Source organism: Catharus ustulatus, chromosome 10 (assembly GCF_009819885.2).
Source record: "Catharus ustulatus isolate bCatUst1 chromosome 10, bCatUst1.pri.v2, whole genome shotgun sequence".
NCBI classification, from domain to species: domain Eukaryota; kingdom Metazoa; phylum Chordata; class Aves; order Passeriformes; family Turdidae; genus Catharus; species Catharus ustulatus.
The window spans coordinates 20,247,725-20,391,903 of NC_046230.1; the positions used below are offsets into that span (position 1 = coordinate 20,247,725).

The 144,179-nt window shown below is 41.1% G+C and overlaps 1 protein-coding gene and 1 long non-coding RNA gene across 2 annotated transcripts; both read left to right on the top strand.

Annotated features, from left to right (window-relative positions):
* Window positions 1-1,511: 1,511 nt before the first annotated feature.
* TBL1XR1 (TBL1X receptor 1) lies at window positions 1,512-106,855 on the top strand. Its single transcript, XM_033068996.2, is given in 18 exon segments — window positions 1,512-1,711; window positions 47,972-48,036; window positions 70,722-70,789; window positions 86,827-86,929; window positions 89,190-89,335; window positions 90,798-91,017; window positions 92,996-93,128; window positions 94,547-94,688; window positions 94,975-95,038; window positions 95,139-95,236; window positions 96,962-97,022; window positions 98,126-98,247; window positions 98,718-98,792; window positions 101,197-101,324; window positions 101,499-101,643; window positions 101,645-101,665; window positions 102,534-102,636; window positions 105,189-106,855. Coding segments are annotated over 15 exon segments (1,542 nt in total). The 5' UTR covers window positions 1,512-1,711; window positions 47,972-48,036; window positions 70,722-70,789; window positions 86,827-86,871; the 3' UTR covers window positions 105,215-106,855.
* A 1,526-nt stretch (window positions 106,856-108,381) lies between these two features.
* LOC117001089 lies at window positions 108,382-110,994 on the top strand. The gene is made up of 2 exons (XR_004418914.1): window positions 108,382-109,800; window positions 109,838-110,994. It is a non-coding gene; the product is annotated as an uncharacterized LOC117001089 (long non-coding RNA).
* Window positions 110,995-144,179: the final 33,185 nt, after the last annotated feature.

Sequence of the window (144,179 nt, forward strand, 5' to 3'; positions counted from 1 at the left end):
TAATCTTTCTCTTCATAAAGGAAGGAAAAATGCATGTGTTTGATACTGAAGAGAATGAGTACTATGAGGAGATCCTAGACCCAGAGACCCACCCAAGGCTTTGTGGAGCTGATGGAGTCCATCAGCTTGTGCGATGATGCTCAGGTGGGCAAAATCTGCCTATGGTATATCCCAGACGTTAGAGTGAAGGTAAAATCCAGAACTGCTGCCTTAGGACTAGCATAATTCTCTGGCAATGCTCCATCCGCAAAAACAAACAAAAAACCAAACAAAAAAAAGCAAAAAAAGCACTACGTTCATGGCCACCTATTTATCCGCTGCCAGCTGCAGTGAAATCAGGTTCTGAAACTGAGTGTGGCGATGTGGACGCCCTGTTTGAGCAACACCAGAGCTGGGCTGGGGTGCGTGGGGAGCCTTGCAATGGGCTGGGATAACATCGGATGTTGCCGTCGGATCCGGGCACGGTTTGTGGTCATTGGGACTCTGCACGGGTGCCAATGTCCGGACATGAGAGTGCTGGAGCATCGCCCAAGAGCGTGAAATGCTGTTGCAAAACCATTTTAAGATGGAAAGGGCTGCCTGGTGACGAATGTGGTTTTGATTAACAAAGCTCGCTTTCAAAAACAAACAATGCAGCTATATAGATGACGAACAGCATTTCAATTGTACAAACGGGCAGCACCCAGGTAGGACACTGCATTAGTGCTGCGAGGTTTATGTTCATTAAATGGAAGGAGAGGGCAGAGGCGGTGGCGGGGCGCCCGCGCAGGCCCGAGTGCTGGTGCCAGGTGCCATGGCCAACCGCGACGGGCTGCGAGGAGAGAGGCAAAACCACCATGTTACATCCTGCATTTACATAAGCTCTGTTGGCAGCGCAGTTTAATGTCTTTCCTAGAAAAGCTCCGCGGCCTGGGGCCTGCCGTGCCCGAGGCCTCCCCTCCGCTGCCCTCCCTTTGGCCGCGGCCGCCTCCCCTCCCCGCTGCCGGGCGGGGAAGGGGTCAGGGAGCGGGTCCCCCTCCCGACCCCCGCGCTGGGCTTGTGTGGCCGGGCCGGGCCGCTCCTCCTCGCCTGGCCTCGCCTCCCGGCTCCGCTGCTTCCCTTCCTCCTTCCTTCCCTCCCTTCCTTCCCTTCCCTCCGCCGGCGCCCATTTCGGCGCGGCCGGGCACCCGGAGTGTCTGCGGGCCGCCGGCTGCTCCGCGCCGCTTGGCTCCTTCCCCCAGTAACAGCTCCCACATTCCGCCCCGATCCCTCCTCAATCTCAATCACACACATACATATTACTTTTTTTTTTTTTCTCCCCTCCTTCCTCGGGACTTAATCTCCAGTCGTCCCCCCCCCCATCCGCCCTCCCCACCCTCCCCTCCCCCGGCCCCTGGCTCGGATATAATTGAATATCACAGCGCTACGCGCTGGGTATTTTTTTTCCTTCCTCCTCCTGTGTGTGTGTGGTGGTTTTGTTGTTTTTTTTTTTTTTTTCCCTGGTGTTTTTTTTTCCTGCTCCTCCTCTCGGTGTGGACACCTTAAAAATACATATATATTTATATATATAATCGATAACTATACGCGTGTACACACACACACACTCACACGGGCAGGGATGTGCGCGTATATACACGCGGCGGTATAAAACACACGGGAGGAGGAGAGACAATCCAGGGTGAATTCCTCGTGCCTCCATTCCCGGGGAAAGGGGGGAGCAGCCGCTCGCAAGGTAAGAACCGGGGGGCTCGGAGCGCCGGGGGCGGGCAGGGGCCGGGGCCGGGGCCGGGGCCGGGGATGGGGATGGGGGTGGGGGGCGGCCGCCCTGTTTGTGTCGGTGCAGCGGGAGGGGGATGGGAGCACAACGCCTCTCTGACCCCCCTTTATTAATGTGTATATATATAATATATATATATACAGACACACACACACATATATATTTACCCCTCCCCCACCCCGCGCTGCTGGCTTCCCCTCCCCCACCCGCCTTTTCTTTTTTTTTTTTTAATTAAAAAAAAAATTAAAAAAGGTTTAATAGAGCGGGGGATGGGGGGGGACACCGGCCTCGGCAGCGAATGGCACACGGGAGCCATGGCGAGAGGCCTATTTTTAGCCCGATTTGTGTGGAAGAGCGGCTTCCCCTCCCCCCATTCCCGCATATTTACTTATGGGGGGAGGGGAAGGGGGGAGGGGAGCCCTTCCCCTCCCCCACTGCCCGGGGTTCTCCCCCATCCCGGCCCGGCCGCCCCTCGGAGGGGATGCACCCGTGCACCCCCACCCCGGTCAGTGCCCGTGTTCTCCCCCAGAGCCAAGTTATTGATCAGTTTCCCAGCCAAGTTCCGGGTGCAACATGCAATACCCCGCCGTGGCAGGGAGCGGGCCCGGTTCGGGACACAAAATCAGCTTTTATTTTCCCATTTCACACCGTCTGTCCTTGCCAGGGCTTATCCCTTCCCGAAACCCTGGTGTAAATTGTGTGTTGCATCAATTAGAGGGGCTCGCACGGTTGATGTAATGTGTACTGTTTTCTTGGTTGGAGGATTTAAGTCCTGAAATATGTGGCTTGTTATTGTTGTACATTCGAAAGGGTTAAAATTTATCGTGTTGTTCCAGGTGAATTTAATCTTTCATCACCGAATTTCCTTTTAAGGCAGCTTGACAGAATAAAAGTCTCTCCCTCGCTTGTCTTTATCCCCAGAACAGCAAAACTTTGTCTGTGCTTTATGGCAGGGGCTGGTTGCTGCAGATGACACGTGAGTCTGGAGGAAAGTTTGGTTTGTAGGTCGCTGTGTAGGAAAGTGAAGTTTGCTGGTGAAGTTTTTACTACTCTCCAGTGTGCTCGACTTCCTCGTTTTCCTGTCTGTGTAAATCAAATTCCTAACTGATTTATGGGGGAGGGGATCACAAAACGTATTCCTTCCTTATTGTTAAGGCATGGGAGGCATGATCAGGAGAACCAGGTCTTTGTTGCATTAAAAAAGCGTGTGTTGTGGGCTTGTCTGGCTCGCTTTGCCGTCCTTTGGTGCTAAAATAAACGTCTGAGCACGTTGTGTGCGTTAACGAGGTTCGCTGCTGTTGGCGGTCTCTACACTTTGGGTGTGATGAGTTGTGCTCCTTCAGCAGCCAGGGCACCATATGCAAAATTGGTGTTTGGGGTTTGGTTGTGCCTGGGCTTTGGGGCCGTTTTGTGTCCTGGTCATGCTCTGAGTAACGCAAAGGTTTGTCCATGTGTGGTTCACGTTGGGTTTGGGGCCTTCCTTTGGACACGCGTGTTAACGGGCTTTTCGGAATACCTTCCGAATGAGGACTGGACCTGCAAGCTCCTGTGTGTGTCCTTAAGCGAGTGGGTATGTGTTTGTGGATAGCTGTGAAGGGCTTTTTGCCCTTATCCATTGGAAAAAACAGAATGGTGATGGTGCTTAGGGCACAGGTGGTGCCCTGTGATTGATCGAAACAAACTTTCTGTGGTTTTCTCTAGTGTTTTTATTTCTTTTGTTTTTGTTTAAGGTCTAATGGAATGGTATTATTTACCTAAGGTCACCTGAGCTGGTACACTGTTGCTGTCTTAAGTTTTCTTGGAGGAAAGTTGGATTTTTCTCCATGAGAACTGTGTTTTCTGGTACTGTGTCTTGGGAGTGTGATGGCCTGCCTTCCAAACTGTTATTGGGAGCATTTAGCTCTCATTCCTTGAGGAAAGGAGAAGGGAATGTAATTTAAGTGTATGGAAGGAGTTGGGATTTGGCTTTTGGGCTTTATAATTTATTTTTAAGACTGTACAAGAGTGTATCATTTTTGTTTGTTTGAACGTGCACAGCCCTAACGCATGTGTGTAGCGTAAAGAACGCAATAATTGTAGAAGATTCTGTTACTTAAGCTTTTTTCCCCTTGCAAAAAGGTAGTTAAGGTTTTTTTTCCTTGTGAGTTTCCTTTTTAATATGAATACTTCTTTCAGTTTTACTCTATATATGGTAATTATTGATGTTTGTGTAATGCTTTGAAGTTGTAAGGCCGGGTATAAGCGCTAAGTACCCAACAGCAATACTTCATTGTCGTTTTGCCATCATGAAAGAGTTTGATGCTAAAAAGTGCTGCAGCCCTAAGCATAAAGAGGCTCTGGATGGATTAGGGGAAATGGCCAAAATTGCTGATAATGTTGTTTTCAGATAATAGTTTTAAGTTAGGAAGAACAGATCTGAATAATGTAAAGCAAACCGAGTTATTTTACCTAACTTCATTTTGGTCTGGAATTTAATAGAACGTGGACTTTACATTTGAGTCAGAATGTGTTGGCTGTTACAAGTTTTGTAGTGGCAGTAAAGACCCACATGCTACAAGGATGCAATCGTGCAGAAGTCAGGAAGTCCTGTAAAACACAGAGCTTTGTGAACATCAGCGCTCTCGTTCAGCTGAATGAGCTCTGCCGCTGTCTGTGAAGTTGCTCCCAGAAGTTGGCTGTGTTTTGTGTTAGCGGTGGGCAGTAGGATGTGAATCTTTCCTTACGCTGATGCTGTTTTGGTACACCAAAGTCTTCACTTGGTGAAGTGTTTTGGGAAGGCTGAGGTAGTGGCAGGTGTGGCACTTTTTCATGTCTAATTCCTCTGCGTATTGGGACTCCCAAGTGATAGTCACCCCTCCAGTTTTTGCTTGCTTTGCTCGTCTCTTCTGTCCTGGTCCCACACCGCTGAGGATGGTGGTGCCTGTGTGAATTCTGACACCTTGCTGGCGAGGACACCGCTGGCAAGCGGAGCAGAGACAGACACAAACCTCCTGCCAGCTCTTCCCTTTCTCAGCTGGGATAGGGTGGTGGGAAAGTGGTCTGGTCTGTGCTTTGAAGAGGAGGACAAGGACAGGGTGTGCTGCAGGTCAGGGTTGTGTCAATACTGAAATATCACAATACTGAGATGTATCGTGCCGAAGCGTGACTCATTCATAAACTAATTCTCGTTGTTCATATTGAGTGGTGTGATACTGGTCTGAGTGCTGACCATCTTCACTGGGTGTGTGTCTGCACATGTGTGCACCCAGAGTTCAGGGTGTAATAATGACTGTATTTAATGCCCTAAACATCAGCTCATGCAAGTAGCTGCAGGTTGGGAGAGGAGTGAAAGTGTGCGTGTGCACACTCTGTAATTACGCATGTTTGGCTCCTGCAGAAGGTAACTGCTCTGAGAATATACTAATTTTAAAATACAAATTTAAGTGTTTGTATTAGATGAAGAAGTGTCAGTAACTTCCCATTAGGAGGTATGATTGACAGCTCTTCTCTCTTTTTGAGTTGCATTGCTGCATTAATGCACTCGCTTCAAATTAACAGGTGATGAAGAAACCATTTCTACGTTCCTGCTATTGATTTAGCTACCCTTGTCCCAGATGTGCTCAGTTTTTTAAGTGCTGAAGTTAGATGGTCTTAATTTCTGTAAAGTCACTTAATGACAAGTGACTTTACTAGAAAAAGGTTCATCCAGTGATCCTGGATGATCTCAAGCAGAGTAGATGGAGACCGCTTTATTCATTTCATAATTGGTTTCTTCCGAGATAAAGTGTGACAGTGAAATGAGGAATAAGGAATATCTTTTGATATGAAGTTGTAGGGGTATATATTGGCTTTCCTTTAATTTTTCAAAATTGAATTAGCTAACTGGAGGTAAGAAGCAGTGAAAATGAGGGAGCATAGCTGTCACTTTGGGAGAGTTCATTGCTCGAGTGAAAGGTTTGGAAGTCTGGTCTGGAAATTGCCAATTTGTATCAAAACTGGCAAACTTCTTAGGGTTCCGTCTTGTGGTATCTGATCCAAGACGAGAAGACCTTTTCCTTCCTTCTTGTAATAAAAACACGGCTGAACTTGTTCATACAAAATGCCCTAGAGTCTTAGTGGCCTTGTTTGAGCTCAGGTTAAACGTTCCTTTGGTTCTGAAGGATCTACAGAGCTATAACTCTGAAACCTTTGCCTTTCATACCTTACCACTTACCTTTCTGTGATATCCTTTAGACTTGACTTTTTATGTTGATAAGGAGCCTTAAAAATAATTCTGCCTTGATAAGAAGTAAGTGGTCACTCTGAGCTGGAGGTTGTGTGATTGTAGGGGAAAACGGTTGGGTGTTGTAGGTTTTTGCTGGCCTGGCTGGCCAAGGAGTGAAATTGCTGGTGTTGTAGCTCACCCCTGCTCGCTTGCTTCTTGGATGGGCTGATGGCAGGGAAGACTTTTGAGTGTATTTCCTTACATGGAGCAATAGTAATCAGAAAGTCTGGTGAATTGGTGTAGCTTACTGAAAGAAGCTCTGAAGTGATGAGGGGGAGCGTTATGGAATTGTCTTGGCCAATATATGCAACGTCTTTCAAAGAGTCTCCTTTTACTTTGAATGCAATTGTATGTTGCCAAACTCAGTGCTGAGAGGAGATACTGAGGTCCTTTGGAATATATTAGCCGGAATGCCAGAAGCAACATCCCTAGGTATGCTATCGGCCTAACACGCCAATTTTTGAGGATGAGTAATGCAGGCAGGTTGGGTGTCAACCTGGCTGTGTGGTTCAGTGCCTGCCCCTGGCCCTTCCTGGTGCTTTGTGTATCCTGCTTGTCTCCAGGAGCTGGAGGTGTGGTGGCAGTGGGGATCTGGTCCCTGAATTTGTGCTGTAGCTGTGCTTGGTGCAAGCATGACTCCTCTTAAGAAGAGTATAAGCTGGTATCTGCATGTCTAAAGTAAGATATAAATAGTTTTATTTTCAAAGATGCTGAGTCCCTGCAGTTGCATGTGAAGTTGGCAGTCTCTGTGTGTGCTTAGCATTTCTAAAAACCAACTCTTGTGTGTGGTTTGCAGGCTTTTGCAAACTCCCGTGAGGGTGTCATTTCTGTTCCTGGGAGCAGTATTAGTAAAAGGCTATGTTGTGTGCTCTGACTTGTGTTTATTGTTGTAATTCTGAAGTCTCCATGTTGCAGAGGAGCAATCTTGCTTACTAGTAATGTCTAGCAGTAAAAAATCAGAATCATCCAGAGAAAACAGTTTTGTGGGTTTTTTTGTTTTATGATCTGAGGCTCTGTTCAGTCTCTGTTCAATGTCAGCGTGTTACAGACACTCTCTACTACCGTGTGCCATATGCAGACACGCTGGGTGTCATTTCGGATTGCTGGAGGTGCTTTGCTGGAAGTTTTAGCTGGTGGGGTGTGAGTAGCAGGCCTTCCCTTCCCCTTCAGTGGGGCAATAGTTTTGCCAGCCTGGCAGGGCAGGCGAGCAGCTGTCCCTGCAGTAATGCTGGTGCTCCTTTAACCCCTTGTGGGTTTGGGGAATGATTCAGTCTCTTCTCTGGCTGCACGTGGAGCTGCCTCTCACCCTACTGACGTCAGGCTAGTGGTAGATTTTTATGAATTGGGACTGTGAAAGTGCAAACTTTGCTTTCTGCACAGCTCCGTGCCTGGTGGTGGTGACCAGAGAGCTACAGAAAAGATCTCTGTTCCTGGAGTATTTTTCTAAGGTTATGAGTTAAGGGTCAAATATTTACAGTTTGTGAAAATGTAGTGCTAAATACTGTGCCCTGTGCCAAAACCACAGAAATTGTCAAGGACTAGAGTCTTAAAAGTTGCATCCATTTGATATTAACAATGTTAAAAGTTCATGCTCTTCCCTTGGGTGACCTATCACCAGCAAACTGAGTGGGGAATTATGGATGGCGAGCACATGTGAGGCAGATTTCTGTCCCCTAATGTTCCCTAAAAGTACCAGGCAAAGAGGAGACAGTTTGATTTCCTGGAATAAGTTGCCCAAGCTGGCTAAGGAGTGGAATAACAAGTTTCATAGCTCTTTAGTGGTTTTTGGACGGACTGATTCATGCTCGAGTGTCAGCACGACTTCTGAAAATACAATTTTGCTTTGTAAAAATAGTATTAAAAAGATGTCGTTATTTTTCATTTATTATTGATATTGGTCTAACTTACAGTCCTCTTGGACAAATGGGTGTTTTTGCCATTAATTTCTGCAGATGAGAGAGGAGCTTACCTTAAAATACCGATTGATCTTAAGAGAGATGAGTGAGTCTGACCCTCCCCCTCTGCTTCCTGGTCTCTCTAGCTCACAGTAAGCATGAGAATTTTCCCTCTTTTAGGTTATGTCTAAATTTGTGGGGGAAAAAATAGTTTTGATATTGCATAGACCTATGGGGGAAATAACAAGAGATCTGGGTCAAAAAAGTAGGACGTGCAAGATTTAGAAGCTGTTGAAGTGTATTTATTTGTCCTATATTAGGTTAAAGGAAGTATTGGTGCTCTCAGTTTGGCAACGTGTCCTTCAGTCTGCGGTGTGCTGTAAAGGGAAGACAACTGTTAAACAATGAATCACCACTAATTTTTGTATGGATGTCCACATTCTTCTCTAGTGCAGAAATTTCTGCTTGTGTATCAACACAAACACACTTCCTAAATACAGACTCTCAGAGATAAATTTTAACTGGAAAGTGCTTTGTAAAAATGCTTATTTTTGCCATGATGATGTTTGTGATTTTGTAATGTATTTACTTTGAGGTTACTCTTGTTCACGTTTTGTACTTTTTAAGCTAGCATGAATGTGGATGGAGGAAAATTAGGGATGGTGTTGTCAAACCATCCATTAATGCTGACATCAAATAAATTGTGCTAGAGGTGTCTTGTGTAGCAATGGATTAGCTGTTTCCCATTGCTAGTGCAACAAATCTGGGGTTTACAGAAGTGGGGTCTGTACTTGCTGAACAACATGAATGTTTTCCTGAGGCCAACGTGGCACCTTATTTTCCACTTTATTTTGAATGCAAAACTGAATTTCACAATCTGGTGTGTTGTTTAGACTGTGAGTATCTCGCATTGTGGGCACAAAAGAAGTCAGCGATATGAAACGTCAATATGTTGAGTTGTGACAAAACTTGAACACAAATACAATGAAACAACCTACTAAACAGTTTTGGTGAGCTTGATCTGATAGCAGGAACGGATATCTAAATGCAGCTGATTAATAGAAACCAACTTATTTTCCTTTTTTTTAAAAAGCTTTTGCCTTTATAGTAAATATTTGTCACAGTTGTTTGAGTTGTAAGAAAAATGCTTTGTATTTCTGTGAATGTCTTCCAGGGCAGACTGTGAATGGCCTTTGATTACGTTAGAAGTATCAATGTTATCTTGCTGTTGGCAAAATCCATGTTAGTTGACTCTTCTGCTGTCTACACGTGCAAGGTTATTTTGATATGGATTAGTTTGTCCTTGCTCATCAAGGCCCTTTGTAAGGTTCTTTCTTACAGTACATATAATACACATTAAATAAGTTAGCATCTACATTTTAAGAGTCTCTTCTATTAAAATAAAACCAAAAGCCCTCTTGACCACTGGTCATCCCGTTGAGGTGCCTGGGCACCACAACCCTCCCAGGTGTATTATTTTCTGGTAAGATGGGCATTGTTTTTGTTGTAAAAAATGAACCCTCTCTCTGTGTGGTTCTGTGGGCTGGTTGTGAAGGCACCAATTCCATTTTCCCATCAGTCTGCTCATGTCCCGTGACTAGAACATAGCTGGGGTCCCATGTTAGAGAGACACTCACTGCTTGCATGTGCTGGGGACTTTTAGAGATCTTGTGTGTATCGACAGAAGTGGTGGGAAGAATTAAAAAAGAAAAACTACATGAAAGATAAAGGGATGGAAACTTTGAGGTAGCCAGGGAAAACACTTTCAATGTGTTTTGACTCGCTCTTTGACGCTAGGGATGATTTCATACGCGAGGCTCGGAGGGTATGTGAAATGCAGTGTCAGACTCCAGCTAGAACGGCCCTTACGTAGGTTGAGGTTTGTCTGTTGTGCCAGCAGCGAGGCTTGTGTATGTTGGACACTGCTGCAGAGCTCCAGAAAGCTCCGCTGATGGTGTTAGAATATGTGAAATTTCATTTGCGTGCTTAATGTGCCTTCCGCTTTCCCAGCCGTGGCCTGTAACTACCTGCTTGCAAAATGGAGTTTTTTCAAGGTGAAATGAAAGAAATGCACAGGTTTTAAAAACACATTCAGAGATCAGGTTAGTCAGATTTCATTTGTGTTAATGTTCCTGTAAATGGTGAAAGTTTGGAACTGCAATGCACTTCCGTGTGCCTGTTGCTGCCTACTTGTGTTTGTTAATCTGGTGCTACTGGGCCTACTGCTGTTCTGTGTAATTAAAATAACCCCCCAAGCCTCCCCCTGTGTGATAAAAAGACAAGTGGTGCAAGATTGTGCTGCTTTTTTTCTTTCTGAATTAACCCCTTCCAAGTGTCAGGGTGGCTCTGCCTTCTCCTCTTGGCTCTGCTTCCTTGTCCTTGTAGCGGGAAAGTGGCAAAAAAGTGTAGTGAGCTGGAGTGTTTTGTGTCCACCCTGACAGTCTGCACCATTTTATTCTTATCCCTTCTTAAGGCTTTATTTGATTTTTCTAATAGTTCCCTGATTTTTCTAATAGTTTTTTTCCCCCTGGGCTTTGTCTCTCCTTTTTGTTATTTTGGACTTTTCTTTTGCGTTCTCCCCATCTATTCTCTTGTGAGTCCTTTAAATCAAATTGGTGCCTTTTTAGTTTCTGTTCTCTGCGTTTTCTCTTCTTTCTTCCTTTTTCTCAACATGTTAGTTAGGTTTATATTCAGGACTCGGTCCAAGGTAGCCCTCTTGAACTGGAGGGGTTGAATGGGTTTGGATGATGTAGCCTGAGTCAGTGGTGGAGCAGAACCTGCTGGGGAAGTCTCGTTTTCCTGTGTGTGCCCCTGGCAGCGAGCAGGAGGTGAGCGAGGGGCTGCCTGCGGGCACATGGGCGCTTGGGATGGGCACACGGGGCAGGAAATGCAGAGGACAAATTTTGGCAGTGCTTTGATATGATAAAAATAATCTTGGCTCTAGGCACGTAGCATTGATCCAACTCTTGATGAAGTCAGAGGGAGGCTTTGGAGGGAGGTGGTGTGAGCATTTAGTACAGACAAGAAAAGCTAAGGAAGTTGGAGCGAAAACCTCAGCGCAAGGTGGGGTTGGCTTTGGGCTTTTCAAAATAAGGGCAAGAAGTTTTTACTGACATTGTGACTTAAAATTAGCAAAAACAAAACCAGTCATCATGAAATCAGTGGCAGCCTTATCTTATTGTTTTTATTGTGGGTAGTGTTGACAAGTCACATGCCCCATTGTTCTGGGTGAACAAACAGGGCTTTGAGGCTGCGAGCTGGGACGTGCGCACAGGCGCCTTTGTCCTGTGGGGAACTGCGACTTCGCAGTTGAGAGATTTGTCTTTAAAGAGTTCACATCCAGAAGCTACATGATAAAACACTCTCTGCTTTGGTATCTAAGCACCATTTTGTTTCAGGTCTGGTTGTCCAGAAGCTAGGAAAATAAACACAGGTGACTGCATGGATCATAAACTCTGTCCTACCTCGTTGCCCAGCGAAACCTATGGATAGCAGGCTTGTGTTCTGGCTCTGCAGTGGGTGTGCTTAGGACAGAGAATGGAGAATGTGCTTTTGAGAAAGTCAGTAAAAGATTTTTGCTTGAAAGTCTTCCATGTGTAAATGCTTCACCACACAACTGGTGACTCTTGAGACAGCAGTAGTGAACCTCATCTCTACTGAAGTCACAGTTTTGTGGATCACCTCTAAATTACTCATGCCATTTATAAACCCCTGTAATCAGGATATGTGTAGTGTAACTAAGATGGATGCAGTAGAGACGGGCTGCAGGAGCAGACTTGGCACGTGTAGGCTGTGGATGTAGTCATCCAGCCGTATCTGGGGGAGAATTCCATTGAAATTGCTCTGAGTTTTGCTTAAGGAAGAGCAGAAAGATTAGTCTTTCCTGCCTACAGTGATTTTTATTATGTTGTTGTTTTTAGTACATCTTAACAATGCCTGTGTAGCTCATTGTCTGGTCCAGTATTTTTGATCTGTAGAATAAATGTGATTGTGGTTTGGGGATTTTTGTTTTCTTTTCTTTTTCTTTTTTAAGTCAACTTATAGTCTTGCTGTTTCCTCTTTGGAAACTGGTGCTTGCAGTGTGTTTTATACCTATACAGGACTGCTTACCAAAATGATCTTGAACTGTCAGAGTATTACCAAGTTGCTTTCATATGTAATGGCACGGAAGGAGGTAGAAACTTTCAAGCTCTCGTAGCAGTCCTGACTGAGTGTCGACAGTGTCAGCTGTGTGTCCATCTGCTCTCTGATATTAGCGAACGTCCCCAGCTTGGGTGGCTTGCAGGCAGTCCGTAAAATACTGCTTTCATTTCAATGCAGAATGAATGGCAAACTTTTGGCATCCTAATGTGGGTGTAATACAGCAATGTAATATATTCTGTGGGTTACTGCTCAAGGTTTTCAGACTTTTTTTTGAGCATGACTGCAGTTCCTTCATTCCCTTCATAGGAAGTGCTTGATAGAGGGAATTATGGAATTACTTTCTGGTTGTGAGTTCTCTCTATACATTTCCACAGGCCTGTCTAGCCCTGTGGTGGATCCCCAGAGACACATCTCCATTCCCCACACCCACAATTTTGCTTTTCTGAGTTGACCTAATATACGAGTATGTGACAGATAACTGTGTTTACTTTATTTTTCGTTTACATCACTGAAGATTTTCTGTCCACATAATGATTGGGACGGAAAGCTGGTGTCAGGATTATCTGTTATTTCTGCCACTGTATGACCTTAGCAAATGGATTAACAAATTTGCCCATGCACCAGTGATTTAATACTTAACAGGAGCTTTTCAGACCAGTTCAGTGCCCTGAGATCTTCTGGTGAAAGGCTGCGCAGCAGTGTAAAATGGCTTTTGTTTAATTTTTCAGTTCTGCTTGCTTGGATGGAGTTTTCAGTTTAAGCAAGTGCTTAATTTTTATTTATAGGTTTTGTGTGTGTCTTTTAGTTTTCTGTTGGACAGAACGTGGTCCTTCACATAGGAAATATTTTCTACTGGTGCCAGGACATGTTGAAATCAGGCTACTTGGTTCATGAAGTTAGGTATGTTTTTGTCCTTGTTAATATGGCAATGCAACCTTATATGAAGTTTTAAGATGCCTGCACTTTTTCTGGACCCTGGCAGAGTTTTGGGAGTGAGGAAAGGCAGAATTTTCTTGGTGGAGCCACTTCAGGAATGGGTTTTGGAGAACAGCTACACAAGCACTGGGGGTGGGAAAGGCAGTGGTGAGACCCTTGAGCTGACCCTGTTCTTGATGGAGCAGAGGCACAAAAGAGTTTCTCTCCTCTAATGTGGTATATTGAGTCCTCTGCCAGACAGATTTATGGATCCTAAAAACATCATCTCTGGAAGGATGTGTTAAACCCAGCAGCTGTTTTGGTGGGGAGAGGGGATTAAAGTCCAGGTAGTTTTGCTGCAGCAGTTTACAGCCTGACTCCACAAACACTGGCGTTGCTATTGTGAAGGCTGTGGCTGGAGTGAACGTGGGTCAGGTAAGGGTGGGCATGAACTTGTTATCTCAGTTTGCTCTCAGGCAGAATCTGCACAGGGTGAACAGACAGCTGATAGCTCAGCCAGTCCTGCATACGGGCTTGTACTGACTGCTTGGCTTCACCCAGACATAAAATAGACATAAATCTTTGTCGTGTGCATATAATTTCATTTGGATGAGTCTTCCTTTATAACTTCCTAAATGATTCTTGTTTATAAGTTTAACTATAAACTAATTTACAAGCTTTTATGAAAATCTATTTTTATGCCCTTTACTGCCAGGCAGTGGTGTTTTCCTGGTCTGAGGACACTGATTTCTGGTGAATGTTTTCCTTGTTGGTGTAGGTGTCTCCTAAAGCACATCTTGGTCCTGACTGTCACAGCTGTGCTTGACACTGCTGAGCAGACATTTGCTGTAAAATTATTTTACTTTTGTATATTGTTTGGACATTTTTCATATGCTGCAAAATTGAAATTTTAGGAGGATGTTTTAATTCTGGGGAGTAGTACTTAAAGTTGGATACATTTGGGGTTTGCTATTGTAAATTGTACTTCTGTACCGTGACTCTTCTTATTTTCACCATACTCTATCCTGAGAAGTGCATCTGGTTAATTTGAAAAGAAAGTCCTGCTAGCACTTTATTAAATACCTTAAACTTTGCAAAAATGTATTTCCACACACTGGCAGCATTGAAGTTGAAGTTAAAAGCGGGAATTTACAGTACGCTCACATTTTTTTTGGAATGGCTCCAGGAAGAAAGTGTCTCATTCCTGTTTAGAGTAATATATATCTACATATCAGCTGATATAGCTGTTGGTGTAGTCAAGCCCTAATTGTTTAAAAAAATATCACTTAAGTGTGATTCCTTGGTATATTTAGAAGAGCTGAGTGAAGCCCTTTCTGGGTTGAACCATTTTTTTGTGATCTGAGGCAGTTTGCATGTTCTTCCTAAGAAATACATTATCGCTCCATTGAAGTCAATTCAGGTTCTCTGGAAGTAATCCAAGCTTCAGGAAAGAAAAATATTAGTGTGCATGTTGAGGGAAAGGGTTTCCCTTTATTTCGGAATTTGCTTGTCATGTGTAGCAAATAAACCATTTTCAGACACATTAAGGCTCTGTGAAACTAATTTTCAGTGCTGACAGTTTTCTAGTTCTGGGTTAAGCAGAAAGATTTAAATTTAATGTTTCCAATTTTTTTTTTTTTTTTAATAGGAAGGGATATGTATATTTGCTCAGTTACAATTTGAGTGCCCTGAATGTTTCAGGATAACAGAAAAATGAATCATTTGAAATGCTGAGGACGACAGGGGTTTTTTTAGCCAGTCATTTGTTTCAGTGTCTGACATGTTTTGTTGCCAGTTTAAATGTTGGAAATTTACGGAAGTAGCCTTTGCTTGGAAGCCTTAAATATTTGCAATGTGTTGTTTATTTGGTTTCTGAAGTTTTGTGCTTTTTTGAACGCTGGTTTTTGTTGTAGCAATGGGTTTTGGCAGAGCACATTCGAGCATATGTAGTCAGTCATAAACAAACTAGAGACCACTAATGCTTTAGTCCTGTGGCTGTACCAAAGCATGTAAGGTTAAATTAAAACTGTCTGCCTGGGCTCCTTGGACCTGTGCTCCACTGAGACTTTCAAGATGCTCATGCTAAAATTCTGTGCCTTCTGAAGCAGCGACTCTCTTGAAGTTTTTGCAACTTTAATCTTTTGATCAAGGAGGGGTTTTCAGGTTTCCAGGCTTGGTTTGTGGCTGAAGAGCAGCGCTGTGCGCACAGCCCTGTTCTGCAGAGCTCCATGGTGTCTGCAGGATTTAATGTGCTTCCCGGGGGAGGGCAGGCATTTGGCAGAGGGTGCCCTTGGGTGGCTGTGTGCTCTTGGAAGTGACACAGGCTGGGTCATGTAAAGGGCTGGGGGGCTGCAGATGGGCTGTACAAGGGGGCAGGTGAGGGGCATGAGGAGCAGCACCAAGGGCTCTGCTCTCACCCAAACCAGCACAGCAGGGTGGCCTTGGCACAGGGTCTGCAGAAGAGGTTGGAGCCTTCCCCTCAAGGTTAAATTGAATTCCTTGTCCAGGAAGCTGCCACCCTCCCTGGGACCTGCTCTTCATCCTGTCCTCAGATCCAGCCCCAAACCCACGGCATTCTTCCTACACCTGTTCAAAGCGCTTCTTTCAGTCTTGCTTCTACACCAAATGCTGTCTTCACCTCCCTGTCATTGCAATGATAGAACTACAGTTTGGAAATTATTATATTTCTTAATATTTGCACATATTTCAGTCTATTTTCCCAAATTTATTTAGGCTTTTAGCACCTTAGTGACTCAACCTCAGCTAGTTTTGTTTGGAGCTATTTCTTCCTCAGGCAGAAATCAGACCTGAAATGTTTTTTTTTTTTCTAAAGTTTGTGAAGAAAAAGCTCTGTGGTAGCATTTCTGAGTTGTTGAGATTAGCTCTGAATTTCCAGATAATGTAATTTTCTTTTTTAAAAGAGGTCCCCTCCCCCCTCCCCGGCAAGCCCTAAAGCATTCTTTGTATGAATGTACTATATGATCTCTAATTATATGATCACATACCATTCCACAAATAGTGCAATACAATAGCATAGAATTATTTCTAGGATCTGGTAGAGGTCTATTCACTAGACTACCTTAAACCCTGAGCTTGCAAGTTGTTTTGTGTAAATTGACTCCTTCGCCTCCCAGAAGCCCTGTTTACTGTAGCTCTGCCTTAAGCCCAGGTTCAAAGCTTGTTACAGAATCGGGGTTTGGGATGTCAGCCTTGAAAGTTGCCATTTAACTGCTCCTATACAGCACATGCATATTAAGTAGGATAGCAGAATAACAGTGAAATTGCTCACCTAGGTCTGCAGATGAATTACCATAATTAACTGCTTCTTCCCATGAATTGCACCTAACGAAGGCTGTGCTGTTGGCTGAAAATAAATTGCATAATGCATTGCTGTTGACTAAATTATTTACATACCTCAGAGAGGAGATGGTATAAAAAGGCTGCAGAACAAGTGCTGGACCATTATGAAAAAGGAATGGGGGGAGGGAATGACAGCTAGAACTGTAGCCTGCCTTCTCCTGGGTCACCCAGGAGCTCTGTGTCCTGTTTGCAACACACTGTGTGCCTCCATGGTTACATATTTATCACATTGCATTGCATAATGTATGTGTGGAGAAAGCAGAGTTAGGTCTGTGCACACAGCCTTGGGCCTGCTCTTAAAAAGACTGTGGCTGTGTAGTTATAAATTGCTAAAAAATGACTTTTTTTTTTTTCTCCCCACTGTGTAACTGGTTCCAAAATATCTGAAGTCAAAAGCAGAATGTGGCTTAAAAAAAAATCAATTATAAACCAAACTGGACAATTTTTGAAATGCCTGCTGTTCTGTGTTTACCTGTGAAGTGTTCTTTGTGTGCCTGTTGTGACGTGGTTTAGGATGAAACTATATCCATTATGTGTTTTTCTTAACTTCTTATTTAGCCAAGACCTGTTTTAAAAGAGCTGCATTTGGATCTGCTGTTCTTTTGTTGTCTTTTGGAATGCTGTGCAACCCTATTTATTACAACTAACTAAAAAAGATGACTCTACTACATAGAGATTGCTTGCACTAATTTACCAGAGGAGTCAAGACAATAAATACAAATAAATATAGGTGTGAGCTGCTCCATGCACACACAGTGGTAACACCAAAATAACTGCAACAACTGAACATGGGCTCCATCAGAGGTGGTGTTTTGTGGTAGAATTTTCCAAAATAAGGCTTGTCACAACTTGTATTTTCCATAGGTAAAAGCCATCTGAAATTTGTAGGTCTCGATTCCTAATTTTCTGGGGGGTTTGCTTTGGTCTGGGAATTTGTTTTGGGCCTAATCTTGACAAAACCCTTGGCAAAACTTGAAAACACTTTTTTTTCCCTGTGCACAAGGTTGTCCATCTGTGTGTCTCCATCACAGAGGTGGTGGCTCAAGGTGGACAGAGGAAGCTGCAAGTGGGGTCATGGCCCTCACTGAAATTCAATTGTTTATGTGATCACTTCTGGTCATGATCCCAGTGGAAATGTGGTTGCAGTGGGGAAAAGCTTTGTAAAAACAACCTCGCTTGGGAAATTGGATCACAAATAATTTTTATAAGTAGGCCAAAACATTGCGTGATAAGGTTTGTATTGAGGAGGTTCCCTTTTCTTGCCAAATTAGCCAGAATAGGTCAGCTTTTGTGATAACAGCAGCAAGAAAAACCAGTCAGTTGTTCTTTGTGTGTTTGTTAGGTTTTTTTAATCTATTAAAAATTTTTCTTGAAAAGCTTTATTTCCTGTTTGAGAACATGCGCTTGATGTTTGGCAAGGATGTGATCTTTGTGTCAGCAGGGGATATTTTTGGTTTGGTTTTGTTTTGGATTTGTTTTGTTGGTTTGGGGTTTTTTTAATGTTGGTAGGGCTATTCTGTAAAACATAAATCTGACAGGCAACCTTAGTTTTTGCATTTCTAATAGACTGTTCAAGCTTGTGAACCACTTAGTGTAGAGAGGTTGTGCTGTGGTATTAAAAAGCAATAAATGACAAAAGCCCATTAATTGGTGTGCAGGCAAAAGTGTAAAGATAGCAGAACAGGCTTGGAAATAAAATACATTGATGCTACCTAAAATTAGTGACATACCCAACAAATTATGACAAAACATTTTTAACAACCTCTTTTCTCCAAAATTTCAGGATGCTTTCAAACACTTTGCACACGGTTCCTGCACTGTAAACTTCATAGTGATGAGTGATTAACACTGCTGCTAATACATCCTGTCCAAAAAAATGCCATAGAAGAAAATTTGTTTTGTGTGTGTAGGTTTTGGGTTTTTTAACATTGTTTTTCCTATTTATATTTTTAGAGAATGATCCACATTTAATTTAGAGAAACAAATGGGAGATTTTCATAGCAAGGTTTTGAGATTTGCAGTGAACAGAAAGGGAATTTGCTCATGGTTATTACAGTCCTTCAGACACACGGTGAATCTTGAAATTACTGCTGAAGTATGGAGCCTTTTCTGCTGTTCTTCTGTTGTTTGTCAGTGAACTTCTGAGCTGTTATTTAGGAGAGAGGGATGGATGATCATAAAGAACAGCAAAGACTTTGGAAACACCTTGCCAGAATTTGAACTGTGAACTGGGCTGTTGTGATGGCAGATTTCCTTTTTGAGGACTGGAAGAGGAGACCAGGGCCATCAGTGTAGAAGAAGGGGAGAAGTAGCATTAATTCTGTTTTTTTGCTCTACCCTTTGGAGCACTGTTTCTGTGAATGCCTGAGTTCAGTGCCCTGCTTTAATGTGGTGGGAACTTCACCTGCTTCCTTGTTCTGTTAACAATCAACAGATCTCACGAGTCACGAGTGTGTTACAGGACACGGCCACCTGACGTGGCACTGCCTGTGGGACAGGGACACATCAGTGTTCTGGGGTTTAATTGTGCCTTATTGTGGACAGGTAGAACCTCAGTGAAAAAACTGTGCAGTAGGGAAGGGATATAGAGAAAGTGTGCGTGGAATTACTGCTATTACATTGTCTGGGAGGAGAAATGGTAATTTCAGGATGTGGCATAACTGTCTTCAAATTTGTTTGGCTTTTTGATGGGTATGATGAAGATTTTTGTGTGTTACAGAAAAATTGTAAGAGAAAGGTCACAAAGGTAATAAATGAACAAATTTTGTGCAAAGCCTTGGGGCAGTGAGAACCTGCTGTGAAGCATGAGTAGAGGGGGCAAGACTTTCATTCAGTGTATAATTATAGGTATAGAACAATTTTAAATTTGCAGGTGAGAAAATACTGTACTTTGTATCAGGCTTTCCAAGTCCCAGTTGAGCAAGGATGATATTTGTCTTGGCTAACATCTGTTCCTTTCTGGAATAAGTGGCTTTAAAGGAAGGCATGAAACTTTAATATGATTTCTGGTTAGCTCAATCTGTCTCTTTCTTTGTATTTTCAAAACACACTTTATTTTATTAGATTCAAGAATACAAGTTACCTATACAAGCTGCTGGCTCCTTACATAAATAATCATATGATAAATGCAATTAGATTGAAGTTCAGCAATACTGAAATCACTTCCATAGGAAACTGGCTGACTGCCCAGACATCTGACGTCATCTAGGAACCACACTCTTGGTCTTGGACAAATGTCTTTGGCACAGCTCTGTGAAAGTCACTGTGGTTGGGATCTGGGTGGAAATAAGCTCTGAAAGGCTGAGTGTTTACGCCTGATGCCTTCCCAGGCATCTCCCTCCCCTTAGATACCATCCTGCACACCTCTGAGGATCCCCTGCTCTCCACAGGCACAGGGAGGAGAATGCCAGTCCTTAACCATTAGGAATTCTTTCATGTATAGCAACAAGTTTCCACTCAGCCTTCCAAACCTTATGTGCTGTAATAATGTGGGAGAAGGACTTCGTTGTGGCCAACGTAGTTCTTGGTAAACAGAGACGAGGAATGATGTCTCATTAAAAAATGTAGTGTGGCAATAGGAAAATCATGTTTATTACCAGTCCTAGAGTTGTATAAATAGAGATGTGAGACATCCGCTGAGCATTGCTGTAGCAGAAACACTGAAATCACATTTTTTTTCAAGTTAATAGATCTTAGAGCTAGGAAGGAGAGTAGTGGAGTGAGGGCTAAGAGCAAGGCATATGGAGTGAGCAGGGGCAGTGGAATGATGGGAGACTTTTTTGAATGTATTTTCCCAAGGAGGTAGTTGTATAACAATTTTCAATGCTTTAGGATTTGCATCTCCTTGTGCTTGAAAAGCAGGGCAGACTAGACATAACAAGGAAAAGCCTTGCATTGGGCCATAAATTGCACTTTTATTTTGATGGTGAGTGTGTATTGGGCTGGTGGAAGTGAGAGCTGCATCTGCAGAGCATCATCCCAACAGTGGGGAGCTCCCTGTGTTGTTGGGATAGTTGTAGAGGGGGGATTCCCAAATTTTAGGAGGTTTTTGTCTCCTCCTCACACACCTGCAGGATTTGGCATTGAAAGATCACTAATGCTTATGATAAAGTGGGACTTGGGGTTTTCTTGGTGGCCTTTTTTTGTTAGATTGGTTATTTATTTATTTATTTAAAAACAATGAATGTGTCTCAATAAAAATCTGAAAAATGAAAAAAAACCCCACCTCTTTTTGTGCAGTGTAGCTCTAAGCTGCTAAGGAGCAGAATCATAGTTTAGATTTAAATCCAAAAGTAAACGAGCAATTTCTTGCCTGTTAAACTTGAGCAAACAAAATCCCAGTATTGAAGAATGTTTTGAATCCATTTCCACAGGAAACACGGGCAAGGATCTCTCAAAATTGGTCACTAGTGGCCTAAGTGAGGTAATTGTGTCTGCTGTGTGACAAGGGTGTGTTCTTGCAGGATCCCTGGTTTTACTTGTTGGAGCAAGAATAAAATAGAAGGTGCAAGTGCCACAAAATGTAGTTTCAGAAATATATGCCAGTATTTCTCTTTATTACAACAAAGTTGGTTTGAAATAAGGAGAAACTTCGAAATTGCATCAGGTATATTTCAGACTGGTTTAATAGAATTCTTATGTTTCATTTTGCTGTTTGGTTTTGATTTTTTTTAATACGCTAAGGTAGACTGCTGGATGTTTTTCTGCTGTGTTTATGTACTAAAATTTGTGAGTTAGTCAGTTGACCACCACCTATCTCCCATCTCATGAATATATATTCAGGATTTTTTTTTGTTTGTTTAACATAAAAACCCATAAAATAATGCTGTCCTGCTTTTCACTCAAACCCCTCCTTATTGGCTGAGCAAAATTGGTTTTGATGGCAGTAACGTTACCTCAAGATTTGTCCTCTCCATCTCCAGTGTTGACTTTCCTCAATAAAATCCCATTCTTTAGCAACCAGTTCCTCAAACCCATTCAACTTTTTCCAAGTCTGATGCCAAACCAGATTCTCTGTGGTGTGCAGCATCCACCAATTTCTACGTTCTGACTCTAGTGTTAGTATAATGATTTTCTTTAACCTTCTTAACCTTCTTTAAGGTTATTGTTAGAAATTTTATAAGAAAAATCAATTGTGAACAGCTCAAGAGGAGCAGGGCAAGCCTTTTTTTCTTTTCTTTTTTTTTTTTTTTTAATCCTGAATCATTCTAGCTTGATTTTTTTTTTTTTTTAATACATTTCAGTGTGTGTTTTGAGGTGGAAAAATTGTAATATTCTGAATATTGTCCAAACAGACCTGAAAACTTGGTGACATTCTGACTGCAGGCTGGATGTCTGCTCTCATGTTCTGTGGACATTTGTGTGTGTTAGTGAAATGGTTGCATTCTGTTTAATTTGAATGGTGGAAATTACTGTAATATTTAGTGAATCCAGTATGATCGCTGGTGTGGCATGGGAAGATTGAGGGACTTTGTTATTTATGGGACAATTTTTATTTTGTGGTTCATTATATTGACTTGAAATGAATTCACTGTGAGGTTGCTGTAAAATTGCTTTGTGCAAAATAGTATTTATTTTACCTTTTAATAAAACGTCCTGACTTCTATGAAAGGCATGAAAATAATTGAAATAAATTATATGCAAATAATTATTTAAATAGTGCAGAAATATAATGTGTGGTGCAATTAAAATTCCTGGACTTCCATCAGTCTTCCTAAGTGAAGTCCTCACAATGTTTTTCAGCTGTAGCTTGTCCTGCTCTTGGGTTTTCCAAGTGAAATTCAGCAGCTTTAGAAGCATGACCAGGATTATCTTTGTGGTGATGCCACGGTGAGGATTTTAGGAGCAGCTAGACAGAGCTGTTGTCATTGCTGCCCAGATTTAAGGCCCCAGAGGGTTTAAATCTCGAGCCCTGCTGGGGTCAGAGGCTGAGCAGGGCAGGCAGCAGCTCCAGTCGCTGTGTTCAGTGGGGAGGATCCCCAAATCAGGGTGCTGAGGTGGGTTCTGAGCCACACAGCAAACTCCTACTGGGATTTTGATACACACAGGAGGAAGGAAAGCTCTTCAGGACCCCAATCCTGAAGAGATGAAGCTATAACCACATCCATCCCTTTCTTGGATGTCTCCCAGTCTACTTTCCTTACATTGCTGTGTTTTCTGAAGCTCAAAATAATGCCTTGTTCTCAACTGATATTAATCATCTTGCATGCATTGAAGTGTGGATCTGACTGTGACTCAGAACAATTTAAAATCAGGCTTCATGTCTTATGAAAATAAATGGCTCCCAGAGGAGAAAAGACTTCTGTTTTCATTTATTGCTCGTGATGGTGCCTCAGTTTGAGACGTCCCATCTTGCACTGGCTTCTTCCCCCATGTCCCAGTTCATGCTGACACACTGGCTTTGATCCCAGCCTTCACTGGGAGAAAACCTTGTAATGGTTTGGGTGGCTTGTGGACAGATCTGATAAGAGAGGGTTTGTGATGTTCCCTCAGCAGGTCAGGCAGGCACTGACAGAAATGCCACTGGGGCATGTTTTAGGCATGGGCAGGGAAAGGTATCACTGAAGGGAAGACAGCTCATGGGAAGAGCTGAAGTGGCTTTGGGAACAGCCCTGGAGCAAGGAATTATGAAGTAAGGGCTGTGAAGATTGATCTTTCGGGGGTTATTGCTGCCGGGTATGTGTAACATTTTGTTATCATTAAAATAAATTGTATTTGAGTGTTTCTCACTTGTATCTTATCTTTAGCCCACAATGGAAGGAAGTTACTTTTTGTCCTTTTGGATTGCAGTGGGTATTTCTGTTTCAGGGGCTTTTAGCCAGTTTCAGGGGGAATTTTTTTAAACTTGAAATGAATGGTCAAGGTTGGTTACTTAAGTGACAGTTTCAAAGTGGGAAGGGAAAGTTGAATTTTCAGTGCTGTGTTTGTTCACAGTGAGCTCAGCTGAGAAGAACATTTAAGGTTTCATTGAAAACTGTTGAGAGCTACAGGAATATTTACCTAAATTAATTCACCACATTGATTTCTAGATGACACTGGGTAGTATGGATGTACAGGCTACACTGTAGTTCCACCTTTGGGCATTGCCTGGTGGATTTGTTTAAAAAGCATTGTCTTCCCCATCAGAGCAGCATGTAAGATTGGTTGCCCATTTGTCAGAATTTCAGATAATCTAAGAGTTGCTTTTGTAGACAAGTCTATTTTTGGACTATGTTCTGGGAACAGTAAGTTGGGGTGGCAATTTTTATTTATGTTTTGGCTGCTTTCTCATTGTCCTCATCCTTGTTGAGCTGGACAAAATGGTTACATTTTAAACAAAAAGTGTAATCTGGTTTGGGAGCTAATGTACTGCATTATTCAACAGCAGCTTCCACCCAGTTAAATGTAGTATTTACAGTTGCAGTGCCATGCTTCAATGTATTGAAGATAAAATATGTGTATTTGTGGGAGAGCATTTCTGGTGCTTTTTATTTGATACATGTAGTCATCATAGCCCATTTATCCTTTATCTGTCTGGTTTCATACACGTCACACCTGTGATGCTTCAGAGAATGTGTGATCAGTTATACTTTACTGCAAAGGCAGGAGATTTTTGGTAGTCATCCCTGAAAAGGTGGGAGACATGCTTGGACATTGGTGTCTGCAGTGTGATTTTGTTTTATCCTATATAGCTGCCATGCAAGTTTGGCCTCCTGTTCATTAGATTATTTATTATTTTGCTTAGGAAACTTGAATTTTTTATAACACTAGTGAAAGCAAAAATTGCAGGAAGCTGTGCTGAATGGCTGTGGTTATTTGAGAAAAATTCAGAATGAAATTTACCTTCTCTCAGCAAGCAAGAACACAAGAATTAGTACTGATTAAGACCTCCTATGTCATCATCTTGTTAATTATAATTTTCAGTTATGGCTAAGGGGGAGGGGATATGTCATTTTACCCAATGAATTAAGAAAAGAGTAGCAGGTGGAGAGACTCTGAATCTTTGAGCTGTTCAGTCCAGCAAACAAAGTCATGTGTTTGTGTGGAGGGGACTGAATTAGTTCTCCTTGCTTGTGACATCTGGTTCATCTTGTGCAGCAGCCTGTGGTTGGATTTGGGGCAGGTGTTGGATTTGTGGTTGGATGTGTTCTTGGTTGGTGATGACTTTCTGTTGCGTTTCATTGAGCTGAGTGTTCCTGGAAATGATAAGCTCTGTGTGGCAGTGGGAGATTCTGGTGTTTCTTTGTTGTCCTGAGCAACATCTGTAGTCAACTGTACAGTTTCAGAGGGCAGGTATCTGAGAACCCCAAATCTCTACAAGACAGCTCATGCTTCCAGCAACAACCTCTTTGTATGTAGCCAAATGGAAAATGAGAATCCTATTTGCATTCTCTGTCCTGTTTTCAGTCTGATGGGCAGGGAGATTTAGATACTTTAGTTACATAAACGACATAAAAACCCAAGCAAGACTGGCCTTAGGCCAGAGCTCCATCTTTGTGCTAATGGGTGAGTGTGCTTTTTGTAACTGTGCTTGTTACCAGGAAATCAGCAAGGGCAGGACTGATACCCTGCCTTTGCAGGAGCAGTGTTTGATCAAACCGGGTGTGTGCCAGATCACAGCTGCTCCTTTAGGGCTTTTTTTTGTGCAAGTCCAATCTGGCAACAGAATTTTGTACCAGCTCATCCTTTTGCCTTGCATGGTGGGTTGATGTGTGTTTCAGGTTCATGTCCTTGACCTGGTTTAGCCAAAGTCCTTGGTGTGGTTGCAGAGAGATTGGGTAAAGGTTCACATCTGTAACAAAAACCTGAAACCCTTGCAATACAAACAACAGTATTTGGCATTGTAAGAATTTCAAATGATTGCAGTGCAGAGTGTGAGAGGAAATTGTCTGTGGTAGTCAGTGCTGGAATAAGATGTATTTCTCCAGTATCCTTCTCTAGCTGTTCAGCCTTCAGACACTAAAGGAAAAAGCATGTTGTTGAAGTTTATCCTGGCAGTTCCACTCTGGTGGAACAATCTGCTGCTGTGGGTTTGTTGCTCACAGGTGTGCTGGGAGAGGTGTATTTTACAGCACAACCATGGACCATGTGCTCTAGGTGCAGTTCCTTTGTGTTCTAAACCTGCTGGCAGTCCGTGGTTCCAAGCTCCTGTGGATTTATCCACCCTCCTCTAGAATCACAACAGCTGAAACAACCTCATTAAACTTGAGGATCAGTACAAGGGAGTTTGCTTAGTAAAGAAACAAACTCCATGATGATTTCTGGATGTGAACTTCTAGCATAGGACTGTGCAGTTAAGGTAATTTTAAAGGAATGAAAGTTATTTTATGTGAGTGGCAGACTCTCACATCTCCATATGATTTCCTCATTGCTTCCCCTGTTGGCAATTCACAATCTGTCCTCCAGACTTGCATGTAATGGGCAAGTGCTTGCTGCATTTTCTGCTCCTAACTACCACAGGTGCTTATTTGCTCCTCTCTGGCCTGTGGCACTTACAGGTATGCCTCTGGAGTGAGGAAATGAGGAGTCATTAAACTAGAGGAAACTCAAAAATAGCTTGCTTCAGGCAGCTTATTGCAAGGTTGTTCAGTGTTTTTTGGGTTTTTTTTCTAAATAGCAGAACAAAGCCGCAACAGTACAAATGTTTTAAAGGCCGTTTCCTCACTGCTGTGACTTGTTTCTTTTTTTTTGCAATTCTTTCCCCCCACCCCCCATGTCATATTATGAAATTTTTGGGCTGTTACCTTACCATAGCTACAGCTTTAGCAAAGATGAAAATAGTAACCTGAGTAATACCATATGCCAGGGATGGCAGCAACACTTCCGCTGGAGCAGTAGATGAAGTTCTCACTCTCAGCTTTAGCTGTGGGACAGGTGACACATTGACCTCTCCTCCAGGGTTTGGCACTAAATCCAAGCTGGGCTTTTTCCCACGGGCTGGGGCGCTCAGTGGGGCTGTGCTGGGGAGCGGTGGCATCATCCCATGGCACAGCTGGGAACAGGCTGTGTCCAGGGAAAGAGCAGCCACAGCCAGGGCCCCCGAGCTTGGTGAGCAGCTCTCAGCAGCACAGGAGCTGGATTCCCACCTGGAATTGGAGTTTGGGGTGCTGGAGGTGAGGAGCAGTTTGGGTGTAAGGGGGAGCCCGGCTGTGTGGGGCTGCCAGGGAGAAGACGAAGGTGTCACCCCTCAGGATAAAAAGCAGGGAGGCATTTGGGGTGACAGGATTTGAGAACAAAGGAGGTGGCAGCAAAGGCCAGGGAGGAAAAATGGTTGGAAAGTGTCAAGGCAGCAGACAGAGGTGGCAGAGGGTGAGTAGCTGGCAGAGGAGAAGCTTGTTTCAAAATGACTGGGACCATTTGGTTTATGTTAACACATTCTACTTCACAGTTTGGGAGGAGTGCAAATAAACTAGGTCAGCTCATGCAAGCCTTGTTAAGAGAAACATGAAAAAATGGCTAAGAGTAGTGAGAGAAACTATGGGAAACGTCAAAGATAAAATTGTTTCAATGATTTTATAATTTTTAAAATGATTATTTTTATTGGATGTGCAGTGTTAACTTAGTCAGGCAGCATGGATTTTATTTTCCCTGCTGCTATAGTTAATGATTATCTTCCTTCTTTTGGAGAGTGAAAAATAACAGTGGTCTAGTGTGGCTGGGGCTCTGGAAATATCTGTGACTCAGTAGGCAGCAGTTCTGTAAACAGATGCGAGACATCTCAGAAAAGGATATAAAATTATTAAACCATAAAGCAGTGAAACCATAGAACCTTTCAGTGTGTTTACCAAAGTTCTTATAGGTTCATGCTCAAAGGAAATAAAACCACTGCTAGAGAATCTCATTCATTTATGTCTCAGTCAGCTTCAAATCTATACCAAAAATGCATTTCCTGACTTAAAAATATGAATTTATTAGGACACTACTGCTGTGCTGTGGGTATCATGGGGAAGTTGCTCATCTAGTAAATTAATGAAGGCATGTGTGTTGAACTTCCTTACACAGCCATTCCCTTTTGCTACCCAAAGCAGGAACTGATGACTTTTTCCCTGCTGTTGCAGAATAAGGAATTGGACCAGAGGCAGATTAGGCTCTAAGGGCAGAGCTGCTGCTGAAGTGCACAGGAACCAGGTCTGTGGCTTCCCTGCAGGTTTCAGGTTCGTCACAGCCTCCTCGTCATCCTCAGTAAAGTTCAGCCCTTGAGAGAAAATCCAATTCATTTTTCACGGCTGTGAGACAAGGCGTGGAGACGGAATAACCGCAGCAGTGGGGGAGGATTTGACAGTCCTCAGTGTCCCTCGCTGTCTTTCCCCTTCTGCTGCCATGGTCTGGGTGACATGGAGCATCTCTCTTTTCCTGGCAGCAGAAATTAGTAGTGCTGACATCTTTCTTTGTACACTGGACTCAGCATCTAATGTCCTTGAGGCAGAACAATTTCAGAAGTCTGTCCTGCTAATGAGAAAAAAAACCAAAGTGATTTCTTTTAAAGTCTTTTCTAGAAACTTAGCGAAGTGTCTGCTTGGCTTTACAAGTTGGGTCATCCCCACAGTCAGAATCAGCAGTGGAAGTTTCATTAGGCAGTCGAGTAGTCTCCAGTTTGAGTGGCAGGAACCCATTAACAGCTGAGGGAGGAGATGGGAGAGATTTGTAAATCGGGAAGCACTGTGGTGAAGATAATTAGGGAGTGATTGCTGTTGCTCTAATGCAAAGACTAAAGGCATCAAATGAAACTAAAAAGTGATATCCAAAATAAACACTGTTAGGTATTTTTTTCCTAGAATATTCCTGCAGAATTTTTTGCCTCAGGACATGGTAATACTAAAAGTTGATGTGAATTCAGAAAGCCATTATATATTCATGGAAGAAAAATTGACCTGGAGCTATTGAACACTCAGTTTTTGAGCTGACATGGAAAGGGAGACTTTTGAAAAGGGGTTTGAAAGGAGACTTGTGAATTTAGGAACAGCTCTCATAATGAGCACTGTGTGAGAAAGCATGCTGATGCTCCTCAGAAAATACATCAAGTGCATCATTAGCCATTTGGAGGGATCTGAAGTTGCTCTCTGGTACCAAATTGCTGATAAGCAAAGTGCAAAGGCCCTTCTTGGCTAATAAAAGAGAAGCCTGGTAAGTGTGTTGTGTTTGAGGCATTAGAAGGTGAAGCTGGTGCAGGACTACAAAGAGACATGGCAAGACAAAAGCCAGTCACCTTTTCAGAAGGATTTTAAGAGGTTCTGAGTGGGGTGAGTGCCTTTGCCAGGAGCAGCATAAGCTCAAGTGTGAGATAACAAAAAACTTCAGTTGCATGTATGGATGGAATAGGCCGTGTTTTACTGGGGCTAAGCAGAAAGAATTGCAAAACTTGGATATAACCTAGTTAAATCTATAATCTAGATAAAGACAGAGGCATGCACACCAGTAAAAAATGTAGGTTTTTAATAAGTGGCATTGTGCATTTTGTATATGTACTTCAGCATTTTGAAGATGTAGAGTCACAGTCTCTAAGGCTTTGGAAATGCTTTCAAAAAAAGAATACCTTTGGTTTTTATTGCTATTTCCTTAAAGTATAAGGAGCCCTGGAATGTACACTGAGGCTTCAAGAAGTGAAATAACCTTGCTTTTCATTATGGTTATTTAAAGAGTAAATGCTCTGATTGTGCAGGCTTGTTTAGAGGATTCCTTGAAGAGCAATGGAAATGGAATGGTGGTGTATGTCAGCCTTTCAGCTAATATGCCAGCTATATGCTTTAATTAATCTTTATTTTTCTTCCAAAGTGATTATTGCATGAGACTGTGGTACTCTAATGCAAAGACTAAAGGCATCACATGAAAATAGAAGGTGATGGCCAAAATAAACACAAATTTTTTTTCACAGATTATTGCTGGAATCTCTCAAGTATTGCTCAGATACATGTCATAAAGTCTTTTTTTAATCTTGATTTGTGAATGTTTATGGTATATTTTCCTATTTTTATGTTAGGAGATTGAGTTTCATAGTAGGAAGAAGTTCTGTACTAAGCAGATACTTAACTAAGGGAAGGAATTTTGCAGGTATTGCAAAATTCTAGGGACAGTTTAAGCATCACCCTACCAAATTACATTTTAACCTCAGGATGTGGTTTAAACGTGAATTTTTAAGAAAATTCCTTTTAACAGCTCTGATTTTTATCTACATAAATGTTTGATTAGCAGCCTTGTGCTCACACAATTAGAATATGTCACCTTACAATTATGAATGTTCCATATTTGAACATTGGCAAGGTGGGATGGGGTGAAGGTAAAGCTGCTGTTCCAGCTTGGGAGGACAGTCCTGTTAAAGTTTCTTGCCTCTTTTTTTCTCCCCCAAGATGTTCACAGTTTAATCTCCAGCTTTTTCTTTGTGCAGCTGCTGTTCTTTCTCCTGGCAGAAGATAACTTGGGGGTAGCATTGGTTATGGTGTGGGTGCACATGTTTAGCTCCCCTGGTATTTAGGGGAAATGAAGCTGGGTTCTTTATGTCCCCATCATGCTTTGCTTTTCATGTTTCAAAAATGTGCTTCTATATCAAATATTTAAGAGTGTTTATGCCTATATACATATATATAAAATACAGTGTTTATGTGAACATGCTTCTTGGATAGATTTGCCTTGGTTTAGGTTAGAAATAGCAATTATGTGCTAACAAATTGCCTATTACATATGCCCAGTATACAATTTTTCCAGCAAATTTGTAACAGTTTGCTCAGTTCCAAGCCTGTGTGAGTGTGTGCTGCCTCTCCAACCCATTCTGGTTTTTGCATGCGGAAATAAATTAATTTGGTTTTGCATGTTAAGTACTGTATTAATGAAAACTCAAATAGTCATATATATTTATGGGACTTTGCAATTGCTTGACTTTTAAGATGCTTGATAACGAATTAGAATTAAATACAAACTACAAGAGCTCCTTTGGCAAATAAGCATAGATGCTCATTGCACTCATCGTGTGGCAGTTTTTCATGCACACAGTATTTACTTTAGCAGCATGAACTGTAGAATGTGCCCCTTAAAGTGCCAATTGTGCCTTAATTGTAGACGCAGGAATCACAATTTTAAGTTGTTTTGCTGCAGGCTGTGCACTGGCTCTCTCTGAAGACAAAGTGCACATTTTGGGAACAAAAAAATCCACAACCAGCAGGAGCTGCTGGACTTGGATGTGCTGGAATCATGCTTTCTATAAGGGTTTATTTTGTAAAATGTTATCAAGGTTTCAAAGTCAATGGCAGTGAATAGACAGAATAAATCATTCTAGAACCCAAGATGTCAAAAAGCACACAACACCACTGGCTTGGCCAAGACCCACAGGTTTTTCTCAGCTGTGGGTCTCAGCCTGGATTGACAGAAGGGCTCTTCCCTCCCTGGAGCAACACCCTGTGTTTGTCCTTGCAGAATTCCAGTGGCTTCCTACTGTGTCTGGATGCCAGCCCTGCTTTCAGGTGTAGCTGCTGGTTGTCCCCAGACTGATGCTGCCTACAAGCTTGATGAGAGTCCATTCCTGTCTTCCTCTAAGTCCTTGGGGAGACTTTGGATAGGTCTGGTCCCAGGAGAGATGGCTGCAGTATCCCAGGTGTTAGTGGCCTCCTGGCCACCACAGAATGGTTTGTGTTGGAAGGGACATTAGGGACCATCTCATTCCAGCTCCCACTTGGCCTGGAGCAATTCCTGGGATGGGGCATCCACGTCTTCTCTGGGAAACCTGTTCCAGTGAAACTCCTCACAATAAACAATTTCTTCCTTATGTCCAAGCTAAACCTGCCCTCTGTTTAATGCCATTCCCTCTTTTCCTGTAACTATGTGCCCCACTCTGTATTTTTGTAAGCCCCCTGTAAGTCCTGGAAGGTGCTCTAAGGTCTCTCTGAAGCTTTTTCTTTTCCAGCTCTCTCAACATGGCTTCATAGCAGAGGTGCTCCAGTCTTCTAAACAACTTTGTGGCCTCCTCTCAGTTGCTGAAGGACCCATTAATTAATTGCTGTGTTTGGACCCAGCTGTGTTTCCACCCATCTGGTGGTCATTCATCCAGCTGGCCACATCCCAGACTGGATGGGTCCATATTGTGGGGTATAAATTGGGGTGATACCCTTTTTATTTGAGGGTGGCAGAAAACCTGCCTTTCTGTAGCCACCAAGGACCCCTCAGTCTCCACCAGCTTTCTGACATGGCAGTGGTGGCCTTGCTGTGACCTTGGCTCTCCGCACCCTTTGACAGAGCCCATCTGTCCCATGGGTCAAGATCAAATAATCCCTGATATGAATTCCTCAGCCTTATCTCCCATCTACTGCCACTAAATCATCCACCTCCTTCAGCAGCAGGCCCACTTTTTCCCTGTTTAGCCTTTTATTATTATTTGCAGCATTAAACGTCAAACTATTTGCTAAGCATTTCCATGAAACGTTGGTTTGAAAAGTTATGGTTTATCAGGGAAATGTAATGCAGTGTGTGTTACCCCAATTATATGTGCATTAAGCGTTCCCATAAGAAGTCTAAACTGAATTTTGCAAATTTTTATTTAATTATAGACTTACATTTCAGGATGTATTAGGCCACCCACTAAGTGTGAGGGCGTTCTAGATTGCTCCCAAAGAGCTACCGGTTGCTTTGGGAAAACTTAGTTCTTGTCAACCTGATGAAGTTTATAGGAAATCTTCCTGCCAAAATGACACCAGCTCTTCTCTGACTTCTCTATCGTACCCAATAATTTAATTTTAAAAACATAAAATCTAGTATTTGAAATAATTTCTTGTTAGTGACAAGTATAAATATTTTTCACTTTTATTCGATATTCCAAACAAGTGCCGTGACTGTTTGTGTATGAATGTGTGCATTTGTACACTGCATAGAAAAATACTCAGCATTTATGTGTGCTTCATTCATTTTACTGTTATGAACAAACCCCTTGTATGTCTGGCCAGAACAGAATTTTACTGTAAGTCTAATGCAGTGTACTCATTTGTATGGGTTACTGCAACTGGAATTTTTCAAATGCATAATGTGGTGGTCATGATAATGTGTTTACAGAGTGTAAAATTTGAGCTTGAATTATGATTACTAAAATAATTGATCGTCAGCATTTGTGCTTTGCATAAGAAGAGTTCAGGAAAGCTGAATATTAAATAAACAGCATTTGGATGAACAGCATTTGTCTTTTAACTCATCAAATGAAGAAAAACTAAAAGAAGAACATGTATTCTTATTGCCAATTACTGTCCAAGGAGGATAATGATACAATCTTTATGACCTGCTAGAACTGTATTCTTAAAATAAATTTCCCATTACATTCCTCTCAGTGTTAAAATACAGTCTTTCTACCAGCAGATAAGTTGTGCCAAAAATAAAACTAGAAAGGTCTCTCATACATAGTTTCTAGTTATTAAATAATGTGCACTCTCCCTATCCCTTCCCAGCAGGATCTTCTGGTTTCTCCAAAGGCTTAAGGAGCTCCTGCAGGAACTCAAGGAGCTGGTAGAGGCAGGGGGTGAATGAACAAAATTAAAGTTCTCTCCTTAGAACTTCTCACTTGTTTTGATCATCTTGTAAATGAGGAGAAATGTATAGAATTTGTTTGTTGCAAAATAATATTTACACCGTGTCTCTGATTTATACAGAAGAGACATCAAAGGGGATCTCCCTTTTGTGGGAATTTCAAGTTCTGTAAGAAAATTATTAGAGAAATCGTTATAATTTAGAGGTACATAATTAATATATGGGAGTCAAATGCACTGTGCATTCAGTGTTTGATCAGCCCATATTCTGGGAGTGCAGTCTCTTAGGGAGAGATGCTCTGTAGTGTGCGTGGGCCAGGGCAAGGATGGAGTAAACATCTCTGATCAGAGCAGAAAAACACAGTGAGCCTCCTGCTTTGTCTGGATGAAGAGTGTTTGCTGTTCCAAGGGAAGAAATAACAGAAATAAAATAACAGAAATAAAATAACAGAAATAAAACAACAGGACTAACGCTGTCTCGAGGCCGAGGCCAGCGCCAGAGCAGGCAGGGGAGATCTTTGAGGAGATGATGCTTTAGTCTCACCCAGATGTTTGCACCCCTGTGCCCTTGTTCTCCTGGAGCTCTGTGGTCTGGCAGTGTGGGAGAGATGCAGCTGCTGCATTCAATCCCAACAGGTTGCAGGGGTTTGGATGCAGTGGAAAAAATGGGGAACGTGTCTGGCAGGGCATAGGCAAGAGGAATACAGGAATATCCACCCCCACCTTTTTGGGTTTTGTTCCCTTTGGCAGTCTCTGCCATCCCTAGTACATCTCTGTTTGTATGCTAAAATGATCAAATCAGTAATGATCACTTTCTTGGGGTTTTTATGCTTTTTTTTGCTTCTTTTCTGTAAGGAGTCCTTCAGGGCTTCTGAAGATCTCATTTCTATTCTTGTGATAGCAGGTGCCTTTGATAATCTGTTTTTCTCCAGTCTTGATTATTCTTTTTCTGTGTTGTTTGTTTCTTCCTTTTGGCAATTACATCCTCAATTTTGGATTATTTTAGATTTCTATTGCTAAAATCAAAACATAGTCAGTAACCGTCTTTCTGTATTTGCTGATTTATTTTTTGGGCAGCGAGGTCCCTGCTCCTTTCACATCCTCGTTGTCTGCATATGGTAATTTATATTGTCTCTTAGCTGCAAGATATTTTTTTGTTCAGCAAATTATTCATGTTTGTTTGCAGTTGATCATTTTTGTTAAATAGCATTTTCTATTCCATGGCACAGCAGTGTCCTGGGAGAAAAGGATTTTCTCCTGGTGCTCTAATGAGTTGTTTTCGTAGCTCTCCCAAATGGTGTCCCAGTGTTAGAAACAGCCCAGCAATGTCCTTGTGGTGTGGACGTACAGCAGGGCTTGGCAGATTCATTCTGCCCTGTCTGGAAATTTCTCAGGCACTGGACTGGATCAAAGGGACTTTGTGGGGCCAGGGTGACAACTGGATGCCAGTCCAGGTCCCAGATCTGTCTGTGCCTGCTCAGGCTCAGTCTGAGCTCAGCTGCTCCACGGGACCAGTGACTCGGCAGAACACGAGCCCCCCGTGCCTCCAAACCAGGAGTGATCTGAAATCAGAGTTTTGGTGCTATGATCAAAAGAATTTTTTGCTGTTTCCATGAGTAAAATCCCTCCAAAACTAGGAAAAGGTTTCTATCTGCTGATCAAAGGGTCCTTTGGCATCCCCAGCCAGTGAGATTCAATGCAAAGGGAATTTTCAGAAAGCTCATTAAAAATTAACAGTATTGGGGGGGAGAAAGCCCAGAGATAAATCCTTAGAGATCATGTTCCTTTAATAGAAGTTTTTACTTGAAATGAGAAATACCTGAATGCCCACTAGAAAACAAGCTCTGTAATGCATTCTTCACACCACATTTCCCTATTTGAGGATATGGGAGGTTTATAAATTCTGGATTTATAACCTGTTTTGTTTCTTGTATGGCAATCTCTTTGATTTATCTGAGTGTTTGCTACTGTACAATTTACCATATTAAAAAAAAATCAAATTATGGATTTCTGCACCTTAGATTCCTATGGGTTGTATTGATCTTTCAGGACCTTTCATGTTTTTGAAGTGTGTAAGACCATGAAACCTAAATTCAGAAGGTGTTTCTGAGGTTTATTTTTTTATAATGTATGTATTTTATATTATTGATTCCTTATTTGCTACTGTACAAATGGGAACAACTTTATTATTCTTCTGACACCGCTTGTAGTTAAAATCAGCCCTCTTGGTCCAGTCTTTGTTGTTTCTTACTAATGTTCCAGAAGGGATACAGAGGAGGCACTGTAAAGAAACTTCTAGATGAGATGTACAAGTTAATTATCAATGAGCTGAGGTTTTATGATACCCACAGTGAACTTGTGGGGAATGCTTCCCTGCAGAAGCAAGAGCAAGTGTGGCACTGCTGGAGTGAATTATGGAAGTGAAGTGTAAAAAAAACTTAGTTTTGAATGCATACTGAATACAAAAATAATTCCAGGCACAGTTAAGATAGGTGACTTCCTGTGGCAACTGCCCTTATTCTTTCTTTCTCAGTATAATTACCTGAAGGTTATTGTAGTCTGGATACAACTTTGTGGTTTATTTCCATATACTTGCTGTTTTTGCTAAGCTTTAAAAAATAATAAAAAAAACCTCAACCCACCCAGGACTGAATGATTAAATTTCCTTTATTTGTTTATTTGGTACTCACTGTTCTACCTCCAGAGGAGCACCAAGCACCTCAGGATGTGGGTTATGTCCTGTATCTCTATGTTCCTGGGATCTGTTTTCAATCACTGCATCCAGACACAGAGGGACTGCCTAGTGCTGTGTGCTTCTGCTGCCCTACTCGAAATCTTTTTCTTTTGAAAGAAGTGAATATCAAGGCTGATTATAGATGTTGTTTTAAGGAGATCTTTTAGGCTTTTATTTACACCTTTGACTATTTAAATCCCAGAAGAAATGTGTGCTAGGCTCAGGGTTGATCGAAGGGAAAACAATTTAATCAACAGGTAGAAGCCCTTGTTTGAAGTAATTGATTGTAATTTTGCTTTGGATTTAGAGAAATCAAACTTTGTTGAGAAAATAACTGTGCTGCAATCTATTAAAATGTTTGATTTCCTCCTAAGATTGAGTTGTTGTAGTAGAAATGCTATTTATTTTGCTAATCAGGCTGATTTACTGCTTTGCTTTGCTTTTGTTAAAGCACATAACCTTTATTTATACAAATTATTTAAGTTTTTATGACTTTTTAGGAAGTTGCATGTTGATGAATAGCGTGTTTCTAATTTATTGTGTCAAACTGCATTTAGAGGAAGGCGTGTATCTAATGCAAAAAAATCTTCACTTGGTTTATTGTTTCAGTGCAGTGCATAAAGAGGGAAACTTCTGCATTTCAACCTAGGGAAAAGTGCTCTTTTGACAGTAGAGAAATGAACCGATTTTCTTGTTCAGTATTTTGGAATTAATGGGGGCTTGTAGTCTCATAACTGGCAGATGAATTTCTTATCCTTGAGTGTCCAGAGTACGTAGAAAGCACTGAACCACTTGAATACAAAATAGTTGTGGTCTTAAAAATAATTGGTATACAACTGTAAGAACTGGCCACTTAACACTTTTAGTTCATGAACATCTGCCTGTGATTTTCAGCAGTTCCATTGATTATTTAGTTGATTATTTAATTTATCTGATTTTTTTTTCTTGTGGCTTCAATCAGATTTTGGTAACAAAATTTTAAATTGAATTTGAAATAAAAATCTATACTCAGTTTTGATATGATATTTCCATAGTATCTATTTCTGCAGTGGGTTCTGTTGTCAAAACACTGAAGGATTTCAGTTAGAGTTGCAAAAGAATTTTTTATTGACTTTTTTAAAAATAGAAATTCTTTGCAAATATGAAAAAAACCTCCCTGTTTTTGAAAGGAATAAATAGAAATGCTTTTGTAGTATTCTCTCTTCTGCTTCCCTCATGCTGTGAGGCAGCAGCACTGGGCTGGGGAGCCCATACGCTGCCCTCCAGTTCTCTTTAGGCACCATCATTTACTTGTGTTTTGTTCTAGTTGGTTAAAATAGTGAGCAGCAGCTTTAGAATTTACTGTGTGCTATCTGTAGAGATTTGTAGTTTAATCTTTCTTAATTCTAAACATGTTTAATAATAATGTCGTGGAAGCATCTGTGTCAGTTCTGGCTTTTTGGGTCTCTCTGGCCATGAACTCATCTTGGGCAGTGCCCACAGTTTTTCTTTGCAAGAGGTTTGGTGAATTTAAAAGAGAAAATACAATAAATTAAAATGGAAAAATAGAAGCCTCAGAAGGGTTTGGGTGGAGTGCCTGATAGAGCTGCTGAAATGACCTCAGTGGGTCAAGTCTGTGCTGACTAAGGATGAGCAGGAGTGTCTCTGGTTTGTTCATCAAAAGAAACACAGATGTTGGCTTCAAGGCGTTTTAAGTGCACCTCCCTTCCTAAAATGTGTCACATGAGAGATGTGACATGTGTTTGTACATGGAGGGTACCTGTGAAATCAGATGGGCCCCTGGGCAGTTTTAAGTACAGCTTTAAGGACTAGCAGAAGGGAGAAGCTGCAGCAGTGTTCCATTGCAGCACGGTGCTGGAATCCAGGGTTATTTCCTTATCTTACCCTTTATGGCTCTGCAGCCTGTGCTGGGACAGAGGAATTCCATGCAGCGATGGGAGGCTCTGTAGATCATTTTCATACATGTGTTGCTGACACTTTGCACTCTTGTTGCTGCTCTGCCATGAATTATTTGCCTCTCTCCATCCACACTCAGCCTTGCCCTGTGAGCCCATGGATGCTCTCTGGCTGGTCCATGCAGCCACTGCAAGATTTGGTAAGAATGTTTGGCAAGTGTTTTGAGGATTGGCAATTGTTCAAGTCAGTTAAGAATTTTTTAGTGAAGTCGTTACACAATGAAGTTTTAAAAATTAACTCTTCATGTGCAGGCTAAAATAAGTGAGTGTAGTTTGATTTTTACTGTTTTATGGGAAGCTATTAGGAACAAAAAGATAAAACTAATAAAGTTTTCTAAATCACTGAATTAAGGGATTAGCTAAAAATGCCCCAAGGAAATTATCTTAACTTGACCAAAGAACAAATAGTGCTAATTGCTCTTACACTGAGCTTGTTTAGTCTGCAGATGTTGCTAGCAAAACTGCCTCCTTTTTGTTTTTGTGGCAGAGGGAGTGTCAGTGTGTAGGTGGTGAGCATACCCAGCCTGCTACAAGTCCAGGAGGATGAAGGAGACTTCTCTGAGAAGGTGTCACAACCAGACCAGTAGTAGTATTCCTGGGAGAATAGGGCAAGTGGATTTATTTCTGGGTAAAGTTGGTGTAAAAAAAGGGGATATGTTAAATGGGTCAGAAGTGCTAGAGTCTTGAGATGTTTTTATAATTCCAAGATTTTGCTTGTTCCTTAGGCAGTGATAAGAAAGATAAAACACAAGAAAAAGTCTGATAAATGATTGCAGCTGAACCGTGTCATACAACAAAAAATATATATATTGAACCTTGTTTTTATCTGATCTGGTAAACAGTCTCTTGTGAAGTGCAGCAGCTTGTAAACCTGGGGTTTTATTACTTGTTGGTGATGGAAGATGCATCATTTTTGGGCTGCCAAGTCCTGTGCATTTATTACTCTGTGCTCTGTAGGGTCTGTGTATTTATTAGTGCTAAATACCTCATACTGTTCCATTTCAACATTCTGCCACTGACTTGGAAAAGCATGGCATAAAAGTATCCTCAAAAAAACAGGGAAGAAAAGCCTTTGACTAGGTGTGACTGAAATAATATCTAATGTTCTGCTTGGAGATGAACCAGACCCCAATATTTGGTGTTTGATACTGAGGGGAAATGCTTTTGCTAGGTGGAGTATTTTTGACAAGGTTGTTGGGTGCTCCTCCCCTGAGCATTTGTCACTTGCTTCCTTGGTTAACCAGTGTATGTTAGCATGATCACAAAAGAAAATAGTAAAATTTACAAGCCTTCTGTTCATTCTCCATCAATGAAAAGAACTAAATATCTGTAGGTTCAAATGGAAAATGGAAGCATAGCTTTTTTTTTCGATTTTTTTTTTTAAGTTCATAAGCATTCATCACGTTTTTTTCTTTTTATAAAATTAAAACTGGGCTGGTCTGTGGATGTTTTAGTGAATAATCACTTCAGTGATCGTACCTACGTGGCATATTTTAATATTAAGATGGGGTAAATTTTCTGTCTTTAACAAGTTGAAAGATTAAGGAATTTTATTTCCCAAAGACCAAGAACAGAGGTCTTGAGTTTGTTACTCTGACCAGTCTAGTAGATCACATTGATAAATGTCAGTTGGCTTAAAAAACAGAAGAAAAGTCCCAAACCCAGGTTTCATGAAGCCCTGACAGCAGTTACAGAGAATGAGAATTCTGTAGGTGACTGCAGAGGCAGAGTTCTGTAAATGAAATTCCCAAACGGTGAAATCCTATCCCCAGCCTATTCCAGTTTGAACGAGATTTGCAGGATGCACAGCTCAGCCAGTTTCAGATTCCTGGTGTGAAACAATCAAGATAAGAATCAAAAAGTAAAGAAAGGGAAAAGCCCTGTTAGATCAAACACTATTCACTAATCTTTCTCCTTAGGCAGAATTATTCCTTCCAGAGTCCTTACTACTCTTGTTTAAAATAACAGAAGCCCCATGGCACTGGGAGTTTTTGTTAACTTGTATTTAGCTGAATGATTTTGTTATGGGGAAGTTTTCCCTGGTTATTTAAAATGTATTTGCAGCTACTCAATCTTCACCAGACAAACCTAAGTCTTTTCTCGCCCTTGACATTTGCTCCTGTGGAATTGCTCTTTTTCTCCTGTTGGTGATGTCACATAGCTGTACTTGAGACTGATTCCTTAACTAACATCAGCATTCTTTTTTTCTGCTTTTTAATTGTTTGTAAAGTGTGTAATAGGTTGTCTAATCTCACTCACACTTGTTTGTAGCATAAATACCTGCTGTGTGTTACTCTGTATGTGTAACACATACGTTCAAAGGGATATAAATTGAGCTGTACAGCTGCAATGACCATAGGAAATCCAACAGAAAAATATTTCCAATGAAACAAAAATATTGACTTCACTCATTTTGGCAACAAATTAAGTTTGCTTAGGGTTTTTTTTACACTCATTTTCAACAGGGAAAAACCTTTTCCTACAAGCACGAAAACCAACATAATTGAAATGTTAATTAACCCATCAAACAATATTTTTAGAAGGGATTTTTTTTTTTTTAAATTTCAGGACAGACCACCTAGGTCTATCCTGGAGGTAGAGAGTTTAATAGTTCAAGTGTATACACAGAGCCAAACCCTCTTTACTGCTTAAGACAGGCTTGAATAAGGGCAGTGTTAGGTTGTTACCAGTTAATCCTGGCCTGGTTGATGATCTTTGTAAGACTTCTCTGCTGTGGTTTCGTTTCCTGATGCTCATCAGTTCTTTTGAATGTGTTGTCTTTGATCAATCAGATACATGTTTTCCTTGGTCATGCTTAAGTCCTGTTGTTAAAAAAAAAAAAAAAGTGGCATGATTATATTGGTTTAATATGCTGCTGTTGATTAATGACTTTAGTCCATTTATTTAATAGATGTTGTTCTCCCTGACCATAGTGCTAAGGTAAATATTTTGCTATGTTTCTCTGTACTGTAAGCTCCTTATTCTTTGAAACAGGTTTTGGTGTCTTACTCCATGTACAAGTCTAATATTGATGCAGCTATTTCGCTATTCAGTCAGTGTGACAGACAAACAGCTCTGGTATCTAAATGGTTTGAAAAGACAGCAGAATAACAGATACATATTTTATACAGTTAGTGTCTGTGCTGTTTCTGGTACAGCTCATACCTAGTACATAATTCCATGTTTGCTGAGAGCTTTTTGTGCTGGGCTCCCTTTTGGTGTCCAAGGCACCAGGCATCCTCTGGAAACATGGAATTTGATGATGGAGCTATAGGGCAGTGCTGCTCCTACATTTCTTCCCTTTCAGGGCTGTGTTCCCTTTTCCTTTCTCGAGCTAGTTCTGTCCTCCTCTGACCCTGCAGTGGGATGCTTCAAGAGCTGAGTGGAAGAAAACTGTTATTTTTTGATTTTTTTTTTTTAAGAGGAAAGGAAGTGTTGAGAACACCCAGCTGGGAGAGGGTAGATGAGGGTACACTGAGGTCTCCCCACAAAACAGCAGTTAGATCTTGGCTAGGATGTGACTCGAGCATAAAACTGAACCAAAGCCTTCAGGTGAGCCACACCTCTGAGCTCTTAGGGACAAGAGACAGCTCATTTGGGAATTGTCTGTCTGCCTTCTGTGCTTTCAGCCCCTGCTGCAGGGAAGGTTTCTGGCAATGAGAAGCACGGGCTTTTCCCTATACCCTGCTCTGCAATTTGTCACAGCTCAGTAGCTGCTGTGTAAGAATGAGTTGTCCTTTTAGCAGGGCTGGCTGGGTAACCAGTGTTTGAACAAGGGCAGCACTGTCCAGGTGGGTTTTAACTCTTTGTGAATCAGAGCCCTCACGTGAGGTTGCACAATTGCTCTGTTAGAGAAGTGATGGAGACATGGAAAGAACAGAGGCCAAAAGTTCTAGGAAAGATGGTATTGTCTACTGATGGCATGGTGTAAAGATTTGGAAAAAGGAAAAATAATCTTTGTGTTGCCTGGTCTTGAGCAACTTGTCTGCTACTTAATCACAGGGTTTACCTGTAAAGGAGGAACTTCATCTGTAGGTTATTTGTGTGAAAAAAAGACCAAGACACAGTAGTTGTTTGAAAAGGTGATGCAACTGCCTGAGTACATTGTGCTTCAGGCATCACTCAGTTTTGAAAGTTCCTGGGGAAATGAAAGGGGACTGTAAGCAGAAGTGCAGCAGCTTTTGTTGACTAGTATTTAAAAAAAAAGTATTCCTTGATGCATTTAATTGATGATTTTCGGGCATTCAGTGTTACCTTTTATTGGCAGTGTGAGAGGCTTATGTTTTTCTCTGGCTTTGCACAAAGTAATAATTTTAGGAAGAATCTGGAACACATTATAAACACCTTATTTTAGTGGAGCTGTACCCCAGGAACACCTGGAGTGTATGAGCCCAAGCTCCACCGCAAACTCTGCTTTTGGCCTCTGGTACGACTGAAAGTTTTCAGAAAAATGCTTTCATACCTGTGGATTTTTAAGTGCTTTTGAGTTTCAAAAGCAACTCATTATTGTGAGGGATATTTTGAAGGAATTCTTGGATCCTAACTCTCCAGCCTCTATACTACTACTATCACATACCCAGTATCACAAGCGAAGTGGATTTTTAAGAACATTTTGAAATACCTTTGTTTTTAAACCCGACCCTTTGCTGCAAGGGCAGGTATCCTGGGAATTATTCCTGCAGTGGGCAGACAGAAGGCAACCAGCCTTCCTCCTGTGTCCTCAGACAGGGAGTGTCACTTCAGCACCACTGGGTGTACACAGCGTTCAGGGTCAGTGGCCACAGCGGGACAACTTGAGCCTGCTGACGTCAGGCTGTCTGCAAACACCTCTTGCAGCAGAAACCAAGCCCCACTGCACTGGCTGAATGTCCTCAGCAGCTCCTCAGCTTGGCTTGGCAAAAGTGCAGATCTGAGCTGTTACTCTGAATGAATGCCCTGATTGACTTCTGGGTGCCCAAAGAACTAAAGGTGGTAGTGGTACCAACCCTGAGGGAAACCCAGCCAGGGTTCTCATGGTGGATACACTTGTTGAGGTTGAAAATGATACAATATTGTCAAGTCCTTTTGTTATTTTGGGAGATTTCCTTATCTAAACATTTTGAATCTAGTTCCAAATATGATGTCTGTGTAAAACACGTGTTCCACCTCCCCGAATCGTGGCATATTTGAGGCAGGATTTTAATTAATTCAATAAATTAAGCTTGCCATAATCTATATAAATTCTTTTGCAAGGCTACCATGAATCCCAAAGCAGAAGAATATATTCTGAAAACATCATCTGTCTGAAAACACAGATGAGGCAGCCACTGTTAGCAGAAGAAGGTGATTTTCCCAGGAAAGTGGTATGAGCTTTGTTCCATATCCCCACATTGGAGACCAATTTAAAAGTCCTTCTAACCTTTCAACTATCAGTTCCCTGAAAACATATTTCCATGTTGACAAAAGCAGCTGCTGCCTTCCTTCAGCTGTGAAGGCTCATCTGAGTTGAGTGGAGAAGGGAAGGATTCTCACTCACCAGTGCAACTGAGTTGGTTTAGTGAGCTGGAGAAAGCTGAATTAGTATAATGGGAAATATGTCTGTTCTTACTTCTGAGGAAAAGGATTGGGAAAAAATGTTCTGATTTTTGTAAAGATTTTGTTTGGTTTTGGGGGGTGGTTTTTTTTGTGTGTCTTGGTTCAATTTTTTAGGTACATATTTGAAATCTGTAGTCAGAGTGGCCCCAAAGTATTACATACCAGATTTATTTTTTTTTGAGAAAGAAAAGTCTTTTTCCTATTTGAACTGAGTCTGCTGAGACTACCCAGTTTGACAAGTTGTTTCAGCTGATTAATATTCCAGTGATGAATTTAAATTTGAACTCAGTTCTAGACTGAAAATACAGAAAAATTATTTGTCAACATGCTACGGTTTTGATCAATATGTCAGTAGTCATCATGTCCACTGTTTTCAGAAGAAAAACTCCACAAATTGGAAAATACTTTGAATTTTCACAGGTGGGCACCCATCCTGCAGGTAGCAGTCTGTGAAGATGGGGTTTTGTGGTGCTTTAAGGTCCTTTGGCATAAGAGTGCTTTCAGTAATAATTCTTTATATTCTTTCCCAGTCTAGACTGGGTTTAACTTCATTCTCTAGGACCTTCTAACTTCCAGTTTATGTGAATTGGATTACTTGCTAATGAATTTCATTTAAATGCCTTGCAAGTGATTGGCATTGACAAGGTTACTGGGGTGCATTATGAGTTTTTAATGGAGCTGGCTGAGTTGGTTTCCTCTCCAGCAATTCAGCTTCCTTCCCTTTCAGTGGGCTAGGAGCTATTTTCTCTGATTGCCTCAATTTTTGACTGTTACAGCAGTTGGTGTTTAAACTTGTGCAGTATTCTTTTGCTCTGGTCTGACTTGTCCTGTGTTTCTCATTGCACAGGGAATCCTGTTTCTGTGGGTTTACAAGGAGTGGTTTCTGTATCTGGATCTTTTCTCCAGAATTGTGCTGTCTGCTTGCCCAGTTCTTTCTCTTTATCCCCTCAAATACCCTTTGTTTTAGCAGCTGATTCACCTATACCCATAGACACACAGCTGCTTGTTCTACATAAGAGTATTCCTGAAGTGTGGAAGGTTGTGCAGCTTTAATGTTGCATTAATGTATAGGTTAAGCATTTCTTCATTGAAACATCTAGAAAAGTCAACTTACATCATATTTTTCTATACTTCTGATGGAATAAAGGTAAAAGAATAAAGATCAGGAAATAAAAATTTCTCAATTGACAGAGAAGAGCTGTTTCAGGCAGAGTTTAGGAATTGGTGTGGATATGTCTCTGGACAGATCTTAGATACTTTCAGTGCTTCCTGATGAGGCTTCTTGTAAAACATCCTTGCCCACACTGTGCTTCCAGAGTGAAGTACTGGAGCAGTCTGTGCATGTTATTTTGTCACTAGGAACCCTATTGCTACCATCATTTTCAGGTATTGACAGCTTTTAACAACACCTTGTGTGTGATGCTGATTTTCCCCCCCACACTTGTATGTATTTGTTTCTCCTGAGTTTTCTGAGTTGGTATTTGTCTCAGTTTAGCCTCTCTGTCAGATCTGAAAAGCAGATGTTGTTGTAGACGTGCTGAATTGCTTGAAAAATTGCCATACATCACTGTGGAACTGTGATTAAAAGAAGTAACTTTGGTTTTCTCTTTTTCCAAGCACAGCAGTGGTAGAATCACCATTAGCTTTGTATGTGCCTATTAACCAAATGAATGGAAGAGTTCAATGGAGTGATTAGTTTTCAATTTAGGCTTTCAAAATTATTGTCTCATGCTTTTTGCAGCCTAGCTACTGAGGGGTCTATCCAGGATTTAGTTATTTTTAATTCTATTTTGATTGGGACACTTTTTCCAGATACTGAATCCAGATAAAAGCAAGATACTCAAGGATAATTTAGAAGAGATACTGTGTCCTTAGAAGGCTTTTGTGATTCAGAAAGCACAACATCTAATGACTAAATTTGTTGCTAGAGCTCAAATAGCACCAAAATCTCAGAAAGTACTACAAACAGTGTGATCCTAAGAGGATTAGAAAAAAAACACAAGTGCACAAGTTCACACGGGGAACAGGAGCAATTCAAAGCTCACACAAAGAACACCGGTTTAGCTGTGACACAAACCCAATGCAATGTCTGGGAAGGAGAAAGTAGCACCAATAGCAATGGTTAAACATTTCTGCAAGTAGCATTTAGAGAAATCCTTGCTTTGAGCTGATTGTGTTTGGAAGCAGGTAAGGACCAACATCAGTGTACATCTGGTCTGTGTGTTGATAACCAGATGTGTCACTGTGTTGGTGCCAGGGTTGTTTTTATCTGTGGTTTCCTTTGTACCATGATTATTGCTTGGTTGATAGCAGCAGCCCGGTCTGTGTGAGCAGCCTGGGTGGTGTTTGCTGCTTTGGTGAAGGTGGTTTGGAATGTTAGTTCTGGCCCTGCAGGTGAGAACTGCCTGCCTCAGGCAAGCTGAGCTTAAGGCCTGGAGCATGGGCTGGGCTGGGTTTAAGGAACTGGGTTTAGGCCTGGTCTCTGTACACCACAGCAGGACAGGATGCTGTTCACAGGGAGGTGATGCTGGGTGTTGTACTGAGTGTTTGGCCCCGAATCTCCAAGGGACATGAGCATCAGTGTCACTTTGTGCAGAAAAAACTGGTGTGGGCAAGGCAGTCAGCACTAGCTCTGAGCACACGTGTCAGTGTACACATGGCAAAATCATCTTTCTTTTCAAGTTGAGAGGAGCAGTTTTCAATTGATGTTGCACACATCAGTCATCAGGCAGAGGTGAACCATTCCCAGCCCCTCCAAGATGAAGGATCCAAACCCACAAGCTGCTGTGCATTCCCCAGTTGTACCTTATCAACTTAAAGGGCATCTGGTGGATTTTTTAAAGTGTCATAGTATAGCTGTTACTACATCTGGGCACCTGTTTAAATCACCATAACAGGTTGGAATATAAAGGTGAGAGAGTCTGAAATCAATAAATTATAACTGTCACCTGCATTGTTTCAAGGTACATGCCAAAATCCAATAAGATAAATTTGGAAAGAAAGAAAACTGCTGATGAGGCATTTGTCCTCAGCCATTGATTCTGAAGAAGGACATTGCAGAGTTTTCTAAATGTTTACACATCACTTCAAGCACCCTTATTTAAAACTGGAGCCTACAACCAATTAACATTGAGTGAGGAATGAAGTGAAGTCAGTGAACCCTTTCTTTTCTCATTCTCTGCTCTCTTGAGTCTTTGCTTCCAGCTTCTTTCCGTGTCACTGCCCTGTTTAGATGTAAAGCAAAGGACAAGAATCCTCTTCCACAGATCAGGCAGAAAGGTTTCCCTCTCTGGCTTCAGTGATGAGTACTGCACTCGAGATTGCACAAGGGCAAAGAGGTGTTGGAAGGAGACAGTTTGGGCAGTGTGTTCTGAAGAAAGCCTTTTTTCCTTGAAGAAAATGGTTTATGTTTGTGCAATCATCCCTTTATTTATGTTTGCAATGTTCCTTCCCAAATGGAATAACCCAAACCAAGCATCACACTGGGAAGGGGGTAGCAGCCCTCCTCTGCCTTTCTCTGCACACAGCTTTTGTCATGATTTAGACTGTTCTCAAAGGAATATTGCTTGGTTGCTGCTTTGTTCTCTTTTTAAGGAGAACTCTTGTTATAAGCAAATAATGTTTTTATGAGGTCTGCAGAAGAAGGTGTTTTCTCAGCTGGTCAGCAGTCCCAGCTGTGGAAAAAACCTTGCATAGGATTCTGTACCTCTTGAGGAGTGGAGTTTCACTCAACCTATTTACATATTTTCTGCAGCACAGTACAACTAAGCAAGGAAATAAGAGCATGTTTGCAAATTCTTTCAATTCCCAGCATTCCTGCATTCCTCAGCATCCTTTGCAGTGCCCCTTGCTTGCACTGTGAAGGTGATGTTCCTGCCTGCCTTGTGGCATCTTCTAAGAATAAAATAAGCCCAAATCCTGCAGCTTTTTTTTTTTTTTTTTTTTTTTGGCTTGGTCCAAAATTTCTTTATAATGAGTGATTTCCTGCTGGTTGAGGTTGAAAATTGCACGTGAGAACCTCGTGTTGATCATGAGTGCCACAAACCATAGTTATTCTTTACTCATAGTAAAAGTTTTCTGACCACAGGTTGCAGATGCTTGGTAAAGAATTTAATCTAAAAATAGTCTGGTAATACTTCATTAGTCACCCATGTCCATCTGTCACCCTTCCTGCTCTTTGAGTGGGCGATAAGATTATGTCCTAAAGGAAAGTCGTCTGGCAAGTATTTTATGGAGGGCAACCACTCAGGAATATTAGTGTGGATAAAAATTGTTTGTCACAGCTAAATAAAAATGAATGTTGTAGTGGATGGAGTTACCTCATCGTTGGATGTCAAAAGCTGTGTGCTTATACTTAGCTATTTTATTGTTGGGTGCATAAAATTACTACTGATGTATAAAGAAAATTACTAAAATATAAGAGTGTGGATTTGTTTGGATTATGTTTTTGTTTGGGTTTTAAAGGTGGGCAAGATTTCTTGAATTTTGCATTAGGAAGATTTCTGTTATTTTCATGTTGTCAAGTGTTGCTAGCAATTAGTATGAGCTGGTGTTTTTTTTAAATTACTGAGGTCACTCTGGAGTTGGTAACTCTTTGGTCTCATGGGCACACCTGTGTATATAAATTGAGTTATTTAGTGCAAGATGTGTGAGGGAAACAGATTTGTTTTTCTTTCACTGCTTCACAGTGGATGTAACCATTTTGGAAGTCATTTTTTTGGGGCTTCTCAAAGTGTTTAGATGTCGGTAGCTGTGATTTATTTCCAGAAGAAATTTGGCATGGACAGGCAATGCTGTAAGTTCCCTAGTTGCCTTCCTGAAGCTTTTTGCAGAGAGCAAAAACGTTTTACTGTGTGTTAACAGCACAGTTTTCAAAATAATGCATTCTAACATTCCTTATTTTGTCTCCTTATTTCCCTGTTAGCATCACCCTTCTGTGGCAAGAGGCACCCGAAAGGAAAACTTCTGCATATCAATGCACTGCCAATGGTAAGTACCTTTTTAACTGACTAAAGGTGGTGTGGTTTCTCTCTGTACACATGCCATTAGCAGGCTTACACTGCAAACAGTATTTTTAGAATAACTACTTTTTAGTATTCAAGTGGATTATTTTTATTTTTTTAAGGAACATCTAGACCATCATGCTGTTTGACAAAAATATTACAATTGCACCTGGTTTTATCCTGTGGAAAGTAGGGCAGCATGTTAATTTTGAAGTGAGAAGTGTGACTTTACAGTAACATAGCTCATCCTGTTGGTAACTGGTGTTGCTTCCTCTTTTGGCCAAGAGCCTGTTTGGGGTGAGTTGTAGCCAAGCTGAGTGTGCTGTTAACCCCACTTGGGTGCTCTCTGCAGTTTGTTTCAATACTAACAGCTTTTCCCAGAAAAAAATAAAACCAGCTCTGCATTGTCAGGTGTATTTTACTTCAGCCCATCTGTCAGTATAAGACCAGTGAGGTTAAAATGTTAGCTTCTGTAGAAAGGGGCAATCTTCTTATTCCATCTCTGGAATGTCAGTGTTACAGACTATTGCAAATTCATATTTTCAGGCTGTCCTTATGGTTTGCTGGTGCTTCCTGATAGCTGTGCAGATGGAAAGCAGAGCTGATGCCTGAAGGGAAGGACTGGAACTTATTTCAGCTTTGATCAAACAATCTCTTTTTAGCAGTTTTGGTATCTTGTGTTGCCACAGTTGAGATGCATGAGAGTGGTACCTTCAGCAGTAGCCTTTAGAATTAAATGCATAAAGTGCCAGTGTGAGTTCTGTATTTGAAGCATCTCTAGATCATTGTGCTCAGTACAGAAGTTAAAGGGGTGATATTTTGAACTGCTTGCTTTGAAAACTCAATTTTGGATCTGAGAGCTGAGCTGGTTTCCTTTGGTTTGCATGTGGATCTAAAGAATATGTAAATCAATTGCAGCCTCACTCATACCTTTGCAACTCCACTGTCTTTGCCCTGTGAGGAAAATGATGCTCAAAGAGAGTTTGCTTGGATGTAACTCCTTTACTTTTTGAGGTAGTAAGCAATTCTGTTAACTCCCAAAGACATCATGGAGTGAAATGTAATATATTTGTCACAAAGTAAAGCAAATATACCTCTGTAATCAGAAGATCTGCACTAAGCATGCATGTTGTTTAACAGTCTGGTTTTTAGGCTCAGAGTTGATATGAATAGAGTTTATATTGATTTGGCATGAACTGAGTGAGAACAATAGCATTTACCTGGTCATTCAGACTGGTGTTTTAACTTCTCTGTCCTGAAATGAGCAGTGGTCTCAGCCTTTTCTAGTATTGTTAAATCTTCATTGTTGTTGTTGACCTTTTTCCAGCAAAAAACTACTCTGTTTTCTTTATTTTCTAGTGGTTGAGTGTTATTTTAGTTATGATTTAAGATACTGATCTGTATTACTGCCTCTCTTAAAAACATGACTCATTTCATATTAACCTAGTCCTTATACTTCATAAAATTTTAAAATACTGTGAGTCTGTGCTTGAAATGTTACTGCATTTTGTCCTAATTTTCCCCCTACAAATTATATTAGCAATTCAGAATTGCACAGTCTCAAGGGCATGGTAGTTGTTACAGTGATCATAAAATATACTCAATGTTACTTGCAGTGAAGTGAAGTACTCCCCACTCTTTTCTTTGAGGGCTGTTTTTGTGCTCTAAGTTGTTATACTTTATTATTCAAGAGATTTCTGATCCATTACTCACCTCTGATTAACTTTGAAATAGTTTGAATGTAGATTTAAGAGACAAGCTAGACGCATTTTTCACCATCCCCAAAGTAACTGTAACTAAACCTGTTCAGTAAAAAAGACTTTTATAGGTTTTTATTACATTTTTCTCTTTTCTGTGTGTAAACAAAGTGTGGGCCAGAGGTCACTGAAGAAAGCAAGCTGTGTACATCTCCCAAACAGGATGTGCTTTAACCATGGTTACCCATGTTCAACACATATATTTGAATAAGAAATCAATTTCTGATTCCCTTGAGAAATGGTTGTAGCATTTTTGGTCACATTTTAATCCTGATTGTCAGTTCCATTTCTTAGCAGTAAAAACATAAAAATAACAGTTTACACATACTGCATTCTCTTCTATTTTTTTCTTAGCTTTTCAATTTTCAAGGTAATTAAAATAAGTTTGTTTTTTATTTTCATCATATTATGTTATGCTATACATATATATGTTATGTATATGTTAACTGATAAACCAAATAGGGTGAAATACTAGTCACTCCTTAAAAATTATTGTAGTTATTGTCAATCCTTCAGAAAATTCAATATTTATGTTGTGATATAGCATGGCTGTGTTCAGTGGGCATAAGTTCTCCTTCCCATTCTTCCAGCCAAATTCAACGCTCCTCACAATGTCAAAGGAAAGATGCAAAGACTTAATGAAAAACGGCCTGGTAATTGCAGGAAACCAAGTGTCTAATGCTACTTTTCTAGGATTTTAAGGTTCATTTAGAGGCTGCTAACTGGGTACTTAATCTGTGTTCACAAGAATTAATGAATGTATTGGAAATAAAAAATTAAAGTCTTGGGTCTTTGGTCTAAGCAAAAGATGACATCAGGATTTCAACAATGGCTTTAGCAAATAAATTTTCTTATTATGTGATGGAACAGGTAGCTTACCCAAGAGAGATTTTTCCACTGTATCTTGCAAGGCTTTTTTGTGAGTTTTGGAAGCAAACCAGTTTGCCTTTCTGCCTTTGCAAGTCATTGAAGCAGGATTGTGTGTGTGCACATAAACAGATGTGGGAATATAGGAGTGTGCTTATCTGTGCATGTATTTATACACACATATAGATGTAGATCTAAATCTAGAAATACAGAATGGAATGTGCACACAGGAACTTACAGAAAGGTGAGAGCTACCAGTTAGTGCTCTCATGACAGCTTGCTGGGATAGGTTTAATTTTGCAGAAAAGGCTGTGAAGGACTCAAGCAGGGCAATGTGCTTGTTTTCAGGCAGCCTGAAAAACAGTGTCCAGGTTCTGAGCCTTTACATGGATGGCTTGACAAAGATGGACCCCCGATCAGTTAAAAAGTCTCATGCAGAATAGAGGATGTCACTGTTTATTACACACTGGCACAGGCACAGTCTGAGGATAGGCAGTGAACACAAAATTACCTAGTCCTCAGGCAAGCAATGTCATCAACAACTGAGGCATGTCCTCACAGTCTTGGGGGGAATACCAAGTAGGTGATTTAAATCCATTCTGTTCAGTGCTGCCTGCTCTTAGGTGAACACATTATACTGTGTTTTGAGGGGGTAACACACCTATTGTGTGTTATGTCAACTGTTCCTACACTTAGGAGATGTTATAGAACAGCTCTGCAGGCACTGAGTCTCTTGGGCCAGGAAATTCCATGGGTGCAACGTTTCAGTGTAATTACCTGGGCAGGGGATTTAGCTCAGGAACAGCAGAGGGCTTGGAGGAGCTGGGAAGAAGGAATAAATCACTCCAAAATTAAGGGACTAGAAGATGTCAGCAGAAATTTCCCCAAGACTGCAGTAAGTTGTTTTTGATTTGAACACCTCTCTGGTGCCTTCAGGTTGTCCTGTGACCTTACAGAAGACAAGTGAATAGATAAATGGATGTAACTATTAGCCTGTGCCTCCCCAGCAGCTAAAGCCACCCAATGCTGCTCTGCCAGGCCAGCATGTTAAAATGCTTCCATGCAAAGGAAGACAGCCAGGGGAGGGATATGAGCTGGAGAGTTGGGTTTGGTGTGGAAGCCTTGTCTCTGCTGGCACCTGCCAAGGACAGCTGGAGGTCTGTGCCGCTAGCTCCAAGGTTTTTGCACTGGAATTGCAAACCTGGCTTTGTTTCAAGAGGAGCTGAATGGCATCTCTCCACTACAGGTACATAAAATGAGCATCTGCAGACGAGCAGCTCTTTGTGAGGTGGTGGAGCTGAAGGTCGGGTGTCATTATACTGGAACAGGACCCCTGCTTTCCAGAGTTCATGGAACTTGACAGTACTAAAGATGTTGCCCTCAAGAGCCTAGAATAATTGATTCAGAATAAATAACCCTGCAAGACTAAGGCCCTTATTCTACAAAATACAAATGTATGTGCATGCATGTAACTTCTAGTGTAGGAGTAATTCTTTTGAGATATAAATAAAGAGCTTGCATAAAGCTAACCAGGCTTGAAAGCACTTTGAACAGTAGGGCCTAAAAGTGCCTATGAAATTTATTATTGAGATTGTTGGTTGTACAGTTTATGGAGTGCAGCCCTAAAAAGAAAAAAAAAAAATTAAATATTTATTTCTAGCAGGTTCCGAAATAGTCTAAAATAATTGACAACATGAAATTTTGTACTGTTTTGCTCTTTCTGAAATCAGTGGATGCTGTCATCAATGAAGGAAGGTGAAGGGCAATGTATTTTGTGTGATAAAAAATTATATTTGTGGCTAAACAACTATATTTCAAAATGTTCATACATCAGTTCTGTTTATTGGAACAGCATGAATTAGCTAATTTAGTGGTTTATGTGTGGAAGAGGAAATACTACTAATAATGTGATACCAAAGAAAAGTTCCATCGTGTGGTAGGGTGAAAACTGTGTTAAGCATTAAAAATTGTAAGTACACCATTCTGAATCATTTTTGGAAGGGTTTTTGAATTTTCTGTTTCTTTATACAGAACAAGTTAAACAGACTAGCAAGATCCCTTTCTGAGTGAGAGGGAAAGCACCCCCTTTTCTCCTTTTTCTGCCATTAAAGTTCACCACTGAATGAATCAACTGAAACGGAAATGAACGTCCTTTAAAAAATTTAAGTGTTGGCTCCGTTTTGAAGTAGCATTTGTCAGAGAACTTTCTCTGCTGTTTCTCTAAGCATTTTACAGTTCAAAAATAAGCTTTGACTAAGAATTCTCGGCAAAATCATAAATATGTAATTATCTAAGCAGCCAGGGTATTTAGCCCCTGGCAGGTGCCCAGTGCAGTGCAAGAGCAAAGGGAACTGGGCCAATATCTCAAGCTAGAAGAACATCTTCTAAAACAGGATGAGGGCCATTGCTATTCCTTATCCACATTCCTCGGTTTTAAGTCTTAAATGTACCTGAAAAGAGGATGCTTTTGCTGCAATGGGTTGTCTTCTCTTAAAGCTGGTTTACTCTGTGTTTTTTTGTTATTGTCTTCCTCTGCTTTACTTCCCTGCCTTAGGTTTTTTCTGTCTCTGCTGCTTATACTGGGGTGGGTTCAATAGATAATAGTAGTGTTGTTAACATTAGATTATATCTCACTTGATCAGCATGCCATGTGCTTCAGAGGAGAGGGGGATTTTGTGTCTCTACTCTGGGTTCACTGCCAGAAGTGAAGTTGTATAATCTGAAATGACCCTTTTCCTGGTCTATTATATGAAAGAATTAGAAATGCAACACAAAGTCTTCTCGACATTGACAAAGTTTGTTGCATAGTTAAAAAATTAAACTGGCTTTTGGGTGTATATGAAGTAGGATGTTGTAGAGAAAACCCAAGGACAGGCTCTTTTGTGTCCCAGCTCAAGTGTTGCCATCTGCAGAAGAGCAAGGCTGATTTTACAGAGACCCTGTCGTCAATGTGTCACTTCTATCATCAGGCCTTGATCCTGGTTTCCTTCTTGTCAACAGAAAGTTGATGTTAGCTCAAGTTAACAGAAGTGAAAGTACTTTCAGCATTGCTGATGCTGGAGATAAAATGAATATTGCTGCAGAACAGTAGGAAGTCTGTAGCCTGTGTGGAGTGACACTGCTGATGCTGACTTTTATTTACTTAGGAGAAACAGAGACCTGCTGGCCTTCAAAAACCAGGACCCTGTGTGGCCATCAGCATGGATGGCAAGGCTAGAAGCCTGTATTTGCTTTCCAAGTCTTTAGTTCACCCAGTGATTAGAAGCAAAAATTGTAGTCAGTGTCTTAGTGCATCCATATTTGTAAATAGTCATGTGTAGCGTTCTTATTGTAATTTAGTGAACAAATATAAGAAACTGTTCAAGACAAGGGATTTGAAACCCATACTGAGAATATGTATGTAGTATTGGCATCCATGAATTTAATATTCACACAAGTGGAGGGTATTGATGTCAAATGTGAGCCATAATTGGAATCTTTGACCTCATTAATGATATTCATGAAATCTTCCCCTTTCATTTAATTTCTTTCAGCAGTAGATGGACCATATTTTATTACAGTCTACATGTGTTTAAAAAATGTTTTGTCCTGTGTTCAGATGTTTAACAACTGTTTTAAAAAAAAGCCAAACCCAATAGCAGAAGTTAAATTCAAGTCCATCATAACAATGTGAAAAGGAAAGGACCTGAATAAAGTAATAAACTGGGCATGTGGTGTGAAAGTGGGAATGGTTCTGTGCAGGGCAAGGAGTTGGACTTGATGACCCTTGTGGGTGTCTTCCAACTCAGCTGATTCTGTGAAACTGGCAAAGGAGCTTTGTCAAAATCAGCCTTTTCACTGTCTTACAACTTGTTTTCTCTTTCAGTTTAGCTGACACTTTTTATGAGAACAGCCATGCACTTCTGGAAAAGGGCATACAGTAAGGCAAACAACATATACATGATAGGCTATGAAGAAGTGATTTTAAGTGTGTGCTTACTGATGAGAATCCAGAATAAAGTCGCTGGTGGTTAAAATGAACAGAGGGCAGATCAGCCATCAGAGCAGAGTCTTTTTTCATGAATAAAAGAAACAAATGTAAAACTATCAGGTACATAACGCACAAATTAAGGGGAAAATAGATGGTCAAAGGTTAAAGAGGGAATGAAAACACAAGTTTTATGGTCACAAGATCAAATGAGGCATTAGTTAATTTTCCTTTTTTTGGTGCAGTTCAGCAGGAGTTCAAGTAATTCAACCGAGTGATTGAACTGGAACAGGAAAGAGTGCCAGAAAAACTGGTTGCTAATAACATAAACAGAAAAAATAATCAAATGAAGTTAAGACTTGATGTCAGCATTTCACATTAAAATGCATTTGAAAAGGCTGGAATTCCATCCTAGTTCATGGAACCTGATTTACATAGAAAACAAATTTGTAACAAATATTCTTTTAACAGCTGATAAATTATTCTACTAATAAGCCGTCAGAATGGATTTAACCAAGAAGTGGCTGAGGCTCAGATGGTGTTTTCTGGAGACTGACCATCTGGGAAATTGGGAGTAACCTGAGCACTCAGTGAGGGTATTTGAACTGTGAGGAGGTGACTTAATTACGTAAATAGCAAATGGAAACCACATTAGGGATGCTGGGGTTTTGCTCTAAATAGAAGATAAAATAAAACTTAATATTTCCTACCATTGATACCCCAAGGTGATGTGCTGCTCTTTAGGCAAGATCATTGCTGCCTTTTCTTGTACATATTTCATACTTATGACAAGCAAGTAACTGGTATGTGTTTGAGTTTGTGCCTGTGAATGCAGCTTAGAATAGATTGTTGGCATACCTTTCCACTGGCCTAATTCCTGGCTTCTTTTATATTTATATTTAACTTTTTCTGAAAACAAAATCCTTTTTTTGCTGAACCGTTCCATTTTGGTTATTAAGATTTTTCCTATGCAGCTGCAGTTTACAAGGTTCCTGTTTTAAAGTCCTCCCCAGTTGGTGAGCACACTCCTGCATGTCCCAGTTCTTGGCTCAGACTGGGAGCTGTGGTGAATAGGCTGTTGTGGAGCAAAGTTGCTTCCACTGACCCATCCAGTTTTCTTTTAACTTCCTTTTTGCTGAAGCTGACAGAAATACCTCAGCAGATTGGCCTCCTCATTGCCCACAGGAACAACTGTTGCCGTTTTGTTTTGGTTTTTTGTTTGGTGGCTTGTGGTTTTTTTTATTCACACGTGTCTCTATGGTCATCTATGTATTTCAGTTGAATTTCTTTTTCATCATAATGCAAACTAAATAAACTGATATTTTTGTCTTTCAAAATGCCCATGTCAAGGCAGTTGTGGGGATTGCCCTGTTGAGGTTGACTTGCACTTGGACTGTGTCTGTTAAGACTTCCCATTTTCATCAGACTGCTTTTCAGTCTGTCCACAGTTGGGTGGGGATTGTGGCGTATTTGGCAGAGGAATGAGTGTTGTGTGTGATCCTCTGAAATGTCTTAGTCCTAATGTCCAAGTGTCTGGAATTCATGGGAGCTGGGAATACGGGACAAAAACTGCAGCCTGTGAGAAAACAGTGTAATGATCAGAAACAGTATAGTTCAGCAAATTCAGAAGCACATCAGCAAGTCCTGGACTCATTTTTGTCTGATTTGGAAGACCATTTAATCCGTTATGTAAATCTTTAAATTTATGCTTTGAAAAAGGAGTGTTATGTGCGCAAATTCTAAATCATTCCGAAAAGAACTCGTGGCATCTATACATAGCAAACCTATGGGGAAAAAATAGTCATTTTTAGGATTCCTGAGGTTCTGTTGTTACCCCAAGATAGATGTGGGACGTTTTGCAAGTGCAGGAATGGAGAAACATCAGGAAAGGCAAATCTTGAGCAGAGTGTTACTAGAAGTGCCAAGTTACAGCTGTGATGCGTGACATCAACTTAAAAAGATGTCAGCTATGCAGGACTCATAAGTTAGGAACCTCTGTGCTTGCTTTTGAAGAAAAAAGCATTGCAGCTGAAGTGAAGTCAATTGTTCTGCATATTTCTGTGACTTGTAACTCAGCTGGTGAAAAATCTCCAGCGGTTTGTAGGGAAAGGAGCTTGGGGATCCCAGGAGGGGGGTCTGGGTCACAGAGTAAACACATTTCCTTCCTTATTCTCTTGCCCTGGCAGCATGGCATTTGTGTATTTGCAGTGCTATATCTGCAGGAATCTTCCACTGAAAAATTAATTCACATCAGAGAAATAATTTATTTGAAATAAATCCAGCCTTGCCTCACGCATCTCTCTGGCTACACCCATGAAAATCACCAAGGGGTCAACTGGAAGATGTGCTAGAGGATGGGAAGTGGGTGAATTCACAGCCCTGCCTTGGATGGTTTATGGGAGCAGAGTAGCACTTAGGACAATTGGGAAGATGATGCTGTGGCTGGTTTCCACAAGCAGCTCGCTGCACACTGCGTCAGGGTTGAGAAATGACAGTGCAGTCTTACCCTGTGCGTGGTTTTGGAGGGTTTGAAGAGCAGTTTTGTGGCTACCTCAGCTTGAAATTCAGTGTGATACGCAGCGCCTCTGCCAGCATATGTTGAAATCCTGTAAGAGTGCTATAATTAGGAAGCTTAGTTGAAGAATTGGGTGAAGGAAACACTTGCATTCCTTAAGCACAGAGGATTTGTCAAAAAGCAAAGTGTTCCCTAACTTGCTGTGAATTCCTAGGAGGATTTATGTTGGACATCTTGGGTTAAATGAAAAGGAATATACTGAAAAGGAGGAGGGGGACAATTGTTTCTGTTGTGTGAATGCCATAAAATCCTCCAAAATGCAGCATTTTGAAGTAGGGGTTTTGCTTTTTCCTTCTCTCATTTTATCTTGGTACAGGAGAATTGCAGGATCTGTGAAGTGTGGACTTCACTGTAGGAAATGCATTTATTTATCACTTCAAACCAGATCTAAGCGAGCTGTATGGATTGTTTCAGTAACACCTAGGAAAAAAAATAATTTCTTTTGGAAACCTTAAATCTACTAAGCATTTGCTGAGTGAAGAAAGAATCGTAGCCAGGCAGAAGTGCCTGTGTAACATTTTTCCTCACACTAGGATAATGGCTGCAAATTTCTAGAGCTTCAGCTGTGTAATAAGGCATTCCCTAACTCAGCCCAACAGCCAGAGCCAAGAACAGAAAAAAGTGCCTTTTCCTGTGATGCTTTTACCTTCCCTCTCTCAGCCTGCTCCTGCAAAACACTTCTCTGCTTGCTCAGCTCTGGTGTAGCTCAGTGCCTGTGTTTGTGCTGGGCTTGCTGGGGCTGAGCAAGGACCTCCTGCAGGAGGCTGGTTCTGTATGGTTGGAAAATAAGAGAATCCCATCCTCTCACTACCAGCTATATATTGTTTGTTTTTTCCAGACACAATTAGATTTGTTACATAGCTCTTTATATAGCTCTTTTTAAAAAATAAACCAAGGGCTAGCATTTAATCCTCATTTGGTACTACAAATATTTCATTCCACTGGCCAGAGAAGTTACTGAATTTAGATAAAGATGACAATATTCAACATTGTATTTGTCTTAACTCAGTAACAGCTGGCACTTTCAGGAATGTCTAGAAAAGTCATGTTACATCTCAGCACTTCCATTACCATGGAAAACTCCTCAGTGTATTTTGTGTTCCACAGAAGAGGAATCTTTACTTTTTAAAAAAAAATTTAATGGGTTTGCTAGGAGGACAGACCTGGCAGCAGCAGTGATACTGACTCTGAAGGACCTTGGTCCATAAGAGAGTAGCAGATGGTTTAAGGGAATATATATTAAAACAAAACAACAAAAGTCCTGGACAAGAGACTTTGTTGTTGACCTTTGGTGTTGTTTATTGACCTTGTCTGGTGAGATTCCAATCTCTTCAGCACAGGAACGAAGTCCTACGGGTTTGTGCAACCTTAGCACAACGGGGGCCCCATCTCAGAAAGGGATTTTTTGGATGATGCTGTTATTCAGATAAAGGGACATAATAAGACTGTTCATTATGTCTGGCTGTAGTTGTTGTGAAGGTTCCTTGAGCAAAGAGAGACGTGCCTGAAGTAGAACAGCAACATTTTAAGTGAAATGAGTAAAATCACCATGATCCCTTGCATGTGTTGCTTTTTAATTGTGTGTGTGTTTTGTAGATGTTTTTGTACCACTCCATTTTATCCAAGTGTGTATAAAACCACATCAGAGATTTTACAAGGGTTCGTATCAGTGCATTTTGTGATTTATACTCAGTAGTAAAGATGATGACTGCCAGAGGTTTTTTGGTTTTATATAATCCTGGATTTGCAGCCTTGTAATTCACTTGCTGTCTGTTTTAGAGTGCAGAACAGTGATAAAAACTTTGCACATAGACTTGTTTGACTTTTCCTTCTCTACAAGTCATGGAATCAGAGCTGAGGGGGTGGCCACCCCTCCTCTGCATGGTACCTGCTCGTTTTCCTCCCAGGCACTGATTTCTGGTAGCCTTGTTTTGTTTTGTTTATTTTCCTCAGATTTCAGAATTGCAAATGGAATTGAGGGGCAGGGTAAATAGAGATGAATTTGGTTATATATGGCTGTGCTGTGAAAAATGCAGGTCGTTTGTGTCTAGAAATGGGTCAGGTTTTAATTGCATTGTCAAGGGTAGTTAATGCTTAAACAGTTTGCATCTCAATATAAAAAGGAACAAAAACAGATCTGCTATTAACTTTTCAAAGCATTTCTAACATTATATTCTATATGTATAAACCTAAAGTACAACAGGCCTAGAAAGCTCTCCAAACCTCTAACTACTTGCAAGTGCTCTCAGTTGTCTTCATGACAAAATGAGCTATTTTTGTTTTTCACAAATGTATCTTGTGGCATATCTCCAATGAGCCTCTTCTCATCCGAGTGTGCTATGCTGAACACACCGACCAGTTCGCATGACCCGAGGCACAAAATAACATTTTTGGTATATTTTGAGTAGCTTTTCTAGCAGATGAAGGAGCTGAAGCTCAAGTCCATGATCAGTTGACAGTGCTGCCTCATCCTGTGCCTCTGCCTGCCTTCCAAACCCTGCACCCCCGTTTGCCCTCGGTGTTGCCCAGGTTGTGTTCATGAATAACCCTGCCTGCTTTCCTTGCTCTGCTGCACAGGCTCATTGCATTTTGCTCCTTTCCAAACTGCAGTTCAGGTGAAGAGCACCATGGCAAAGGGTTTATTGTTCCTGTGGTTACATAACGGGATAGCCAGTGACAATAATTTCAATTAATTAGGTTAAATTCAGCGGAAAGGCAGCTTCTGTGGCATGTTGGAGGGAGAATCCTCTTACCAGGAGATCACCTTAGGCTGACTGTGGAGCCTGTGGTTTGTCTGCTGGAAATTCGTTCCCTCAGCAGTGTCACGGAACCCGCAGGATATATAATAGTCTGAAAATACAACATTTACAAAAGGGTGTTCATCTGTCAGCAAAAGGGGTAAAGTGTCCATTGTTTGCTTGATTATTTTTTTTTTCCTTGTGATTTGAAGAAACTTTTGGTGTGGATTTTTTGATTGATATGTATGAGGCAGGACTTACTAGAAAACCACTTACCTTCATCTCCATAACATACCCAAGCCTCTAAATTCTATCCCTCTTTCTAATAAAGATTAAATGAAACCATAAAAAATTATATTAAATGTCCTTCCCTCTGTAAAGCAAATTTTGCCTAGGGTAAGTGTAATTAAAAAATAAAAAGAAAATAATGTTTTCCTACTGCTGATAGTATTTGCAAGTTTTAATGTGATTGTTGCAAGTAGAATGATTTGGAATAGAAGAAAAATCAGAAGATGTGGACTAGGTCTTGACTAGGTACTGGTTTTATATAAAGCAGGTAGTGTGAGGGTGGTTGTGGTGTTACAGCTACAGAGGCAAAACTGCTTATTGATTGCTGGCCTCCAGTTGTTATTCAGAACTGTAAAACACATGGATTCCTACAGCTGTTGCTTGAGTGAAATTTGCTTTTAATAGAGACTTTTACTAAGCTGGTCAAGTAATAATCCTGAACACTTTTTAAATGATCTCCTTCAGGTTTAAATACTTTTAGTATACCTAAAGAAAAAGCCTATCAGGGAATGGATGAAATCACATTTGTGTCTTCTTTCTTACCTTCTTTTTGAGTACCTTGCAGCTTTTTTGCTTTTAAGTGTAGCAGTTGCTAGAAAAAATAAAGTATACAATGGATATAAAAATAACCCACATGATGAAAATGGCTTTGCATCCCAGCTAGCTTTATATTTGTTTCTTGCAGATTTTGTTTCCTTCTCCTGTTTTTTTTTTTTCATGTAGTTTTTTGATAGTTCTAGTGTTAGAGTGAATTTTAGGATCAAAAGAAAATTTAGGAAATGGAAAACCACAGACAATCCTGTTCCCAGACAGCAAATGATGGTCTTAACTCAGGATTCTCTTCACTCCCCTTGGATTTAAAGGTGAATTGGCAACGTGCAATATTAGTTACAGCTACAATTGATTTCTTTGTACAAGTACTTTGGTATGCATAAATACATGAGAAATTAAACAGCTGGCACAGGCCTCGTGGTTTTGTGTAAATCTTAAGGCTAAGAGGGTGAATTTTAAATTTTTTTTCAAGATTCAAAGAACTAGCTGTAGAAGGAAGTTCTGTAAATGGCATTATTAAGAGTGTGCTCCTGCAAGCTGATGGGAAGTGATGTGATTTTATACCAAGAGAAAAGCTGAGCAGCAATGATTTGTTTTTCTGTTCAAGTCTGTCTTTCCAACGTTTCTGAGTATTCCAAATTATTCTTCTGTACAACTGTAAAAATGGATTATTATCCACTGAAACATGAATACAGATCACCTGTTGTTGATGGGATGGTGTTCCTTAGTCTTAAGTTTGTTTCAAGAACTGTTTCTATATAATTCTGTTTCCATTTCTGTTTTCTCTCCATGGCAGACATACCTGAAACCATCAGTCCTGCTTCTCTCTCAGCAGAAGGCTTGAGGCAGTTTCGTGTGTGTTGGCAGGGTTTTTCCTGCCAGCTTTCCATATTCACTGAGCATCCTCTGCAGGATGCTCTTTTTTCTGCTCTTCTGCAGATAGTGCAAGGCATCTGGAGAGATAAAGGGAGGAGAAGTGTTTTCAGGGCAAATCACAAAACCTGAACTAGAAGAAAACTCAGTGAAACAGGCAATATTCTTTAAAAACGTAACTCTCCTCTTCCAAAGTCCCCAACACAGTCAAGTTTTGCTGGAGGAGTTTGGGGCTTTTCCACTTTGTTGGTGACTCTTCCATTTAAATCCAGTCTAAAGAAGGAGTAATATGTTGTACTGCATCTCACAGCACACTGCTTGTGGTACCAGCAATCAAAACCAGTCTTTCTCTGGGAAACAATAAAATCAGGTCCAGGAATTTCTTACCACCATCTCCTGGACACTCACTCCTCCGAGCATCACTGTGTCCAGTGTCCCACTCAGCTTCATTCCAGTGTATTACTTAACTCTACTTTTTATTTTCTTTTGGTAGACTTCTAGATGGAAAAATGTTTGCACCAGCTTACATGGTGTAATAAAGACTATTAAAATCCAACATGGCTTTTGCACGTATAGTTGCCTGTAATGAAAGTTAGGTATTAATTTGGGAATGCACACAATAGGGGTATTGTAATTGAGCAGTGGCTGACATGTCACTCAAAACTCAAAGTAGGTTGTACTATAAATATAGTCTCTTGTTTTGCAATTGACATTTTGCTAGTGGGTGGCTAATTTGAAAGGAAATAGACCAGTGATCTAATATTAATAACTAATTAATAGTTATGTGGATATTTTAAGTCTATTTTTCTGCTTATTTATAGGCATATATTATTCATCTATGCTGTGTATCCTTCTTTGCGTACATGTTTAATTCTGAAACTTTAGCTTCAGTAACGTTCAGGCTTTGCAATCAAAAGCTTGATAGCAAAGTTGGTGTGTTCTTCAAACCCACTTTGTGAGGATGACAGTTTCAAAGTAATCACACTTCAACCACTGAGGGAAGTGAAGCAAGGCCTAAGAGGAAAACCAGTGATGCATTGTCTACATCTCACCTGCATTTGTGAGTCCTAAATCAGCATCATGCCTGTATGTTTTCCTGTGTTTAAAGTGGAACACAGAGCAGTTTCTAGTTGTTTTTTTCCATTGAGAGTGTGTAGCTCAAAGAAAAATTGAAGAGGAATAAAATAGGAAGGAGCATCTCACAGGCAGCTTGGTCCTTTGGGATCAGAATAAAACATGCATTCAAGTGCTCGCTGCTTCTCACAGCATGTGTGTTACTGTGCCAAAGAGATGTGATGTTTTTGTTTGCTCTGATGGGACAAACTTCAACATAGGGTTGAATTTATCTACCTATTCCCCCAGTCTGCTGCCTTTTCTCTCACACTCACATTCATCTGTAAATTGATAAGCATATGTGATATTTTTCCTTTTAATGAATTCTTAATTGAATTGGAAGGAAGACTGTGTGAGAGATTCATTGTACTTTGTACATGCCTGACATCTTTAAATCTGTTTTGTCACACATGCAAACATTTTTAAATGTATTCCACCTAACTCCATAGAGCAGTGCTGTGGTATCTGGTCCTTGACTGTTAGCTGTGGAATTTGAGTGCGTTGTCTTTGCATCTCATCCCGCTTGTGTGAATAACTTTGCTGTGAGTGCTCAACTCACAGGGAACAAGAATTGCTTCCCACTATCTCTAGAGTTTGCATTACTCATTTAGCTACTGTCCTAGGAGGTTTAAACTGTGTCCTAGAAAGTGTTTCCTGTTGTAGGATTAAACCCTGCTGTGGTTCCCGTGGAACTCACCCGTGCTCCCCCCAAACACACGCTGCATCTGCTGCATTAAGGTCTTTGCAGCATTTGGTGCAGGTGAGAAAAAGCATTTATTAGCAGCAAACAAGCATATACAGCATTCTGCCCTTTAATTCCCTGCCCTGCGGAGGCTGGGGAGGGCTGCAACTCTTGGCTGGTTGCAGGGCATGGCATTGGCAATAGATGACAGACTCATTGTGTGGGGCTTTTAGCCTCTGTGCCTTTCCAAAGGTGCTGAGCTCTTTTGCATTTGGTCTCTCCAAAGCTGTGTCTGTGTTCCAGTATAGTTCAGTGTCACTGTTGTGAAACAAGCAGTGGATAGACAGATCCCTTGGAGCAAGCTTCCTCCTTCCATTTTCTTGCAGATATCCAGAGATTGCAATTTCAAAGTGCTTTTGTTTGTTTGGGTTGTTGTTTGTTTTTTTGGGAGGTTGGTGGTGTTTTTTCCTGGCTCTCCTGTACTTTTGCTGTGCAGAGGGCAGCTCTGGGCAGAGAATCAATCCCTAAAATCTTGGGTCACAGGTGCAGGGATCTGAGCTGGTTGGTGTTGCAGGCATCACTTGGGATCCAGGACACCTCAAGAAGTGCTTGAGGTTGTTGTCCATTGATAAAATGCAACTGGCAGTGTTTGTCCAGCCTGAAGGACAGAGCTGACACCAGTAATGCACTGGTGCTGGGGGTTGTGTGTGGGGATAAATCAGGCACACGTTTACCCTCTGCAGGACACATGAAGTTTGATTTCTCTAATTTCAGAGTCAGTTTGAGGCATATTGGAAGTGACTCTGAGGGGTTGTTTTGAAGATTTTGTCCCTGTGTATTTTTCTGACTCTTTTTGCGTGACAGTACGTGTTTTTATTTTCAGTTCCCTGTGACTCAGGGATTCTTTTCTCTATGCATATGCTTATTGCAGGCAGTATTTAACATAGTCCTGTTGAGTCTCATGTAATAATGGGAACCCATCACAAGGTGCAGTCTTGATCTACCAAGATCTATAGATATTTTGTTATTCTCTAGCAATAAAAAAAAAATCTCATAATACTTGAAAAATTTGCAAAAATTCTCTTGTATTTCATATATTGACATGGTGTTAGGTTGTAGGTTGGACTTGATGATCTCAGAGGTCTTTTCCAACCTAAAAGATTCTGTAGCAATTTCAGTGTTTTTCCCTCTGTTAAAAGTGTATCTTGCTTACCCTTTTAATATTTACTTACTAACCTTTTGTATTAAAAATTGTAAACAATGTTTGTCAAATAATGCAGCAGGTCACAACACTTCAGGCATCTTAAAAATGACCTGTCAGTCCTGGTGGTGCACTGGAAGTGTCTGTCAGACACTGGGAATATGAAGCAATGGTTCCTCTGCAAGGTTCTTGTGTCTTTTGAGCTGCTTCTGATCTACCAATAAATTCAAGGAACTTCACATCTGCCCTGTGAGGGTTGTGAGCAGGAGTAGTGTTTCATGTGTTGGAAGTAAACAAGTGAAGTTCATGAGTGCCTCTCACACACACACATGAGTTTTAAAGTATGGACTTTTTTAATGGCTGGGATCCTTGTTTGGTTTGGATTTATAGACTTGGAATTCAGTCTTCCATCTGAATGTAGTTTTGATTGTTTTTGCTTTAGTTTGTCTTGTGTTCCATAACTACCTCACTAGTGTTGCTTTGGTGTTTATAGGTTTTGAGGTGGAGTTTTCCTACACGAACACACAATTTTCTGCGTAGCACCACAAATAAATGTCCTTCTGCAAACATTTTTTTCCTCCCTCTCATATTATTAAAGGCCCATTGAGTCTGAAAATTAAGTAATGTAGCTTCCCACAAACATGCATATTTTTCAGCGTAATTGGAAGATGTTTTGGATTACTGTCTTTAGGCCTGTGGAGCCAAGAACCCAATTATAGGCATGGTTAGAACGCGATCGTGTGCGTTAGTCAGATTATAACAAGATTCCAATAATGTAAAATTGCTGCACGACAAATTAGTTTGTATAGTTTTGACAGTTGTTGCCTTTAATAAACTAAATTATTAAGCAATACACAGCTGCAACGTTTGCAAAATTGAAGAAAAATAGACTCTTATTTCCCTGTCAGAGTCTTTTCCACAGAGCAGGGCTGCTCTCTGGTCTGGTTTGAATTGTTGACTTTGTGAATCCATCTGTCCCAAGATGATTTTCCCTGTGAATAGATAAGAGGCAGGTTACAAGAGCTACATTTAAGATTTTGTCAGGCACCTTCTTTTTACTAGACGCTGTCACAATGTTTTGGGCCAACACTTTTTAAGCTGAGATTTGGGGGGGTTAATTGTAATTTATGGATCAGTGGTGACTAGATGAATGCTGCCTGCTTATTTTCACTGCAAACCTGAGCCAAGAATTTACCTCAAGTCTCCTGGCAGAGTGCAAGAGCCATCAGTGTGGTAACTCCATGTACCAATTGAACTGGATCTCTGAAATCCAAGAACCTGTCGTTCCCTGGAGTAAGGTGTTAATACAACACTATAAAACAAAGCAAAATCTACATTCTAGCTATCAGGCTATTCAATCAGTAGCTTTTTTACACTTTTCTGTCCTGAGCTATGTTCCAGCTGCAGGTTTGAGAACCACTATGGCCACCAAGTGACATTTGTATCTATGCTGGCAAGTCTGTATTTCAGTGATCTGGACTTTAATTAGATATGACACAATTATGATACAACCTGCTTTTGGTGCAGTCTAGGACCGAGTCCCACTATTTTTACATGCAAATTACAGCCCAGTTTGGGGCATGTGCTCCATCCCAGCCACTTGGTGTGTGTTCAAAAGGAGCACTACATGGTCACTGCCCTGCAGTTTGGAGCTTTCCTTTTCACAGCCCAGGAGCAGCAAGGGCAGACCTCATTTCTGAGTGTCCTTGGCTGCTGTCGCTCGCGGTGTTCCAGCTCTTGCACTTTTCTCCTGGGAGAACATGATGGCACTGACTTAATGGGGGTAAATGGAGAGATGAAGGCTGCTCGTTTTCTGTGCATGGTGAGGGTGAAACTCTGGTCATGAATTCAGAGGCAGGCACGAAGTACAGAGCAGCCTTCTGCTCTGAGTGCTGACAGTGATATTGGGTGATGGCGTAAAATAAAGCTGCAAGAGACTGTGTAGAGTGGCAAGGGCAAAAAGGAAAAGGAAAATATATTTATTTACCAAATCCTAAAAATGGAGGATTTTCAGGAATGGAATGATGACCAGCTTTACAGTGTTTTTGAGTGACTTACATCATTTTGAAGGGTGGCTTTTTTTTTTTTTTTTTTTTTTTTTTTTTTTTTTTTTTTTTTTGGAAAAAGAGCTGCAAGCTCCAGACATCATTTTTAATGAGTGTGCAAAATAGTGGCTGTAGTATTTGTAATACCAGTCATGAAATAGTACTGTTACTGTTGGAGGCAGTCTTTAAAAATTAAATACTTCTACCTTCCAGTTTTGTAAAAATGTGTTTGATTTTTTTCATAAGCATAGCCTTATAGAACTTAAATGCTTTAAGCCAAGTTGTGTGCATTACGATCAGGCCAAAAAATTGGAATATCTGTCAAATAGAATGACAATTTCAACATCTTGTTTCCAAAATAGTTGTACATTCTTCTTGCTTCCTTCATGTGCCCTTGGCAGTCAGTCAGCTCTAAGACTTTTTGAGTACCATTGATGTACTCTGAAAATATCCTCTGCACTTTGTAAATCGTTAAGAGGATGAATTATGGAAATGACAGTGGAGAAGGAAGAGAAGCAAAGATGCACATTCACTTGGGACATTGCCTTGAGGCTGGTGTCATTTGTTGGTTGGATGCTCTTTGAAATAGAGGCATTAGAGGGAAGAAGTTGTAGCGAGCAGATCAAATATCTCATTTATAGTCATACTCGTCGCACAGAAAGAAAACAGCATCAAATATTATTAACAGGTGGTCTAGTGGGAAGACAGAAGTAAACAATACTTCCTAAAAGTGGATAATTCCTCTCTCCCTGATGGACCACATTCAATTTATAAAATGCGCATCAGTATTTTTTATGGCCACATATTTTACTTTTTTGTCTTGTTTTCTCTAGCTATATATGATTTAAAATCAAAACACGCAAAACCCTAGTCAGTCATTAAAAAAAAAAAAAAAAAAGAAAAATTACTTGTTTGTTGGAAAAAAACCCTCTTTAAAATTTTTACCTTTTTTTAAATTTAAAAATTGAGACCTAAATCTCACTCTAACAGCAGTAGGGATTTTAGACGTTTAGACGAAATGGAAGAGAAGAAAAATAAAAAAATGTTGTGGAAAAAACCCCACCAGTGGGATGGGTAAATGGGCTCCATGCTGATCGAGGAGCACGCTCTAGTGGCAGGTTAACCCATGCCCATCCTCCACCTTCACTGGTATTAATCAGCTTCAAGAAAGTGACATTTTCACAGAATCTTTTTAAATTTGCCATTTCTGTTGCTCTCCAGTGCCAAAACAAGTGCAATGTGTTTACATGTGGCATCATCACACGTATTGGTGGTAGTGAGATAAAATTCCTGCTCTCTCATTAATTTTGCAGTGGGGAAGTATATGTCTATTTTTGCAGATGGTTTTTCAATGCATAGATATTTTAAGCTGCAGAGGGAAAGATTTCATGCTCACGATGCACAAATTCTTATGGAGTGTGAGCATTTTAGTAACAGACACAGTTGTTAAGCTTGCCTGTTAGCATCACGTAAAATGTTGGGTTCTCAAAACCATGCACATTTTTGCAGTGTTTTCTGTTCCAGTCCTCTCCCTGAGGCTGGAAAATTTCTTGACTCTTTCCTCTCTTGTTAGATTTTTTTCTTCTCTATTGAGACTGTAGGTTTACAGTTTGATTCTCTTCAGATTTCTGAAACACACAGTAGATAGGCATCTTGTAAGAAAGAAAAATAATATACCAAGTAAGTAACTATGAAGCAATGGACAGCTGAAGAGTAGATATAGTAAGGGAAATTATGCTCTGTGATTATATAGGTGAGATGTGCTTCATTTCATGATATCACTTGGTAGAAATAGAATTAAATGTGAAGTTTTTATCCTACATCCTTCACTGTATGTGAAGGGTTTTTTGCCACAAATTCTATTCACATCACTAACATACATTAAAATAATAAAAATAACATATAGTCTTTCAGTAATTTGTCTGTGCAGCATGTGAAATAATTTTTACTCTTATTTATTAATTTGAAACAGATTGAAATATAATTTAGATGATTCTCTGATGGTTGTGTTATGAGCCTGCAGAAGCAGCTGACTATCAGGACCCATCTGAAAAATTACTTGTGTTGCTTAGTCATTCCTAAAAGCCCTGTTAAGTTAGGCCATGCATTTAATTCTTGCTGTTCCCTGAGCCATGCCATGGCTGAGGTAACTGTGAGCAGCTTTCTGTGCTGTAGGGAGGTTCATGCAATGCTGAATTTCTGGTACTCAGTGTGTTTTGTGTTTTCTGTGTGTGCTCTGTGGGGAGCAGTGGAGAGGAAAGGAATTCCTCTTGAAGCAGCTTCTGTTGAGGGTGTGGTGTTTCTCTGCTCTCCTGCAGGGCCTCTGGGTTCTTTCTCGTTTGGCATCATTTTGGGGGTAATTTCAGTTATTTACTTCAGCAGAGTTTGTTCCAAATGAATGAAAAATCCTTAATGTAAACATCGAGTGTACAAGGTTCAAAGCATAAAAGTTGAAATTCACTGGTCTGTCTTGTTTGTTCAACCAGCAGGATCAACATCCCCTTTTAATGACCTTTTGCACTTGGAGTTAAAATTTTATAAGCTTTTTAAACTTTGCTTCTGATGATTTTTTCCACATTAAATTTTAGCAATGCAGTTGGCATAAACAGTTAGTTTTGTGGAAATGATCAAAGCAGTACATAATAGCCTAACAGAGAATTAAATTTACATTAATGGAGGATCAGGACCTTTTCACTTAGTTCTTGTGAACTACTGTTACAGGGAGAACCAGGACACTTTTCCAGTCCAGGGTGGTGGTGTCATGGTTTTGGAGATTATTGTCCATTTGGCTGTTGGAGGCTTTTCAGGAGTGAAAGAAGTTTACTTGATTCTCTTGAATTTAAACATGGAAAATGATTGCTGACCAAAATACCTTGTGGTTCCCCAATCAAAAGAGGAAAAAACATCTCAAGTCTTACTGAGCTTAGCAACAGACTAAATAGCAGAGGGTTTCTTAGAGGTCAGTGGTTGCTTTTGGGATGATGGAAAGTCTGAAATGCTAAGTCCTGTTTAAAGGCATGCGTTGCCTTCCTTGGTTTTTATCCTAGTATTGAGGAGGTGCTTGGGAAGTTTTAGTGTTATTTGTAATGTTTTGTGAGCCTTGGTAGATGGAGTTTAGTACTTAGAAACTTGTTTGTTCTTTTCCAGGTCCTCTTTCAGAGGGCAGAATTAGCTGTTTTACTATTGAGTGCATCCTGCTTCAAACAGCATTTTTTGACATGTGGATTCTCTTCTTGTGGTGCCCAGTGTTCCTCTGCTTCTGCCTTCAAATGTTCTCCTTAATCCCTTCATTTACATCAGATCACTTTCTAATGATTTAATCTGTAATGAGTATTGGTGGTAGGATCACCATGTTGCACAAATAGAGGATCAGTAATTATTCTGATCACAGGTGTGTAATGTATTCCTAGGGACTGCTTAAATTTTGAAGTCACCTGTAGAAATGAACTTCATGAGGGTATTTTAAGGATTGTTCATATAACTCAGTCTTTATAATTTGTTGGTGTGAAATTCAGCTCCTGAGTGGTCACTTGAAAACACTGGATGGTTTGATCATGGCCTTGTGTCTCCTAGTTTTTATCTTCCTATTGAATCATTTTAGTATGTATTGGTTAACACTGCAATATCTGTTGCATCAATCCTTACCCCTTTGTAAACTTTTTCTGGAGTCTCAAAGTTCCCCTTTGTCAATGTGGACAGACAAAAAGAACAGGAATTCCTTTGAAGATAATGCACTGTTCTGTAGTGGGGATTTGCTTTCAACTAAGAGTGAGAAGGGGGTAGAGTTGAAACTGTGCTGTAATTTGTGTTTTAAATAAATTCCATGTAAATAATCAAGGTCTCTAATTTTTGTTTGTTTGTTTTCTTAACTAAGCATATATTGTTATCAGTAGGAAACTAATGTTGTATTAATTCTTTCAGTAAAAAGACTGGTAGAAAAATAGCTTTTATCCTTTTTTCATCCTTTAAAATAAATATTGATAGAAACTATCATAATATGGTTTGTGTTACAGGTGGTGTAATACCAAGGGCTGTACTGCTGCCACATCACAATTTTGTGGGGTTTCAGAGAGTAGTTCTGGTAAGGACACTCAATGATTTATCTATTTATTTGTCATAAAAGTGGACTGTAGTTTGGTACAATTTAGCATTACATGCATTTACAGTATTTGTTAGGTATCAGTTTCTGCACTGAATCCTTACATTGTGTTCTTTTATTCTGTGGTCTTTAACAGCTCCTTTTGGAGCTGTTAGTGTCTCCTGTGTAAATCTGTATTCATTCTGTTAAGAGTTATGATATAACACATCAATTCACAGTATGAAAATATTAATAAATAGACCTTTTGTCAAAACACATTGTAAAAACTGTATTGTCTCCTTCAAGTGTGGAGTCACTATTGCCTTGATGTGTCCTTTAAAAAGGATGAAAAATTATTGTATTTTGATTATAGTATGTTTTTTTCAAGTGCTCAAGTCTTGTCTTTCTAAAAGAAAATAGAAGTGTGTGTTTCAGAGGGCAAATATCCAGACCATGTGCTGTTATTAGTGTCTGCTTAAATGTGATGTACAGTCATGATTTTGCAGTTGCTTTCTTTAAATGTACGTAACTGCAATCCCTGTATAATTTCTTTTGAGTTTGGAAACTTTCCTTAAATATGTTTTCTTATCTCTTCTCCATGGCTAGAGTTACAAGGGAGATGAGATTACCTACACTTATTCTTAGAAAGGGAAAATTCCTTTTGCACCAGGCCACCAGCAGCCATGCTCAAGTATTGTGCAAGAGCACAATTGAGCATTTGTTCTTTCAGCAGGAGATAACTGAGACCACATTTTATCTGTAGAATTTTTAATATATACCATAATTTAACAAATGTCTTGTGGGTGTAGCAGATGTCTTTTCTTTCCCTAGCACTCCTAGCACTCCCCTCCTTTTTTATTTTTTTTTTTTTTAATTCACAGTCCCTTAAAATTTTTGGCAATCTCTCTTTGTGTGCTTAGGTCATTAGAGGGCACTCAGAGACAGGGAATTTGTTTTAACCCCCACAAGGTAGAGAAGGATTTTGCTGATGTTCTTTGTGGCCTTGCAGGGTAGTGTTGTACTGGCTCTGCTCCAACACATCACTTAAGCAGTTGAAGGCAGTGGGGCTGGAATATGGTTAAGTTGATCTGTAGCCATGTGTACTTTCTAAAAACAAGGTGTGGGGTGCACAAGAACTTCTCAATGGGATTTTCTGGTCAAGCTAAGAAACAAATAAGGTCTTTATGTGTTGAAGATACTGAGGAGAGAGAGGGGTGTCCTTGCTTGAGAAGCCTGGACTGACAAATGAAGGAAGCAAAAATTGTTGGCAGTTGTGAGTGAATAAAGACTGAAGCCATGTTCCCTTCTGCCATTGCATTAGGTTGATTTATCTAAAATAATTGGGCATGGCACTACTCACAGTGTGATTTCCAGTCCTGTAGGTCCCTAATGCCTTGAGCATGCACCACTCATGCATGTAGGCTCACTTTAGAGTTTCTAGGTCTTGGAGTGGCAGAAAATGGGCTTTCAGATTTCCAGGAGAGAAATGGCTTTGGGAAGGTTTGAGTAGCATCACTCAAGAATGTTAAATGGCGATTCTGCAAAGTAAAAACATCATAGCTTTATAAATATTGTAAGAAAAGAAAGATGATGGGAGCTCTTTGGAGTCTGAGAAATAACTGAAAATTTTTCAAAATGTTGTGAGCAATTTGTGCAGTACTTATTAAAGTATAATGTCATCTGGAGAAGTCATGGACTTCTTCCTCTCTATCATCTCTTTATTTTCAAATAATGCTCCCATTACTGTAAATGGGTGAGCAGAATTTTATGTGCATAGAATCTGTTTGAGATGAGGTAAAGATAACCAAAGACAGTGAGTTTATTTTTGTGAAAAGACATCCTATCTAATTTGTTTGACTCTGAACTAGCAGAAGCAGTTACTGTGATTGGTTAATTCTGCCAAAAGCAGAGTAGAGGTCACTTGTGGGACAAGCTGCAGCCCATTTCAGTGCAGCTGCCTGTGTAATAGTGGCCTGCAGTTACAAGGCAGGGTGTATTTCCATCTCTGCTAATGTTTTAGCTTGACTCAGCAAAACTGGTTTTTCTACACAAAGCTATGGTTGTGTTTCCAACTGCATCAGTGCAGGAGCATTTTAATTCAAAATAGCACCTTCTGCTGGAGGGGGGTCCTTATCGGACAGATGAGGTATTGTCAGGTTTTGAATAGTTTGCTTCAAAGGGGTTTAATTAAAAAATTAGTGAGAACAGATGTCTGATGTTGGCCTGAGCAGTCAGAAAGAAGAGGAAATGTCCTGGGTTTGAACTTTTTATCTTAATTGGATCCCTTGTGATTTCCAGCCCATTTGATAAGAGTTTCTGCAGTAGACTCACTCTCCTGCTTCTACTGTACAAATCCAAGAGCTTTAAATTTTAAGGTTTTTATGTGTGGGTATAGGCACTCGGGCAGATTTTTGCATACAGCTTGGGAGGATGATTCCTTCACAAAACAAAAACTTTATATACTACAGGCTGCTTTAGTATAGCTTTTTTATATCCCATGTGCTATACAGAAAAGCAAAATAGTGGGTTTTTAAACTGCTTTTAAATGTATTTTTTGAATGTCATTATATATACTTCTACAGATGTGTTCAGGCTCCTTTTACCAGTTAGACCTTCTGTAGAGTGCCAAATTAGCAAGAGGAACATTTGGTATGCTGCTTTAATCTTCTAAGATCAACAATGCAATTACTTGTAGAGATGCAGGTGACTTTGCAATGTGTAGGAGCCGTCTGGGGCTGTGTTATGGCAGGCACGATCATCCCATCTCTGGGAATTTTTCCTTTACTGTAGTATAAATATGCCTTTAGACTTAAGCACTGATGAAGTATCAGAACTTGGCACTTATTCAAAGCTGTCCTTAGTGTGGGATAATTTGAGTTAGGCAGAATATTCCAATTTCTACAGGCAAGGAAAGAAGCTTGTTTTTGTTTTTCAGGGCTTTCTGTAAAAGAAAAGACTTCTCTTGATGACTCAGATATTGGAACAGTTCCCAGTTTAAGAAAAAAGGTATATTGCAGGGTATGGAAAATCTGGTCAAGGAGGCTGATAACACTGACAGTGTCATGTGCATTTTCCATGTATTATAAGCATATCACCTCAGTATACATGCTAGTCTTAATATTCTCAAAAGGCCCTTGCTACAGCTTCATTTTGAGAGAAAAAAAGCAGATGCTGAAGGCAGAAAGGGGATCAGCTTAATATCTTGACAACTTTTGGAGGCATGAGTGAGTTTTTCATCAAATATATATATGCTTGAAGGGAAAAATCAATACAGCTTCTTATTGAACTTTGGGTATAGCTAATATAGATGGAGATGTCTCTGCCAAAATACAGAGCACTGATACCTAGACAGTACAGGTTCTGCTCATGGAAACCTCCACAGTCAGATTTGAGCTATGGCACAGAGGAGGACGTGGAGATGGAATGTCTGCATTGAGGGTGGTTCCTGTAGCAGAAAACTGAAAATTGTATAAATTAAGGGAAAAGACACATGCTGGCTTGGAAAACAATTTGTCCCTTGTTGCAGAGTTCCTGGGAGTGAGGTGTTCCTGTCAGAGCTGCCTGTGTGCCCACCAGGGCTGGTGGTGTGCAGTGTCACAGTGGGACTGCACCGAGGGTCACTGCGCTCTCGTCCCTTGGTTGTCACCCCGCTGCCTCCTGAGCCCTGTGCAGAGGCAGTGACAGCCCTGAAGGGACCATCATGACAGAATGGTGGCCCAGGAATGCCCAGTCTTTCATTTTGTAAAAGTAAATCAGCACTCTGCCCTAGTGACCCACCCCTTCAGCCCCTACCCCACCTCTGGGTCACCTTTTCCAGAGCTGTCTCAGGAACTCACTCCTTCCCTTGGCAGCTCAGAGATGTTGCTGGGCTTGCTGTTGCTTTATTCCTCTATTACTTCATGATAGATCACACCAGTATTGCAGAACTGGCATACAGAGCAGTGAAAGAAGAAATGGGAATTTTTGCATTGGTCTCACATTGCTGATATTTTCTGTTGCAAATGGAAAATAGGATGAGTGCAGTGGTGATGCAGTGTCACTGCCTAGGACAATGAATCAGTGCTGGCTGCAGCTGCACTTGCTCTGAGTGGCCGTGCCCAGAGTCTGTAGCAGGGCTGAGATCATGGATATTAAACCCCTTTTGAAATATTTATAATAAGTTTAACAAATAAGAACTTTGCTTCTTCAAATACCAGAAGTAATGTTTGTTTCTTAATTTCTTTCATGGCTTTTGAGAGATGGGTCTTGGTAGGAAGTAGCCACAAAAGGCAAGAACTTCACATCCTATTCTTCATTAGAAATAATTCCGATATGGCATCTATGTGGTGTAGGTGCTTCTGGAAAATTTAGCTGCCTAACTTCACAGTTCACCTGAAATTAAATCTTGAGGTGCCAAAGTGGATACAGTTGGTTTTTGATCCACTTCACAGGCCCTTTTTCTGAAATTAATTTGTGTAAAATTTGTTTTAATTAGTGCATCTTTTTTTTCTTAAATGAGGAATATCTGATTTAATTTTTTCCCCTGCTAATTGGTCTTTAATTATGAGAAAAAACCCCAGGTGAAGATGGTTTCTTACAGCCCTTTTGCACCTGATGTTGTTTACATTGGTAACTGATTTCTGTATTTTGTCCTCAGACACTGCAGTTTGATTATTCCTGAACAAAAATGTGCTATAGTTGTAAGATGGCTTCTTAAAGACTCAGAGCTGTGGTTTGTACTTCTTACTATTGGTGTTGCTTTTGGTTTTATTTAAGAATAAGATGGGGTTGTAGGTGGCATTGGTGGAGTGGTATGAGGAAAGGAGGCATTTTTTGCAGATTAACCAGTAGGGCAGGGATAGTGCAGGAGTGTGGGAGTAGACACAACTCATGGAGATTCACACGTGTTCTGGTTTTGCATTCATGTGACCAATGCAGAAACACATTGTCTATGACTTTTGGTTTTGCAAAAAGTGGTGAGGGGGATTTCCGCTTTTTTCAAGATCCTGCACTCATAGTGGTTATTTACCTGCAGACTCCCACAGGCTCATTTCAGGCTGCTTTAGTGAACAGAGGTGGATGTGAAACTGCTTGGGCAAAGCAAAGAGTTGAGTTTTTAATCTGAGGGTAAACTTTCTTAAGCTTTCTTTAGAACTCCATTCATGCATAATGCTGCAGTCAGTTGTGAGTGACACGTCTTTAAATCTCTGGAGGTGAAATTCTGCTGGCCAACTGCATTAGATTTTTAGCATGTTTAATATCTGGGTAAATGGAGAAAAGCTTGTTTGAAGTGCAGTGTATTTCTGCTATTAATGTTCACAAGTGCCTATCTATCTGTTTGCCATTAATCCACAGCTCATGAGTAATACTGACCTTGTCCTAAGAAGTCAGAGGTATTCAAGGCTTTTGATAAAAAAATCCACATAACTGATTAATTGTTTTTCCTGTCCAAAGGGCATGGTCTTCTTTTTCTTCATCCCAAATTTAAAAACAGATAAAGAAATCTGGCCTCTTCTTCAGTAAGTAGCAGGTTCTAATGTAGTTGCTGTTGAGCTGATTCTGTGATTAATGGCCACTAAAGCTGGAAATTCTCTTTCCTTGTTAGCAGTTCCTATTTTCCTGACTTAAAATTTCAATAAATTGTAAGTAAAGGATCTTCTCTATATCCTGTGGGGTTGTTAGGTTGGATTTTTTTTCCTTTTTCACCCCATTATGGTATTCCCTCACAGGGGTTTTGTGTTTCATCCTTAATTTTTCAGAAACCCGGGACTCAGAGCTGTTACTGTTCAACAAGACATCTGCCTCAGGAAAAGAATTGGCAGCTTTTATGCATCACAAAGGAATTTCAGAAAAATTATTTATTCCCAAACTAGATTCTGCCAGAGTACATAATTCCACAACTTCTTTTCTCATGGGAAAGGCATAAAAGGCTAGGCTTAACAATGGGGAAATAAGCTGGGTTTATTTGCGTTTAGAATGGATCAAAGCCTCTTCAAGACCTGTTCTGTGCACTGAGCACCTCGTTACTGCCTCTCTCTTTTTCATATGTTTATATCCTTAACACTGCTGAAGCTGTACTGTGCCTGATAATCCCTCATCTTCTCCAAAATAATGCAGGGGTCAGGAAAGATGCTCACAGACACAGAGTATCCTTCCACTCCAGGAAATGCTTCTCCTGCTCCATTTGCGTGGTCAGTATTATTTATGGAGTAGTTCTGTCAACTTCTTATGCTGAAAATAATACCTGCACTTGAAAATAACTTTGAAAATGTTAAAAAAACGGAGGTGAGAGTATTCAGCTCAGACATGAGGGGCAGGGTAAATGAGGGGGTGGATCCTTTGTTGGAAAAGGTCGTGTTCATATGCCCAGACTGATGCGTGTTTGGTTTTTGGTTTTAATTTGGTTGTTCACTAGAAAAGAGGAACCAGTCCCCAAAGACCTGCAGGAATTTAGTGTAGTTACCCAAGTAATGATAACCTTACTAAAACCCAAACCTCAATAAAACCCAAAAATACATTTTTTTTGCAAAAAATCCCATTCCAACACCATGGCCACCAATGAGTGTTGCCAAACTTGGGCTCTAGCAGAATTCACTGCTCTTAGAACTGCCAGGCAAGGGCTGCTTGGATCCCTTGAGGCTCAGCCATGCAGGTCCCCAGCCACAGCACAGAGCACAATTTGGAATCTTTATTTAGGTGTTGGTTGTGCAGAAGTTCTAGCTGTGCAGTCTGAATGGAGCTGAGCAGGGAGGTGCCCAGCTAACCCACTGCAGGTACCAGCCTGGGGCAGAGAGGAGGGGCTGGCTGTGCCCTGGTCCCAGCCTGTGCACCTGCTCAGGTGCTGGCAGCTCACAGCAGTGCTCTGTTGTGGTTGCTCTGTGCGGGTGTCACTCCAAATCACCTCCAATTCTTGTTGTTATGGCAACATTAAAAAGACTTCCTTATCAAGAATGAGGGAACCCATTCTGCTAAATACACTGAAGTGTCTCAGACAAAGGCCTTTCTCCTGCAGGCAGTTCAGGACATGACTCAGGGCACCAGGCTAAACAAACAAGGACAAATAAAATGAACAGGATTTACTTGGACTAGAAAACACCATTATTGACGCGGAATTTATTTTTTTTTTTCAACCAACAGAATTTATTTGTGCAAAATGTTAGCAACTTGTGTTATAATGGAAAAGAATGAAAGAAGGAGATAGAAAAGGAGTGACTGAAGGAGGTGGAGGTGAATGCTCTGGAGAGCAGATGGAGAGATGGGCTTAGGAGTGCAGAGTATGTGTAGCTCTGCACGGTGAGGAGGTGAAAACCAGGGCAAATGTGTGACCACAGGCTTTTGAGATCGGATGTCAGATCAAGAGATGAAAGCTGGAAGATGGATCACCAGCTTTGGAAAGATAGCAAGAGCAGTGGGCAGAGGCTGCAAAAGGTGACACTGCAGGAAAAGGGAAGAAGAGCCCACAGAGCTGTGTGAAAAAATCCCCTGTCAGGATAGGGCTGCTGTTGTAGGAGTGCAGAAATACCTCCCCACAGCTGCTTCTGGGAACTACATCTGCTGTTTTATTACCAGCAGGTAGCAATGTAAATAGTTTAATCATAACAAATAGAATGCATGCCAGGCTATACAGTCACTAATCACCATTCCACAATAAGATTTACAGAACACACAAAACCCCCCCAAAAAACCACAGACAGCTGAGAACTGACTAATTACAAAAGTCTGCCCAAACTTCAGCGGTTTTCCATGGACAAATAAGTAGCATTAGCTGGAGAATGAGTCTTGTTTTGTACGCTATCAGCATCCAGCAGCAGCCTGGTGAAAAACTGTGTCACTGTTACTGCACCAGTATCCATCAGCTCAAGCAATTGATGTAGATGTAATCACTGTCTCTAATAGAAATAAAGTCAGGGTAATGGAACATTGTCACAGGATCAATGTCTCCTGTTTTGAAAATAAACCCCCTCAGCTTTGCTTTTGCATTTATGTACCAGCAGGCGACCACATCATTCAATTCAATTGACACAGTCCCTTAGAGCCCTGAATGATCTATTGTGGGAACATCAGGAAGAACATATTGGAAAAAATGGAATGCTCCTGATCAGACTTGCAGGCCATGTTATTTAGTGGGTTTTCTACCAGTGAAAATAAGTGAGAACAGAAACTTAGCACAGTATAGATATTTTTAATCCTGTTTAACTGTTAATTTCTACAGGTTCTTGATCAAAAAGAGTGAACCACAGGAGTTGTGTTTATTTTCAGTGCTGGTGTTCACAAATAGAAAAGCATTTTTGGACCTTGCCTCTCCCCACCTTAGTCTCAGCAGAAGCCCTTGACAGGGCTCATTTTGACTCACTCAAGGGCTCTTCTCAATCTGTTATTTTCTCAGAATTTTTTACACAGTTTGATCCAAGTGAGGTTTAATGGGTGTGCTCCCACATTCATCCATAATTAATTTCTTGCAAAGGCTTTAATGCGGCACAGGAGATCAGCAGCCATATAGTTGCATACTTGAAACCAGGTGCATGCCAAAAAAGGCGTAAAGAGGATTTTAAACAATGTTACAGAAAAGGCTTTTTCCAGTTTTTCACCTTTCTTGGACTTCATTCCAGCAGCTGTTCTGTGTCTAGATCCAGGCAGCATTAGCAGGCAGCTATTTCAGCACTGAGTAAAGCCATTGAACAATTTCACAAAGCCTTTTGAGACAGGTTCTGAAAGTTGGATTGCAGAAGTCTTTATTTATTGGAATTAGGTACTCCTGAAGGACTGTAACTGTCTAAAGGGACATCCTTCTAATGGCCTGAGAATGGAAGCTGCAGAGCTTGTTTGGTGTTCCCACTGCTCCTGAGATGCCCCTCTAATAAGAAGATTTTCCGTTTTGAGGGATAGATGGACAGATGTCTCTCCCTGGAGGAATGCCAAGCATTTGTCTGGTGCTTCCCTCTCCATTACAGAGATATATTTAGCACACACAGCCTGGAATTTGGACCTTGCAGGTCATCCTGAAGTAATCCATACTGGCCAAGCCTACACCAGCGCTCCCTCAGGTGATGCTGCTAATTCTGATCTTCAGTCAGAACCAAGCACTTTCTAATCAGTTTTGCAAATGCCACATTTCCAGTTTTGCTGCCATAATCATCAGTCCAGCTGTGTGTGGGTAGGACAGTCTAACCCTGAAGGTCATTCCATCAAGCCACAGGTTCTTCCTTCCTAAAAATGCTTTTAGTCTGCATTGGACAATTGATCAAGGAGCATTTATAATGTTTAGATATATTTCCTGGTGTATTCTGATAATTATTTAAGTATTGAAATAGGTGGTGGTTTAATCTTTGAACTGCTATGTCTGGACAGTTTTCATTTAATCCCAGTTTTTCTCCATCAGGGAGCCTGAGCTCTGTGATTAAAAATCCTTCACTAAACAAGATGTTTGGGGTGGCTTTCATAGAGTACTCAAAAATGAGGCAGGACTTACTGCTGGAGGTTTTACTACATGTTCTGAGCAGCTGAGTTTGGCTTTTAAGTTATAAAGGAACATATTTGCATCTGCAGAAGGATGTAACAGGACTAACTCCATTTCAACAAGGTTGTAATTGTCATGCAGGAGAGTTGTGCCTTTTAAGAGATGTCACAGAATCACAGAGTGATTGGCATTGAAGGGACCTCTGGAGATCCTGTAGTCCATCTGTGTCTGCTTTCATTGCTACCTAGAGAGTTGAAAAGTCTTTAAAATACTAATACACAATATGTCTTCACAATTCTGATAAAATCTTCTCCAAACATCATTTCTTCTGATGTTGCACTGTAATAATGAAAAGAAAAAAAAATGTTTAAGAATGTAAAGTGTTGAATAAAGTGTCAATACCAGAAATATCCCTGTATCTTTGCTCAGCCTGGGGATTTACAAAATGTGACTGCCAAGAATCACTGCAAGATGCCCTGTAGCTGTCCAGGAAGATGTATTTTCAACTCTACAAAGCACAGAAGTTTGCAGCTTTGTAGCCACAGCCGTGGAAATCCAGCACTGGATCTGCTGTCGCTTGTGCCTGTGCTGTAACATCCGGAATTCCAGCCCCCTGGGTCACACAGCATGACTTTGGGGAGGAGATTCAGAGTTCAGTAATTAAATACTACTTTGCTCTAGGCAAAATCAACAAATGGGCTTCATCTGCAGCATATTTTGTAACTGTACTCAGGACTGGGCTGCATTTTTCAGATAAGTAGACAGTAAGTTACTTTTAGCCAAGGTTTTGGGTCATTTTATGTTTTGTTGTGGGTTTTGTTTGGTTTTTATTTTTTTTCCTTCTCTTCCCTTTCAGGGTTGTAATTCTTTTTCTTCAGAAGATTTCAGACTGGCTTTGTCATCTTGTATTCTTCATACTCTCAAATTGGCATGGAAAGGCAGAGACTGTTGCCATAAATTAGGTCACTAAAGCTGAAGTACAGAATACAAATATTTATTGCCTGAGCTAAGGAAGGCAATTCAGATGAGGAAAGGAAAAGTTATTTCTTTAGTGTTCAGAAATTAAGCTGTATTCCTGAGGTTAAAAGCAAAGCAATAGAGTTAAACAATGAACATGAGAAGCATCTCTTGGTTTAAATTACTAGAAGGAAAACTAACAAAGCCTGATGATATGAGAAATCAGTAAGAAGGTTCATAAGATAGAATTACAGATAATTTTAATGCAAGTGCACATCTGATATATTATTAAATCTTAAACAGAAGGGCATTTAGGTAATAGCAATTTAGAGGCACAGGTAAAATGGAGAAAATGAGAACACTATTTGGAGATGTTACAGAAAACACTTGGGCATTTAATTTGGAAAAATGTTTTTCTTTTAATTCAGAATGTTGGAATTCCTAACTGCAGATCACCAGATAGGAAAACTTTACTAAGGGTTCAACTATACTATGCCCAATACTATAAGAGCAAATAGGAGTGTTTAGAGCAAGTAGTTGGTGCCCTTGAAGAAAAGTCAACCTTTTTTTGTTTCTTTTTAGAGTGTGACAAAATGTTTAATCAAAAATTAATAAATAAATCTAATAAATTCTTAAACAAAAGTATGTACAATACAAGTCATAGACTCATGCTTGATATAAAGAAATCACTATTTTATTTCAGAATTTTTCCTTTATGAAGCATTTCCAAAGGGCCCTGCACATCTCTTCCTTGGATGTAAACTTAGCAATTTCATCAGTCATTGTGAATGGGCCCATCATTTCTCGTGGAAGAGCATTTGGAGAAAGCTTTAGTAAAACAGCAACCACAAGGAATGGTGTTTTGTGGTTTAAATCTCCAGTTCTGTAACCTGTGGTGGCTTTGGTATCTGAATGAAGTCCTGCTGACACCTCACTCATCCAGGAGTTTACCAGGTCTGAGTGGCTGGGCCGAAACTGCACCCTTTGATCTTTTTATTTTAATTATCATGGCCATTAAAAACAAGAAAGGCTCTTATGCAACAATTGCTAAAATGTCTATGTGCACATATGCTAACAAAATATTTGTCCAGATTTCTTGCAAAAGAGGAAAAAATAAAATCTCTAATGGCAATATTTCTGTTGTAAGGGATTTATTGTTTCTGTAGCCAGACTTCTGTTTTCCATGGATAAATGTAGCAGTCTGTTTATGTCTGAACATTAAGCATTCTTCAGAGCTACCCAGAGCATTAGCTGCTCCCTTTAACATATCATGTTTGGTATCAAACTAATGATTGGTATGTTTTTGGAGAATTATTATTCACAGCAGCCTGACAGGTTTTCCTGTTATCCTACCTATTGGGAGTGTGTTCAAGCCCGCCTACAACTGCAGAAATATCCTTTCTTAGGCTGTTATTTGATGATACAATAACTCTAATTGTAGTGTAACTCCAGTATACATTATCAAATGGTGAGCAAGAGATACTCAGTAATAATCTGATCTATAAACTTTCTCTGCCAGTTCAGGTTTATCTGAAAAAAACCCTAAAGGACCAAAAAACCTATTAGGCCAGGAGCCATATCGGGTGGCATCTGTTCTCCTCATTTGGCATGAGCCTGGACAAGGAGTACAGAGCTAGCACAAACATGTGGAGTGGAATAATGATTTGTCAGAAACACAACCAGGTCTCCATCGTTGGGACACTGTGGTGTTGGTGAGAGTGGAATTTGATCTGCTCTTTATGGATTTTAGTTGTGCATTTTAGTGTGAATGGTCCTCAAGGGACAGAGGTGCAGGGCTCAGACCTGCCCTGTCCAAAACACAGACACACTTCTGCCAGGCTGGGGGCAAACCAGTGCTGGTGTTGTCTCTGGGATAAGAAACCTCATTTCCTTTGAGAAAAAAGGATTTTTGTGTGATTGTTGGCATGGAATGAGTGGGTCAGTTTGTCTAAAGCACAGGCGTGGGTCTGGTCTGCTCCTGGCCTGTTATTGAGGAAATCTCAAGGACAGCATCTCTGTTGACTTTTATGGCTGATGTGTGTTATGCCTGATAAATTTTGGGACTTTAGGGACTTTCTATAGCAGCATTAAAAATTACCTGGGATGTCTGGATGTTGTGCTGATTCTGACTGAGCAGTGTGTTACAAACCACAGGCCCATGCCCTGGCAGGGAAATAAAACCTGGGAAGAGGCTGCTGAAATGGAATTTTTTTGGGCAGGGAATATCCATCCTGGTGTGATCCCATGAGCAATTTGTAAACTCTCTACCCATCCTTTTTTTAATCTCTCTTGGGGTATTTTATTTATTTATTTAATCCTAGTTTTTCCAGTGAGGAATCTGCTTCACATGCGCTGTGCCTGCTCCAGGGTGCAAAACAAAAGTAGAGGCAAGTGGGAGAGATTTCCTTTAAAAGCATAATTGGATCTAAAACAGCAATGACTTTGTAATTGCACAGAATGTTTTGAGGAAGACCTGGAATGTTCCTAAGGGCAAGGAAAAAAAGGGGCCTTAAGGATTTCATCACATTTTTAGAATGGGTTTGGGACATAAAGCTGCAAATATTTTAAGATATTTTTAATGGTCCCTATGCAAATTAGGCTACAAATCTAAGACTGCTAGGAATTATATGTTAACTTATACTTATTTTTGTCTCATTTTTGTGTGTCTCTTAGGTGATTTAATTTCCGCATATAAAATGAGGAATATTATTATCTATTAAGGTGCCCAAAATAAGTAGTTAATTGCTTATGGAAACTGAATTTGGGGAGAATTGACCAGTAATTTTTTTAGGATGTGGGGTACATGTGTACATACATGGGTGCATTGTCGCAAACAATTTGAGGGTTGGCGCATAAGCCTGGTGTTAATTCAGAGTGTGTCAAAGGGAAATAAGTATCATGTCCTTTTCCACTGTATTTTCTGTTTAATGTGATGTTTTGCTTTGGGTTGGAAGGAAGGTTTGGTGTTGCTCGTTCCTCTCACATCTCTTGTGTCACTTTGCTGCAGGACACTCATCCCCAGGCTCAGCCTGCAGTGGGGCAAACACAGCAAAGACCTTCCAGAAAATGTAAAAACAAGCACTGAAAACATGCAGAGAGCAGGATTTGGGTAAAACAGCAGAACCTTTCCCTTGCCAAGGCCCTGCTCAGGCACTCTGTGCGTTTTTTGGAGCTGTTTGTGTTTTTCTGGTGGCACCTCTGGTGCTGCAGTGCCACCTCCCGATGGCCAGGCAGGACAGTCCCTTTCCAAAACCTCTTCAAAACTCAAACCAGCCTGGGAAATGAGCCTGCATCCATTCGTGGGGGAAAGAACACTTCTGACAGACTAGCAAAACGTTAGGCTTGTTTTTTTTTAGCTACCCAGCTACATAACAGGGGAATTGATGTGGCACCTCCACGGTTCTGCTTTGAGGGGGGAGCCCACTTGATATAAATAATTCAGGACCTCTCTGTGTGACAAATAGCACTTTCATCAGATTTCTGCGGTTTGATCTGTCGTTTTTGGTGATGCAGCAAGATTTGGAAAATCTGTGACAGACCCATGAAACAAATACTGCTATTTGTGTGTGTGTACATAATGTAAAAAATCCTTCTTTATGAGTCTCTTTAAAGTTAATTACCCTCTTCTTTGAAGGAAAATATTGTTCCTCTTCCTACAGCAGTTTTCTGTAAAAAACACTCTTAAAGAAAGATAATTTGCTCCATGTATGGCAACAAAACATAGCTGAATAAAATGAGTGTTTTGGTCCTGCACATGGTGGAATTGGTTACTAATGCATGAAATGGCTGAAAATGCCATTCATTTTACATTCTGCTCAATAAATAAATCCCCAAAGTATATATTGGAGTTTGGCAGGGATGTCTTGTACCCCAGCTATGGCCTGGGCTGTGGAGGGGTGGGGTAGGGTTGGTATCCATGTACCTTCCTTTACCAGTTGTGTTGCATTTACTAGAAGTCATTGTCTTGGGGCAGCTTTTTTCTTTAGAAATGAGAAGGATTTAAGTAGAACTGTAATTTTATTTTTTCCCTAATAAACTAAAGCCATCTCCCCCACAGCATGGGTGTGAGCTGGGAACCACATGCCTGGGGCAGGTTTGGGGATGTCCGTGTGTGGTTTCAGGCAAATAAATTCCTTTTCATACCCAAGTTCATCCTTTAGCTCCTGCTTTTCTTGAGGGGTGTAATTGGGTCTTGTCTTTACAGCATGATGGGACTTGTGGGAAAGTCACATCCTGCAGGGCTGTTCCCACTGTCCACTTCAGCTGCAGCTGACTGGATAATCTCAGAGTTAGGTGGTGAGAAAAACAGTGTGGTCATTCTCTCCTGTTACCTTGGGAGTTCTTGCTAGGCAAAGATGCCCAGGGAGAATACACATGGCAGCCTTAAAATGCCAATCATAGCCTTGTAGTTGTTACTTTCCCTTTATTCACCACTTTCCCACTGGAGCAGCTGTGTAAGTGGCCTGACCATGCAGCCATGTATCAAGAACATTTTGCTTTGGACAATGTAGGAAAACCCACTCTCTAGTACTTTTTTACACCAGATCCCAGATCAGACTTGGTCAAATAACAGTAGGAAAGTCACTTGCCTTCTCAAATTCCAGTTCTATAGGACAAACAATGGTGGTGGTCAGCTGGGTAAAAACCTGGGAGGGTTTGCTGATGAAAAGTGCTGGACAGATAATAGGAACAGGAGGTGGACATTATTTCATAACAAATTCTGGAAGCTGATGTTTTCACTTGTTTACTTGGAAAGGTCAGAATTTTTAGATATTCAGACATGATGAGAATGTTCTCAAAAATGAGACTTTGAATTAGAAAAAATACTGTATTCTATCTCTTCATGTCTTAAAGACTGTTGTTGCTTCGTATTTCCCAGGTTTATAATCAAAAGCACATACAGTTTGATACATTATTTGTTTTGCTAAATATTTGCCATTACTAAGATCAAGAAAAGATTGTGTATGTAAATATATATCCCATCAATATTTTTGAAGCACTGATTGAAAGCCTAGGGAAGTGTTACTAAGAATGGACTGTTTAAAGTTTGTTTCTAATGTGAAGAATTCCTTTTGCAAAGCCAAAAGGTATGGCTGAGATGTTTCCTCATCTTTAGTGGGATTAGCTGGGCTTGTTTGAACGGACACCGTGTTGCAGCTCAAATTGTTCTGTGCCTTTTCACTAGAGCAGGAGTGCCTGAAAATTGGAGTAGATAAAAGTGAGAACCTGCCTGGATGCCAACGTGAAAACAAGTTCTTGGTCTTTGTTAACCAAGAGAGAGACCCATGTTATAAAAAATGTGTTCCATAACAGTAATATAGATTGGATGAAATGTACTCAGTATTTTTTTTTTAAAACCTGTGAACTGAGGCCTTTTGTAGTACTGCTGTTAAACAGCTGAGTTTCCCAGTCCATACCAGCTTGCATCTTATGAGAATCCGGTCCTTCAATATTTAATTTACTGACCTTTATTTTGTGGCGAGACAAATGACTTTTTAATGACTCCAGCAGACTTATTTGCATTTTAAAATAAAGCCATTGTCTATGCTGCCAGGGAGCTACTTACTTTATAAATATAGCATTTGTTGGGAAATACCTATTAGGTACTAAAAATATTTAATTGACCTACTTTTTTTTTTATTTCCAGGGTTGTGTCCTTTGTTGTGACCTCATGGTTTAACTGGGAATAAAGATGAGTATAAGCAGTGATGAGGTTAACTTCCTGGTATATAGATACTTGCAAGAGTCAGGTGAGTTTTTACAATTTTGGTTATTTAACAATGCATAATTTATTTGATCTTCATCTGCAACTGGCTTTAACAAACACAGGCTCATTTAATTATTTTGCCAGTAGGCATGTGCTTCTGTCTGAACTGTTTCTTGGTGTTTCTTCTCAACAAGAGAATGAATTCCTGCCAAGTTACCTTCTGTAACTTAATCAGATTTAGTCATTTGGAGTCTTCAGATGGCAGTCAACCAGCCAAGGACTCACTCGATTGCTAAAATGCATTTTCCTGGAGATCACTTCTCTGCAGGGTGATGATGGCACTTTGCACCATTTTCTTCAGGGCTACTTGAAGAAGAAAATAGAATGATCAACAAAATGCTGTTTTTTCCTGTTGTCTTGGAGTGGTGGTGCTCCTGCCAGCTGGTCTTGTGTAGCTGAATTCCTTGCCTGAACGTGGCTGTGGGAGGGCAGATGTGGCTGAGGTTCAAAGGAAGAAGTGACAACTGTGACTATGGCTTGTATCACTTGACTCTAAAGAGATATGAACAGATTTTTTACAGGAATAACTCTTGGGGGTTCCCAAAAGTCTCTTCAGGACCTGTTTTTGGAGGATTTTGTCCTTTTGAGTAGCCAGAATCTCCTGCTTCTTAGGAGAAAAAGACATGTGAAAAGAAGTCAGATCCCTCCACACTGACTGTATCTGCACAACACAAGAATGCAGCAGTGCTCCCTTATTTTTAAATTTCCCCAAGCCAGTCAGATCAGCAGTTTGAGTTTGTGTTGCATGTTTGGGTTTCTAGATGCAGCCATATGGCTGCAGGGAGTTTTGTGGTGGTGGTGGTTATTGGTGAAGCTCTGTAAGAGACAACATCATCTTCTACTCACAACTCTGATATTGATTGCTTAACACAGCCTACATTTAGAATGGGAATATTTGACTGGAAGTCAGGGCATGCCCCAGTAAATGAACAAGTGATGATTGTCAGCTGGCAGGAGGGAATATGATCTCAGCAACACATAAAAGAAGTCTGCATATTAAAGCAAAAATAAACTCCAGTCTTAAGATAATAGTGTAAGACATCAACTTTAATGTATGTACAAATAGGTATTTAAGAAAATATACACATATATTTCATATCTTACCTTGCCGTTTCAACGTTTATTGATTTGTAGTTTTTGTTTAGTGATGACTGATGGGTGGCTTCAGGCTTCTTGAAAATGCATTTGACTGATGCAACATATGTCCAGTGCTCATGGACTTCCCAAACTGAGGCAGAGAAGCACCAGAAGCAATGGTGGATGGCAGACTTTTACAGTTTCTGCTTGTCAAAAGAAAGCAAAACCTAATTTTTCCACCTGAATTTACTGAAAACTACTCCACGTTCTTATTCCACTTGCAGATTGCTTTTGTCATAGAAGCCAAACTTACAAAATTGCTTCATCTTCATTTGAAAGTTTGAAGGCAGCTTCTTGCTTACCTGACAGGGAAAAAGGGGGAAAAAAAGTGGTTTAAGAAAAAACGCCATGACAATAAAGTTACTTTGCTGAAGCAACAATTTTTCTCTATTTTTTCAGCTTAAATTCTCTTTTTAAAACTAATTTAAGCTTTTTTTTTTGTTTTTTACTAATTTAAGCTGTCAATTTTTTTTTACTGATTTGATCTATAACTTTTTTTTTTTTAGCTTAAATTCACTTTTTCAGTATGATCAACTAAATAGCAAGCAGCTGCCATTGCTGCACCATAACATGTTTGCCACTTCTTAATCAGTGCACAGGGCTGATGTAACTCTAAATGCCAGAGCATATACAATTATGGCAGCACTGTACCATGACCTGAATTCTGTTCACATACAGATCCATTTCACTTTCATGGGTATCAAATCAGGGAGTGCAAATAGTGAGTCTTGTGTCCTGGATATATGTTATTTTTATTAAATACTACATATGATACAATACTTACATGTAGTTTGTGAATATATAAACACATTTAAATGCTGTAGTGAATTGTATATTCTGTATTGATTCGTGCACAAATGTTTTGCCATTGATACTATAATTAATAATTGTTGTGTTTATATATGAACTTTGCTTTTCTCTTGTTGTGCACTTGAACTATGAGGGAATTGAGGTGTTTTGACAAGTTTTGGTAGTTCAGGAGCATGCTGTAGCATTCATTATATTTTGCATAATTTGCTGAGGTTTTAAACAGAAGGTCCTACCATGGTACACAAGTAGCATTGTCTGTCTGTAAATCAATTCTGATGTCTTTGCCTTGTCTTTAGGGTTTTCCCATTCAGCATTTACCTTTGGTATAGAGAGCCATATCAGCCAGTCTAATATAAATGGTGCTCTGGTGCCACCAGCTGCTTTGATTTCCATCATCCAGAAAGGTCTGCAGTATGTAGAGGCAGAAGTCAGTATTAATGAGGTAAGGAGGCTTTGCCTGCAGGAGCATTGTGTCCTTGCTTGCAGTAAGTCTGAATGTTAGTATTGTTTCTTAACTTTCTTGTATCCTATTTATTTACTTTTACTTCAGATTCCTTACTGCTGGTGTTCACCATGACTCCAGTGGTGGAACCAGAGTGGAGTGACATAACTGGGTGGGGGTTCTGCCCAGTGCAGCCACACAACACCAGGCATGGTGTTCTGGCTCATTGCTTAAAGGTCCGTTGTCTGTAGAGTTTGTACCCTACTCTAATGTTGTATTGCATCCAGACAAGTGTGACAGGATGATAACTGAGAGCAGTCATCTCTTCATGTTTTGGTTTTGTAGGCACTAGGGAGGAGGGAGAGCACTGTGCAGCTCTTGTCTGGGCTCTTGTGTCATCACAGTGAAGTAATGTGAGCCCAAAGGCAAGGTTTCCAAGGAGAGAGAGGGTTTGAATTTGTGGCAGGAAGGCTGAAGGTATATGCCAGTTTGCCTTTTGCCTCTGCTGGCTAATTCATCTTCAGCAGGATCTATTAAATTTGATGTTTAAATGGTTATTCCAGCAGTACAGAAAGCTATGTATCTTCCTGCCTGATGCTGCAGACACTCTCCCTCAATTTCCATTCTCATTTGTGCCTGGAAGGTGAGAAGCCTTTCTGTGTGTCAGTTACATTAGAGAAGGAAACTTTTTTTTTCCCCCCCATTAATTCTGCTCACTTTCCAGTCTCCCTTATGTCTGCTGTTTGTGTGGTTTTCACAGTCCTAGTGAAGCAAATCCTTTCCCTTAGGAAGCCTCAGAAAAATAAAGCAAGTGATAGGAATAGAAGAAGACCCTATATTTATTGCAAGGAATCCTTCTAGTCCCTAAAAATAGATCCTTACAAAGCCCTAGCATATGTATAAGGGTATTTTTAACTGGGTCTTGTCCATTTCAGGATAAAATTCTTCCTTGTTGTTTGAAAGCATGCCAGCACTGTTTAAAAAAAGGAAGAAAACTAGTCAACTCCCCAGATAATATGTTTATGGAAAGTATTAGTCTAATAAGACTATAACTTCACAAGTCAGTGACCTGAGTTGCAATGTTTGCAGCTCTCTCTTCAAACAAACCATTAGATTTTGCTGCAGCCACTCATGTTTGAAATCATATTCATAGATAGCTTACAGAATTTTTTGCTTTAGCAGACAGTTCAGCAAACTAGAAACAAGTAACTTTTGATTCCACAAGCTCTCCCAGAGGCCTGCAGTGGCTTTTTTTGCATATTTATGGTGGTCACTTAACTTCAGACTAAAATTCCAGTCCTGACCACAACAATGATGAGATACCACTTCCAGCACCATACATAAACTGCTTTATTCTATTAAATCAAAACATTTTCTTTAGTTTTGCTTGGAATCTTTGCCCCTAATGTTAATTTGTACTTGGTGTTATTTTTTTTTCTTTTCTCCCTGTGCTGTAATTTAGGATGGTACCTTGTTTGATGGTAGGCCGATAGAGTCTCTCTCACTGATAGATGCAGTGATGCCTGATGTGGTACAGACAAGACAGCAGGCCTACAGAGACAAACTTGCACAACAGCAGGCAGCAGCTGCTGCAGCTGCAGCTGCCACCAACCAACAAGGATCAGCAAAAAATGGAGAAAATACTGCAAATGGAGAGGAGAATGGAGCACACACTATAGCAAGTAAGTTGAGACAGAAATGGCTTTAAGCTGGGTTAGCATTTCCTAGTTGTTTATCATAGCATGAGCTTGTAGACAATGGGGTAAAAATGTAGAGTTTGGAGTAACCCTTCAGCTTACAGAGAATTCTTTCATCGTGGGTGATCCTTGAACAGATCATGTCTCACATTTGGCTGTCCCCAGTTTTGATATCTGGGGTTGCAGGAGTCAAACTGCTGCATTCATTAATTCACAATATTCCCTTGACTGGACTCACTTTCAGTACTGCTTCTTTTCCATCACCTGAAGGTTTTTCTCAGGGCTTTGCATAAAAAGGGAAAAAAAATCAAGACATTCCTGTATAAGGAATGAGGAGAAGAGTCTGCCAGTTCATGTCTGATTAAAACTGAGTATTGCTTGTGAAGCTCTGCAAACTCCTTCCAACAGGTTCTGTAAATCCCATGGATCCAAGAGCTGTACCCGGCCCTTCTAGTGATGTTGAGGTCAGGGTTTCTGTGTCCATTTCTCTTTTATTAATATCAGCTTTTGTGATTTGCTATTCAAAATTGCTCGATGCAAATGCTCTCAGGTTGGCTTTATTCTTGAATTCCAATTTAGCTGTGATTGGTGAAATAGATGAGTCCTGTTTGTCAAGGAACATACCTTACAGTGAGGCTTAGTATGGGAAAGTTTGACTCAGGCATTAAACTGTAATTTTGAAACTACTCTTCTGGAAGTGTGAATTGTATGTTTAAGTGTGGGAGTCACAGTTCTTTCTGTAAAAACACCTGAAGAAATGACATTTTTGAGAGAGTATTAATGTTAATATTGAGCCATGTACAAGTTTTACTGCCTGATTTTACTAGGCTTTTTCATTAGTATATATGATAAAAAGCTAGAAATACATTCTTTGGCTGAAGCAAATGAGGTCTCTACTTTGATGCTTTCATTTAAAAATCTCAAAGGAATATTTACTTGGTAACTGTGAACTGGATAGAGGAAGGGTAGACCTGGGATCTCAGCCCTGTTAAATGTGATCTACCAGCAACCCCTGCTGGCTGTACAGCACTTCAGACTGGCATCAATCTGACTGAAGCAATGCTTTATGTGGTGCTCTTTCTGAAAAAATATTCATGTTTTAATAGCCTTTTCTATTTTCTCACATGCACAAACAGTGACAGAAACACTTAATGCTAAATTAAGCAGTAGCTGTGAAATTATTTCTTTAACTGCAGTGAATAAATATGGAACAGGTGAACTGTGCAGCATTTCTTACATTCTGCATTTGCACTCACTGTGAAAATTTATTTTTAATAATAGAAAATGATTGATGGTAGATGCCAAGAAAACTGTTTTGTCAGTTGAATTACCCCCAGTATGTTCCACAGAACAATATGGTTTCAACCTCACTCCCATGCAGAAAGTTACACTGCCATCATTCCACAGTAATTGCTGATGAAGTTTGAGAAGCTTGGTTATATTTGCTCTATCACCAAATGTGATTATATTCATTAAAGTCATTTTGTAAATGGAGTGTCAGAGATGTAGATTTAAAACCTGTTTGACTGCAATTGGTGAAAAGAGAGATTTTTGAAAATGAATGTGTTGTAAATGTATTCTTACAGCACAAGCTAGACTGGTAACATATTGTACTATGCAGTATTGGGCCTGAAAAAACAGAGTACTTGTAACAGCATTTATTTTTAGCACAGCAAAAAATTAACTTTGCCCTAATTCTGAAGCTCCAAAATTAAACCCACTTGGATGTGAAGGTTTACAGGGGCGAAGAGCTTTCTCACATTTTCGAAACTCCCCATCTGTTTATAGTGCTTCATTAATTGGAACTGAAAAAATAAAAGAGCATGACAGCTCTGTCAAATTTTTGAATCACATAAATTGTGAATTCTTGCACTCATCACAGAAGAATCTGAACCATACAGGAGTCCCATTGTCCCGAAATGCTAAAATCCACCTGTGTGAACTGCTGTTTCCCATAATGCAGATAATCACACGGATATGATGGAAGTAGATGGAGATGTGGAAATCCCTCCCAACAAGGCAGTGGTGCTGCGTGGCCACGAATCCGAAGTGTTCATCTGTGCCTGGAACCCCGTCAGTGACCTTCTGGCCTCAGGGTACGTGCCCTGCCCACCTGGGCTGTGTGTGCTGTCCCTGCTGGGGCAGGGAAAACCCCCCAAACGTCCAATGCCATGGTGCCGTTTAGGAAATAGTGCCTTTACATGGAGAATAATAGTAATAATAATAATAGTATTAATAATAATAGTATTAATAATAATAGTATTAATAGTAATAACAATAATAATAATAATAACAATAATAATAATAATAATAATAATAATAATAATAATAATAATAATAATAATAATAATAATAATAATAATAATCCGCCAGAAGGGCACAAGGCTCAGCAAACAAACGCCAACAGCCACGGTGTTTGTTCTTTAGAGAATAGTGCTTTAAAATGGAATAGATAATAATTATTATTATTATTTATCATCCATTATTATGTATTATATTATAATCATCATTATTATCAATTAATATATAATTCATTAATATATAATTAATATAATATAACATACAATTATAATATGTAAATATATAGGTGTAATTATGTATCATTATTACGATATAAAATCAATATATATTAGATCATACATAGATTTTCGAACACATTATATATTTTCTATATTATACAGTCTATATTATATGTTGTATATTGCATACTATGTATATAATATATATAAAAAACTATATGCAGTGTTTTACATAACTATATATAAAATATAATATATAATTATTATTTTTCATACAATCTATTATAATACTGTACGTTATTAGTATATTATATATTCTTAGTGTATGGTATATTGCAAATTATATAATATTACAGGCTGTCATTATAATGACACATGTTAACATATGCATGAAATAACTGGAATTGCCCATGTGTAAACAGCAGGATTTCTATCCTCACTGGGTGTTTTGCAGGACTTCCATCCCCACTATATATCATATATTATATATCATGTATCATATATCATAATAATACAATATACAATAAATATATAGTATAAATATATACTATGCAATATATAAGTATACAATATATTATCTATAATTTTACTTACCATATATTATAATATCATATATTATTAGTATGTTGTATATTATTTGTGTATGGTATATTGCATATTATATAATATTACAGGCTGTCATTATAGTGACACGCGTTAACATATGCATGAAATAAGTGGAATTACCCATGTGTAAACAGCAGGATTTCTATCCCTGCTATATATATGATATAATATATGATATAATCAAGAATCTAATCTATATAATCTATAATCTATAACATACCATGTATTATAATATCGTATGTTATTAGTATGTTGTATATTATTAGTGTATGGTATATTGCAAATATTCCAGGCTGTCATTATAGTGACACATGTTAATACATACATGAAATAACTGGAATTGCCCATGGGTAAGCAGCAGGATTTCCATCCCCCCGGGTGTTCTGCAGGTCTGGTGATTCGACAGCGCGGATCTGGAACCTCAGTGAGAACAGCACGAGCGGCTCCACGCAGCTGGTGCTGCGGCACTGCATCCGGGAAGGGGGGCAGGACGTGCCCAGCAACAAGGACGTGACATCGCTGGACTGGAACGTAAGTGCACAGGGAGCCCTCCAGGTGCTGCCAGGAAAACCCTGCCCACCCCTCCTCATGCTCAAATTGTCAGTGACAGCAGCGGTGGCAGCCCCTGAAATATTTCTACCTTGAGCACTGTTGTTACTTCTTCTATCATAATTTCTTTCTAATAAGTTGCAGTCAATGAAATCAATACCGTAAATCCTGTGCAGATCTATTCTACCTCTAATTTTCTTTGTGCTCTTTAAGCAATTACAATAAATAAATAAATAAATAAATAAATAAATAACCTTTTTGCTGGCAGAGTGAAGGTACACTTCTAGCAACTGGGTCTTATGATGGCTTTGCAAGGATATGGACTAAAGATGGTAAGCAAAATACTTTTTAATTTACAATATATTTTCCTATATTGTGGCTCACGGCATAGTTTTTTATTTTTAATGTATTCATATCAATATAAATTTTCAGGTAATCTTGCCAGCACCTTAGGGCAACATAAAGGTCCTATATTTGCGTTAAAATGGAACAAGAAAGGAAACTTCATTTTAAGTGCAGGAGTGGACAAGGTGAGATAATCTTTGGTAAAATTAAAATTCTTTCCTTCACCGTTATAATTAACTGTAAGCAAAATAACAAAACTATGCAAAGTAAGTAAATGAAACTAAAGGCATGGGATGTCAAAATGTGCTTACAAAGATCTTGTTATGCTTAGCTGTGTTTCCTTGGGTTTTATAGTAGTTCATTGAGATATTTTAATTTCCTAGATTTTGGTGTCTGTGGATCTCTTCCCATTTAGGTTAGTCTGAGTTGGAAAATAAGTGTATTGAAACCAGAAACATGAAACTTTGTTAAACCAAACCATCTAATTCAGTGAAGCACTTCATGCAAGGCCTCAGGAAAAAAAATTGTATAGAGGGATGAGTTCAGGCTGAGTTGGATATCAGTCAAACCTGAGAGTGATTATAGAGATTAGAGCTGGAACATAAGGAAGGTTGATGTATGTGACTGGGGAGGTGCCAGGTGTGTAATTCCATGGAGCTCATTGTTTGACTGTTTTATTTCACATCTCTAAACAAATTCAGGTTTACAAGGTCTTTCAGTTCAGAGCTGCTGTTAGTGTGAGAGGTTTTTATGTATGAATGTAGGAAGGGCACAGAGTGATGGGAAATGTACTTAAAGTAAATTCAGAGAATCAAATAGACTATTACAAGAGTAAGGAGAGTTGATTTTTTTCCTCTATAACTGATTCAAGGTGCAGAAGTCAGCACAGGTTTTCTCCTAGTGAGAGTGGCAAACTGCAACCTCAGTACAACCACTTAAAAACTGGCAGTGTCACAGTAAAGTAGTAAATTTGCTCCCTTTTTTTTCTTTTTTTTTTTCTTGCATGCATTAGTTGGTTGGCTTTATTAGCCAGCTTTATAAATGCTTATGCTGGCGCAAAGGAAGGAAAATTTCATGTCTCAAAGCATGGAAAAGGATGTGTTTACTCTTTTGGCATCTGTGATGGTTATGCCAGCTTTTAAATATTTGTGGAGGTACAGCTTTCATTTGCAGGAAAATAATTAAGGAAAAAAATAGAAACCTCATTTCAGTCAATAAAAACTTCACAAACTGAGATTATGCTTTGAAAAATATTCTCCTTTAGCAGAGAGAATGACCCAAACTTAGGCTCCTTTTCCATAATTAATTTGTGTGGTCAGTTCATGCTTCCATTGAATTTAGTGTCAGAATTTTCATTAATCATTGAGATAGGGCAGGGATTTTGGCATATAATACACTGATGATAAGATACTAATTTTGTCATGTAGGATTTCTTTAACCAGAAAGTTATGAAAGTATTGGCAGAGAACAACATAGAACAAAATTACACCCTTAAATTTATGTGACTAATTGTTAATAACATCTCCTTAGGAACAAGTGAGTAGCTGATACTACAATTTGAATGTACAAGTATTTGAAATTAAAATAGGTGTGTGGAATGGATTACAAGAATATAAATAGGACTAAGGGGATAAAACTGTTTAGAAGCTCACAAATTCCTTTTTCCCTCTGGACCCCAAAATTTTGTGGCTAAACACCTTTCTAATGCAATCTTAAATTTTCTATCATTTTCTGTACATCTACTACTATTTCTTTTAGTACTGGATCAAGCTCTAGAAATGTATAATCAAGAGCAGGTTTGGGTGATGGTGAGCAGGGTAGGTATTCTTGTATTTGTGAGTGGTGGTTGTTGTGGGGAAATTAGCAATTTGTACAAGTTTGTTTATTGTTTATTTATCTGTTTAACACAGACCACAATTATTTGGGATGCCCACACTGGCGAAGCCAAGCAGCAGTTTCCTTTTCATTCTGGTAAGTCTTGATTTCATCATTCAGATTTGTCATCTGAAAAGACAAAAAGGTGTTATTTTTTAAAATAAATTTTAAAATCTGGTGTTCATGGTGATTATTTATATAATTTCAAAATCTTACAGGTAGTCTTTGGTTACTGAGTCCAATAATTTAAACAAAGTTAGATTAGTTCTGATTTTATAACTCAGTTTTATTGCAGTTCCACAAAAGTCATGAGACATAAATAATCCAAGTATTCCTAACTTTCTGTAGTATGTTGGCAGACAAATCATGTGGGTCAGCCACAATGGATTAGTGTTTGTCACCTGAGGACTGTATTTGTCATCGTACTGCTGCAGTGATCCCACCCCATATCCCACTGTTCCAGCTGTTCACTGGCCAGCTGGGCTGGGAGTGCAGGAGGTCAGACAAATTGCTTTGTGGGCTGCATGCTGAGAAATCCTGCCAGGATCAGCTGGAAAACAGGATGGAGAGGATGACAGATGTGTCATTGAAGGGCTTTTAAGAAATGTGTCCTGTTCCCACTCTTTATTCCGCTCGTGCCACATTTCCAGTGACATGACAGCAGTCAAAAGCATCAACTCAGCGTGTGCTCCAAGCAGTTCTCTCTGTGCTGGCTGCCATAAATAGCTGGCTTGATCAAATGGAACATGTTGCCCATTATTAAGCTTCAAGTTACCACACCTTACAATGCTGGAATTAAGAAAGGAAATAAATCCTTCCCTTTCCCTGGCTGCCATCCCTGAGAACGAGCAGGAGCTGCTGGTGGAGATGAGCTAATGTGTGATGATGTGTGAAGTTGTGGAAACCTGCTCCTTGTGCTGGCTCCTGAGATTTGTTTATAGATGACTTAACTACAGCTTGATGTCCTGCTGCACTGTCTTCTGTATAACTTTGATTTCAAATATGTTCCATATTATGATGACTTATATTAAATTTGTTCCATTTTGTTTAAGCTGCATTTCTTGCTGCTTATAGTGTTTATCTTCAGAACTGCTGTAAAATTAATGATTGCTTCCTGTTGGCTTTTGTTCCAAGGTGATGCTAAATTTGCACATCAAATTCCTCCAGATTGCATTAAGTATCTTTTTGTTTTCTTTCAGCACCAGCATTAGACGTTGATTGGCAGAGTAACAACACATTTGCCTCTTGCAGTACAGACATGTGTATTCACGTTTGTAAACTAGGACAAGACAGGCCCATCAAAACCTTCCAGGGTCACACAGTAAGTGCTGCAAAAAGGGGGTTGCTCTGTGATATTTTTATTAGTGAGAGACTGGGGGCTCAGTAAACTTAGCAGTTCCCAGCCATTGTGTAATGGTTGGTCATTGGCTGCAGGCAGTAGATGCACACGCAGGTAGTTGTGGTTAATATCTCATGGTAATCACAATCTCTGTGATGATCAGAACAAATCTCAGCCTCATGGGCAGCTTGTTTTACCAGTGCCTGGAGGCAAGGGTGAGCTTTAAAGGAAGCATGGTAGCTTCAAGACTTTACCAGGTGGTGTACAAGAATGCTTGGGAAATGTAATTAATGAATAGCAAAAAGCTGTTGTTAGTGAAGGAAAAGCTATGAATAAAAATTTAGTGTTAAAATTATGCAAATGCTCATAACTGCTATCCAGCTTTATCTTTTGTAAGCTGTCATTTGTAATGGAAGGGCCAACTCCAACTTACTCTCATTGTTCACTTTTAGAATGAAGTAAATGCAATCAAATGGGATCCAACTGGTAATCTGCTGGCATCCTGCTCTGATGACATGACTCTAAAGGTAATGGGAGTTCTGGGGCTGGCCCTTGTCTTTGTAGGACTCTGGAATGCACTCCATTAGCCTGGACATTCTGGCAGTATCACTGTACTTGCTGTGTTGTCCAATATTTGTTCTTTTTTCATATAACAAGGTTAGGCAATCCTAGAAATCCTTGTTAATCAGGGCCAAGCTTTAGTCCAGAGAACTTGTTACAGGCTGCCAGCCTGAGACTTGGAGCATGATTTATTAGGTGCTTTTAGCTGTTTACAGAATCAGGTCATTAATCATTAAGCTGTCACGCTTGATGGTTGCTTTTGGTTAAAAGGAAAAGTTGGAATGCATGTCAGGTAGCACATATAAGAATGGGTGACTTGCTCCTTTCCTGGTTTTTCTTCTCTTTCCCCTTCTTTCTAGTTAAAATCTTTGGCATGTTGTTTCTTCAGAGGCTGTTGTGCACTCCTGGATTTTTCCAGTTCATCAGGAGTCATTCTGCAGTTTTCAATACACACCTACACTTGTCCTCCAAGTGATTCACAGCTACATGATTTCTTGTAGAACAGGGGCAAACTTGTGAGTGCAGAGGACACTGCAGCTTACACATGTGACTTGAGGGCACTCTGGAGATCCATACAAACCTGCCACCAGCAGAAATGAGGCTGTAATGCCTGGCAGCCCTGTGCTGCTTCCATGGTACAGATGTTTTCCATTATGTTCACTGGGACTTCCAGCACTGTGCTTGGTAGAGTTTCAGGATACATTTTTCACACTGACAGCACTGTCCTGCTGGTAGGCCTTTGGGACAGTTAATTCCATCCAGCTCACTGTTATTTAATCAGGGAATGGCTGAGTGAGTAGCCACATATCCCTCCTGCTGGCACATGGTCAGGCTCTGGCAAGGGAAATCACCTTATCTAAATACAAACACTTAAACATTAAGCCTCCAGTCTAAAACTGGATGTCTAGGACATCTCAGTCAGCCCTGTCTAGCACTGCTGAAGAGCAAGTTATCCTTTCCTAAGTTAAGTGTCTGAAGTCAAGTGTGATGAGTAAACCCCTGAGAGCATCAGTTGTTCTCCATTAGCAGTGGATAGAGTCAAAATAGCCATTTTAAGCAGGTATTTAATACTTAAACAGCTGAAACTCCAGGGTAATGAATTCCAGTCTGGAGCTCGAGCTGCTCTTGCTGCTGCCTCTCTGTGAGTAGAGGTGACAACTGGGAATGTGTCAGCATTTGTGGGATTCAGGCAATTAACTTCTTGGTGGCTGTTTTGAATGGAGCCCAGGCTGCAAAGAATGTTACTGTTCTGTTCAGGGTTAGCTCAAACCCAAGTGCTGGAGGATAAATCTACACATCACTAATCACTTGTGGATCACTTACTTTTCAATGGCAGAAGGAATAAATACCAGGTTTGGAAGCACAAGGAAGGTACCTAGTGATTTATTTACTTGGTTGGTTTCTGTCTGCAACTCGATGTTCTCTAGGGCAGTGATACAGACTCTTTCATCTAAGGTAGTTTTGGGAAGAGAAGCTAGATTTTGATCCCATCAATTAAACTGGAAATACAATTTCAATTCTGTCTGCACATTGAAAATCAATTTCCTCTTCAGCAAAGCAGCAGTTCTGAAAAGCACCATTTATTTACACATGCACCTCAATTGCATCTTAACTATAGGTTGGGCTTAAACATGCTCCTGGTAGCTTTTTCTAACAAAAAGTGAACTAAAAGCATTACTGAGACAGATATTATTAAAAATAGTGTTCATGTGGTTATCTGCCATATCACATTTTACATGTAGGAAAAGGTCTTCCCAAATCCTTTCTGTAGAAGCAATGTAAACTCTTAACAGAATAAAGTTATTTTTGTTTGTTGAGCATGATCATACAGGAGTTGGAGGTCCTCTAATGACCTCTGTGAACACTGAAATCTGGCAATGCAAATACTAATAAGTCAGGAAAATGCCATAGTGGTATTTGTGTCTCTGGATTTCCATGAAAAACAGAAAATTTCTCTACTATCCCTTTATTTTACTCAGTCTGTGTAGCAAGAAGTTCATTTAAAATAGGACTGTGATATTTTATCCACTCAGACATGAACATTTACATATTGCTCTTCTCATTTCAGCAGCTGCTCTCATCCCTGCACTTTCAAGCGGTTTGCACTGCACTCAGGCAGTTTGGTTTCTACAGGCAGCACCTTTATTACTCATTAACCTCATTAGGGGACTTAAAACACAAAAGAATGAAAGGTTCTGAAATAAACCTTGACATAATTATTCTAGAAACCTAGGAATCATAGAAAATGTTTTGAGTGGCCTAAAAGGTAGCAGTCAGCCTGCAAATGATACTGAAGAAACCATGTAAAACATATTTTAGTACAATATCGTGCTGAATTATTTGGTTTTTTCCCCTCTCTTTTTATCATAGATCTGGAGTATGAAACAAGACAGTTGTGTCCATGATCTACAAGCACACAACAAAGAAATTTATACTATCAAATGGAGTCCAACAGGACCAGGAACAAATAATCCAAATGCCAATCTTATGTTAGCAAGGTACTATTTCATCTGGTTTTAAATGCTTGTTAAACATTATTTTTACCTTGTTTTCTGTAAATGTAAGTTCACAGAATGTTTTGAAGCACATAAGATACTTTATCATATTCTGTTTGTATTAGCAACAAAATTATGTTGAATTGAGGTGTAATTAATCTGTTTTTTCCTTGACAGTGCATCCTTTGATTCTACTGTTAGGTTATGGGATGTAGACAGAGGAATTTGTATTCATACTCTGACAAAACATCAAGAACCTGTGTACAGTGTAGCTTTCAGTCCTGATGGCAGGTACCTGGCCAGTGGCTCCTTTGATAACATGTGTACACATCTGGAATACACAGGTATTGCTCTTCTCTGTGCTGAGAAGTTGTTTTGGTCTTTTCTTTCCTTCCAGCCTTTGTTATCCATCATACTTCAGCCACAAAGAGCTTTGTCATTCCTAGCACGCTGGTTTTTCTCTTTGTTCTGAGATTATTTCTTTTGAAGGTTGTACATTTAATTTCTCGCTCTGAATGCTTGCCTTTGGTGAAGTAGTACTTCTCTTTACATTGTCTTAGCAAAAAAAACCCAAAAAGACCCAAAACCAAACAAAGCAAAATGACCCAACCAAAAACTCACCAACAAAACCCCACATTGAACAAAGTTTCTCCAAGAACATACTTCATCCAAAAATAGTCTTTAACTCTGAACTTTAAATTCCTGATGAAACAGGGATTTGTGTAAAAATGATGACTGGGTGTAGACATACTAATCTGATTGGCTGTTTCATTGAATTTCACTGACAAACAAGAGGAAAGATAATGATGACAAAGTATTTCTATGAAACTTTCTCAAAAAGGATACTATTACTTGTCTTGTATTTCTGTCAAAAAAATAAGGTCTTGATATGTTTGAAAATCTAAAGACTTTGTTGTCGGGCATGATGCAATCTCTGGCTACTGGGCATTGGGTATTAATTTCTGAAAGGCTCATTTCAGTAATTGGAAGGAGTGACCATCCCCAGTTTTGCCTGTCAAACACAGGAGCTCAAGATGCAGTGGTTGTGCCATGTTCTTTAACAAGGTGCTGAGACTGTCCACAAATCTCTTCTGGACCACTTTCCTCTGAGAATTTTAGCTTTTAAAAGCAGGGGGGAGATTTGACATGTACAAATTGTGCTTGTTCACTTTGATTTTGTTGTATTAATTACTTGCCTTGTCCCTTTTTTAGACAGGTGCCCTAGTTCACAGTTATCGGGGAACAGGAGGGATTTTTGAGGTTTGCTGGAATGCAGCAGGAGACAAAGTTGGAGCAAGTGCTTCAGATGGTTCAGTAAGTGTTGCTTGACTTGGTTGCTGTTCTAGTAACAAACATCTCTTGGAAATCTTTTAACCAACAATGGAGACAAAATTTCCTTCTCTAGCTGAAGGTTGAATGCAGCCAGCTCACCTGTAGGTTTTCAACTGTACCCATGCTGTGGTACTGTAAGGAGAGTATCTTTATTCCAATCCAAAAACCTCAGAAGGTGGAGATATCTCCAATTTATATTTTCTGTTCCTTCTGGGGCCTACTGTGTCAGTATGTTCAGTGTGGCTGGTTTGGAAACAAATTTATTTTCCTTTCTCTGGCCTTTTCAAGTGGAAATGCTCAGTGTAGGTGATATTATTATAATGCATGACAGGAATGAAATGCCTTCTGCACTGCTTTCAACAGCAAAACAAAGTGCAGATTTCTGAGTGCTTGTAATTAAAAAGTTCCTAAAAATGTCAGCAGCTATATATAAGTATCAGTCTGCTTACTTTGCTTAGCAAAAGCAGGGAATAAAATCATGTTTAACTAATCATGAGTGCTCCCACTGTCATTTCACAGCAGGGTGTTGGAGCATCAGCTCCTGGCTGCTCTGACACTGTCCTGCAGAGAGCTGCCATGGGATGGGAATGTGCAGGGTCTCCATAAGGAGCACAGTCCTGGAGCTTTTTTCTTGCCTCTCTCTCCATGGTTTGCAAAGAAAGGAGAGGAGAGCCTAAGGAAAAGCAAAATTAAAATAAGGCTGATAAGGGAATTGTGTTTTGAAGTGCTGTAGCTTACTTTAACAAACGTCAGCAAAAAGCAATCCTGGCAGCTTAGTAGTGCAGTCTTAAAACAGGTGCCAAAGCATTTCCCTCCTGAATGCTCCTTGCTGGTAGGTAAGCTTGTTTTGTTAGAATCCAAATCACAAAATAGGAAATTCTGGATTTTAAGAAGCCTAAATTCTAGAGAATTAATTTTGATTGTTCTTTATATAATTTTAGTTTTGTAAGTATAGGCAATATCATAAAAGGACAAAAGCTCAAGGCATATCCTGAGCAGAAATTGATTATCACTCCCCCCAAATGACCCTTTTTAAAATATGCTGTGCAACCTTTCCAGTCCTCTAATTAATTTGGCCCAATAGGCTGATTGTACTTGGAATAGATTTGTTTTCATTTACTTTCTGATACTATAAAAAATACTGGGCTAAATTTGTTCTATATTGTTTGCTGGCAAAAGCCCTTCTCCTCCACTCTGTTTTAAATGTGCTGCAGCTGGTTTTATCTTGTGTGTGGTTATGTTTTACTAATAGATTTCCATATCTGACAGATCCAAAAGCACTACTTAGTGGAGATTTTGGGAAGACTAAACTGTAATTTGTACACCCTTAACTGTTTTTATGATCTATTTTAGTACTTTGTCCATGTACTTTAATTTCATTTATATTTTTACAAACTGGATTCGAGTAAGTTCTCAGCCTCACAGTATTGAATTAACAGGCAAACAGCTTGCATAAGATGTTGCTGTTCTGATATTAATTCTGGAGGCAGCAATGCCCTTAGCACTGGGCAGGCTGGGGGTTCATAAAGGGCTCACCTGGTCATTTTGATATTATTTAATCATTGTCACTAGATACAAGGTTAAGTTACAGTAATTTCACTATTATACAGCCGCACCATTTTGACTAAAATTTTGGTCCAAACCCAAAGTGCGGCTTATAATCAGGTGCGGCTTATATATGGACAAAGAATGAAAAGTTGCTGCTTTAGGAGGACAGGTGTCTGCTGAGAAGGCAGGAGCTTCTCTTTGAAATGGAGAATGTAACCCCCTCCCTCCAAATTATTATAATTTTGAAATCAAGGGGCTCTCAGGCAAAGATATGGGAATAGGAATAACAGTTCTTTACCAGGAAAGTTAAAATAGAAATACAGTACTACAAAGAAACAAACTCCAAACCCTGACACAGTCAGAGTACAACCTGACACCCGTCAGGCAGGGTGTTGGCAGCAGTCCCATTCCATGGTGGCTGCATCCTCCTGCAGTGACAGATGTGGCTCAGTTGGAGCAGTGCTCCTGTACAAGGTGCAGTTTCCCTCCTGAGGTCCAGTGGTGATGTGGAGAAATCCGGTTTTCCACTGGAGTCCAGTGGAGAAAGGGGCTCCCTTAGTGTCCCAAAACCTCTGTTTTTATCTTGGTAAGAAATGTTGGGCTCTTCCCCCTGGCTGGAGCAACTTCCAATGGGATGCAGTAATTTTATCAGTCCCACAGTGGGACTCAATGGCCATGAGCAGAAAATGACTGGCTGGAGGAAGGATGGGTTGTGAAAAGATAAAGAACAATGCCCTGCCTGGTTTCAGTGGATGGCCCATTAGCAGAATATCTCCTGCAGAGATGAGGATCACTGCCCCCACCCTCAGCAGATGGTGATAGGATAGATACCTTTTATTACACTCTGTATTGTAATGTGCCGCTTATAATCATGAAATTACTGTACACAATCCATGTCGTGGGTTTTGCTCTGATACTTCCCACAGAATGTCAAACCTGGTGGTGCTGTGCAGCTGCTGTATGTTGTGTGTCTCTCTCTTTGCAGGTTTTGTGTATTAGACCTCCGGAAATAGCGCTCTTAGTTGGAAAGCCATGGACCGACTATGAATGTGTACATAGCCAAAATGACTGTCCCTGACCCATGTACTGCTATAGTCCCAATCGAACCATGGCCAGTCCACTACAGCCAAATGTAAAAGAAATATATACATATACTGTATATAAAAAAAAAAGAGGAAAAAAAAAAAAAAAAAAGAGGAGAAAAAAAAAATTACACCCTGAAGAGGATGACAGAGTTTTGTCACAGCTTGTGAATCCTGTTCACCAAGTGCTGGAATCTGCTGTGCCCCAAAATAACATTTAAAGGTTTTGGATATGAAAAAACAGAAGAGAGCGAGAGAGAGAGAGAAATATACCATATACAAGAGCAGACCCATATACATACCAAAATCAGAAGATACTAATGGCAGCCTTCATTACCCTTCCCCCAGAAATCCATTCTCACGTGGATTGTGGGGGATTTTTGTGTTCCTTCTCAGTAGTTGAGCAGTTTGTGTGTACAGAGAAAATGGACTTACAGAAATCTGCAGCAGTAGTTTTTTTTCTTCTTTGCTTTTAAACATTGGGTTTTCTGTTTTGTTTTGGTTAAGTTTACGGATGCATGAAGTAAGGGAGTGATTTAGTTTCTTGTTTATATTTTTTCACCTTGGAAAAAGAAAAAAAAAAGCGGTTTCTTTGAAACATGTTTTTTGATGCATTCTTTGAAGAGGTTAGTTTGAACCTGATAATGTTTGGTACATTTTGTGGCTCCCAGAGCACAATTTTGTGAACAGAGGGAGGGTGGAAAAGGGATTAGGGAGAGAGAAGAAAAAAAAAATCCTTCTTTGTGGCATGATATTTCACATCTTTCTCATCTACAAAGTAGGATGGAAATGGGTATAATGCTATGTTTGATTTTCTGGTGACATGGCTGAAATGCAGTAATTTCTTATTTGGGACATAATTCTGCCAAACTTAAGAACAGAAGGGCACAAAAACAGAGGAAAAAAAAACAGGGATGCAAAAAAAACAAAAAAAAAAAAGAAAAAAAGAAAGAGGAAAAATGCATCTTCTGTTGCTTTAAGACCATAGCTAAAATATGGTTAAATTGTGCACTATTGTGAAAAGGAGCAAAGTAGAGCTGGGGGATTTGGTTTTAAGAGGTTAAGATCTTTCTGGACAAGGGTTCATGCCACAGCTTCTTTGAGAGTTGCCCATCATTATTTGTAGGAGCTTAGATGTATAATTGTAACCAAACTCCAGTATTAAAAGTATTTCATGTAATTTTTCTTTATTAAAATAAAATCTTTGGCATATATTTGATAACACTGCCATTAAGAGGCAAAATGTTTACTACCTTAGATTTTAAAAAAAATCTTAAACAGAGGACTTGCTTCAAGTTTATTTTAATAGCAGTGATTCAGCTTATTTAAAAGATGAATACTTGCACTAATTCCCCTGCTGCTCTGGTCCTGCAGTTTATTGTATCTTGTGACTACATTTTTTTCCAAATATAGGGTAGATGTAAGCTGCTATTTTTTTAATAATCACTACTATATAGTGTCTTTTACTCTGTTTACAATATCAAGTATTTTTCTTACAATGACAGATGTATATGGCAAACCTTTTTCTGCTCATGTGATTTAAAGTATACTAATAGTGATTTTATTTGTAAATGATAGCATGAGGTTGTGTTTATGCGTATGTGTAGTCGAAAAGGTTGCATCATGTCTTGCATAAGATTCCAAGAGTGTAAATTTATAAAAAAGAGAGGTTGTCAAATTTATGTCACAGACATTTTACTTAAGGAATGGTTTATATTACAGAGCTTGCAAAGCTATCGGTTTTATAACACTATTTCAATCACAATTAATTTTGTGACTTATGATTGTTAGTCTCTAACCTATTTTTTTATTCATTTGGGGTTTTTTTTTCCCCCCTCCAAGTTAAGTATAAATTCATTTAATTGAGATAATGCAGCTTTGACATTTTAACCATTGTTTTTTAGGCATCGATTTCTGCTATTTTCCATGAAATAAAACATGACTTGAAGCAAGTCTGAGTTTGGCTAAGGTAGGGCAGCAATTTGCCAGTGGTAAAGACAAGTCAACAATACATGGTTTATATTCACCCCAGGATTATACTGCTATCATACACAGCTTTTAAAACCAACACCAAGTCATATCCATAAAGACAGTTATCCGTGGTGGTTCTGTGCCAGCTATTTTTAAGGTTTTGGAACATATTGCAAATGTTTAGAGCAAATACCCTGTGAGTTACAATATGTAGGAAACCTAATATATTGAGTGTCTGGCACTTGAAATATTGCTTTTATTGCTGGAGGTCCATGACTGTGGCTGACCTCTGTCATTTAATGAAAAAAAATAAAAATAAAAAAAAAATTCTGTGCAATAATTTAAAACTGTGCTCCCAGGAATAGACACAAATGTTTTGAGTATGTTTAAGCTGCATTTTTCGTTTAGCAATGCATTTGTCAATTGCACTGAATTTAAATCTGAAAGTCAGAAGTGATTCTTGATAGTACTTTTGTATTTTAATATGGACAGTTTATTCATTTTCATAAAAGTTATTGGATGATTCTTTCAGCCAATCTAAACAATTGTGGTGGAATTCTGTGACATAGCTGCAAAATCACACAGCCATTTCTTAGGGTATTGCCATTTTCCTCTTCCCCAGTCATCAGCTGTTTTGGTTGTAATTCTAATTGCTTCAGCATAACATCACACACTCAGAAATAGAGAAACACCAGAGCATGTCCAGGCCAGGGCTGTCACTGTGGGTCTGGCAGGAATGCTGGCACTGCTGGACACAGCCCTGCCCCAGTGAGTGCCCAGTGAGTGCCCACTGCCCCCAGTGAGTGCCCAGTGAGTGCCCAATGCCCCCAGCAGTGCCCACTGCCCCCAGTGAGTGCCCAATGCCCCCAGCAGTGCCCACTGCCCCCAGTGAGTTCCCAGTGCCCCCAGTGAGTGCCCACTGACCCAAGTGAGTCCCCACTGACCCAAGTGAGTCCCCACTGCCCCCAGCCCTGCCCCAGTGAGTGCTCACTGCCCCCAGCAGTGCCCACTGCCCCAGTGAGTGCCCAGTGAGTGCCCACTGTCCCCAGCAGTGCCCACACCCCCCAGTGAGTGCCCACTGCCCCAGTGAGTGCCCACAGCCCCCAGTGAGTGCCCACAGCCCCCAGCAGTGCCCACTTGACCCCAGTGAGTGCCAATGAGTGCCCTCTGCCCCCAGCAGTGCCCACTGCCATGGGTCAGTGTCCCCAGCCCAGGTCCAGTTGTCCCAGCCTCTCATGCCACAGTGCTGCTCCTGCTCCCGCACGCCGGGTTCTGCCACCCTGCCAACCAAAAACCAGACAAGAACACCACAAACCATGCTGGTAATTACTGACTTCTACAGCACAAAGGCCTCGTGGTCCAGGGTGTCCAAATTGCTCCTTTCAGAGGGGAAGCCAAATGGCAGCAGGGCCCTGACTTTGTGTAGGGTGTACATGCTCGGTCTTACAGATGGAGTCACTCCTGTTTTTATCAGTTCTGCACGATAACAGGCAGATACCCAAACAGAGGATAAAAGGAAGGGGAAAAGCTGGGCTCAGAATTAATGATGGGATAAGAAATGAACTGCTCTTGAGTTCGCTGTCTTTCTGTGCGTCCACCTCAGAACCCCGTTTCTCATTTTTGCATGACCAGATCCAGGTTTCTGTAGAGTTCGTCTTTTTCTATTTTTACTTTACCTTTTTCTGCATTTTTAAATTGATGTAAAGATTCCCAACCAGTGGACTTTTTAGTGTAGTTAAGAGAATATCTAGGTCTTCATAAAAGCTTTTTTAGACTCTTTGTAATGTTGATAAACTGAGTTTTATTCTGGGACTACCATTGTGCAGGGTTATTTAGCATGTCTACTAGATGATTGGAAATCTTATATGAAACACTAAAAGTGCCTCTTTTCTGGGTTGGGTGGAGGGGAGGTAGTAGTTACCAGAGTCAGAACGACATGGCATTTCGAAGCATGTTTCTTGATTTCGTGACACTTTAATGCATCTTGAGAGAAAGGCCAAAGATTTCTACCAATTTTGATTGATTTTTGAGTTTTAAAAAGCACTCCTTTTTCCTTACACTGCTTACCTCATGCTAGGGCGTCTGACAGGGCGTTGTACCTTGGGAATGTCCTTTGTGTTTAGGGACAGCAGTGGGTGGCACGGGCGGCCGTGCTGGTTGGTTTAATTCTGGTGTTTAATTCTGCTGGGGGGAAGACATCCATTACCACTGCAAACCGGGGGCTTCAGCCTGTGCATTGGTTTTGTCTGTTAGCAAAGAGGGGAGCCTTGGGTTTTTCCAAGTTTTATTTCACCTGAAATCCCACAGTGTCACTCCACCCTTGCCAGGGCGAGCGCTGGAGGCAGCGGGGCTGTGCTGAACCCCAGGGTGGATAAAGTGAGATTCATCCCTGTGAGCCCCCAGGGTGGATAAAGTGAGATTCATCCCTATGAGCCCCCAGGGTGGATAAAATCACCTTAATCCCTGTGAGCCCCCAGGGTGAATAAAGTGAGATTCATCCCTGTGAGCCCCCAGGGTGGATAAAATCAGCTTCATGAACCCCCAAGGTGGATAAAATCAGCTTCATCCCCATGGTCCCCCAAGGTGGATAAAATCAGCTTCATCCCCATGGTCCCCCAAGGTGGATAAAATCAGCTTCATCCCCCTCCAGCCCCATCCCCTCCGTGGGGTTTTGCCGGATTTAGCCCAGTTCCTTTTAGGCTCCCTTCCCAAAGCCCTGTAGAGCCATTCCTGGGTGGGATCACTTCCACCCTCTCCAGACGCCTGAAGAAAGCAGAAGCAACAGTGTGGCATGGTTAGAAGCAAATACAGCTTCGGGAGACAGCAGTAAATCTCCATCAAGATCCCTGACATTTTCCGTAGGGAGAGAGACATGGAGCAGTCCTCACTTCTCCCTTTAGAGAAAGCTCTGAAATACCACGAGCTGTGAAAGTGTGACTGTCTTCACTGTCAGTCTGGTGGGAGGCAGACGAAGCAGGAAAATCTGCCCTTTCGAGTGGATTGCAGATTTAGTGTTAATAGTGCTTCAGATCAGTAGTTTTGAGTACATAATTCGCTTTCTCTGCCTTTAAGTTTGAAGCTTGACAATAACTTGAGGCATGTTTTTGTTTTGTTTTGTTTTGTTTTTTTTATTTTTGAATAATCATTCATTTTTACTTCATAATGTTTTTTGACATTTGTGGGTAAATACAAGAAAACAGTCTGCATGTTGTTGCTAGTCCAGTGTACTTTGCAATCTTGTCCTCAACAGACTGCAGTGTGCAGAACAGTAATTCTAGAATACAGAAGTAATTTTCTCTCTCTCCTGACATTGACATTGTAGTTGTAATGGTTTCATTTGGAGTTACAAATCCTTTGGGTCTAATTCTGTGAGCCTACCTATAGCACTGGATTAAAATGTCTGCATCATTTCTTCAGTTATCCAGTTAAACTACAACTGTTGTAAAAGTGTAAACCAGCCCATGACAGTTTTTTGTACTTGTTTAAAGGACTTTTATTGTTCAGTTTTCATGATTATTGTCTAAAGAAGACTGATATAGATGTTCTATACTGTCCTGGACCATGTTAATTACACTTTATGATGTATTTTGGTTCTACATCACAATGATTTGTCCCCAAGGCCCTTATATCCCTTCTAGGCACATTTTCTGTTGCAGTTTCCCTTTGCATTGTATTGCTTTGACAACTGTAATTTGAATCAGATCTGAAAGAGGTCCAGAATAAAATATATTTTGATATTACCTTGCCTGAATGTTCTATACCAGTAATTTTAAACACTTGGGATGGAAGATTTGCAAATCATTCGGCTGGGGGAGTGACAGACTGAAACACTATTTTTAATATTGAAGTTTGGCACATTTTCAGGTAAGACAAGGTGCAAACAGCAGCAGGAGGTAATCACAGTGTGGCTGCAGCATCTTTGTGGGCACACAGTAGATCCTGTGATGGTGATGCTGTCCCCTGCCACCATGTCCTGCTGTTCCATTTAGGGGAAGTGATTTATTTCATGTTTTACATGCTCCATCTTCCCCTCACCCCTCCACCTATGGAACAGAAGCAGAGTCCAGTGGTGCTTGCAGCTGCAGCCCAGCTGCATGGAAGATTCTGGAGGTGTGGGAGCAGCTCCTCCCTGAAGATGGAATCTCACAGATCTGGAGATCTGGTGTTACAGAGCAGCACAATCTGGCTGTGCAGAGCTGTTTGTGTTACTGCATTTCAGATGTGTGAAACCATTCAGATTCACCTGTGAAACAGCATACATCCACCATACATAGAATGATTTAATTCCTTTAGAATGGGGGTCATGTCATAATCCAAGTGAGGGAACCCAGACAGTTTCTTTTCAATGTGTCTAGAACTTTATGGTGAAATTGCTGCTTTTTCTTGTAGTTGCTGATTTGCTCTAAATCCAAAAGTAGTGCTATGGAAATTGATTCTAATATTTTCAAGCTTGCTGTGGAAAAGTGCCTGTAATGAATTGAAAACAGAGGAGAGACTCTGTTTTGCAAGTGTAAAACCAGTGTTGCCTTCCCTTCACCTGGAGTTCGAGTGCATTGAAGGATTTCTGCATCACCTGGATTTTGAGGCAGCAATATTGGAGCAGTTTCATGGTTCTGAGACAGACTGTGAGTTGATATTTCATTAGTGCAAATGTGTTATGTACACCTTGCTCTCACATGGTAGTGATGGCCAGATCCACCCTGTGAAGAGGAGACAGCATTCCAGGTAAGTGCCTTATTCCACTGCTTCCCAGATCTTCCCTTGGGACTTTAGTTAGAGCCTGATTCTTACAACTCTGTGAGAGCTTGTGGTCTCAGGTATTCATAAAGTCAATGTTCCCTACCTCACAGGGAAATGATTTAATGAAAGTTGAAGCAATATCTTTAGTTTGCTGATGTCAGCACAGGGCAGCTGTAATGGAATAATAATTTGGGAAGAATTTATTGATGATTCTGTGGAGAGTGATGATGCCCCAGTTAGTGTTTTGTCCTTAAGGAAAGCTGACCCAGGAGTTCTGCAGTGCAGGGGCTTTTGTGGTTATCTGACTAACTGAAAATTGGTGCCATAAAGGCATGGTTGAAGGATTAATAAAGACAGGTTTTCTTAATAGATGTCATGTGAAAATGTTCTGCTTCCAGATTAATTCTTCAGTTACCAAGTCAAGATTTTGGACTCAAAAAAATGTCAAGACATCTCAATAGAGGTTAAGTACTTTCAGCAGACTTATTTTCTTTTTTTCCACAGAGTTTTTCTGACTTGTTCTAGATGCTGAGTGCCCTGCTTTTAACCTTGAGAGCACTGTATTTTGAGCTTTCTGAGTTACATTTTCTTGAACATTTTCAAGACTTCACTGGAGTGGTGACAGCTTGGACTGCCTTCCCAATTAGAGAATCAAAGGGCCCAGCTCACAGTGATGCTGATGGGAAATTCCCAATTACTTCAGTGCAAGCAGACCTAGGGCAGCACTTCTGAAAAGAGATGTTGGTGGGTGAAGGGTTTTTTATTCTGACATCTCAAAAATCCATCCATTAAAGATCAAGTTTCCTGTGGCACTGTGCTGAAGCACTCATACCACAAACCTAAGGCACTTTTTGCTCCTTGTGTGTTGTCTCAGCCTTGGTGGAAGCCATGAAATCTGCAGGCTCCATTTGATTTAATTTGTACCGTTGTCCTTGCTTCAAATGTTTTCTGCTGACAGGAATATCTGAAGGTGTGGGGCTGCCTTTAATAAATGCCAGGTAGAGGGGTAAGGTGGGGTTAAGTCCATGTGGATGTGGCTGGGGCTCTCCAAAGCTCCCTGGCTCTCCACAGCCTTTCCTGCTCAGGGAGTTGTGCTGCTGCATCATTTGCACTTCCAGAAGCCACTTGGAGCTCAGTGTCTGCTGCTTGCACTTGGGCTGCAGTGGGACTCTCAGCTTTATAAATGGAAAAAAAACCTTTTTTAATGGCACAATAACCATGTATTCATGTTATTTGGAGCCACAGTAATTTTGACATATATCCTTCAATTCCTCATAAGTGATTAGTTTTTAAAGTAACAAATTCCCACCACAGGACAATAGTGAAGAATTGCACTTGGTTTACTTCTTAAATACTTATTTGAAAGTTCTGCAGTTCTTTCCCTTTCTATTGCTACAGCTCATCTGTCTTCAGTTTGCTCGAGCACTGCAGAAAAGTCAGGTGCTGATTAGGTGGATGGGAACAAACTGCTTTCCAGCAGTGAGTAATTTGAAGCCAGGAGCCAATTCCCAAGACAGAGAGTTTGTGTAGTTTGTTGCAATTGTGTTGTTTACCATCTCATGCTCAGATTGGTAAAACTTGCTGTGTGTGCTGAATTAAATATTCTATTATTTTAGTTTATTTATTACTATCCAGTTCCTGCAGCTAATTCTATGGGAAAATCATTCAATATAGTTTTAATAGGGAACAAATTATAACTTTGCCCTGTGTGTTCAAGCAGAGAATTCTCCAATACTTTTGGAAATGTCAGCTGTATAGAGGTGTAGTTTGGTGCTGTTTGGACAGTGAGTGATCTCCAATTTTGGGCTTTAGGTGTATGATTTCTTATCTTGAGCATTCAAGAGCTAAATACCTGTTGGCCCATGTATTTATTTATCTCCTGGTTTATTACTGTTTGCTTGGCTGGGTGGATAAATCAACTCAGTGTTTCCATCAAATGCTTTTCTAGCTGCAGGTAAATTGTGCCTCTGAACTGGACAATAAGAAACAATAAGGATGAGAAATCTGTGCCCACAGTGCTCTGTTTGAAATCAGCACATTGTGACTTTTTTTGCATTTGCAGCTGGATCACTTTTACATGGATATAGGAATTCAAGAGTTCTGTCCAGCTCTTCAACCATTTTACTCTACTTTCTCTAGGAGAACTTGCAAATGAGCAGAATAAAGGAGAATACTTTTGTTTTTGGAGTTTCTGTTTGAAAACAATGGGAGTCACCAAGTGGTGAGGAAGGAGCCTGGGCTGGCTGGGAGCTGCACATCCCCAAGGCTTTCCTGTGAAATTCTGCAATAACTTCAATGATAAAGCACTTTCCTCTCTGATCCGAATCTTTTGTGCAATTAAAATCTTAGCATTTTGCCCACCCTGAATGTGGGGGTGAAAAAATGGTGTTTATTGTTCACAGCAGCCTTTTATGTCTTTGAAATCTGTTGTGTCTTTTCTTTAAGCTGAACTGTCCTCAGAGTATCTTAATCAATTCATCAACACCAGCTGCTCTCCTTGACAGACAATCTAATGAATACTGAAATAAGAATCTTGTTTATAAGAAATACAATCCCTGAAACAAGGCAGGGAGAAAAAAAAAAAAAAAAGATTTCAGGTTTTACAGTTCTGCTATAATAACTCTGAGAAGTAGCTCAATAATTTATAGTTTTTTTCTTTGCTGATATCCCAGCAAGGCCCCCCTGGTTTTTGGAAGTTTTACATAAACACCTTTTTTCCCTTCTGCAACCTTTGTGTTGCTCCTCCTTCCTCCTTTTCACCTAATGACAGGTTTTTATCCAAGGCTGCCCAGCAGATCTGTGGCAAAGCCAGGAATTAAACTCAAAATTTCTCCCAAAAGAGAACAGAGAACCAGGCTGAGGGTTGTATCTGCCCATGGCTTCCACCTGGGGCCCTGCTCCCAAACCAACAGCATGGCAAAAATGTTCCAGAAACAGTGAGAGTGGAGAAGGACCCTGGGAAGCAGAAACAAAACAGAAAAGTGAATTCAGGAAATGCTCCAGTGACATATTAAGACTTTGGTAATAGTAACAAGAAAGAGAGAAAAAAATTAACTGCTCTGTATTAAACATACTTTCAGGCAGAAAATGCTTTTTACTATGATAAAAATGTATTTCAGACATTGCTTCTGTCTCATGGAGACCCACATATTCCTGGTTTCTGACCACTGTCTTATGAAGAACTTCTCTTAAATAGACCAAAGTCAGAAGGATTCAACAATATCCAAATCTGATGTGAGTAAAAAGCTTTAAACACATCCCATGTAACAGAGCTGGAAAACCCCAAACACTGAGAGGAGGCCATGGCTCAGCTGGGACTGCTGGGAGGATGGGGAAAATCTCCTTTCACAGCCCAGTTTGAGAGGAGTCTGAGGGATCCTGCAGTCCCAGGGGTGATAGGGAGGGTGGGTGTGTGCTGTATTTCCAGCTGCCTCCATGTCCCCAAGGAGAAGGGGAGGATGCCAGAAGAGGAGATTTTATTAGCACAGGATCACACATCATGGCACGTGTTCATTAACATTACAAAATTACCTCTGCTGCTGAGCAGGAAGGATGTGCTGTTTTCCCATCAGATTTCTGCATCTCCTCTCTTCTCCAAAACTTGCAATTCCAGCTGGGATGGCTGCAGCAGTGCTTCATGGCAAGCTGGGAGATTTTGGGATTGCGCTGTGAGCATCCAGGGCAAGCTCAGGAGCTGCTGCTGCCCCAGCAGGACTCACCAAGCATTGGGGCTGTTTCCAAAAACACAGAAACCAGCTTGATCTGGACTAAAAGGGCTGGATTTTGAGTTTCAGGGTGTGGGTGAGTGATTCACTGAGGTATCCTGGCAGCTCTTCTGACCTCCAGTGATGCTGCTTGTTCAGCAGGGTGTGGGGAAGTGGACACAGGCTACAGGGCAGTGTGGTGCTGCAATTGCTCCTGTAATATGAACTGAATTACAAATGGGTAACAGAAAAGTGTCTTGGAGTGGGAGCAAGTGTAGTCAGTCAGATCCAGAGCATGAGTGGTGTTATTATTTGCCATTTCCTGCAAGCCAATTTGCTGCACTTTCCTGCCTTCCCCTCGATACAAAGCAGCAGCCAGAGGAGTCATTAAAACAAAGCTCAGATCCCAAGATTGCCTGTAATTCAGCTACTTCAGTGATAGAAAAATGTGTAGTTTCAAGAGAAAGCAAGTGCAAGTACCCAACCTCCCCCAACTGCAGAGATGTGTGTCTGCTCAAACCAACCCCTCTGTGCTTCAGAGGAAACAATTTACTACTTAAGTAAATAAACACAGCTGTTAAGAAGTTAAGATTAGACTGTCAGATTCATCCTCAGCTGAGTAAATGATGGTGTACAGGCCTTCCCTGTCTGCAGAAGGGAAGATGGAGCATGCCTCAAGGGTGGAGAAAAGGAGATTAAAAGGCAGATAAAAGAGCTGATGCATGGGGATTGTGATCCTTCTAGCTGAAGGGTGGATGGAGTGCTCTCCCAAAGGGAATTACAGCAGGTGCAGGAGTCTGAGTGGGTGTGTGGAGGATGCAGGGAAAGACTGGGATTTCAGGAAGAGTACCAGGCTGTCAGCTTTGCAGGGCAACAAAACTTCCACAGGCACAGCTGGATGTTGGAGCTGGCTGCTGAGCACTTCCAGACCTTCCTGTGCTCTCCTTGTTCAGTTTGTCCTGCAGGAGTGCTGGCTCTTCCCACTGTCCTGTGGCACAGTCCATGGCCATTAGCATCAGGACAGGATTTAAGGAATGATTAATATCAGAGCATTAATTATATCATAATTAATATCAGTCTCTACCCAGCAACAGGGAGGGGATATGAGCAGTGTTATGTTGTGCCTTTCTCATCTGTAAATGATGTACCCCAGGAGGGTGGAAGGCTTTTCCCTCTTGGAATTACAGATATTTCAGTCAGGGTGCCTGACTGAAGTTCAGCAGCCAAATCTCTTGGAACTTCAGTACAATTTTAGTACAAAAAACCCCAACCCCCATATCTGTGACTTTGGCTTTAAACATTAATTACAGACATCCAGTATAACCTCAGACAGTGCTGCAGTTTTCCATGGAAATCCACTGCTTTTCTGGCATTTTTGGTGCTGTCCTGTTGAACTGTGCTGCACCTTTTCCTAGTGCCAATGCCATGGCTGAAGTGCATGTTTTATGCCTTGTTTCATTTATTTTTCATCAGCCCAAGAGACTGCAGGTGGCAGGAGCTGCCTGGGAGCCTGGCTCCTTCCTCCTCACTCCCCTCCAGGGACTGGCAAAACCTCTGCTCATTTTCCTGCTGGTTACCTGTCCCTGCTTTAAACTTTAAAACTGATGTTCCTGCATCTTCTGCTGGTTCCAGTCAGCTGCTGAGCCAGTGATTCACTTTCCCAGCTGCCTTAGGAGTGACATTTCAGTGCAGACCATCACTAACACCCCTCCCATGGCTCTCTGGCAGCTGAATGGATCAGGGCTTCTGGTTTTGGAACCAGCAGTGGCTCAGCCCAGCCAACAGGTCTGGCTTCATAATCATTCCTTGCCTTTTACCCTTGAAGGAAGATGTGGTGAGGGTTTTGAGGTTTTGGTGCTATTAAATCATGCCTAGTTGCTAATTTTTTAATAATATATATCCATACAGAAGTGCACAGGATGAGCATGCATGGTTAATAACAGTTTAAAAACCACAGTCATCAGGTGATTTATCTAAGTGATGCACATTGGGTGTTTTTGAGATAGGAGTTGACTGAGAAAATGAAGTTGTGTTTCACTAGAAAATGCAGTAGTTACTTATTTGGCTTAATTATTCCATATGTTAATGCCTTGCTGCTCCTGCAGCTGCTGGCAGAGAAAGGCTCCTTTCAGGCAGTGCTGAGCATGCTAATGAATCCCAAGGTTTGTTTTCCTGGCTTTTACACTTGAGATTCCACTCCATCCAGCTGTGTATGGCCCTGGATAACTACAGCAGAGAGCCCACACTTAGCAGAAACAAAATCTATTGATGACAAACAAGTTTCCTGTTGTGATAAGGACTGATGTGAATTCAGTGTGTGCTGGAAGACAACCATGGGACTTGTTAGAGAAATCAGATGTGCCTTTGCAAAGCATGGCAGAAATGCTTGAGGGAGTTGATTTAATTTTTTAGTCATTGTCATTCAGAATATCTCCAGGAGGTTCAGCTCTGTTTTTTCTTCCCCCACCCAGGAGCCTGCAGCTCCAGGAGTCTTGGACCTGGCTTATCCCTGCAGCATCACTCACCAGTCCAGAGCTCTTCTAACCCAAGCCTTGACTGCAGCACTTGGTTCAGGGCTGTTTCTGTGAATTCAGCTCTGAATTCTGTGTGAATTGTTATATTTATAACCCCATCCTTTTGCCCAGTATTTGCTCAAGAGGCTCTTTCTGCCTTATGTCCATTTGTGGTGTTATTTAACGTGGAGCTGCCAGTGCATTCGCTGCCCAAAATGCCAGCAGAGTTTAACAGGTGTTGCTTTTCCAGCTGAATCCTTGGAATCAGTGGCTCTGCACAGGCACCAGGAGCCCAGGGCTGTGCCTGTCCTGGCACACACGGACCAGCTCCTCTCTCCTGCCTGGGCTCTTTGGGCCCTGCTGCCTCATTTTGGGCTTTAAAAGCCAAGTACAAAAATAAATATATTCGAGAAAAGGAAAGAGGGGGAGGGAAGAGAGAGAGGAAACAAGCCAGGTTCTGCTCCTGCTTCTCCCCAAGCTGCATTCAGCCCTCACACACCCTGCTCAGCTCTTCAGGGCTGTGTCATTATCTGGCAGTGCCATGTACTTTGCTCTGCCTTCTCTGTGCTGAGAGAAAGCTGCTGAGCCCATGTTCTTCTAGAAAATAACAGTAATAAAGGAGACTTTAAAGGAAAAGATGCTGTTCCCCTGCAGAGCATGCTTGTTTGGGCAGTTTGATGTCCTATTTTTATTATAAATATAATTGAATTTCTAATAGTTAACACACAAACAACTGTCGTTTGGGAATAAAAAGAAGAGACGTATGCTAATCGAAAGCTCCCATAATTACACAATCTTCAAATTAATTAACGAGCCAAAGGCAGCCAAACATTAGCATTTAGAAAGTGCTTTGCTGCATTAGCCACTAATGAGTTCATTTAAATCCATCATGCAACCCATTTTGGAAAGCATGAGCCATATTTAATCATATTCAATCAGATTTAATAATGAAATTCCTAACACGAGGCATTGTTGATTTTGAAATTACCATAGAATTTTATTTGTTAAATACAGGGGATAAAACATAGGTATTTACTGCTGGTTGAATTGTACACTGAGAGAAATGTGAGGAAAAAAAAAGATACACATGTGCAGGTAAGTATATTCCTAATGTGAGAAGTGGAAAAGGATTTTATTTGGTTGTTTTGGTTTTTTGGGTTTGGTGGGGGTGGGTGGTGGGGTTTTTTTTATTATTTGTTGGTTTTGTTAGCATCAAATGAAAAGAAATTATGTCACTTTTGAGAAATTAATCAGTAGTTTCCCAAATACACTTGGGAATTCCATGATAAGATATTTTTGCTTGAACTATTTGCTGGTTTCAGCCTAGGCAATTATGGCACAGCTCTGCTCCCCATTCTGTTTCTTTAGAGCTGAAATAACACAAAAGGAGTCGCAAGAGCTCCTCTGCATTTAAATCAGAGCAACTGAGGTGAAACCTCCACTCCTGCCTTTTCACAGCCAGTCTAATTTCTGGTCCCATTGAAAGCACCAGGGCTTTGTCACTGGACTTAATAGAGCAGATAAATCACCATCAGCTCAGAGAGGAGGCTTCTTCCACCAAAGTCAGGGCAGTTACAAAACTCAAGACACTCCTTTGAATGAAATATCTTTGTCTGCAAAGTCCTTTGTTGAACATTTCAGATAGAGCTGTTTCAATGGGAGATTTCAACCCAACAGATCCTTGGACTCTAGGCTGCACTGGCACATGCAAAAGCCAAAGGTTGGGTGCCCACCTGGCACATGGACACCAGCAGAGAGCTGTCCTAGGACAGAGGCTGTCCTGGTGTGGGATTCGTGGGATTCCTCCCTTTTTTCATGACAGGCTTTGACAGAGCTCAGTTTTGTTCCCATATCTTGAATTTTCCTGAGTTTTTGGTCCCCAGGGCAAGGGGAGATCAGCAGTGGCTCCCAGGTCTGTGCTGGTCCATCAGCCCCTGGGAGTGAAGGATGCAGCAGCATGAAGGTCAGATGTTCTTCTTTTTTATTGAGCAAACAAATCTCTAAGATTGTATTAGAAATTGAGAGGCTTTCAGTCTTTGGGTCTTGGAGCAGTAGTGATTTCATTTTCTTTCTGAGGCGTTGGATAGTCCAGAAAAAAATGAATCCTCTCCCCAAATAAAAAAGGACTTATTTGAAAACACCTTTAGAAACAACTCAATTTCTCGTTGATTTCCTCATAAACTTCTCTGTTCTACCTCTTATCCAGTGTTGTTGCTTCAAATTCAGCTTCTCAGCTTTGTGACCCAGGTCGGAGAGAGAGGGATTAACTCATCAAGCACCCATAAACACCAATAAAACTGCTCTGAGGATCTCCAAGAACTTTAGAGGCAGTAACATGCCCTGGAGTGAGCATGCAGGTGAAGGGATTAAATGCCAAAGGAAGTCACCTTTAATCAAATATGTTAACAATAATTCCTTAGAAACATTGCTGTGCCTTCAGTGGATAAAGCAATCGAGGTGACTCACTTTGGGGACAGCACATCATCTGTCCCACAGCTCAGCAGAAACCCAGGAATTCCAATTCCCAATCTCTTGGTGTAATTACAAAACTTTCCTTAGTGAAATGTTAGTTGTAGGAGTCGCTTCTTTGCATCCTAATGCATAAATATCCACCATTAATAGCAGCATAATGGAATAAATTTGCCAGGTCTCATGAAAATACACCGACTGAAACATTTGATTAGGACAAGTTTAAGACTTCAGAGGATGTCTTCAGCTGCCTGTAAAGATAAAAGCAATCATAAAAACTAAGTGACTCTCAGTTAGAAGCTGTATTCCTAAGCTTTTAAATGCACATTCCCTCTAATTACCAAGTATTTCTCGACACAATGCACTTTACAAGTAACAGGACAAAGTTTCAGAGCATTTGTGTTTTTGCAAGTTGAAAGCCATTAACATTTTAGAACTTGGTAACAAAGGGAAAATTGCACTGGTAGAAGGAGTGATTTTCTGTGAGTGTACTTAAACCTGTGCCAGCCAATCTGTGGGTGTTCATTTTTCATTTAAGAACTGTTTATTTCCCCTTAAATCAAACAAAAACGAATTCAGATTGAGCTAAATGCAGTCCCTTGACTCCAGAGTGCCCAAATCCTGTGGCTGCTGTGCTGCCTTAACTTTGGGGTTTCTGGGGCTGAGGCAAACCAGGCTGATGCAGCCAAATGCAGATTTCTCAAAAATACCACATTGCTCTGTCCACCCCAGTATCAGTGCCTTTTTTGGCTGATCTTGTAACAGGTTGCTTAAAACATCCCTGACAGGACTTCCAAGGGATGCTCTCGTGTTTTCAAGGAGAATTATTTTAAGGGACGTGTGAGACAACCTCACAAGATGCTTTTATAGCAGGCAGTGCATGTCACACTGTGCTCAGGAAATATCCTCCTCCTTTGAGTACAAATACCAAATTAGGTAGGTTGCTAAACACTCCTTTTCAGAGTTAAAATTCCTTTTTCAAGGTTTCTCTCTCCCATGTCCCTCTGAAGGGATAATGGGAAAATCCCATTATCTAAGTTGAAGCTGGATTTCTGAATCAAGACAGGAGAAATTTTCCCTTCTGGCATTCCCAGATCTCCCCATTTCTGCTCTCCCTTGTTTGAGGGGTGTCCTCAGTTAAGTGCCCAGTTTGGTGCTGAGATGTAAGGGCAGGATTATTGGTGTCATTAGGGCAGGATCCACAGTGCACCCCAGTATTCCCACCTGAGAGGTGTTTGAAATCCAAACCAGGAGTTTAGCAGCTTAAGCCCTGTCCCCAGTTGACGTAAGCCAGAGTGCCTGTATTCTTTACTAGTCTTGGTGTCATAAATATCTCCATTAAGTAGCAATTAAGCTGCAGGGATTTGGGCTGTATGCCATTATAAGAGGTAATTATAAAAGAATTGGATTAATTGGTTCCTGAATTATTTATGTAGACATAAATATTGCACATGAGATTGGTGTTAAAGAGGATACTGGCATGAAGAGAGGAAGGGCATGATGTATTGATTCATGCTCTAGCTATTCTATTTCTTTAGTTTTTCCTCCCAAAAATATTAGAAAGGTGGAAGTTGTTTAAAAACCATTCCCACATTAATGTGCATACACCACCTTATCAGTTTTTACAGAAATGCACTCCCCAGATAAAGCCATTCTGTGTGCTTTTGTAATCTCTCCAAGCCCCCACCAATAATAAGTGTTGAGAGTTCTCTCTTGTCAATACAATGAAGGTATAATTTAGAGCTGGGGGAAATGACTGATTTCACAGATATTAACTTTATCGAATATACAAACAACAGATGTATTATAGGGGAAAGAAGGAGTTTTGTGTGAGCAGCACAAAGAACTCCAGCAATCAGCAAATTCAATCTGCTTTTGACACTGCAGCATTCTCACAGTCTAACAGTGCTTGTCAGCTGTAAAAATAATATAATACAAAGAGCTGGCAAAGTGAAAACAAGACAATTTAGTATGCAAACAACCAAGAAACTTCGGGAGGATACATTTATAAAAACAGAGATTATGGTTTGAATTAAAACTGTCATCTCTAAATTGATCTATTTTTATGTTTCAGGGCATTACTTGATGGGGTAGAAGAAATAGCCTGAAAAGTAAAACACAATGTTTAAGTTGGAAAAAGCCACTCTGAAAGGGCAGACTGGGAAAAATGCATCTGGACCTTTGTGGTCCTTACTAAAACTGCCCTAGGGAGGCCAGACTGGCTGGTGGGAGGGGTTACCTGGCATAAATGTATTAAGGGAATGCTTTATGGGTCTCTCTTTTGCCATCCCTTTTGAGGATAGATGGAGAAACCGTTTAATGCCCCAGCAGTGGGCTCAGAGAGGGGAAGTGGTGCATGCCATGGGGAATCCACAGCCAGGGGAGATGGAAAAGAAAATGTCAGAGAGAGGATCCTTCCCTGGTCAGAACGGTCTGCAGTGTGTGCCTGCAGACTGCTTTTGTGAAAATTCAAATTTTCTCTCATTTTTTTGAGCCTGCATTGTGTTGGTGTTGTTGTTGGCCTTGCTGCTTGTGGGACCTGTAACCAGTATTTGAATTTCTTTGTGCATTTCCTAAAAGTGGGGCACAGTCTGGGGTAGATGGGGAGAGGGTTTTTGTGTTCTCAGGAGGAAAAGGCATAGGGGAATATTTTGGGCCATGTCTTGCAGCTTCAAAAACCAGAGTCTCAGACCCTTCACAGGAGCTGAAATACTTGAATATTACATGTGAAAGAAAGGTGAAGCCTGGAACAGCACAGTCTGAAGTTTCTCAGGCTGACAGACTCTAACAGGAAGAGTTTTCCAGCTTGATTTGAAAGAGATGTTAATACAGGAAATCACCCACTCCTAATTACAAATTAGCACAGATGAGTGGTTTGGTGCAGCTTTAAGTGAAGATGGAATTGCCCAGTCTCACTCACATGTGCTCCTGGTGATTCCACAAGAGGTGACAACAGTTCTTCTCCAGGTTCTTGTTTCTGATGGCCACAATTTTCCTTTGAGCTGTCACCTGGTGCCAGTTTCTTCAGTTTTACCTGTTCAGCCCAGGTAAAGTCACAGGACCAGCAGAAAATAAAGCAAAGGCAGCCCAAGGGTTTAGCATGGGTGTTGAACACACACCATAACTGTGCTCAGCTCTTCACCCCAGGCCTCCACAAGAGTGGGATGTGGGCCAGGTAACAACAAAAAATTGATGTTGCAGGGACTGAACATGTGAAGAACTGGTCTAAAACAGTCTGGAAGAATTACCTTGCATTGTTAGTGTTGAAATTTCAGGTTTCTGGTAATTTGACAATTTTTAAAGGAGGACGTCAAAACAAATCATTTTGATTTGCTTGTGTAAATTAATTTCATTTTGCCTTATTGAAGTGCTTAATCTGTTTACTATTTTGCATAAGACAATATTTTAGGATGTTTTGACATGCTATCAAAATGGAATGGCTCAACCTCATGGAAACAGAACAGTTCTGTGACTTTGTCTCAAGGAAAAGCTTGTTTTTCTTCTAATAGTGAATAAGAATATAATTTGAGATGTCAGCATTTCCCTGAAATTCATAAATTCAGCTCTCTGGAAAGCTTTCATTTTGTATCACACAATTTAAACTTTTAAGTTGCCTGTTCTGGAAGGCAGACAGAAAAATAAAGGACAGGTTTAGGGTCTGTAAACCCTGGGTGTGACTGCTGGTGCAGAGTTTGCTGATGGGACATGTGGAGTCTTTTTGTCACCTTCTCACCCACCTGTAAAAGGGAACATCACTGGTTATTGAGATCATCCTCAGGAGGCACTGAGAGAGGGATAAAGCTCCTCAAAAAGAAATTCTGAGGTAAGGCACGGTGCAAGAGTACAACTTGACTTTTATCTAGTGCTGAGTCCCTGGTGATGCTGAATGACCCCAGACCCCCCTGCTTGGGATCCCCCTGGGGCTGGGAGCTGGGAGCACTGGTGGCACCTCACTGTGTGGTCTGGGATCACCCTCTTCCCTCCCAGCTGGCTACAGCAGAAGGGCTTAAGCACACGGATAAAACCAAATGGTGTCTGCAGAGAAATGTAAATGTTTGCACAAGGCATCTGCAGAAGCAGGCTGATGGCTTCCCAACAGCTCCAGCTCCTGCCAATGCGGGGAGCAGGCAGCCTCTGGGCATATCCTGGATCATCCCTCTGCTCTCCCAGCCTGGCAGCAGGGCACTGTGGTGACGTGTCTGTTCCCTCAGATGGGACAGAACTGCAAGGGAAAGGTTTGTGGCCGGCTCAACTCACATTCCAGAGTTTCACACAAGCCCCTACAGCAGTCACCTGTCCTTCCACTGATCCAGAATCACAAATTCTCTGCTGCTGTACTCGTGTATTTCCAGGTTGTGGTGCTGGGGAGGGATCTCAGATCAGCCATGGGAGCCTCAGGGAATGGCTGAGAATTAAATATGAGCTTCCAGTTTGCATTTCAGCTCTTCTCACCTTGAAAGCCGACAATGCAGCATAGCCACGTCCTTCAGTTGAGGATCTGAGCCTTAGCCTGTGGAATTGGACAATTCCAACTACTCATCATCCTTTGTGAGTAGCTTGAACCAGTACCTTTCACACTATCTTTACTGTAGTGATTTAGGCTACCAGGTGCTTCTCAGATGGTGGGTTGTGATTGTTCAAGCAATGTTAAATGGTTTGTTGTTCTGTTTGGTTTTCATCAGGTTTTTTTTGAGTGGAAAAGTGGAGGAGATGGAGGGGTAGACAGCAGCAGTCAGCAGCTCCAGTGGGGAGGTGATATTGGTAATTACTGGTTGCATGTTTGAAGTGTTGAGGACATTGCTGACTATCTTTAATTGCAGAGTAGGAATGGAACACACATGCCAGGACCGCTCATTTCTGCCAGCTCCTATTCTGGCACTCTGGGGGTGACACACAGTCCCTGGGGAACCAGGAATGGGCATGACCCAGCCGAGTTCCTGTCCCCGGGCTGGCAGGGGCTCTCCAGGGGCTCACAGTGGCTCTGCACAGGATCTGCTGGTGCCCAGCACTGAATTCACCCCGAGCCCTCCAGGCACAGGCTCACGGAGTGATGCCAGCCCAGCCCAGCACTGCAGCCTGGACGCACAGCCCAGCACCAGCTGAGCAGCTCAGCCACCAGGAAAAGCGCTTTATAAACGCAGTGCAGGGCCCTTGGCTCTCCCGGGTGTCCAGGTGTGTGTGTCAGGGCATAACTCCTTCTCCCTGGGTGTGACAGCGCTGTGCTGCTGCCGGACTGTCCCCGGGCTGAGAAACGCAGGAAGGTGCAACACAGAGTTGGTAACTCAGCCTCTAGTATTGCAATTAACGTAATTACAGAATAGGAGGCGTGGGCTGCGGCCGTACACACCAACACACACCACACACACACCATACACACACCATACACACACCTTACACACACCATACACACACCTTACACACACCGTACACACACCATACACACACCATACACACACCGTTCACACACCGTACACACACCGTACACACACCATACACACACCTTACACACACCATACACACACCGTACACACACCTTACACACACCATACACACACCATACACACACCATACACACACCGTACACACACCGTACACACACCATACACACACCACACACACACCACACACACACCACACACACACCATACACACACCATACACACACCATACACACCATACACACACCATACACACACACCATACACACACCTTACACACACCATACATACAGCATATACACATCATACACACACCTTACACACACCATACACACACCTTACACACACCGTACACACACCATACACACACCATACACACACCATACACACACCACACACACACCACACACACACCACACACACACCATACACACACCATACACACACCATACACACCATACACACACCATACACACACACCATACACACACCTTACACACACCATACATACAGCATATACACATCATACACACACCGTACACACACCTTACACACACCGTACACACACCATACACACACCGTACACACACCATACACACACTGTACACACACCGTACACACACCATACACACACCATACACACACCATACACACACTGTACACACACCATACACACACCATACACACACCATACACACACCATACACACACCGTACACACACCATACACACACCATACACACACCATACACACACCATACAGACCATACACACACCATACACACACCATACACACACACCGTACACACACCATACACACACCTTACACACATCATACACACACACCGTACACACACCATACACACACCATACACACCATACACACACCATACACACACCATACACACACCGTACACACATCATACACACACACCGTACACACACCTTACACACACCTTACACACCATACACACACCTTACACACACCTTACACACACCATACACACACCTTACACACACCATACACACCATACACACACCATACACACACCATACACACACCGTACACACACCTTACACACACCATACACACACCATACACACACCGTACACACACCGTACACACACCTTACACACACCATACACACACCATTCGTTACAGGGGCTGCGGCCCTTTGTCCCATGTCAGGGATAGCCCCGGCGTGTCCCAGCTCTTCCCAGGGCCGGGAATGCGGAATCCCGAAAATGCCGCGTGTCGGCAATGTCGGATCCCAGGAATGCCGAGCCCCGGGAATGCCGTGCCCTGGGAAGGCCGAGCCCCGGGAATGCCGAGCCGGGACAGGCGGAGAGCACGGCAGGGTCCCCGCGCTGCAGTGACCGCTCGGCACCGCCAGGTGGAGCCCGCGCGCCGCTCCCGGCCCTGGGACCGCGCCGGACGCATCCCGGACAGACGGACGGGACAGACAGACGGACAGACGGATGGATGGACGCATGGATGGATGGACGGACGGATGGATGAGGGATGGACAGATGGATGGATGGATGCATTGACAGACAGACTGATGGATTGGTGCCCCCTGTCCCCGCTGAGGCTGTCCGAAGGGGCAGTGCAGCCGCTGCCCAGCACTGGGCTCACACTCCTCCTCACTCCTGAGCCCCTGACCCTCGCACGGCTCCGAGCAAGAGTCACGTCTGCCTTCCTGCAGCACAAAAAAGAGCCTGGGAAACCTTTTACTGGATGGCTGAGGAGCTCTTTGGACATAAGTATTCACGGGGGAGGCTGGGGTTGGGTTTTTCTTCCCAAATTCACTGAATATCTACTTGAGAGCCTCAAAGAGAGGACATGGACATATGAGCAGTTCTCATATAAGCTGGATCTAACTCGGAGAAAGGATTCAAATTTCCCAACATCAGCTGAGCCCTTGCCAGACAGTGGCTTTACCTCCAAAGGGTTATCCTGACCCAAGCAGCAAGGCATCCTGCCAACTCATGTTAGCATTAAACTCCCTGTGCTTGTGTTGGAATCCAGGAACCAGGCTGGTGGTACATGTTTAATCTTCAGGACTCGCTTTTGTATTTTCATGTTTCCTCCCCTGCCCTGGGAGGATTCTAGGGGAGCCAGTAGGGATGGTAATGAATTGGGTGGAACTCATTTTTTGGTGACAGGCACAGCTAGGAGGTGCTGATGGCCAAAGTCCAGCATTGCCTTAGTCAGCAAAGATGACCAATCACCTGGTGCCCCTGGGGAATTGCTTCTGGGAAGAAAAGGTGGAAAGGGGAAACTTTCCTTTAGGAGAAGGGATGGCACTGCCAAGGTGTGGAATATCTTTTTGTTTCTTTGCCCCAAATCCAGCACTTTCTGGTGTCAGCCACTCTGTGCAGATCACCTGCTGGGTGATCTCCAGGGGGCAGAGCCAGGATGAGATATCACAGGGGGGACAGGCAAGAGATGGGGGTGGTGTCACCTCTGGAAGCCCTTCCCAGGAAAGAACCTCCTCATCCAAACCAGCAGGGACCAAGGTGATGTCTCCCTGCCAAGCCTGTGGTGCCAGGGATGTGTGGGCACCTCGTGCTCCAGCTGCAGTGCCTGGGCACTTGGGATGTGCTGGCATCTCCAACCCTGTGGCTGTCACTTGTCCAGGTGCAGCAGGGGCAAAGGAGAACAAAGCTCAACAGTTCAGGGCAAGAGCCAAGTGTAAATCTCAAGAGCTCAACTCTCACTCCCAGCCTGTGACTTTTAGGAAACCTTTCCAAGTGCTGCTTCACAGTGAAAGTCTCTTTCTTGCAGTATTTTTAGCTTGACTGGAAGAAGCAGATTTTACACAGAAATTTTCTGGAAGAGGGGAAAAAAAGATCCCTAGTCTGTCTGTGAGATATTCCTAAACCCATCTCTAACATCCCACAGGAGGCAGGGTTAAACAGGGAAGATGGGATGCTGTGTATTGAAATTGCAGCTGAAATCTCACTCATTGCAACCACACTTTTTGTGCTGTGATGAAGGACTTGGGAGACAGTGTGCAGAGAATTGTAGAACAGCCATCTAAACATTTAATGGTGCACTTGTGACAAAAATTAATTGTAAACTCCCCTTTCTAGTGGCTGTGATTGATCACTGCCAAACTCCGTGTCCCTGACCTGCCATCCAGTGGGAGCATGAGGCTGCATGCCCAGCCAACAGCGTGCCTTCATTTCTGTCTCAGCATGCTGCTCTGTGCAGAACAGATGAACACTGTTTAGAACTTCAAAGAGAAAAAAAAAAAGTGAAAAAAATATTACTAGATCATGTTAAAGTGGAAACCCAGCTCTGTTTTCCAAAGGGCCTGGAGAAAAGGCATGCCTCGCTGCCTCTAAATTAGATCACAAATTTTTCTGGCTGTTGGCAGCATCTGAGTGTTCACCCTGCAGGCAAAGATCTGAACAAATTAGGTTTTGCTATCACAGGCCCCTGTACCCGTGCTGCATTCCCACTAAATGTGGGGGCTTTGGGAGCCTGCAGGAATTGCTGCTCTTGGGAAGGCACAGGGTGAGGAAACCGCTGCTCCCTGGGGAGGCTGACAGCCTGTGGCACTTAGCACTTGTCACCAGTTTGGTGAAATACAACACTGGGGGCAGAAAAGGCATGTCATGGGGTGTGTGCTGCAGACTGGAATCACTCCAGGAGTGTTTTGCCGTATCTTTTATGCAATGAAATTCTTCATAAACACGGTGAGTGCTGATGTTGACGTATGTGCTGCATACCTACAGGTGTGCTCCTGCATCTCTTCCATGTCAAAAGCATTTCCAGTTGCCTGAGATGTGCTCTGGCAGTGCTGAGTGATTTTCCTCACAGGTCTCTCCTTGCCATGTTCATGCAGCTCTCACCAAGGTGCTTTTGCAGGAAGCACAAGGTGACTCTGGTGACAAAAGAGAAACAAATGCTGATGCATTTGTGGTCCTGGCTCTGAACTCTTCCTTTGTTCCTCTAATTGATTGTTTGCTGCCCATGTTTTCTGTAGCAAGGATGTTTCCTGAGCAGGAGGCAATGACACTCGTGCCCTTGGCCAGTCTCAGCTCAATAAACTGCTTGAGTTCTGTAACAATTGCCAGAGTGGGACTGGGACTCCCCCAGACCCAGGAGGGGACATTGCCTCCAGCTCCCAATGCTGCTGACCTCTGTAGAATTCAGGTAGGTTTGATTTTATTGGCTTCTGATGCTGCTGATGGAGAATGCTAAAAATTAAGGGGTTGGATGAACCCAAACTGGGCAGAAATGCATTTGTTGTTCTGAATTGAAGCCCTCACTGGACAATAGCAAATGTAATTAAATCTACCACACTCTTGGAAAATAATTCCTCCCTGCTCCAACACCCCCTCCTGCAAAGCAGAATCCTCAAAAGGCTTTTTCTGTAGAGTTCTGCCCCAATCTGTTGCTTATCTCGTGTGGCACATCAGATCTTGTCCTTTCCAAACATGTTGGAGCACTGACATGAGAGGAGAGCCTTGGAGAGGGATGAGGCAGTGCAGGGTTTTCAGGAGTACCTGCAGATAGCTGTGAATTTCTGTTCCCTCTCAAACATGAGTTTGGCCACACAAATACAATGAAAAACCTCAGTCCAGACTTAAGCTCTTGCCTGTTTAGTTGACCTGATTAAATAGCAATTTTCCCCCTATTGAACACATACCCCAAAACTCTCCTCCCTCTGCCTTTCCATCCTCCCCAGGCAGCTCTGACAGCTCTGTGTCCCCTGGAGCAGCTCTGCTCTCACAGATCCCTGCAGGACAGCTCCTGCTGTTCTTGTCCAAGTCCTGTCCTGGATCTGGGAGCCATCTCTGTTCCAGAGTAATTTCCAGATGTAGGAAAATGCTTGTGGCTGTGATATTACACAGGCTGGTAGAAAAATGGGTCAATGTTATTTTTAAAACAGGGAGGTGTGGAGTAACTTTGCCTCTCTGCCCTGCCCCTGGGCAGCTGTGTGCAGGGGAAATGGATGCTTTGGTTTTTTAGAGGAAGAGAAATCATTTTTGCAGTGCTTTGAGAGAGGAAAAGATAATACCTCCTCAAACATCCCTGAGTAATCCCAAATAGTGCTGCTCTCTGAGTTTTTCCATTTGTTTTACATGGATGGGCTAGGGATTTTCACAACCAAACTTCAAAGGTTAAGTGCAGTGAAGTCAGCAGGAAAATATGTGTATTTAACCTTTGGCTGTGGCTAGGTAAACCACTTAATTTCACAAAGTTTGCACTGGAAAAGCCTGAATTTTATGATTGTCAGAAGGACATAAATTGAGTGTGGGCAGGAAAACAGATCAGGAAAATGCTCTTCAGCGTTTGCTGATGAGTGCACTCCCCTGCTGTGAATATTTTCATGGTGATGATCACACAGACAGCCTGACCTCCTCCAGGACTGTGCTGGGGGGCAGGATCCTCAGAAAGCTGGACAGAACCCTGCACTAACACTGAAATGCACTTTGCACTGCTGCTGTTTGTGGGTGCAGCAGAAGGGGGATCTGACTCCAGCCACAGTAATTCTCTTCACCTCAAAGAAGTATCAGGGTTGGTTTTGGCTGTGCCACAATAATAAACTGAGCAGGTGCCATCCTGGCCTACCAGCTAAAAATTCCCCCATAATAAAAATTAATCTGGTTGCTATAGTCACAATATTTTAGGCAAATCTCAGCTTTCATTACAAAGGAAAGGAAAGGGAAAAAAAAAGGTTAGGCTCTCATCTCCCTGAGCCAGAGAAAAGTTTAAAACATAAAGCAAACATAACCCTGCATTTCAAAGATCAGGAGTTAGGTCCTACCCAGGAAAGCACCATTCATCTGCAAATTGTTATTAAATGCTGCCATTATTTATTGAGTGGGGTTTTTTCATTATTTTAAAGGCTGCACCATGATGGTGGGCAACTGCTGCCAAGATTTTAATCATTGAAAATTGGCAGGGCTTTGTAAGCTGCTACACAATCAATGAAGGTGCTTCACAGCAGTTGGGAAGATCAAGATAGATATTGGATTAAACTTGCTAATTAGTGCTAAATACAAAATGCATGTGCACTGACCGCCTTGCTAGGTTTCCATAGCAGGATCAAGACAAACTCAGCTGTTATTCCAGCTTTTTTTCTTTTCTACTTGCTGCCTATGTGCTACTGAATTTTCCAAAATATCCACTGAGTTTGCATTGATTATACAGTTTCTTATGGTGTGTATTTGTCACAAAATTTATTATCTTTTCTTATACTTCCTGACTGAACTAGTAGGAAAAAAGGTCCTTTTGTGTATCTACCAAGTTCAGTTCTAGGAAAAGTCTCTTCTGGGAACGTGAGCAGGAACATGATGGTGTTGTTATGTCTGGAACCATGCTTAAGTGTCAGAATTTATAATGTTTAATGCTTGCCCAGAGATTACTTATCATGTAGTACATTTTATTCTGTTTATTGGGTGAAACAGGATGTGAGCCCTTGTGCTGCCCAGTCTGCAGGCAGTGAGCAGTGGGGACAGACACATTGCCCTGGGATGTTTGGGCAGCATTCCCTGCAGGAGCAGAGCCCTGCAGCAGCACCAGACCTAGCTCCCATCCATTCCTGGTGTCTGCTCTGCTGAGCTTGGGGTTATTGGGATGGGTTTGGGAAATGGGGGTGAAATTGTCCTGGGAAGCAGAGGTAACTTTGGTTGGGAGTGTTGTGGTTCACAGAGGGATTTGGATGTCATACAAAGGGGGGTTGTTTTTCCAAATAACCACTATGTAATAGCCTAAATCAGGTGCTTGGGACTAGTCAGAGCAGACCAACACTGGAGTGTCAAAAATACCTTTGAAGCATTGTACTGTTTTGTGTACAGCAGAATTCCCTGTGTAGTGAGGAATGCAGATGTACCTGCCTGACTGGAGAGCAGGGAAGGCAAACCCACTCATACTTAGAGTCTCCTCACTGTACTTTTGGGTACTCAATATCTGTTTCAGCATCCCTAGGCCTGAATTCCCTCACCCATAATTCAGCCATGTTTTGAGACTGAGGTGTTCTGTGATCCTGCACAGCTCCTGCACATCACAGCCAGGGAAGGGACTGGGACCAGGGGGTGTTTCAGGGCTTAGAAAAATTATCCTGCACCCCAACCATGAGGCAAATTGATTGGAACAATAATTCTGCTGATGTAAATGACTGACTCAGCTGTGACAGAGTTTGCACTGTTGTCACCAAGAGCAAGGCTTGCTCTCTGCTCCTCTCCTGGCTGTGACCATTCCCCTCTGTTGCTGCAGGGAAGGGAAACTCTTCAGGAAAACTGGCTCATCCAAGGATATTAATGATAGCCATAATATTTTCCATGTCTCTTGTTGGCAGGAGGGAAGGATATGATTTTTTAAAGCAATACCTTCTTATGTGGGGAAGTATGACTGAAAAAGTGAATTTAGGTTTACCATGAGCGAGTTGGAGTTTATAATTAACCTTGATTGGTTTTATTCTTTCAGCTTTTTGGGGCATGTCTCTCAGTGATAAGGACTGTGCAGGGATGCTTACTTGATTAGAACCAGCAGCCAAGGCCAGAGGGTTATTTCTTTTGCTTGGTTCTTTTTAATAACAGAGTAATTTCTTTGGTATCCTCTCACAGCCAGCCAGTATTAGTTACATCATTTAAGGCAGTCTTTTATCTCCTGGGGTTGTTTCCAATGATGTGATGATTTTTCCTGGTTTATTTACTCCTTTTGCTTCATGAAGCAGTGGATTCTTGCCCTCTGAATGGCAAGAAGCTCTGAAATAGCTGGCTCTGTCTTTGCTGGGAGATCTGTAGTAATTAGAAGATGGCCAGTCTAGTTAGGTGAGAGTATGGAAATGTTTAACTCTGATTTCTACTTGAAATGTATCAGATAGATTTGCAGGAGAATTGACTGCTGAGTGACTAAAATTACTCTACTCCTGATGTAATCCCAGTTGTAAAGGCTGAGTTTCTGGTTATGCAAAGACACCTGATCCCAAAATGTGCCTGTGAGGCAAAATCCTGAAGAGACCTCACTCATGTTCATTCTATGCAGGGATGCCCCAGCCTCCTGCAGGCAGATTGTCCATGGGATTCCTGCATGTGATTCTTATTTAAAGGACAAATTTCCACTATTTTTATGTGGGAGCAGCAGGAACTACAGAGATCTCTTCTGGGCTTGAGCTAACACCTCTGGACTAACTGTAACATTTGGATAATTTAATGTACAAAGCTTCAGGTTGTCGTCATTATGTCCCTTCATGTAAAGTACTTAAGGAACAATTTGGCCAAGGCAGCAGGGATACTTCTGTGTAAATATGTCATGAGATCCTGCCTTTTAATGTTCATAAAAAGGCAGGATGTCAATTTAAGCTCTCCTCTACCCAATGCATCTGAGCTCTGCTGATTTATGGAGTACAGTAAATTGCAATCATATAAGCCTGTAACACTCTGGCAGCTATTTAAATAGCAAAACTTTCTTCCAAAAACATGATATATGGAAGGTATAAAAGTTTTAAAGCATGAGCCTGCCTTAATAGGGAAAGAGTATTAGCTTTCATTTACTGACAAGAAAGAGCTGATTTTCCTTACAAGAAATGCTCCTTCCATAGCCACCCCATGCTTTGTATTAATTAAGTCATTGCTTTTCTGCTGCCAAGATCCTGGGCAAGATTTGCTGGTGGGGGAGTTGGGAAAGGTTAATATTCTCTGAATACTTGGTGACAGAGCTGAGCAGTCAGGGCATGGATTGAATTCCTGGTCCCCAGTAAAATCAAACACTCATTTGCTGGTGAAACCAAACGAGGTTTCGTGACCGGGAGGGAAATGGGAGAATGACAAAATAAATCAAGCTGAAGTGTCAGTCTGCAGCAGGAAAGTCCAAGGCCAAATGTCACTCTCAGCACTCTCCATTCACCATGGATGCTCTCATGATCCTGCCTTCCACCTGACATTCCCCGTGGCTCCCGGGGGATGGGGATGCCAGCAGGCAGCAGTGCAAGTGCCTGCCAGTTTTAGGTGCATTAGATTGGCACTTCTGAGATGATAAAAGACACAGGAGTCTCATGAGAAGGGAATTGGGGATTTGAGCAGTCTGGCTAGCTCGCTGATGGTGGCACAGAAACCTTTGTTTGCAAGCAAGCTGCAGCCTTCAGCATTTAAAATAGCTCTTACCTTGCAGGCCAATAGACATCCCTGTTCCAGGAGCAAATAGCAGAGCACAGGGCAGGAAGAGGCACTGATGTGATTTTACTGTCAGAAACTAACTGCATATCAGAATAAGAGAGATACTGATTTGCTATGTAAAAATATCATATACAATAAAAATATTCACACAGTTAATGACAAGCTCTTTAACATGTCACAATAATTGACCCCAATAAAGAGCCTGTTAGGAATAAGACTATTCTGCCAAGCTGGGATCTTTACTGAGTCTCTAGATCAGCTTATAATTTTGAGTACCTTAGGAAGATAAATATCCTGTATAAATGTTATTGCTCTTGTTATTTTACAGATGTCCTACACGTGCTCTTCCTCACAAGTGACTGGCCCAAAACTGCACAGACTTATGTGAAAAAGAGAGGATTGGAAACATGAAATAGAGAACCACTCTGTTCTAAATTATGCCAGTTTAGTAATGAGGGTAATTAACTCTTGGTTGTGGTACCCCAGGGGGAGTGCTGGTGTTTGGTTTTTGTAAACTCCTGGTGGGAAGGAGCCTGGAGTGCTCTCCTCCTGAGGAAGGTCGTGGGGCTTCTTGCTTTCAGTATTGACACAGGCTGGAAGGGAGAGAGGAAAATCCTGCTTTTAGGAATAAGTCTAGCACTGGATATTTAACTGAACTGTGTTGTGTGGGAGCAAATGAGGCTGCTGGAACCTCTCAAACTGTTGCTCACTAATAATGCTGAGAGCATTGCTCATCTTAGCCAAAAAACCTGTCTCTTTTGCAGATATAAAACTAGAGTTTCATTTCCTTTAAAACCAAGTACCTATTGCACAGGATAACTGCTATCTGACATTAAGACTTGGAAAGGCCACTGAGAATCCTCTGGGAATGGTGCAGAGGAGGAGAAGGAGGTGTCTAAAGCAGAAAGGCTCCACACATACACAAGCTCAGCATTTTGCATAGGAAGGTGTCATTAAATTGATTGAGCCTCCCTTGTCCTGCTTTCTTGTGCAGCAGAAGGGAAGGGCTGCTCCAGCTGACAAATGTGCTTTATTTAGCTCTGGCTTAGTCTGTTTTTTTGTAGGAAGCCAAACTGGAGGGCAGACCTGTCTGTTCAATCATTCCTGGGGCCAATAAACATGCTTGTTACACCTGCTGGCCCTTAGGTGTATGTATGTACTGCTGTCCCACTTGTGCCTGCCTTAATTCTAATTTTAGTGCAGAGTTTAAGGTTCTGAAAAGGAGATTTTAAAATGTTTGACTCGACATATGACTGATCATATGCCCATCTCCAGGCCAGATGCTCAGAGAATATTAATTCCTGTACCACACCTAAATTTAGGGGTATATGAATTTGACTCATATGCTTGAATTTCTGTACCAGAAGAAGAATTTTGTGCTAGTGCTAATAGTCAATTTTATTGGATGGAAAGAGTTGAAGACTCAATCTTAAATGGATTTTACCCCTCTGGTGCAGAGTCTAGCAAGCATTGCCATGGGAGGTGTAGCCAATTTTTATCTCAGCCATGTCAGGGCAGGCTTCTATGCTTTGGAGGGGGCCTGGTGAAGAGCCCATCTCCTGTGTGAGCATCACTCTCAGGCCAGATCTCACAAGTGGCCAGACACAGCTGATGCTGTGCCATTTCTCTTATCTTTAGCCCAGAGAAGATATTGGTGGGTTTATCTTACTCCAAAATTCTAAAAATTCTTTTTACCAACTTCTAATGACTTGTGTGCTGTAACAGATGAGAAGCTGCCAAAACCATGTCAGGCATTGTTTTGATGCTTTTTTGTAACTTCTCTGACATATTTTTAAAAATTTCTTCTTGGCTGTGTCTTGTTATATCCTGCTTGCACAGACATGAACCCTTCCAACAGAACTGGGGCAGTGGAATCAAAGCTGATAGCATCCCCTCTGTGATAATTCTGGCCATGTCTCTCAGAGACTGCTGAAGAAATATTTTCAGTGGCCACCTTCTTTCAGGTTTATATTGGAGTCTGCACCTCATAACATCCTCTTGAATCCAGAGCACTGCCCCAGAGCCAGTCCTGAAGGACTAGATGGATCACTTTAATAAAATAATGACATTTCCCTTAAACCTGTTAGGAGGAAGGATATTGTTTTGGGGCAATGATTTTATTTTTTTTAAAGCTCAAGGGCAACTTTCAGTGTTGCTTACAGTCTCGTGTTTCTTCCCACAGGATTTCTCTTTTGGACACTTTCAAATATGTGTGAAGGCTTTCCCACAAATGTGAATAAGCTAAATGTGGATTCATTTCCAGTTCACCACCTTCTGAAGTGTGGCATTTTCTGCTTTTTGAGTTGTTCTTCCAGCTGGCCACGGAAAGAATTGTAATCAAGAATTAACTTTATTGTCTTGAGAAATCATTTCTCTTGAACACTTACAATGTTCAGTACCTTAAAAGCTTTTTCTCACAGCTAAATTCCCAAGCTGGTGAGTCAGATGGGAAAAAAAGAAAAAAAAAAAGAAATTTCTTCATCTGAAGCTACATGCAGTCATTGTTTTCAAATACCTTTTATTTTCTGACGTGGCGTTCATGTACAAGAATGTATAGATTAGATCATAAAGGAAAACAGGAGTTCTTGTGCTTGGACAGAATGCACTGCTTTGCCTGGCAAATCATAAATACCCTGTTCTCTTGCTGCACTTGGTCATTTTGTTTGCTCCTTGATGTCTGGAGTTCTGCTGTGGCAGCAGCTGAAGCTTTGTGCTTCAGATCCTTGAGCTTCTGGCAGTAAATCAAGAACCTCTGAAGGAGCAATGGTTGGTGATGCACAGATGAGCCTGTGGCACAGCTCCACAGAGACAGGAGTCTGGGAAAGACAAAGTCCTTAATGCCAGGCAGTGTCAAGCTAGGACACACACACAGAGGTGTTTCATTCAGCTGTGTATTACTGTCTCAACAGACGTGCATTGAAGGTTTTAGTTCCTGTGCTGTGAGCAGTAGGTGGGAATGGCAGCTTGGGGAGGGGCCTCAGCTGGCAGAGCAGAACCCAAATGTGTGCTACTGCTGGAGCACTCACATGAAAACCAGGATTTGAGGCAGATGTGGGGGAACTGCAGCTATGAAAACGTGTCCAGATGGTTTTCACTCCTGGCAAGAGACAGATAAAAAGCTTTAACTAGGACTTGGGTATTGCAAGTTTGCACTCAGACTCCTGAAAGTCTCTGAACTTGGAAGGACTCAGCATCTCTGAATAATAGTTCAAATGGAAATTTTGGTTTCACAAAAATCTGCTCTATTATGCACTGCTTTAAAGCTTAGGCTGGTTTGAACACATTCTAAAAATGCCTTTTTCAGGCACACCAGATCTCCCTTGGCACAAACCACAACCAGGACAGCAGTGCTGTGTGCAGAGAGCAGAGAAACACTCCAGAGAAAAACACCAAAAATGTCCTTGGAGAGGAGAAGTGTATCATCACCTGCTCAATGTGAGAGAGGATGCTCATGAGGAGAGGGAAGCTGCTGTCTCTGTCAAAGAGGAGGCTGTAAGTGATGCTCATCCCTTTTAGCTCAAGCTGCAGTGCAGGGCAGCATGTGCCCTATGATAAATCTCTGCCATCCATTTTGCTTTCAGGAGCTGTTCCCTGTTCATGTAAAAGGGAGGATTAGCACCCTGCTCCATTACCTTAGTCATTTACACTGGACTTGGAGTAAGATTTTGGGCAGTCCTTAGTTGCTTTCAACACCAGCCAGAATGGAGTAATTCCTTTGTCCCACCTGTATCTCAAATCCCATGCAGAGTTTCTTTGTGTTTGTTTGTTTGCACATGCACTGTCAGTGTTATCAAATTCTCTGCATTCTTGAAAGTTGCTGTTTTTCAATTATCCTTTGCTTATTTTCATTTTCAGCCAATGCCTTCATTTTCCATTAATCAGGAGTAAACAGCAAGCACATCTCCCAGAAGAAAAAGTATTTCTTGCCCTATAGCACTGCCTGAGAGGAGGCTGAGGGTCACTGCAATTGGGGACAGCAGAAAAATATGTGGAGATGCAATTGGTACTTGAAAAGAATGAGAGAGAATGGTTTGATCCCAAATCAGTGCTGGCTTATTGATCTACCTATATTACAAAAAACCCCCTACAAAACAAAAAAATCAAAATTTGACCTCAAGGATTTGGTGTTTCTTTTGGATTTTTACAGTCTTGTAGGTAAGGCTAAGACAGAGCAGGAGAAGGTGATGCTTGCAAACCATCCTCCCATTAAACCCTCCCAGAAGGGTGCTATTGCACAGCCCACCTTCACCTGGTAGTCCACAACCCTCAGATTAATTTAATTTCATTTGTTTAAAGGATTTCTGAATTTCAGCAGTTGATTATCCTATCTAAGGTAAGCAGCAATGTCATGGCTGAATACCACAGATATTTCCCCCTATTTCTTAAAAGCATTTTGAATTCTGGATGTGTCATTCATTATGACCACAGTGCTTCCACACTTCCCCTCACCTGACAATTTAATAGCATGGTCCCCATTCCATCACCTTGATAATGAATGAAAGTTTTGATAACACTGAGATTTGGGACAGGCCCTGCAGCATCCATGAGTAGATCCTTATGTATTGTGATTGTTCCATGGGGGAACAGTCTGTGGATACAGCCACCCTGCCACCCTCTGCTTTACCTGCAACAGAGAAAAAGTTTAGCAAGAGATTTTCCCTGCTTTGTTTCTGAGACTGGTGAGTGAAACAGCATTGAAGGTCTTGCTTTGAGATCGATGAGAGCCACTGTTTTTACCTCTAGAAGGTTTGTTACCTGCTGTAGAAATAAAATACATGTCTTTGCCATGCTTTCCTCTTAACAAATCTACTGCTGGCTGCATCTCATCTCCCTGTTATCTTCCTGATTCTGACAAATGGTTTGATTTGTTTCTGCAGGAACTGGCGTTAATCCGATTGATTTATAAATCTCCCAGCTACTCCTTTTTTCTCTCTTTAAAGAACTGCACTATGCTGATCTTTTTTCAGTCTTTCAGTAGCTTATCCCCCCTCTGTAGGATCACAAAGATGAATGCTAATGGTTCTTTGATAGTTTCCACCAGCTCTTTTGGCAGCCCCGATGTGTTTGTCAGGCTCTGTCTGTCTGAAAGTTTGCTGGTTTCATTACCAGCCATTTACTTGCAAAGTAATGTTTTAAATAAAGGTTCATTCAGAAAGGCCACTGAAATTGCAGGGCTCTCCTCTGTAGATTGTTTTCCTGTGTTCATTGTTAGCATTTTCTTTTTCTTTGGACTTCCTTCTTTTCCTGATGTTACTCGAGAGTGGTTCCTTATTTTTCACGGCTTTTACAGCTGTGTGCCTTGATCTCTCTGATTTTGTCCATACACTTTTTAGTGAATAAACATCTCTTTCTCACTCTGTATAAATTCTCTGTAACATTAACTATTTTAAATAATTCATCTAAGGGAACAAAGAAAACACCCTCTCTCTTTCTAAGCCTTTCTTACACTTTTCCTGTTTGTCCTCATCCCACACTTATTTATGTGAACCTGCTATTTTTTCTGCCTCACCACAGTTATTTTTTAATCATTATCCATGGTCTATCTTCTCCATTCTTCTCCTTCCCTCCAGCCAAGAGTCATGGGCAACTGCTCCCTGCTGGCTGCCAGCCTGGGTGACTTTAGTGCCCAAAAAATGACAAAAGTTTGTGCTTGGACTTTTCTAAAAATGTCTCCTTGCTCTCACTTGGGCAGAATCTGTTCTCTAAACTGAAACTGAATTTATGAGAATTTTGACGCCTCTAAAACCACATTCTCTAATGGTTTTACTGCTTTTTGAAAAAAAAATTCACCCAGATCTAATTGCATTTCTGGAAATGATTGGAGCACTGTAATATATGGGGGAGAGTTTCTGTGGTCTCTGAGAAATCTTTTATTCAGAAACAGCCAAAAAAACCATCTAATGCTTACAGGAAAGAGACTTTGAAGAGCTTTTTTTAATTAAAGGGAGTGGGAAAGAGTCATGAGAAACCTTAACTTGGGTGCATTGAAGAGTGAGATTTGGGCTACAGGGATGGAAACCGCTTGTTGCAAGGCAAAAAAAAAGAGTATATTTAAAGGTCAGGAAACAATTTGTAGTTCAAGAGCAAAAGCTTCTGAAAGCTCTTAATTCCTGATGTAATTACCCTCTGTGAAGCAGGGCATTAGCACTCCATGCTGCCCTAATTAGTTTACCAGACCACATATTCCAGGTAGGCTGTGCTTGCAATTGGCCTGGCGCTTGTTTGTGATTAACAAGCGTTCAGATGAAAAATTGAATGTCATGTGAGCACTGCTCCAAGCTCACTAAATGTCAGGCAGTCCAGATAGTCGGGGAGCAGCAGCAGCAAAACACCAGGAAAAAAAATCATGAGCTGTTCATAAGAGGAGCCTTCCAGAATTCCTGGCCTAAAACAGGAGGGGATGGAAGCAGAGACAGTCTAGTGAGGAGCTGTAACTTAAAATATTAATACTGACAAAGAACAGAAGAACAACTCCACTTGCTTTATCTCAAGCCATTAGCTTTGATTTAGTGCAGCCAGGGAAGCCTTTCAGTACTTTCTGTGCTATCTTCAGACTCCAGCTTAATAGCATTTGTTTAAATGAGGAGTGGTCCCTCAAGCAATATTTCTCTTTAAGAGGCAAGTCCCAGCCCAGAGTAATAAGTAGACTGGGAACAATATATTTTAAAAGAAGAAATAGATTCTGCCAGCTCAATTTAAGGAAATATTTATTGCACGTAATTTCTCAACTGTTTTCTGAGTAAGCAATATAAAATGATCCTTATGAACAGCAAAATGGAAGGAAGAAAAAAGTGTGCATCATGATGGGGTGGTTTAATCTTCTGTGTGTCTGCCTGTTGTTCTGGATGAAGTCTTCACTCCCATGAACTAATGGCATCCACCCTGGATGTCCCAGAAGTTTCAGTCCCCAAATGACCTTGCTTTTAACACTACCATGTTTTGCTTTCTGATAAATGACAACAAGCTTGGTGACTTTAAGGGAAGGAAAGGGGTGCAAGTCTTGTCTTGTCTTGTCTTGTTTTGTCTTGTCCATGACCAAATATTTCCCCTCCCATTGGGCTGCAGGTGTGATGGCACTTGGCAGAGTGGGAATAGAGTTGCTCTGGTTTGTGCTGCTTTGGTCCCAACTGAGAGTGGCTGTTTGCTGTAACTTGTTAAAACTCACATCCCCAGCTCCTTGCAGTTCATAGTTTCTTGTGAGTTTTCTGCTGTTTGCTTCCTCTGAGAAGCAAATAGGCCAAGTGTGAAACATGAGCTCAAAACATGTGCATCATGTAAAACTAGCATAGTTCAACAGCCTCAGGATAGCTGCTATTTTTTTTCTTCTTTATATAAACATATTAAATTGGTATTGAGTTTCCAGGGCATCATTTTAGCTGTAGCTAAAATTACAATCAGTGCACCACATTTTGGCAGATTTAACTCAGCAAAATTGTTATATGCAAAATGTTTCCCGCTGAGTGTCACAAATAATAATTTAGTTTAGAATGTGGCACCCCACAGACCCAAAAAGCACTGCTGTGGAAGGAAGATGTTGCTCCCTCTGCTCTTTCTGTTCTGGGATCTTGCTTTCCTGTCACTGTGAACCTGGTAATCCCTGTGCAGACCCAGACACAGATATTTTACAGCTGCAATATTAAATTAGTTAAGTACTTCCTTTCTTTTACCTCCATGGAATTATGACAGAGGGCCCTACCTCTTGTTCCTTTTTGTATTACTTTTATTAGTCACAGGAACATCATTAAACTAATTGACACAGTTTGTTAGAAACCTATGCAATTTTTAAAAATCCAGTTACATGTGGTTTAAATTATTTTTGTTAATGTAATCAGACATCATGTTTGCTTTGCTTATTGGAGAGTGGTTGTTCATCTCAGAGCTAATGGCTCCCAGTTGTTACAATTGCCATTTTTTATTTCCTGTGACTTGCTCATATTTTTTATTTCTCTTTTATGGGAAGACTTTGCAGTGAGTTTATCTTTCTTAGCTTAGTTCTTTGTGTAAGAACTTGTGCAAATTGGACAAGAGTGGGTGAAAACTGGTCCCATACTGGGAGTATACGGGAGAGTGTTGTGAGAAGTTAATATCTGAACCTAAAGCTACAATTCCCCTGACATGCAGTGGGACAAAGTCTGCATGGCTGGGAGGACAATGGGAAGGTCACTGGTGGCAGGGATGCAGGTGGGAAAGTGTGGCTGGTTCTTCCAGTGCCCTTGTAAATCATAAATAGATTTGGACACAGGCCCTGTTCCTCAAGGCTTTGTTGATTCAGTTCTTGCTGATCAATCTGGTTCTGCCAAAGGGTGCCAGGGAGAGCAGTAAAGCTGCAGGATGCAGCTCCAGGGAGTGGCTGCTGGAAAGAAGGATTTCTTCACATCACTGCTGCCCATCTGGCATCCTGAGTGCCTGCAGAAGCTCTGCTGGGTGGAGAGAGGACAAAAAGGGATCTGCAAGTGGCAGGAATTGGTCACACATGGTGATGGCAGCAGCCCCATGCTACTTCATTGTCATCTCAGGCCAAGTAATATGTTTGTCAGAGAGGCTGGGATGAGGATATTAGCAAACACTTGGTAAAGGAGTGTGGAATATCTCTGGAAATGGGGTCTAAAGGTGGATTTCACTTTCCTCCTTTCTCTTACAGAAGGAAGAACAGCAGTGAGCCATTTAAATCAGGAAATAGGAAGTTGTACAAACAAGGGAGTCTTCTTTTGTGGGGTTATTTGAGGCATTTTATATAATGTATCTAAGAAGCATCAAACCTAAAATGAGGGAAAAACCTCAAGAATATTCACATGGATGGCCCCAGTGCTGCAGAGGAACTGCAGTCATTGTGTTGGTACAAATACAAAACAGAAAACACACCCTGTGCCTAAAGATCTCATGGTCCAAGACAAATGGGGATGAAGTGGGTACCAGGTACACTGCTG